Genomic DNA, 143,404 nt, shown 5'->3' on the forward strand with positions numbered 1-143,404 from the left:
TAGAACAAGGGGACACTGCGTGGCTTAAACACAGAAAAGGTGTGCGGCAGGGCTGTATCCTGTCACCATCCCTGTTCGATCTGTGTGCTGAGCGAATCACCAGAGAAGCTGGGTCGGATGAAGAAGAGTGTGGCATCGGGATTGAGAACAGCTTATTAACAACCGGAGACATGCAGATGACAGAAGCTTGCTGGCTGAAAGGGAGGAGGCTTGGAAGGACTTGCCGATGAAGATGAAAGATTGCAGCCTTCAGTATGAATTACAGCTCCATGGAAAAGAAGACCCGCATCCTCACCACTGGACCAACAGGTGACATTGTGATCAGCGGTGAAAAGATTGAAGCTGTGAAGGATTTTGTTTTGTTTCGCTCTGTCATCAGTGATCCTAGAAGCAACAGTCAGGAGATCAAATGACTTATGATCACATTGGGTAAATCTGCTGCCCAAGACCATTTTAGAGTGTTGAAAAGCAAGAATGTTACTTGGAGGACTCAATTGCCTCACATGTGTGCGAATGTTGGACATTGCATCAGGCAGACTGGAGAAGAACCGATGCATTTGAATTGTGGTGCTGGAGAAGAATATTGAAAGAACCATCACACATCTCTCTTGGAAGAATTCCAGCCAGAATGCTCTGTGGAGGCCCGGCTGGTGAGACTGTGTCTCATGTATTGTGGACATGACATCATGCTTGGGAAAGCAAAGGGTCCATGGAAAAGAGGAATGCCCTACACATTAGGCATGGACGTAAGTGACCGCCACAATGGGCTTAAACGGAACAATTATGAGGATGGTGCCCAGTCTTGCTTTTAATGAAGATTTTCTTTCATTTATTTATTGACTTTGATAACCTTTTCATATTAGCAAGTGATTAAAGTATTTGTCTTGCTTGGTTCAGAAGGTTTGGGCATCATGTGCAAGCATTAAGATGGAGCGCTTTGGGGTGGTGAACACACGGGAAGAGACGTAGTCCACTCCCAACTCCGGCACAAAGACCACCTTCTGAGGAGAGGTAAACGACTGAGCACGGCCCAAGAAGCAAAGGGAAGGCAAAGCGAGGGGTCTGTCTTTAAAGGAGGGAAAAAGAGTGGTTTTGTCTTAAAACAGACTGCCTGACTGTGCCAGAATGTGGAAGATCGCAAAGTCAAGCTTGAAGGTAAGTTGCCCAAGTCTGGAGGGCAGTGAACTTTTACTCCTAGCTTATAACTCAGCGAACTCACCGCTGTCGAGCCGATGCCCACTCATAGCTACCCTAGCGGATGGGGTAGAGTTGTCCCTGTGGGGTCTGAGACTGGGAGCGGAAAGGTCCATCTTTCTCCCCAGGAGGGGCTGTTGGTTTCAAACTGTGGACTTGAGGATCGCGGCCCAACACGCAACCGCTATACCACCAGGGCCCCTTGAGCTTATCATACCTGCAAATAAAGAGTTGGAAAGGAAATAAAGTATTGTGAAATCTTTACTACATTGCATAGAGCTTAGCTAATCTTTCAGTGCAACATGCTGTGTGGATGACAAAATTTCCCCTAAAAGAGCAGTGAGCTCATAGGCTGTCAGAGGAGCTAAGCCCTAAGTTGCGACAGGTTTATCACGGTGGTCAGTTCAAGTAAATACTGATCATTACATGCAATATGTTTGGCCAGTCAAAATGAGCATCAGTAAAGATTATAAATAGATCACTGCCCCCAAATGCCTTTGTATGAATGAGTTATCCAACTGAGAAATAAAACAGAAAAGTTTCGCAACTTCATGGTTTGGCATTACATCTGAAACCTTAAAAAAAAAAAAAGACCAGTAAAACAAGAGATTTGAAATTCTTTTGTCTAACATTCCTTCTGACTTTAAATTAACTTTATATGGCTTGGCATTGGTTCTACAATTCCCAGCAGGTCTTTCATTAAAGAAATATTATTCTAAGTTAACCAAGGCCACGTGAAGTTTTATCATCCACAGATCAGCCATTGCTTTATTGACAGGCTGCCAACAGAATGATGGATTAGATTGGATGAATAAAAATTACTTATATTTTGAGCTTGGAATCTATCAGACTAGATATGAATTTCCAGACCATTGGAAGGTGATGGGGTTCACAAATTTCAACTGCTGTAAACATCACGAGGAACTGAAGCGAGTCACTGTACGGTGGGTGCAGTATACTATGTAATCTGACTCTCCTAGCCATAGTCTTGGTTACTCCTACCACATGACCTTGTCCCGATGGGTCTGGGTAAGAGAAGGCTGGGGAAGACACTAATGGGATTCAGTTGTGAGTAATTGCTAACGGACTTGTGATTGTCATCTTGCCACTTCAGGGGCAGCAAGAAGGGATTCTCCTCACCATCAAGAGAGAAGAGGCGGGAGTAGAGTGTGTATGTTGGACCCTGAGATTGACTTCCTTCCTATATCCCATAATTGAGAGTGTGATCTGAGAGTTCTGTGTGGCCATTGCAATGAATTAGCGAACCCAACTACAAAGGACAGTGTTGTGGGAGGGACAGTTGGTGGTAGGATTGGTAGGAAGACCAGAGGGTGGGGCATGCCTGACCTCTGCCTCCCAGGAATGGGCATTGGGCAGCTGAGCTGATGTTGGGATTTTCCTTCCCCCTTGGGAAATTCAGAGTCTGATGCCACATCCACATCGTTTCTTTTTTTGACACGCTGAATAGGCTGTAACGTTGCTTTGGGTTTTTATGTGGAAATATTGTGGGCGTTTCATGTCTATTCCCTGGAGATGAGAAACGACTTTTCTCCTTTCCCTTAAGTTGTTTAACTAATGGCTTTAGAGATGATGGCTCTAGATAGGAAACTTTTCTGAGACCGGAAACCTTGGTGATTAAATCTAACAAATTTATGAGAACCATGACTAGAGATGTGAATACAATTCAAGCTATGGTTTGTATGTTTTTTACAAAGCAAGATGACAGTAAGATTTTCAGCTTAGCTTGCAAAGGCACAGTTGTGTGTCTTGCTAGGTGAATGGTTCTGTGTGCATATTCACACACAACCTGAGGCTTTAGAGAATGTCGCTGCTGCTCATGTTGGCTAGGTCTAGGCAGATGCCTCCTGGGTCTTGTTCTTCTTGGCACAGGGACCCGGTTTGTGGGTTATTTCAGACAACTGGCCTGATATTGTTGCTAATGTTTCTGTTCTACCTCTGACTTTCAGGAAAGTCGGGGTCCCCCACAGACCATCATCACTAGATGTCATGCTAGACCTTGAGTCTTGGAGAAAAAAACAAAGAAGGAAAATTGGTGCCTAAAAACCATTTCGAAAGGAACACTGGTCCAGAGAAACTAGTGAGACAACTTTGCTCTGTGCATTGAGCTTCTTTGAAGAATTCAGTCTGTTTAGAGCAGTGGTTCTCAAACTGTGGGTCAAGACCCTGTTGGGGTTCGAATGACCCTTTTATAGGGGGTTCCTAGGACCATCAGAAAACACATATTTCTAATAGTCTTAGGAACAGAGAGTGCTCCTCTCTCCATCTCTAGGTGGGACCACCCACATGCAGATATGCCAATCTGGTGAGAAAGAAGTTATCTCAACCTTCCCACTGACATTGGCTTTTTATGCATACTGTCGCAAAAGGCAGCAATGTAGTTTACTGTTGTTATATTAAGACTGTTAATCATGCTTCAAGACAAAATTTCATGTATTTGTTGCTAGAAATAAATATTTCGCAATATAGAATTACATATGGTTTTTGTGATTAATCACTATGCTTTAATTATGTTCAATTTGTAACAATTGTAACAATGAAAATACATCCTGCATATGAGATATTTACATGACGGTTCATAACAGTAGCAAAATTACACTTATGAAGTAACAACGAAAATAATTTTATGGTTGGGGGTCACCACCACATGAGGAACTGTATTAAAAGGTCACACGCGACATTAGGAAAGTTGAGAACCACTGGTTTAGAGAATCAGACTCCAAGGAGGAGGGGTGGGAGGGTGGAGGAGAAGGAGAAGGAGGAAATCAGGCTAGGTCTAGGACAGGCCAGTCAACATTTGTATTTGATCTCTGAGACAATATATCTGTTTAATGCTTGTAATTAAATTGTCACCCTCTTATTGCGCATCTCAATATTCGCTCTTCAGAGAAGGTCCTGCCTCAGCTTGAGCCGGTTGTTTCGTTCTGAGGTTGGTGATCAAATGGATCCTCCACTGTGACTGCCCCGTAGTCACACTGATGGGCTATTACAAAGCATTTTCACGGACATTCATCAGAAGAAGAAGGGAAGCCATGTGAAGGCCCCCCACTCCCACTCTGTCTGTCTCTGAGAACATGACTTCACACCTTTTGGTGGGTGAACTAGGGAAGGGCAGTTTTCCTTGGGGAAAGCACTTACCATATCTTAGACTCCCAACAGAGGGTCCATCTAGTATTATCTTGCTAGTCATGATTTGTTTGTTTGTTTTCTTTACATTGAGCAATAATCCATATTCTACAGACCTTAAACAAACAATCGTCTCAGCTGGACCGATAGGTCGCAGCATGATAAATGGAGAGAGGCTAAAAGTTGCCAAGGACATTGTCTTGCTTGGCTCCACAATCGGTGCTCAAGGAAGGAGCAGTCAAGAAAGCATGCATTCAGAGGAGCTGCTGCCCAAGACCCTTTAAAGCACTAAAGAGCCACTTTGAGGCTAAAGGCGCAGCTGACCAGGCCACGGTCTTTGCCATGGCCTCATACGCAGGTGGAAGTCGGATAGCGAATAAGGAAGACTGAAGCAGGGCTGTCTTTGCCGTGCGATGCTGCGGAGTGCGGAACAAGCAAAGCTGTCCTGAAAGAAGGACATCCAGAATGCTCGTTAGACGTGAGGGCATGTTGCCAGGTGGTACCAGTTCCTGGAGCAGGACGTCGTCCTTGGTAAATGGAAGCTTGATCCCAGGCCTGATTTCACATCAATAGATCATATCTCTAAGGAGGCGTTGCAAGGGCTCGGTTGGAACCTCACTAGGATCAACCAACATTGTGCTGTGTTTAAACGTTAAACACGCATGTTGCAGAGTAAAGGAATGGAAACTCTCTTCTGGACCTAAGACTGAAAGATCTGTAAGGAGTAGGCGTACAGGACAGCTCTTCCACGATCGTTGATTTTGAAGCCATTGTCCTTTGTCCAAATCTCTGTTGCTTTTGAAGTTTCCTGACGCTGGTAACTTGGAGTTATTATAGATTTACTGTCTATTTTCATATTCTTTGCTTTTGTATTATATGCTCAGGGAGGCAGCAGTCAAGCAATCATAAATGACATATATGCCTTAAGTTCTGTAGACTAACAGATTTGCCTTCGTGAATGACTGTAATTGAAATTGCTTTGTGCCTAACCCTCATTGGCTTTTTAAATAATGTTATTCTTGTATCACTTATGTTTTATGAATTCGTGTAAGTGAATCTTGTCATGTATTTTAGCCAAAAAGGCTTTCCTGTGTATTTTTGTCATTACTATTGTAAATCTGAACTGATGATACTGTTATTGGAGGCGCCCTGCTGGCAGTGTGTGTTATGCATTGGGCCAATACCTAGAAGGTTAATCATTTGAAACCACCGGTCCCTCTGCAAGAGAAAGGCAGGACTTTCTTCTCCTGCAAAGAGCGATGGTCTCAGAAACGCACGGGGCAGATCTAGTCTGTCCCGTTGGAACGGACTTCATGGCAGAGGATGCAGCCTGGTGATCAAGTCAGTATTGATTTGATGGATGTGGGGTCATCGGATTTAGAATATTCTGCCATCAAGTCAATTCGGACTCACAGTGACTCAGGCGGGGTTTCTGAGGTTGTACGTTTTTACCGGAGCAGATAGCCTCATCTTTCTTCCAAAGAGCAGCTGGTGAGTTTGAACCACTTTCCTTGAGAGCAAACACTTACCTGACAGTGCTACCAGTTCTTGAGGTTGTATGGTGGTTACTTATCATCTAATTTCTCAGGAAGCTAACACGCTGCCTATGAAGTAAGCCATAGATCTAGAAACAAGGTATAGTCTATGAATGGATTTTGAGCTAAGGTGTTAGCCCTAATCCAAGAACAATTCATTTTTATGCTGTGAGCCTGTAAGCCACTTACCTTAATGAAGTGATCACTAAAATATGGGTGCTAGAGTAAAGCATGATGAAGGAATCAGATGGTGCCCGGATAGCAGAAAGAAAAGCGTCTGGGCTCTGAAAGGCTTGGGTGCAGGGTAGCAATGATGAAACATACAACTTTCTCCTAGCTCCTAAATGCTTCCTCCTCCCCCACTATCATGATCCCAATTCTACCTTACAAATCTGGCTAGACCAGATGTACAGATAGGAACTGGAAACACAGGGAATCCAGGGCGGATGATGCCTTCAGGACCAGTGGTGAGAGTGGCTATACTGGGGGGGGTGGAGGGAGGGCGGAGTAGAGAGGGGGAAACGATGACAAGGATCTACATATAACCTCCTCCCTGGGGGACAGACAACAGAAAAGTGGGTGAAGGGAAACGTTGGACAGTGTAAGATATGACAAAATAATAGGGAGGGAGAAGCGAGGAGGGAGGGGGGAAAATGGGGAGCTGATGCCAGGGACTTAAATGGAGAGCAAATGTTTTGAGAATGATGAGGGCAATGAATGTACAAATGTGCTTTACACAATTGATGTATGTATGGATTGTGATAAGTGTTGTATTATCCCCTAATAATATGATTTAAAAAAAAAACAAGCAGCCAATGCAAACAACTTATTAAATAAATAAATAAATAAAAACAAACAAAAAGAATTTTGCCAGGGAGGAGGCGGGAAACAAGCATCCATCACAAGAAGCTATCAGCTAGTCTGTTCAGAAGAATGTGTACCAACACAATAAGTATGATCAAAGGATTTTTAATAAAATCCACGGTCAGAGGAAGGGATGTATTGGAGCTCACATGCTGAGCACTAGGTGTACGGAAGGCTCTGAAGGAAAGGCCCGGGTTCACCACCACATGGCTGGACATCCTTTATGGACCTCAACAGACCATCCATTCCTCTTCAAACCGAGAAATGCAAATCCCACTGGTTGAAGCCACAGCACAGGCTGAAAGCATTTCTGACCGATACAGTTCTCTTCCCTGTGCCTCTGTAACATTCCTGGGAAGGCATCCCAGTGGCGCCAGTGGAACCATGTTCCCATTCCCGAGCCAATAGTGGTGGCCAGCAGAGATGGAGCATGCCAACTGTCAACTGCTCACTCCAGCGACCTTCAGCCTCACCTAGACGAAGAGTGGGTAGGGACAGTTCCCCAGTGGAGAGGTGGGGGCTCCTGTTAGAGTAGGAACTTTTGGGCGCACTCCCTATACCTTAGGATCAACGCGGACAGCAACCTCCTTGTTGTTGGCCTATCTTTTCTTCCATCACTTCCTGGAACACAGAGATATTGGCTCATTTACCCGCCAAGTTTTTTATTTGGATGGAGGGAATCGTTCCCTGCCTCAGTAGGAGATCTTCTGGGGACGAAAGAATATGCTATAAAAATGGCATGAAGCACCAGGGTGCACAGTGTCCTTTCTTTGCTCAATGACCTGGCCAGCACCTTGCTTGGCCTCTAGATCTGGCCATCACATCCAATCCTTGCTGTCCCGGAAGACTCGGAAGGTCATCCTCCCCCTCGTTTATCTTCCATTTTCCAACAAGAGTTCTTTAGCCAGATGGATCCAAGTTCATACTCACGTCCATCAGACCAGCAGTTGGGCGGCCTTGGGCACATTCCCTCAGCTCTGTGCATCTCTGGTCTGTAAACTGGGGGCACAGGAACACGCCCACTTCCACCGCTTGCAGAGGACGGCATGAAGAAGGGCCCACTATAGTTGCCTACCTCACAGCTACCCCAGACTAAGCAAAACCAAGAACCTTTTCTTCACAACATTTCCCTGAAGATCCTGGGACCGCTGAGACCCCAGGTAGACAATTTGCTCCCATAAATGAGGCAGGAAGGAACCACGAACGGAGTGGTGATACAACCTGTTACCGTGTCTCCCTGGGCACATGCCTGGGCCATGTTTCCCAGGCTCCCTTGCAGTGAGAAGTGACTCTGGGCCTGAGTCCCAGCCACACGAATCCTGTGTGCCCTTTCTCCAGTGCCATGTTTCTGGAGACTTCGCGGGTGGGGGGGGGGAGGGGATACAGGGCGGAGCTGTGAGGGGGGCAATTCGGGTTTTGGAATCACTTCTTCGGGGAGCCATTCACTTGTGGGGAACATCCACGTTGGTCTGGGGGTGAGGGAGACAGAGCTTAGCATGCAGTTGGGGCTTTAGGGACATTGCCTTCTCCAACTTGTCCACGTGCTGTTGTGACCCTGGTGACCTCCTTTCAAAAGTTAGCCAAGAAAACCCCCAGAGATCTCAATGGCCCATTGTCGAATATTGTGTCGGGAGAGGAGCCGCCCAGGCTGAAGACCAGGCCCCATTTGACTCTGCTCAGGGGGGCCGCCACGAGTTGGTACCGACTTGATGACGACCACTAGCAAAGACGGCAGGCCTCACACCCCACAGAGGGTGCTCTGGGAAAGGCTCCAGGAAGGGGGGAGGGACGACCGTGAGGGAAGGCATTCTGGGTGCGTATTGACCAAAGCAGAGGGGCCCAGGAGGAGGTCCGAAGAGCCAGAGGCATCTGGGGCTTTGGTGCTGAGACTGGTCTCTTCTTCGCGGAACGCTCATCCTCTCGCTGCCTGGGGCCTCGAGCTCTGGATCTCCAAGAGCAGTAAGGATATTGGTGGTCGTTACAGCAGCTGTTGTCAACTTGAGTCTTGAGAGTGAAGGGGTGGAGTTTAGCCTGTCAATCAGGTCGCAGCTTGATGACCTCATTTGGAGCCGCTGTAAATAGCTCGCTGGAGGCAGGAGACAGATTCACTCCCTGAGAGACATTGCAGTTGACAAGACACATGGAGCTACGCTAGTGCCCTGGAGCTGAAGGAGCCACATGGAGACCTCTGCCAGTGCTGAGATGCCTCTACCGCCACTGGGTCCACAAGACTTTACACCCACTGACCTGTGATCACCCTGCATTCGGCATCATTTCATGTGTCTGAAGAGAAATTTATAGATTGGTATCAGACATATGGGCTGATAGCGGACTGATGAACTTGATCTGGACTGAGCAATATTCAACTGCTCTTGTCTATAAAGCTCTTTCTTATGCACATATGAGTGTGTCTGAATTTGCCCAGACTAACACATGAGACTTATGAATTTGCCCAGACTAACACATGCCAGGCATGAGACTCACTGGCATCACAGACCTGATCTGATTTCCTCCCCGAAATGCTGCAACGACCTCGTGGGTGAAGGCGTAGCTCGTGTTGAAGCCCCACAGTACAGACGAGAACACAGGCCTAGACGGGCCCAAAGGTGGCTCTCTGGAGTAGCAGCATTTCCCAGAGAGAAGCTTTGCCTCGGCCCTGGGCCATCCACCCACAGCAGGCCAGGTGTGGTTTGGAAGGTTGAAGGCACAATGGGTGGCAGCCCCAGGCCCTGAGAAACGGATACTGTGCTGGGGAAAGCAGGCAAGAAGCTCACAAAGGACTGGCCCGGAGGAGTGCAGGAAGGACCGCAAGGTGAACCCAGCAATTGGGAAGGTGGGGGGCGGGGAGAGGGGAGGGGAGGAGAGTAGGGGCGCCAGGAGAGTAGGGAGACTGGGGAAAGCCATGGAGCACTGCATGGCATTCCCAGCAGAGGGGACAGCAAGAGAAAAGGCCTTGTCAGACTTGGGGAGGAGAAAGGAGGGCAGTGGGGTAGGTGTAGAGTGCCCTGCGGGGCACCAAGGGCAGGTAGGTCTCATGGGCAGTGGTGAGGGGAAAGAGATGTGTCTAGGCAGGACGCATCTGCCTGCCAACCCTGGGGATGTAGGAAGGGGTGTTCTGAAGGAGAGGAGACAGGGCGCTTAGCCCAAATCTCCCTCCCTCCCTCCCTCCCTTTTGACTTGAGTTGGCTCCCTCTCCCTCTCCCTCTCCTGGCACGTGTGCAGGCTGGATCCCTTGGGAGAAGGAGGCCCAGGCCCAAGTCCAGCCCTTGGACTGACCGGCCACATTCTTGCCCCCCTAGAGTTAGACTGGTTGGCACCGGGCAGTGGGAAGGGATTGTCCTGAGAACCCGGGGCCCGCAGCCCCTTACCCTGCCTCCAGCTTCCCTCCCCTGGGAGGCAGGAGCTCCTGTCCTGTTGGGCTCTCTGTTCTTGGGCAGATTCCTCCCTCTCCCTGAGAGTCCCTGGGAAATGAGGACCCCGGAGCCCCAGTTTGTAGACTTGGAATAAAGGTGAGTAAACAGCACTGTGGTCCCTTCCGGTTTTCTTATGGGCCTGTGGTGGCCTGTCCCTCCGGGTGCTGGGGGATGGTGCTGGTCTGCTGGAGGTCAGATGTGGAGTGGGATAGAACTGGTCCCTCTCTTCTGCCAGGAAGCCTTCCAGCCCTCCTCGCTCGGACACCCTTCCACCATAACCCAAGCTGCACTCCCCCGAATAGGAAACTGCTCTTGCCTCCCCACCACCACCACTCCAGGAGAAGCCAGGGGCAGAAACCGTCTCTGTGTGGGAGGGCATTTTTGACGGCATGCCCTGATGGAGACAGAGAGTGAGCCAGCCTGCTCCCTCAGGTCTGGGCCCAAGGTCAGGCTACTCCACACCCCACCCCACTAGCCTCATGGGCGCCTCTCCCAGCCCTCCCCCCACCTCAGGGGCCCCAGGGTGCTTCCCTCCTCTTGCCCACTGCAATCCCCACCCCCCAACCCGGGTATTAAAGAGCAGCAACTTATGCTAGGCTTTTTTATGCCCCACTTGATTAAAATGCAGAAAGCACCTCTGTCCAAAACCCAGCCTGGGCCTAATTGTTCCCAGCCTTCTTGGCTGCAGAGACTCGGCTGCTGGCTGCCCCCACTCTGTGCTGGACGGGCCTCATGGTCAAGGGTGCCAAGATGGGGCTGGATGGAGGCTGGGCTTCAGGCTCCTGAGTGGTCAGCCCCTGGGTCACTCGGTGAGGAAGGACTCCTCAGTGGTCAGGGCTGTGGGCTCTGGCATCTGAGACTTGGGCTTGCGTCCTGACTTGCTGCTTACGAGCTGGGCCTCAGTTTCCTCTGCTGGAAAATGGAGATGATACGGGAAGTTGTCATGGTTAGAACCAAACCCAAATAAGCAAACTCGCTGCCTTTGACTTGATTCTGATGCATTACGACCCTACAGGACAAGGTAGAATTGCCTCTGGGGGTTTCCCCAGACCGTAACTCTTTATGGGTTACATAAAGTTCTTTATGGGGATAGAATGCCTTGTCTTTCTCCCTCAGGGAGGCTGGTGGTTTTGAACTGCTGACCTTGAGGCCAGCAGCCCAATGCATAACCACTACGCCACCAGGGCTCCTCCTGCTTAGAACAGTGCCTGTTAATCCAAGCTAATGACTTTATCCTTCGAAGTCCCACATTCCCCTTGCCTGGGGCCCTCCTGTTCCCTCTTGTGTCCCATCTGTCAAAGTTTCTCTCACTCAGGCACTCGGACTCTGGTCCTGGAGATGGGTCCCTGGCTGTTGTCTTCACAGGTGTAGGTAGCCCAGCACCCAGCAGTCACCAGGGGCTCTCAACGTCTCCTTCAAGTTTGGGCTGAGCCCCTGCTCTGACTCAAGCACAGTCTTAGTTGCCTGCTTGTACACGGCAATGACTCATCCAGTGCGAAAACTTCTAGAAAGAGGTAAAGCAAGAGTTAAAACCAAATCCCTTTCTGCCCCTCCCCAGATCTCTGCACACAGACAGCGTGGACAGCTCCGTGCGCACACACACGCATGCACACACGCACGTGGCCTCCCAGATTCCTTTGTCCATGAACAATGGCCCTGGCCCGAGTCCTGCGGGCTTCGGAGCTGCAGCCAGGCCTTCTCATCACAGCGTGGTCTTCCCCAGCATGCACAGGCCACCCTGATGGACATCTGCGCTGGGTCCAGTTTAGATTTCTAACAGTCTGTGGGGAGCGTCCTGACTCATGCTTTTTGCCTCAAAGGGTGAAGACTCCTGAGCGTAGGTTCTGGCTGAGACGGTGACTGGAGGTGTGTCCTCTGCGCATGTGAGCATGCCATCAGATCCTATCAACTGCTCTCCACATCCGAGCTCGCTGGCCCGGCCTCCTGGCCCTTCCGCCTTCCCTTCTTGTCCATCTTGTGTTCTCACTCTGCCTCAGGTGGTGGACCAGGAAGCAGAACACTCTGGGCCAGCGGTTCTCCACCCTCCTCACGCCGCGACCCTTTCAGACAGGTCCTCATGTGGTGGGAACCCCCAACCATAACATTATTGTCGTTGCTACTTCATCACTGCCATTTTGCTACTGTTAGGAATCGGGCGACCCCTGTCAAAGGGTTGTTTGACCCCCACAAAGGGGTCACGACCCACAGGTTGAGAACCGCTGCTCTTGGCCAGGCCACAGGGCCTGGCTTCCTTTCCCAGAAACCAACACTGGCTCCTTTCAGCATTTTCTCTAACTCATGGGACCTTGTTGCAGACCCCCGCAGTGTCGACTCAGAGACCCATGGGAAAGAGTTTGGGGTGCACCCATGGGAGTAGAGGGAGTGCCTTGAAAAGGAACCCTGGCATCAGGGGACATGAGTTCAAGACCCACTTGTGTCACTTGCTGGCTGTGTGACTCTGGGCAAGTCACTCACCACCTCTGGGCCTTGACTGGATCCTTAGAAAAGGGGAGCTAGTAGGTGGGAACACAGCACTCACATGTCTGTGGTGGCGTTTGGATGAGCTCATAGAATGACGGCATGACATAGTCCTGCGAGCTTGATTCTGTCCTTGTGCACAGAGTAGACCTGCCCCATCAGAGTTTTCAAGGTTGTGACCTTGGGAGAACAGGTCAGCAGGCCAGTCTCTGGAAGACCCACTAAGTGGCTTCAAATCACCAGTGTTCCAGACAATGACTGAGCACAGCAGGTCCCAAACAATGTCCATACGGGGATGTCCATACAATAGTAACAGCTATTGTTGGTTAAGCACCGACTTTGCTGAGGGCTCTGTGAGCTGCCTTATTCCATCCTCACAGCTCAGGGCCACAGAGAAATTGCAGACCTACAAGTGGTGCTCATTGCCTGCTCCTCGCTGGGTGCAGTTTCTCTACCGGCACTGTGGGCAAGTTGGCTGGTCTGAAGGTTGCCGGCCCCGGCTGGGAAATAGGATTTCCAGTGCTGGAGCTCAGTCCAGACCATGAGCTTTGATGAGGACCAGATGCTTGTGGGGCCCAGGCCCACCCACCCCTCCTCCACAGCCCAGGAGGGGTGTCAATAGCTTCCAGATGGGCTCAGCCCTGAGCGGTACCTTACGTGACTCGGGACTCGGTCTGGGCCCCACAGGGTGGGCCCACAGGCCTCTTCCCTGGCCCGCTGTAGGGGAGCCTCTGACCCTGGTGGTAGATTATCTGACAGAGCACCTTGGTTCAGGCCACGAGCCCCTGCTTAGAGCCTTGGTTTTCCCATCTGAGAAATGGGCATCCTCTATCCAGCTGGCTAGGAAGTTCTGTAGTGTCCTGGGAAAATTGAGGAGCCACAGCGAGCGTTCTGCAAACTGTGGATGCCTCTGCACATGGGACAAACCCTCCCCATCTGAGCACTGGGATCCCAGCACGGCACAGCCACTAGACACACACACACACACACACACGGCACTGCTGCTGAACCAGCTCTGCGTGGACTTGGCTTTTCATTGCGTGGAGGTGCCAACATAGACTTACCTGGTCTTCAGTGGGTGGGCACCTAAACGCAAAACCAAACCAGATTCACTGCCATCGACTCATGGTGACCGTACCAGATAGAGTAGAACTGCCCTGACCGGTTTCTGAGACTGGAAATATTTATGGGAGTAGAGAGCCTCATCGATGGAGCAGCTGGTGGCTCCGACCTGCTGACGTTGTGGTTCGCTGTCCCAGTCGTAACCCTCTGCACCACTAGGGCTTCATGGTGGGCACCTCCCAAACCCAAACCCAGCTCACGCCATCAAGTTGAGTCTGACCCATGGCGACCTGGCTGCGGTTTCTGAGCCTGCCACTCATTACAGGAGTAGAAAGCCTGGGCAGACGCCTACGCTGCTCCTAATGTTTTGCTCTTTCAATCAAGATTGTGCTGCATCTGCCTTTTTCCATTTGTGGGAGGATTGAGGTAGTATGATTTTCTAAAGAGTGAATTTGCATCCCACAGTTTTATGCTAAAACTCAAAATTCTTAACCCAGACCTCACAACACACACACACACACACACACACACACACACACACACACACACACACGTTAACTTGAAGAGGACCAGAGACCTAAATGTAAAACCCAAGACTGTAAAACTTTCAGAAGAAACCGTAGGTGAAAGGTTTAGCGACCCTGGGTTTGGCAAAGGACTTGTATTTTAAAAACCTTTTTATTGTGAACGAGGTGAAGCTTTACAGAGCAGGTCATCGTTTCACGTATGGCATTTACATGGCCCACTCAGACACAGTCTGTTTCAACCCATACATTGTATCTCCGTGTGGTACCATTTCTCTTTCATTACTACCCGCTGACCGCTGTCTGCATGTGTGTGCTGCGCCTTTGGTCTTTAATGATTGGTTAGTCTATCACCAGGGTGGGTTCCATTCCAGGCTTAAAGGGTGACCAAGGGCCATAATCTCGGGGCCTCCACTCTCTCTTTCCGACCAGTAAGCCTAGTCTATTTTACGGTTTCGAGTTTTGTTCCACATTTTTCTCTCATTCTATCCAACACTGTCTAATGCAGTGGTTCTCAACCTTCTTAATTGCGTGACCTCATGCTGTGGTGACCCCCACCATAAAATTATTTTCATTGCTACATCCTAACTGTCAGTTTGCTACTGCTATGAATCAGGTGACCCCTGTGAAAGGGTTGTTTGACCCCTAAAGGGGTCGTGACCCACAGGCTGAGAACCGCTGGTCTGACGTGATCATTTCAAAGCAGTGGGGAACCATCTAGTATTTCTGATCTCAGGGATTGGAAGACTGATGTTTGTGTGGTCCATTTGTTGCTCAGACTAATTGCCTCCGTCCACCATTCAGTTTCTATCCCGCGTCTTCCCTCCAGACAGGGAAAGCGCAAGTGGGTGCACGTCGATGAGTGTTGATAAGCTTTCCAGCTCTCATGCAGTCTCTACTCAACAATGGAAGACGTGGAATCTTGTCTTTGTGCACTACGCTATGCCAACAGACCCGGATGTCCCCCAAGACCAGGGTCTTGATCTCCCAGGCTCAGCGACTCGTTTTCTCAAGGGGTTTAGTTGTCTACAAAGTATTCATAAGGCAAAGCATTTTTAGATAAGACACAGAAAGCATGAGCCACAAAAGGAAGGAAAAGATGCTAAATTGGATGCAACCAAACCTTAAACATTCTGCTCTTTGAAAGACTCTGTTCAGAAAAAATGAAAAGACAAGCCACAGACTGGAAGAAAATATTTGCAAAACTCCTGTCTGATAAGAGATGCTGTTTTTGGTGGCCCGTGCTAGCCTGTGGTTTCAGACTCTGGGAGCCCTTGTATGTCCCCTACAGTGAAAGCTCGCCGTGCTCTACACAGCTTCGCACCCACCGCTGTTTGTGGCCACTGTGTCTGTCCGTGTGGCCACTGTGTCTGTGCGTCTCATTCAGGGCCTTCCTGTTTATCCCGGGCCCTTCCCTCTACAACATGATGTCCTTCGCCGTGGCTCGGTTCCTTCTGATGACACGTCAAAGTACATGAGAGGAGGTCGCACCATCCCCACTTCTAAGGCGCATCCTGGCTGTGCTTCTGCTAACACGGATTTGTTCGTGATTCTTGAGACACCATAATCCGGAGACACGAACTTTTCTTTGGCCTTCCTGGTTTATGGGTTACCTTTCCTCTGCAGGCAAAGTGATGGAAGCTAGGGTGGTTTGGGTCAGGCGCACCTTCCTTCTTAAAGGGACACCTCAAATCCAAACTAAAGAGCTTTCACCATCCAACAAAAAGAAAACTATCAAACATTTTAAGTGAGAAAAAAAGATTCAAACAGCCACTCCTCCAAAGAGCAAACATTGTCCTAAAATGGATTGTGGTGGCGGCTGCAAAGCTCCTCGATAGGATTAAACCATTGCATTGTATGTTATGTGAACAGAATGCCAATGAAACTGCTAAGCAAGAAGTTGATGACTTAAATACGTTTATGGAAAAATGAAATTAAAAGGATTTTCCACAAATTCACACACACACACACACACACACACACGAGCACTGACCATGTAGTGGTGATGTGCATTGGGTTTTGGTCTGCAAGGTCAATAGTTTAAAACCACCATCCACTCCTCAGGAGAAAGACAGTGTTTTCTACTCTCCTATAAGCTACAACATCAGAAACTCACAGGGGCAGTTCGACCCTGTCCTATAGGGTTGCTATGAGTCAGCATCGACTGGATGGCAATGAAAAATACACACACACACACGGCTAGTTTTACTTCTCTTGAAAACCCGTAAGACAAGCAGAAAAGAATTTTGGTACTAATGAGACTGTTCTACATCCTAATTGTGTTGGTACTCACTTTACTGTGTTGGATTTGTTAAAATGCAATGACCTTTACTCGGCTGGGGAGAGATCTTACTGCAGGCCCAGTGTTTAAATAGAGGGTGCTGCGTTTGTACATTTGAGGAGTGTTTTCAAAATGCCCCCCAGACGGAGGTGATGGGGGTTGATTTGTGCACCTGCAGAGTGGGAGCAGGAGGACCGAGGGTTGGAGGTAGGTAGGGCGTGGGGAATGGGGTGGGGGTGGCATATGAGCAGATCCAGCCCTGTTCGGCGCTGGGTGTAGGGACAACTGCCAGGTGTCCCTCTTCAGGAGCTTTGTGGACCGCACGGCAGTCTGTGGGTGTTACAAACTGAGCTGCCATTACTAAGTGTGCTGGGCGGGTACAGCTCCAGCCTTCAGAACTGAGCCTTGCTCTTCAGGCTTCCCGAGCAGGGCCACTGGCCTTCCTATGACCTAGACAGTTAGGGGACACAGCCATGAAAGAACTGACCACAGCCCAGGGGGTCAGACAGAGAGTGTGGGAGGGGGCAGGCAGGGAGTAGGGTCAGAGGAAGAAAGGTCACCAGTAGCGTCACCAGGGGAGCCGGGGTGGGGGTGAGGGGTGTGGACCACATCGGGTGTCACGGTCAGAGAGGGCGGCACCAAATGGCTGTCTATCAAAGTTGTGCGTAGTGCTTCTGCAGAAGTGTATTATTCTTTTTTAAAATAAAATGTCCTTGTGGTTATAGCAACAAAAGCATTTTCCACAACTTTAGATTCCATGTAGACTCTGTGGCAGCGGGGTGGTTAATACACTCCCTCCAGGGCTGTCATTGTCGCCCCATCACACTAACACCTCCAGGCAAGTGGCTTCGTGTGGACCATGCAGCAACACACACTGTGGTGTTGGTTTCAGAGTTGCTGACTGTCAGATTTGCTGGTGCTTCGAGACAGTGTTGTGGTAAATCGTATTTGGGAGGAGGCCAGAGTGGTTGGGAGTTGAGCTGCTAACTACAGGTTAGCAGTTCAAAACCACCAGCTCCTCCTCGGGAGAAGGAGGAGGCTCTCTACTCCCGTAAAGAGTGACTGTCTCAGAAACCCACAGGGGCAGTTCTACCCTGTCCTGTAGGGTCACTATGATTTGGAATTACTCACTAGCAGGGAGGGAGTATTTGTGAGGTTCCATCAACAGCTTTCAAAGCAGCTGTGTTGTGCTGGGGGAGAATGGTGAAAGGACAAACCAGCCTATGTTGGAAGAAGTAAGGCCAGAGGGCTCTTTAGAGGCAAGGATGGTGAGATGTCCTCTTACACACTTTGGACGTGTTGTCAGCAGAGACAAGTGCCTGGAGAAGGACACCGTGACCGGTGAAGAAGAGGGGCAGAGGGGCAGCGGAAAAGAGGAAGACGATGGACAAGATGGACGAACACCCTGGCTGCAACCACGGGCTCAGATCTAAGGACAACTGCGAGGATGGCCGGGACCAGAGCGGGGTTGAGTTAGGCGAGCATCTTTTGATCAGACGTTTAGTGTGAATTGGGGGAGGTTTGCAGAGTTGGTCTTCAGTTTTACATGAAAAGGCTCCCATGTTTCTCCCATCTCATTGCTTGCAACTCCTCCAGGTAACAGCCCTTGCCCAATTCCTGCGTCCATTCCACCTTTCCCCTAAGCCTTCAGAACTTTGTCTTTGGGTAAACGTTGGTCCCGACTGGTTGATTACCCCAAGGTATGCCATGCCTCACTGTTCCCCTGAGAGATTTGTTCCCCATGGCATTGTTCCCCTGAGAGATTTGTCTATTGTTTGTGTGAAATTTGAGCCACGGGGTTGAGATCCGTTACAGACCTGCACGGTGACTAAGAGCCGTGGTCTCGGCAGTTCCAGCAGACAATGGAATTCCCTTTTAAGAGGAAGCATTTTTGCTGTGCAGGTACAATGGCCTGTGGCAGAGGTGGCAGAGAGTGCTGGAATGCACATATCTCTAACACCGCCCCCATGGACAGGGGGTGGTGGTGGTGTCCGGTTCCCATGGTGCCCTGGGTGGGATTTTGAGTCCCTGAACCCTGGTGACATAGTAGGTTACGAGTTGGGTTAGCCCCAAGGTCAGTCGTTCAAAACCACCAGCTGCTTCTGCGGAGGCTTTCTATTCCTGTAAAGACTGACAGTCTCTGAGACCCGTAGGGACAGTTCTACTGTATCTTATAAAATTGTTTTGAGTCAGAATGAACTCACTAGCAGTGAGGGTTTTGTTTTGTTTTGTTTTTGGTTGGCATAGCTGCTGGCTCAGACTTGGTGCCTAGGAAAGTGTGGTAGATATATAATCGTTTGGCAATTTGAGGATTAAGAGTGTAGGGGTGGAATCTAGCATGTCAATCAGATCATAGCCTATGAGGCCTCTGTGTGGGCATGGCCTTCTCCTGAGAATTCTGGGAACTCCGGTACTTCCTCCTTGGGGGTGGGAGACCCTCTGTTCATACCCTGGGAGACATAGCAGCTGACAAGATGCATGGACCCCTGCCAGCACTGAGATGTTTCCAATGACACTGGAGCCAAAGACTTTCTACCCACTGGCCTGTGATCTTCTGCATTTGGCGTCATTGCATGTGTTTCATGAGTCTGAAGAGGACTTTATAGATTGGTATCACACATATGGGCTAATATCAGGTTTACAGACCTGATCTAGATTGGACTGGGATGTTTTCTCAATGTTCAATTGCTCTTGTATATAAATCTCTTTCTTATACACATATGTGTATCAATGGATTTGTTTCTCTGGTCTACCCAGACTAACACAGAAAGGTTTGTGGAATGAATAAGTAAAATGCACATAATACCAAGTTTTACTGAGCACTTGCTATGTATCTAAGTCCTCATTCAGGTATTAACTTATTTAAACTTTATCAGGAGATCCCGAAGGGCATGTTTATCATTCCTGTTTAAAGACTGAGGAGACTGAGGCACAGCAAGAGACAGAATCTGGTTAAGGGCTCATAGCTGGAACGTGGTGGGAGATGAGGCTGGTGGCCTTGCTGTCTCAGGACCCACTTCCCTGGCCCTCCATCCTAGGTGAGTGCTGTCCCTCTTGATACCGGCTATAGTTACTCACAGATGGGAAACACACCACCCCCAGCCCAGAGGTACCCAAAGCAACCATTTTATTGTGGTCATGGGTTCTGAGGACCCAGAATTTCAACAGGGCACAGCCACACAGCCGATCTCTTCTGGGCGGGGCCTCAACTGGGAAGACTCAACAGCCAAGGACTGGAAGAACCAGGGAGGGAGGACCCACTTCCAAGAGGGCATCTCAGTCACATGACTTTGGATAACCTAGTCCAGCCCGGAGGAGGCAGGCTGATTGGAAAGACGGGCTAAGCTTGAGGTCGAGTTAATGGGAGCCTGCAGTCTACATGAGCAAGGAACCAGGGCCCGGAGGCTGAGCCCTAGTGTTCTAGGGTCTGGCCCTTAGCTTAGCCAAACCCACCCATACTCACTTCTATCAGGTTGATGCCAACTCCCAGTGACCCTATCGGACAGGGTGGAACTGCCCGCTTGGAGTTCCTGAGCTTAGGAAGTTTGAAAAATCTAAAGTTTGATATCCCCAGGAGTGGCATCTCTGCCGAGCCTTTGCATCTCCTGTTCCCTCTCTCTGGACCCTCTCCTACCAATTTTCCCCTGAGGCCTCCTTTGTTCTTAGTTCTCAATTTCGATAGCTCCTCCAGGGATTACTGGCTGCAATTGCCGTCCCATTCCCTGATCCTGCCCACCTGGGAAGGCCTGAGACCACAAGGCCATGCATCGTAGGCTTACCTGCGCACTGAAAGCTCCAGGGGACACAGCCTGCACCGTGTCCTCAGCATCCAGCACTGGCCCAGGCACACGGTGAGCACCCCGTGCACATGTAGTGAATGATGGATGTGGGAGACCGATGAGTTTTGAATGGCTGTGACTTGAACCTCAGGTTCCCTTCTGGAAAAGAGGGACACGTTTGACGTAGCTGGCAGGGCTGCTGTGACATGACCGGGAGAAAGGCTGGGAGTACCGGGGTGCAGAGCAGGAGGCCAGAGAAAGGATCATTGCTGTTAAGGGCTATCCGTTTGATTCCGACTCATAGCAACACGGTGCAACCCGACAGGAACTGGCTGGGGCTGCGCCATGCCGACAGTCAGCGCCCCGTGACAATGGCGGCAGCCACGGTGCCCATTTGTCTGGTGCAAGTTCTTCGTTTCTGCTGACCCTCTACCCAGTGTAACGTCTTTCTTCAGGGACGGGTCTCTCCTGGTGGCGTGTCCAACGTACAGGAGACAAGGTCTGGCCATCATCGAGTCTAAGGAGCATTCTGGCTCCACTGCTTCTCAGCTGGGTGGGTTTGTTCTAGCCGTCCATGGCATAGCCAAGATTCTTCACCACCACCGTCCAAAGGCATTCGTTCTTCCTGGGTCTCCTATTTATTGTCTAGTGTTTGCACACATGTGAAGCGACTGAAAAAGAACATGACTCAAGTTCAGACCCACCTTTGTCCTCCTAGGGCCATCTTGACCTTTTACCACGTTACAGCGGTCTCTCGCAGCCGATTCCCCCGGTGTCATGGTTGTCATTTGGTCCCTTGACGGCTGCTTCCAGGCTTGTTGTTTGTGGACCGAGTAAAAGGAGATCTTGGACAATGTCCATCTTCTCCCGGCTTCTCGCGACGTGGCTGCTCGGTCTGCTTGCAAGGGCTTGTGCTTTCTGTGCCGCAAGGTTAATCTGCACTGACGATCGTTGTCCTGGGTCTTCGTCCGCAGCTGAGGTCGGGCCGTCTGTGCACTGGGGGTTCGTCCTGGGTCCTCCTCCACTGCCGACCATGTTGAGCGGTATACAGAATGAGTGAGCAATAGCAACCCACATCTCGCCCGAGTTGATACCGTGCAGTGCCCTCTTCTCTTAATGGCCTACCTACAAGTCCCACACGAGCCCACTCAAGTGTCCCGGAAGTCTCGTTCATCGCAATGCTACCTGTAATTGTTTTGACAACCCAAACATTCAAATTCCTTTGCACACGCAATAAAACTGGCTAAGCAGCCTCCTGGTATTCTCTGCTTTCAGCCAAGATCCATCTGATGCTGGCAGTGGCAATGATCCCCCGGCCCATGTCCTCTGGCCGAGGACTGTAACGCCATTGCCTCGGTCATTTATGGAAAGTGTACGGTCGTCTGATTCAAAAAGGCTATGACACCAGGTCATTGCAGCCACGGATTGCTAGGGTGTCCATCTCTCTGGGATCCATTCCAACTTAGAAAATTCCCAGTTTTCCAAGGTTCCTGTTTCATGCACGCCACGTCCTGATGGACTCTTCGGGCTTATGGCTGCTTCTTCTCATTTTGAGCCATGCCCCATCAGCAAAGGAAGGTCCCAGTGGTGTCATTCCATTTGTGTCAGCTCTTCCTAGTCGTGTTCTGAGTGCCTTCTAAGCCTGGGGTGCAGGGGCCCGGGCTCATCTTCTGGCGCTCTCTCTGAGGACAATCTGCTGCGCTTGATAAGGTTTCCATTCGCCGGTGTTTTCAGAAGTAGATCGCCGGCTCCTCCCGCCCAGTCTGTCGTAGTCTGGGAGCCCCACCGAACCTTTCCATGGGTGGCGCTGCCGGTCTCTGAAACACTGGGCGTTGTAGCTTCCAGAATCATCCACACAGCCACCACAGTACACCAGATGGATGGGTGGGTGGTGGAGAAACAGCGACAGTAAGGTTGTTATTATGACTGTTGTTGTTTTTAAAATCCCCAGGGGTGCCGTGCTGAGGAGAGAGAAGGAAGAGCGACAAGACCTCACCTGAGCCACTCATCACGCAGTGGGCACGCCGTCAGTGTAAGACGTCGTCGTCGTTGTCATTGCAGTTTCCGGAGTCGGCAGGGGTCCTGTGAGTTGGGATTGACGCAATGGCAGTGATTTGGGGTTTGTTTATTTGCTTAGTTTGAGTTTGGAAGGCACTTAGGTTTTTCTTCTAAGTGGAAGTGAGAAGCATAACACCGGATGCTTGAGTGCCCCGCGTGGGCTCAGGCAGGCATGAGGACTGGCCGTGGGGGCTTGGACCCCAGGACTGGGCCTTCCGTTGAAAGTCCTTGCCCACACTTGAGTTCTGACCCCTTCTGGCCTGCTCTCAGCGCCACTCAACCACAGACGTCATGATGGCCATGGCGGCCGCTTCTTCCACCCTCCTCCAAATGCTCTAGCTCAGGAATGCTTAGCATGCTGCCCAGAGCCATGGTGGCGTAGTGGGGACATGTTGGGCCGCCAACCGAGAAGTCAGCAGTTTCATTGCAACTGTCCATTCTAGAGAAAGTTGGAGTTTTGGGGCTCCTGTAAAGACGGACAGTTTTAGAAACCCAAAGATGCCATTCTACCTTGTCCAATAGAGTTGCTATGAGTTCAACTCAAGGAGATGACCAGTTGGGTAGAAACTTGCGTGCCTGGCTGTTCCCTGTTTCTGGTTGCGTGGCGGTCTCTAGTGACAATAGCTAAGAATGACAGCAGCAGAGGGTCAGGCAGGGATGGAACAGAGTGAGGGCTGAGGGAAGGGACTGGGGACCTGAGGACCCTTGATGTGAAGGAGTCAGCCCCAGCTCGGGCCAAACTGTGGTCTCCCCAGTGGAAGAGCATCCGGGTGGCCAGCGCTCCCTTTGGGCTCCTTGCCGGACTGCTCTGCTCTGTGGAAGTTCCCCAGGCCACCTCCGAGCATCTCTGGCAACCCAGAGCTCCACGTGCAAGCTAGCTCCATGTCTATGCCCTGCCCAGCAAGGTACCTCTGTGCTTCTGAGAATAGGGAGCACCTGGTGGGGGGGCGGGGAGCCAGGAGAGGACTGTTGAGATCTAAAGGACACGACAAGGGCTTGGGCCCTGAAGAAACTCGCCTCCTCATTGGGAGCTATTTTTTTTAATGTGCTGTGGAGCAAGGAGTGGGAAGAAGGCGGCCAGGGAATAATTGCAGGACTGGAACCTTCCATTCCCATCACGTGACCTCCTAAGAGTCGTGCAATGTGGACCTTTCGGTATCCTAGGAGTCGCATCGTAGCTGAAAAACACGGACCGTCGAGTCCGACGGTTGTGCGTGGGGCACAGACTGGAGGCACAGCCCCTCGATTTTCACTCTGGGGCTGGAAGTCATCTGGCAGACTCCTCCCTGGGTTTGTGCTGGAATGAATCAGCTTGTGATCAACTCTCATGGGATGGGGTCCTGGAATTGGGAATTTCACAGAGCTTTCCAGGGGATGCTGCCGGGGCTGCCCAGATTTGGGCAAATGACTTCATCCCGCCATGTCACCCACCAAGGGGGGACAATGGAACTCCAGAAAAGGGAAATGACTTAGCCAAAACTCAGAAGACTTTGGTGACAGGGACTTGAATGTGCACTTCCCCAGGCGGATGGGGCTCTGTTCTGGTCAGCAGTTTGCAGTGTACAGTCCACTCGCTGGGACAGCTCCGTCCCCTGGAGATCCCTGGGTGCTCAGACCCGGCACAGAATATCCTGGATCAGCAGGGCCAAGACTCTGGGAGCCACAATAGGACCTTCTTCTGTCTCCTGTCCCCAGGAAGTCCCTTTCTGCAGAGGGAACTGGCCAGGCTGAGCCCCGTGCACAAAGTTGAAACTCCACCGCCTCCCAGACGCACCCTGACCCCTCAGCCCCAGCATTCCAGAGAAAACCACCCCATGTGTTTTAGATTCGACTGCTCCAAACTCATCAACATCATGGTTTTGTAACACCCGCCTAATGCCCAAGAAGCATTTGTAAGTTTCTTTCTTTTTTTATTTTCCCTTTATTAAAAAAAAGTTGGGGTCTTGAAACAATAGCTGGGCATTTTAGAGGCATAAACTTTCTCAGAGGAAGAACTGGTGGTCTGGTCAGGCCAAGAGGGCGCTACTGTCCCAGGAAGTAAGCATGAGCATGGGCTTTGGGGAGTCAACACCCCAGCCCCCGGGCCAGTGGGGAAGCATTGTGTGTATGTGGGGTGCGATTCCCAACTTCCTGGGAGAGGGCAGTCATGGGGTGAGCCTACCCTTGAAGTGGGATCTGGGGGATGTGATAATTCATCATCTTTCTTGGACCTCCTTCTCCACCCAGATGTCCCCTGATTTCCTCACCCCAGTTTCCCCCACACCACCTTGAACCCCTCCAGTCTCAGAATCCCACCCTTCCTGCTGTCCAGAGAAGTTACAAGCTCAGGCCAGCCAATAATGGCAGGCCAAGTAGGGCGTGTGCCTTCCTGGGCCTCAGGGGTGCAAGGTTGGAAAGCTGGACTCTCCTGGGGGATGGCAAGCAGGGAGAACACCTTTCCTTCTGGGCAGGTCTCACATGGAGACTCCTACTGGTCTTCCTGCCTGGTGGGTGGGTGGGTGTGGGGGTGTGTATGTGTGCATGTGTGTGTGTGTGTATATGCAAACTGCAAGTACTTGGGGTGTCAGTGTGGGTGAGTAGGGGGCTCTTCCTTTGCTTCTAGCCCAACAATCTCCTCCCCTCAGGACCCCCAAGTTTCCTCTGGGTTGTGGGTGTGCTGAGCAGAGCAGTGGGCAGATGGAAGGCAGAGTGAATGGATGTTGTGGGTGTCCTCAGGTGAGTTCCTCTCTCCTCAGGCCCGTTTCCCCACAGGCACAGTGTGAGTCCAATGACTGCAGTCTCAAGGTTCTTTTGAGTTTGACGTGGCCTGTTCTGGGTAGAGCTGATGGCACTGAGGGTGACAGTCCCACCTGACCCAACCGCTGGGCTCCCACCAGCTTGGGTGGAAGGGGGCACGGGAATGATGGGAGAGGGAGGCACTGATGAGATGCAGGAGGACCAGTCCATGGGCACAGGCCTGGTGTCATGGCGTCTTCTCTGCCAGCTGGTATGTGGCTGCCCAGGCACTGGCCTGGCACCAGTCACTCGGCGCCTCTTCCAGGGACCCCTGGTGGGGAGGGGGGTGAGTTGGTGGCTGAGGGCTGCGCAAATGGTCAGCCGGAGGGTGAGGAGCTCCCAGTCCTGGGCGCTGGGGTCTCCTTTGCAGCAGAAGCAGAGCCTTCGGGGTTCAGCACGCCCACCTGTCCACAGCCTGGACCTGCCTCAAGAGGTAAAGGCGGGGTCAAGGAAACACCTAGAAAAAATGCTTCATCTCTTCGAGTGAGCTTCTGTGCAGGGCATGGGCTGTCATTGGCAGATTCTCTCTCTCTCATGTGTGTGTGTGTGTGTGTGTGTGTGTGTGTGTGTGAGAGAGAGAGAGAGAGAGAGAGAGAGAGAGAGAGAGAGAGAGAGAGAGAGAGAGAGAGAGAGAGATGGGAGGAGAATGTATGACAGAGGAGGAGGGGGAGGAAAGCAGAAGTGGAGGAAGGAGTGAAGGTTAAGGAGACAGGTGGGGGGGATAGGGGGGGCGGTGTGGGGACAGGGTATGGCAGGAGAAGAGGCTGCAAGCCTCCAGGGAGAGAGAAAGCGCTTGAAGCTGGACAGAACCGAGGGTCTCGCCGGTGGGCACACAGGCTGATGGGCCAGCGGGCACGCGGGGCAGTGCTGGCGGCCGAGCGGGCTCCTCAGTCCGATGGCCGGCGCGGCCTCACGTCCAGCTTGCGGTCCAGCTTTCTGTCCTTGCGCAGGCGCTGGTCTTTCCGGCCTTTCTTCTGATTGGGGCTTCTCTCTGAACAAGAGAAGGGGCATTGTTGCTGGGGAAGCAGGGGGTTGGGAAAGCCCTGGAAGTGCCCCTCCCCCCCCAAATACCTGCCCCGCCCCCGAGGGGCTCCAATAGCCTTTGGATGCTGATCTTAAACCTATTCTTTAGAGGTGGGGCCACAGCGCAAGTCTCCCCAAAGCGACCTGCTTTCTCTGGTGGCTGCTTAGGGGCTGGCGCTGGGCACACAGGGGCAAAGGGGTTCACGGCCAGGCTTGGTGCATTTGACTGCATGGCCACGTCTGGGAGGTGACCTAGGGGCCCTCTAGATGCTTCTGTGATCCCTCAATTTTGGAGACCTCGCCTCTCCGACCTGTGTTGCGGCACCCACTTCCCACTCACCTCCCTGCCCAAAGGCTCTGTCTTTCATCAATAGCAGTAACAGCAGCAGCGCAGCCAGGAGGGCGAGTTTGATGTCTGTTACAATTGGTGACCCCTCCCTACACGTCCTCTTCACTTCACCCCCACCGCGAGGAGTGAAAGCCCCACCAAAGTTTGGGTCTCTCGGCAGTCTTCCGCTGGGACAGGGCTGAGAGTCCGACTCAGCTATCTGATGGGCCCCTTTCTCTGGTGGGGTGCCCAAGGCCCAAGAGGGGACACTTGCTTTGTGCCACAGCCTGGGCCAGAATTCCTGGCCAGTCCTGTGTGTTCCCTTCTAGGTGGCCCCCTTGGGCAAAGTGGACGCACAGCATGTCCCGAAGCCCGATGGTCAGGAGGAATGGGAGAGTCCTAGCAAGCAGAGGCCTCCCACATGGAATCCTTCCGCCAGGAGAAGTCCTAAGGGGGCTGGCACTTTGAAAGTGCTCCTGGAGGACAGAGGTAGCAGGTGGTCCGACCTGCCTCCGTATGGGCAGCTTGGGGGATTCAAACCACCAACCTTTCGGTGAGTCACCCAATGCTTAGCCCCCAGTGCTGCTAGGGGCTTCTTTCAGCCCTCAATGAAACCACAACACAGACCCACTGCCCCCCAGTTGAGCCCATGCTAACTCCTGGAGGCCCTGGGTGGGGTGTCGGAGGCTGTCCATCTTTCCTGGAGCAAGTGGTCATCTTCCCCTGCAGAGTGACTGGTGGGTTTGAACTGCTAACGTCGTTGGCTGAAGTCAAGACTTAATCAACAGTGCTTGACTCCCAGAACCTTCAGTAACTCAAGCCAGACTCTCCAATGGTGAGGAGAGGAGTAGGGTCAGGGTCACGGTAAGAGGGCCCTCAAGGTTGTTGTTAGGGCCCCTGGAGCTCTGTCTGCACAACAGAGTGGAACACTGTGTGGTCCCACACCACCTTCACAGTGGTCCATGTGTCCGGCGTGGTTGCAGCCAGGGTGTCCATCCATCTTGTCCAGGGAGCTTCCTCTATCAAGGGTGATGTCCTTCCCCAGGGACAGAGAACCCCGGATCACTGAGCCCTCGCCCTCCCACCAAAGCCCTTGGCAAACAGGACCACGGTGGCGACACCAGGGCTGATTCCAAGTGGAGCCTCCTACCACGTGCCCCACCTTATGGGTTCCACAGACCTTCAGTGACCTTCCCGCCCTCAGGAGATTTGGCCCCTTTCCCTAGAGACACTTCACTGCCATCTGCTGGAAGTGTGTTGTATGAACACCACAAAGCAGTGCCCCTGGATGAAGTGCACCCCAAGTGGACACTCCTAGGGGTTGCCCTGGTCTCTGTCTCCCATCCCGGAGGGTACGGGGGCTCTGTCTGTCTGTCCCAGAGGGCAGCAGATACCACAGGCACCAGCTGACCAAGCAAGGTGAGCAGGAAGGAGGCCCAGCCACTGCTGACCGTGGCTCCCTGCTGCTCCTGGTTTAATGGGCAATAGCGCTACTTTTTCAGGGTGGAAGTCGGGGCAGCCTTCCAGGACTGAGTCAGGACAGGCACAACCAGCCGGATGGTGAGTGATGTCACCTCCTTTGTAGGACATTGACCTGATATCACAATGCTAAAACACAGGGAGATGATTAGTCCCGCTTTGCAGGTGAGGACCCTGAGCAGCTCATGGAGAAGAGCAGGAAGGGACCTGGCTGCTATCGCTCGGAACCAGCTTTTTGGGCCCATGAGCTTCATTACCTTCCAAGAAAACCTCACTGCCATCGAATGGATTCTGACTTATCGCCACCCAAGAGGACAAGGTGGAACCGCTCCCGTGGGTTTCCGAGACCAGAACTCTTTAGGGGAGTAGGAAGCCCCCTCTTCCACAGAGTGGCCGGCCGACTTGCAGCACTGACCTGGCCGGTAGCAGCCCAGCCTTTAGCCCCAGCACCCCGGGCTCCCTCTCTGTGGCACAGACAGACGCAGGCCAGTCAGACGACTTCTCGAGGTCATACATGTCTTTTGAACAGCCACGTGGTGGCAGGCACTGTTGTCGTGCTTGGGGACAGAATGACTCAGGTAAGCAGAGATCCATGGCCTCCTGGGGGGTGGGGGGTGGGGGTGGGAGGCAGAACTCAAGTAAGATAAAGAACAGAACGGAAAATACATTAGAAGAGACGAGCTTGGGGGTGGGGAAGAAGCAGGCGTGGGAGAGAGATTTTCATTCTAGACAAGGGTGGTGCTTACTGGGCAACTCCTCCGCCTTTCCTCCCTCTCGGCCCACAGCCGACCAGTGACCAGCTCCTAGATGCCCTCAGAGGTGGGCCCATGTACCTGGTGCTGGGGCGAACGACCCAGCGAGGGCTGTGTCTATGTGTAGGCGTGCCGGGGCCATGTCTCTAGGTCTGTAGTCTCGGTCTCTCTGGCCCCATCGCAACCACCCATCACTGTTCTGCTCCCTGCCTTTCTGATCCTGATCCTCCAAGTCCTCCTGAAACCAGGCACGTCCCGGAGTCATGCCGCGACTCTTTCATGGCCCAGCCGGGTGCCCCGATGGCCTGTCCCCAGGCCACAATGAAATGAGTGACGAAGGTGGACACTCCCACTTCCTGCCTGGTGTGCCCAGTGGCTGCGCAGAGTCAAGGGTGGGTGTCCACGTTATGACTACTCACCATCCATCTCTTACCTACCACTGGATGGCTTCTTTCCTTTGAAACCAGGGGTACCCGGGGGGACAGGGTGGCCCCTGGAGGTGTTTTTGAGAGCTGGGGTGTCATTCTGGAGGTCACAGTGAATGAGGGTCCTTGTGGCATTTCGTGGACTGAGACCTGGGGGTACCCCAGGGGACAGTGTCCACAAAGAATTGTTCCCTTTTCCACCTAATTCTCTACTATTTTGTGGAATACTCCTGGGTCTAAGAGACCTGCTTTCAATGACCTGAGCCCCGAACAAGGTCCCCTGTGTGTTTGGAAGCGAACAAAGGCATCCCTCAATGAACAGAGACTGGAAAGGTGAAATAGGGTCTGACCCAGCTGACGTCACAGCGGGGGACATCACGAGGGAGAACACAGACAATGTGTTAGTAACCCGGCGGATGAAGGCGACGTGGGCTGCGGATGACAACACAATCAGCTCAACCGGAAGAGAACAAAATTTACAGCACGAGCAACTCTTGTCATAACCCACGGAGAGGCATCCAGAGTGACTTGTAGTAAGAAGCATTTGCCACTGTTGAATGCTGTAGGGTAGGGTAGGGAGGGTCCGGCCCGAGAGCTGTGCACCAAACTCTGCCACGGAGTCCACGCTCACTCAGAGCGACCCCTGTGGGTTTCCGAGACCATAACTGTTTGTGGGAGTAGAAAGCCAGTCTTTCTTCATTGGAGCTGCTGGTGGATTCGAACTGCCAAGCATGCAGATCACTACCCAACACATTACCACTACACCACTGGGGCTCCCAAGGGCTGTTTAAGGTCTGCAAAATCATCAATACAGCTAAGATCACAACATCACATGTCTCTCTTAAGAGAAGCTGCTTCAGCCAGCATACTCAAATTCAGACCCACTGCCATTGAGCCCATTCGGATGCATAGGGATGCTATGGGGCAAGTAGAACTGCCCCTGTGGTTATCAGAGGCTTGTAACCCTTTGTGGGAGTGGACAGCCGGTGGTAATTCCATAGTCTCCTGTCAACTTGTGAAGAGGTGGAGTCTAGCCTATCAGTCAGGTTGCAGCTTGCTGACTTCATTTGGAGGTGCCACGGAGATAAATAAATAGCTCACTGGAGACCAGATCCACACAGACTCTCTGCTTCATCTTCCTGCTGACAAGACCCATGGAGCTAAGCTAGAGCCCCGGAGCTGGAGGAACCACGTGGAGACCCCTGCCAGTGATGAGATGCTTCTACTGCCACCAGAGCCACAAGACTTTCCACCCACCGGCCTGTGATCTTCCTGTGTTTGGTGTCATTGCATGTGTTGCGTGAGTCTGAAGAGGAATTCATAGATTGGTATCGGACATATGGGCTAATATCCGACTGATGGACTTGATCTAGACTAGGTGAGGATGTTTTCTCAATATACAATTGCTCTTGTATATAAAGCTCTTTGTTGTACACATACGCATGTCTATGAATTTGTTTCTCTAGTCTCCCTGGACTAACACACAGCCTCGTCGTTCTCCCCAGGAATGGCTGGTGGTTTCAAACTGCAGACACTGCAGCTAGCAGCCTGGCGTGTTACCCGCTCTGTCATCAAAGCTTCCTAGGGCAGCGAATAATATGGAAGGGTCCAGAGAAGAAATCCTCCATATGCCCAATGTATCAGGGATAAGCAGACTGCAGCCAGGATGATGACCCCCCCCCCACCCCCACCATCCTTGGAAGGACCCTGGAGAGACCAAAGTTGAGCCCAGCTGTATCTGTGGCTGGGTTGGGCTTCCAGGCAGCTTCCCAGGGACTGTTTGTGGAGCAGGGTCCTGCCCGTGCTGCTTTGAGAGCCCACCACCCTGGTGCTCACCTCCTGGGCAGTGCCTCTGGATGGGGCATTTCCTCGACTCGGCCAGCACCTGGCAGGCTGCTATCTCCTCCTGCCCGGCCCGGCGGGCTTCAAGGACCCGGACCCGGGTCTCCAGACCCCAGGGCGAGCTGCAGGTCTTCCCATTGTGCCTGCAGGGGCTCCAGCTGCCCCAGGGGCCGGGTTCACACTCCTCTATAGGACCAAGGGAGAGACAGACACAGTCAGCTGAAAGGGTGCACCCTGCAGGCCCAGGGTGGAGTTGAGCAGCTGCGATTCCCTGGGGATGCCTCTCCACCTGGAAGAGGCTCCTAACTGCCTACAGGTGACCCAGGGCAGTTTTTTCTACTAGCCTAGGAGGGGAGCCTCACAGAAGCGGTCATGGGAGGCCAGAGGCCAGAGTGATGGAGGAGGAAGGCTTTCTGGAGCTGGTGATATTTGAGCACAGGGGACAGAGAGGCTCATCTGTGGCAGGGAACACAGTCTAGGCATGGGTACAGAGCCCTGGCGTCTGGAGGCGGGGGGGGGCAGAGTTGAGAGACAGGGTGGCTGGAGTGGAGGGGAAGGGGCAGCAGAGAGTATTGGGTGGTCTGCTGAGGGGCCTTCAGGCCCAGGTGAGGGGCTGGACCTTTAGTACTGCCCCTAGGTCCAGAGTAGAAGGTGAGGGCTCTGCACTGGGGGCTGGGAGGAAAAATGAGGCCAGAGACATAACAAATGCTCCGTAGAGGCTTCTTTTAAAAGAGCAGAAGAGAAGATATTGATTTCACGCCAGCATCTTTCAGGAGCCCAGAGAGTAGAGGCATAACCCCCACTTGCAGATGAAGGACTGGCAGAGCTCAGCAAGCTCAAAACCCACTGGGGCCAGACGCAGGTCTCCAGACCACAGCACCTGGGCCGTTGATGCCTGCATTCAACAAGAAAGGGAGGAGCAAGTACCTGCTAGATGTCAGGCACCACTCTGGGCGCTGAGGAGTGGGCAGACACAGGCCCTCCCTGGAGCAGGTAAGGAGAGCAGGGTACTCTCAGGGCCCCAGCAGCCATGGTCCGGGGAGGAGGGATGAGTCTGGACTGGGGAGGAGGGAGGGCTTCCTGCAGGAGGAGACTCTGTGGCAGAATCTTACAGCTGGACCAGGGACAGGGGAGCAGGGGGGCAATGGGTGCAAAGCCCAGGCAGGTGTGGGAGGGTGAAATGCTCTGGGGAAAACACCCGCAGCAGAGCTCCAGGTGGCTCTGCGCGGACTCCAGCCTAGAATCCGGGAGTCTCAAAGGGTTGGGAGCAGAGTGGCAAGTGTAGAGCAGCCAGTGGATGGCAATGGACCAGCACAGGACCTAGGAGGCTGTCCCTCACTGAGGGTGGAGTGGTGTGGGGGGAGAGGTCCTGGGCCAAAGAAGCAGGATCCAGGGACCACTTTGAAGTAATCACCCTGGCTGCAGGTGTGTGTGGCGGGGGAGGGTTGGGAGCATGGGGCTGGAGGGAGTATGACCCAAGGGAGGGAAGACGGAGAGAAGGCAGGTGGTAGGAAGGCACAGAGTGGGCTTGGGAGCTTTGAGGTCCTATTAGCCACCTGACACATTAGGTACATGGTCTCACGTGTCTCTTGTCTCCCCACTCTAATGGCACATTGAGGAGGGCGGAAGCTATGTCCATGTTGGTCACTGATAAGCCCCCAGCACCTGGGAGAGTGCCTGGCAGGTATCAGGTGCTCTGTCAACATTTGATGAGTGAATAGATGACCTGGTTGGATGGGAAGCAGGTGGAGGGGGAGGGAAGTGGCCAGGACATGGTGGGATACCTCTCAAAACTCACTGCCATTGAGTCCGTACTGGCTCACAGCAACCCTCCAGGAGAGGGCAGAGTTTCTGAAACTGTCTGTCACTGTCTACGGGAGTAGAAAGCCGTAATGGTCTCCCAAGGAGTCGTTGGTGGTGTTGAACTGCTGACCTTGAGGTGGGCAGACCAATGAATAACTCACTCTACCACCAGACCCAACATGGAACCAGTTAAGGATAGAAGAGACTGGGCTGCGCATGGGGAGGGTGGAAAGGGGGTGTCCAGAGGCCAGGGCCTGCTGCTTGGGGAGCGAGTGGCTGGGGCGGCCGGCTGCCTGTGGGTGCAGGAGTCATGGTTCAGGCAGAATGCTGCAGAATGATGTCATGGGAGGGGCGGAGTCCTGCAGAGGCGCTCACGGGAGACTAAAGGGCTGGCCAGACAAGCACCCTCACAGTCCTCGTCATGGCAGCTGGTATTGATTGGAGGTTCGGCACGTGGCAGTTCTGGTATTATATCCTCAACACTGTGCTCAGGAATTAACTCTCATAACAACCCCCCACCCCACCCCCCCACAAGGTAGACTCAGTGTCATTTAACTAAAGGACAGTTTTGTGTGGGCTCAAAAAAGGTCGTGACCCACCCACTGCCACCGAGTCAGCTCTAACTCACAGCAACCTTAGAGGCTGTAACTCCTTACGGGCGCCCAGAGAGCCTCTCCTTTCTCCCGAGGAGCAGTTGGTGGGTTTGAACTGCTGGCCTCATCTGCCCCAGGCCTCCTAGCCCAAGGCCACCTGTGGGTATGTTTGAGACTTGGGGTTCAAACCCAGGTAGTTCTCGTTCCCAAACCAGTGCTCTTTGCAAGGCCCTGGTGGCGTGGTGGTTACGCATTGGGCTGTGCTCTGCAAGGTCAGCAGTTCAAAACCAACTGCACCTCGGGAGAAAGATGGGGTTTTCTACTCCCGTAAAGGGCCCCAGTCTGGGAAACTCACAGGGGCCGTTCTTCCCGGTCCCATAGGGTGGCTGTGCGTCAGTACTGACTCCCACTGACAGTAGTGATAACAGTGGTGCTTGGAGGGCAGAGGGAGAGCGTTTAGAGCAATTGTGGACGACTTGCCAGGTGGAGCTATTTATATCCCCACAAGATATGCTCCCCGCCTTCAGCCTGCTTCAGGGAGGGGCTGGAAGCGGGGGCAGGAGGCGGAGGGACCCACTCACCCTGGCACTCCCGTGTGTTCTGGTGGGCCATAGTACCCCGTGGGCAGGTGGGCAGACACTTCCCCTTGTGCAGGTAGAAACGCCTCTTGCACCGGATGCAGAAGTCCTGGCTGAAGCAGCTCTCGCAAGTGGTCCCGCATTCTGTAACAGAGCCAGGGACAGCCTAGGGACGGTGACTTCTCAGGGGAGAGACGCTCTCGGGCTGCCCGAGGGGAGACCTCATGTCGGGTGGGGCAGGGTCTGGGGACTTGGCATTAGGACTCAGAAGACCAGAGTCAAAGTTGGCTGCCCGCCCCTGGGAACGGAATTTAGTTGTAGGAACCAAGACGCAGGTCCAAGGTCACGTGACTATTTACATTTCTTACCCTTTCTCGCTGAGCAGAGGCTCAGACTGGGCAAAAGATGGACTTGTGCAGAGTTGGACAGCAAACCTGAGCCCCACGGGAAGGGTCCCTCCCCAAGGCTTGGTGATGCTCTGTCACCGAGAAAAACGTCACCAGTCAGGGAGAAAATGCCATAGGAGTTAGGACTCCGTTTCCCCTTTGAGCTAGGATCAGAGAGGGTGGGAAACTTGCCAAACACCACACAGCAAACTCCTAAGGTAGAAGTGAAGGTCCCCCTGCCCATGGGTACTGGGAACCCGAGGGCATTGCCCCGCCCAGGGCGGTAGGGCCCTTCGGGTACCAGGCAGCCCGGAGTCTGTGCTCAGACTCACTGCCCCTGTGGCTGGGCCGGGCTGGGCGAGCTGGTGGAACGTGGGCTGGGAGCCCGGCTAGCACGGACAGGACAAGGTGGAGCCACATACTTTTGCACCTGTTGACTTCCTGGCCGCGGACGCCGAAGTAGCCAGGGGGGCAGTCATGCACGCACTTGCCGTACTGGCGGATGCCGTCCCGGCGGATGAACAGGAAGAGCCTCTGCTGGCAGGCCGAGCAGCCGTTCTCCTCGGAGCAGATGACGCAGCCCGTGCAGTTGCCCCCCAGGCCAGTGCCCACTGCCGGCCAGACCAGGGAAAGGGAAGAGAGATGGTCAAACCAGAGGTAGACACGCACCAAAGACCGCCTTTCTCAGCTTCCCTCGCAGCTAGACAGGCCCCCAGCGCACTGTCACTGAGCCAATGCAGCCACGTAGCGACCCTGTAGAACAGGGTAGAACTGCCCTGTGGGTTTCTGAGACTCTAACTCTTTTTTAAAAAATCATTTTATTGGGGGCTCTTACAGCTCTTATAACATCCCATACACTGATTGTATCAAGCATATTTGTACATATGTTGCCATCACCATTTCCAAAACATATTCTATTTGAGCCCTTGGCATCAGCTCCTCTTTTTACCCCTCCCTCCCTAACCTCGTGAGTCCTTGATCAATTACATATTAAGACTCTACCTCCTTGGCCGACTACATATTGCTAAGATGCTAACCCTCGATCAATTACCTATTGTTAAGACTCTAAATCTTTAGAGGAGTAGAGCGCTCCATCTTTCTCCCGAGGAGCTGCTGGTGGCTTTCAACCGTCAAGCTTTGGGTTAGCAGGCCAAGGCGTAACCACTACACCACCGGGGCCCCACATTCTGTGGGACCACCTCCTGGCTGGTGAATGGGCTGCAAGGAAGCAGGGAGCAACTTCTAGGGAGCTGCCTTAAAGGGCAGGGGCACGCCCTCTGTCTGTCCCTGACCCTTCCTGTGGAGTGGAAGGTGAGCAGGGTGGCCGGAGCACAAGCAGCCACAGCCGTAGAGCTGGGATGCCAATGGGCACTGGGCAAAGTGGCTGTAGGCATCTATCAAGGGTGTCGATGAACTTTCTCAGGAGAAAAATGAGGCTTGCTGCTCACTCAAGAGTCATCACCCCGGGAAGCCACAGGGGCAGTTCTGTGTCCTGTCGGGTCACGATGATGGTAGTGTGTTTGGGGGGGGTGTGTGTCACATTTTTGACCAGTTTGATGGTGGTGCTGCTGCTGCAGGTCCAGGGTCCCTACTTTTGAGAACTCCTGTTCTAGAGAAAAGAACTGCTGGTGGTGTGGTGGTTCAAATCCAGCAGCTCCTCCCAGGGGGGAAACTGAGGCTGTCTGCTCCCATGAAGACCAGCACTCTCAGAAACCCATGGAGCGGCTCTGCTCTGCCCCTGCGGGAGCTATCGGTCAGAATGGACTGGGTCGAAGCGGGTAGGTCTAGAGGAACTCTGGCAGTGGAGATGTGCCGTTATCTGCGAAATGTAGCCAGTTGAATAGCAATCCTTGCAATAGGTGAACTATCAAAAGGCCAGAGAAACACCCGGTGGTCTTGTCATCTTCTGGAATCTAGCCCCCCAGGACCCTCAAGGAGATTCTGACTCATAGCAACCCTGTAGGACAGAGTAGAAATGCCCTTGCAGGGTTTCTAAGCACCAACACCACCAAACCCACTGCCATCGAGTCGATGCCGGCTCATGACCCTATAGGACAGTGTAGACCTGCTCCTGTGAGTTTCCGAGACTGTCACTCTTTATGGGACCCTTGGAGAGGCTGGTGGTCTTGAACTTCTGACCTTGCCATTAGCAGCCCAACACATAAGCACTATGCTACCAGGGCTGTGTAAATGGTTAGGGTAGCAAACTGTCGCAGTTTTCTTCTGCAGAGCGGCTGGCGGGTTTGAACAGCCCACCCCGAGGCTCTCAACCAGCCACTGTAACGGCTTGCACCATCAAAGCTCCATGATAAGCAACTGAAACAGAGTTAGAGTTATCATTGTGCATAAACCTGACGGTCAATGTTGAGGGCAAAACAATGAGTCACATAGTCAGTAGCCAGTTATATACCTCTAATATATGTACGATGCTCTAATTTGATGCTCTCATATATATGATACAGAAGTATGCATGGGGGTTATTAAAATATATTGGCATCGATTTGATTCTGACTCATAGTAACCCTACAAGAAAGAGTAGAACCTGCCCCCTGTGGGTTTCCGAGACTGAAAATCTTCACAGGAGTAGATAGTCTCAACTCTCTCCATCAGAGAGGCAGGTGGGTTTGAACTGCTGACCTTGTGGTTAGTAGTCCAAAGTATAACCCACTGGGCCACCAGTGCTAAACATTGAATTCAGGATGCCTGTGCCCCTAGAAGGCACCTAGGTGGCATAGTGGTTACGCTAACCACTATGTTCAGCAGCGCAAAATCGCCAGCCCCTTCCTGGGAGAAAGACGGGGTTTTCTATTCCCGAAAAGAGTTACAGTCTCAGAAACTCACAGGGACAGTTCTACCCTGGACAGAATAAAGCCTACAATAATTCCCAGTCTCCTTTGCAGCAAACCCAAACCTCAAACTCACTGCCATTAGGCGCGTTCCTGCTCCTAGTGACAGAGTAGAGCTGCCCCTGTGGGGTTCTGAGACATCAGCTCGTGAGGAGAGCAGGAAGCCTGGTCTTGCCCGGCCCTTTGCAGCAAAATGTATTGTGTCGCCCTTGCAGCCAGTGGGAGGCTTGAGCACCATCCAGGAAATGGTCTTCAAGGTTCCAGATTCCTTGGAGTGGATGCTGATGCATGGCGACCCCATGTGGTTCAGCATAGAACTGCGGCCCTGGGGATGTGCGTGGCTGTGATTTTTGGCAGGAGATGGCCCAGGTACTTCTGTGTGGAGTCAAGCCGTCAACTTTGCCAACTGCTCAGTTAGAAGCCCAAAGGGTTTTTTGTTTGTTGGTTGGTTTTTGTTTTTTTAAATCATTTTATTGGGGGCTTGTACAACTCTTATCACAATCCATCCATCCATCCATCCATCCATCGTGTCAAGCACATTTGTACATATGTTGCCATCATCCTTCTCAAAATATTTGCTTTCAGAAGCTCAGAGTTTTGTTGTTGTTCAATTTTTCTTTTTCTTTCCCTTTAATGCCTACTCCATTCTCAAAACGAGCTATTGGTGTGGCTGCTGGATGCTACCAAGTCCATCCCAGCGCATAGAGACCCTGTAAGGCACCACAGAGCGCAGTGCTGCCCAGTCCTGCGCCACCCCACGATTGCTCCTATGTTTGAGTCCATCGGTGCAGCCACAGTGTCAATCCACCTTGTCCAGGGCCTGCCTTTTTCCCGCTGCCCCAGTACTTTCCCAAGCCCGACCTCCTTCTCCAGGGGCTGGTCTCTCCTGACAATGTTCCCAAAGTGAGAGAGACAGCCACACCATCCTTGGCTGGGAGGCACGTTCTGACTTTATATCTTCCAAGACAGATCTGTTTGTTCTTTGGTGGTCCATGGGGCACTTTCAATATTCATCACCAGCACCATAATCCAAATGCATCGATTCTTCTTCGGACTTCCGTAGTCACTGTTCAACTTTCACTAGCATAGGAGGTGATTGAAAGTAACACCCTTGCTGTTCAACGCTTGAAGAGGTTTTGTGCAGCTGAGAGGTGAGGGGTGTGCTCCCCCCACCAAGTGCTCAGGTGTTGTTGGTGGCCTGGACAAATCCCGAATGGCAGGGGGATGCGACCAAAAAAGCCCGTGGCATGACTACACTAGCCCAGCACTGTCTACCTTGGGATTTTCTCATGTGAAATGGATAGGGTCACAGGGTCATGTGCTTGCTCTGGCCACTGGGATTTCTGCCATCATGGCTGCCCATGCCAGGTCTTTCTGCCCCTCCTGCCCAGACTTCCCTTTGCCAGGGCCCTGGCACTATGCCATAAGCTCTCTGAGGTCCAACAAGGCTGGAGGTGAACAAGAGCCCAAGATACCAATTAAGTCCCCCTACAGACAAACGAGTTGGTGCCTCTTGCGAACCGAATTCATGGACTGAGGCTCACACCCTCTCCCTGGGAGTGGGTGTCCTCTTGGCTGGCAAAGAAACCAAGGCCCAACGTGATGGGACGAGGAGCCGAGTCAGAGCTACCTGTGCCAGCCCACAATGCCTTCGTGCAGTGTTTGTCTCAAGGCCAGGTGAGTGAGCCCAACTCCTGCCTTTCCAGGGCTCTGGCAGCCTGTGGTTTCAAAGCAGGATGAGATAGAGATTCCAAAATGGGGACAAAGAAAAGCCATTGCTCATTCCGTGATGTTCACCTTCCGGACACGATCGCTGAAGACAAAATGGGTTCATAGCAAATGTGGTGAAGGAAGCTGATGGTGCCCGGCTATCAACAGATGTAATGTCTAGGGTCTTAAAGGATTTGAGATGAACAAGCAGCCACCTAGCTGAGAAGCAACAAAGCCCACATGGAAGTAGTACACCAGCCTGTGTGATCATGAGGTGTCGATGGGATGAGGTATCAGGCATCAAAAACCAGAACAAAAAAGCATATAGATGTGAATCCGGGAGGCAGGGGTGCAGAGTATAGACCGAAAGCCCATCTGTAGACAATTGGATATCTTACAGAAAGATCACAAGGAAGAGACAAGCCAGTCAGGGTACAGTGTAGCACCGATGAAACATACAACTTTCTTCTAGTTTTTTAATGCTTCCTCCCCACGCCCCACCCCACTATCATGACCCCAATTCTACCTTACAAATCCTGCTAGACCAGAGCATGTACACTGGTACAGATAAGAACTAAAAACAGATAGGAACTAAGAATCCAGGACAGATAAACCCCTCAGGACCAATAATGAGAATAGCAATGACAGGAGGGGAAGGGAAAGGTGGGGGGAGAAAGGGGGAGCCTATCACAATAATCTACAGATAACCCCCTCCCTGGGGGATGGACAACAGAAAAGGGGGTGAAGGGAGACGTCGGACAGTGTAAGATATGACAGAAAAATAATTTATAAATTATCAAGGGTTCGTCTAGGAGGGAGAGTAGGGAAGGTGGGGGAGGGAAAAAAAGAGTGGCTGATACCAAGGGCTCAAGTAGAAAAAAAAATGTTTTGAAAATGATGATGGCAACAAATGTACAAATGTGCTTGACACAATGGATGGATATATGGATTGTGATAAGAGCTGTACGAGCCCCCATTAAAATTATTTTTTTAAATTAAAGAAACAGAAAAGTCACCATTGACATTTCGTGGGAGCACTCAGCCCCTGGCAGCGTCTCGGGGACTGAGAACCCATGGTGAGGGCAGCCCATCCTCAGGCAGCCAGTAGAGACAGCTGGACTAGGGCTGCAGCACTGTGTGCAGAATGCTGCTTTGACTCTGCGGGCATGGACCCTTCTGAGGAGGGGACAGTGTCACCCAGGCCCTGTGCACCGGTGAGTGGGAGGTGGCCTCAGAACAGCATCTTTCCCCTGCAGCCGGGCCTGGGCAGTTCACCAGTCCGCCCTCTAGCGCCTCTATGCTGTAATAGCACCTCCGACTTTTACATTTCCGATGGTCTCATTCTGGTTCCTTATCCCCCTGCATTGCAGGACCCCTGGTGGTTGGTGGGTTTTGTGTTGGGCTGCTAATCTCAAGGTCAGCGGTTTGGAACCACCAGCCGCTCCTTGGGAGAAACACGAGTCTTGGGAAGCCATAACAGCAGTTAAGAGTTGGAATCAACTCTGGGTGCGAGCTTATCAAACCATTTAAGTTCCTTCTTAAAAAGAGCCCGGCTGTCTTCCCACCAAGGCCCCAAGACTCAAATGCTCATGGCCGTGAATAATAAGCAGAGACAATGGCAGCACTTCCGGCGCTGTCCTAGGACGATCCGAACCTCGTGGCTTCTAAACTTGACTGTGTAGAGAAACCTCGGGGCTTATAGCTCGTTTGGGGTCAGGAACTTGCGGGGTATTTTTAAACAGGTTGCCCAAGGGCCTGGTGCAGGTGTGCTCGCCTCTGTGTCAGGACGTTGCATTTTGCCATACGGTGCCTGTCAACTAGAGGTAGCCATGTGGAGACACGTGGGTTAGGCTGAGAGCCGGGACCGAGGACTGGCCCTGCTCTGTAATTGAATTCCCGGGTGTCTCCAGGCAACAGCTCTCCCCTCCCTGCACGCAGGGACCTCGCTGTCAAATGGAGTCGTCAGATCCCCCCACCCCACTCCCCCCAATATGTGTTGGAATCCTAACTGCCTGAGTCAGAGTTGACAGCCGGATATCTTGGGATATCAGTCAAATTTCTTTCTTATGCTAATCAGTGGCTATCCAAATAAAAGCAAAAAAGCAACACCAAACTCATCGCCAAGGAGTCAACCCTGACTCCCAGGGACCCACAGGACAGGGTAGAATTGCCTCTGTGGGTTTCCAAGGCACGCAGTAGGCACTCACATCAGCACGAGTCGAGCAATCACCACCACCATCCACGCCAGAGTGCTTGCTCCTTCCCAAGACTGTCACTCCACAAGGGCAGGCGGCCTCCTTTCTCCAGTTCAGCGCCTGATGGTTTTGAACCGCTGACCATGACCAGATCATACTACACTGCGTCCCCAGGGCTCTTTTTTAATTTTTTAAAAATCTGAGTAGAGTGGGTTCTTAACCTAATCTCTGAGCGTTGAAAAGAGCCGATTCGCTACATGAACGCCCCGGGGGCTTGGGAGAGGGCGACAGACACCAGGTGAGGATTGCCCACAAGTCTAGGAAAGCCAAAGAATGGAGGAACAATGCGTCCGGCGACTGAGCTGGTAGGAAAGGACACCACCGAGCCCCTGGCCGGCGCCGTGAGCAACCAGAGCCGTGAGGAAATGCACTGCAGTCCCTTAAAGTGACGCCCCTGTGCTGGTTCTGCCAAGCCAGCACCGTGAAAGCGAAGACGGAGGGGCTGGACTGTGATTACCAGTGGTTTGCAAACCTATGTGGGGCAGGGGGGTGGACGGGCTTCAAACTATTTGCAAGAACATCCCATTATCTTTCCTACTGCTCCGTGACCTTTCTGAGGCCCCCTTCATATTCCACCTGCCCACTGAATGCCGGCCCTGGGGAGAGGAGGCTCCATGGGCAAAAGAGGCCAAGGAGAATCCGAGTGTGAACAGGGAAGAAGGAATCCTGGGGATGCTGGCTGTTGGGCTACTCACCGCAAGGCTAGCGGTTCAAATCCCACCAGCCGCTCCGAGGGAGACAAACGAGGCTGTCTGTTCCTCTAAGGATTTATAGTCTCAGAAGTCCTCTAGCAAGTCACTTTGAGTCAGAATCTACTTGGGTTTGGGGAGTCTTTCGAGTGGCGGCGAGAGGGACTAAGCAGGATCCTTCCCTAGAGAAGGATGCAGAGGCCAAGGGAGGGAGATTGGGGAGGCAGCAGCGGCTTTGGCTGTGAGACCCACAGGTGGGAGGAAGCTGGGTGTGAGCAGAGCAGGCCCGGGGCATGTAGGCAGGGCCACAGCTCGATGGGAGGGAGACAGGCAGACACCAGATGCCGGAGGTCCATGAATGGGTGGGTTGTGGTGGGGAGACCAGGTTGTGGGTAAGAGCTGGCTGTTAGGAGGGGTGTCAGAGTCAGTCGATGGCCTGTCCTTGCCTTCTTTCTTATAACTGAGCCCCAACCCTGCTGGGGGCAGCCATGAAAATTTTAAAGCCAAACTTGCGAAGGGGGAAAAAAGAAAGCCCCAGCCTCCCTTGCAGCCAATAAGAGGTTAGCAAACAGCTGTTCGATGTGGTGTTTACGGAGCATCTGCTCAAGCACCCTGCTGCCCTTCCCCTCCTTCTTCCTCCCTGGGACACAGATGGCATGGCTGGAGCTGCAGCTGCCATCTTGCAGCCACGGAGTGGCCTGGAGATGGGATGCAATGTGTTCAAGATGCGGAAGTAAAAGGAAAGAGTCTGGGCCTCTGAGGATGTGGCATGGGGCTAATTGTCCTCGTCTGCCAGCTCCCGGGCTTCTTGCTATGAGAGACACACAAGATCCAATTTTATTTACTCCAACTGGGTGCCACGGAGTCAATTCTGACTCCTAGTGTCTGTGGTAGTTATAGAATCTGCTGTCAGTTTGGGAGGATTTCCACTGAAGGGGTGGAGTCTGGCCTGTCAATCAAGATAGAACCAATGAGACCTCTGTGCAGGCATGGCCTTCTCCTGGGAATGTCTGGATTTTCCTCCTTGGAAGCAGGAGATACTGTCTCTGTCTGCTCACTCCCCGAGAGACACTCTCCTGACAAGACACAAGGCACTGCGCCGATCGACCCTGTGCTCTGCGAACTGGAGGAGCCACGTGGAGGCCCCTGCCAGCGCCGAGATGCTTCCACTGTCACTGAATCCACAAGACTTTGCACTCACTGGCCTGTGATCTTCCTGCATTCAGCATCATTGCATGTGGTTCCTGAGTCTGAAGAGGACTTTATAGATTGATATCAGACATATGGGCTAATATTGGACTTATGGACCCGATCTGGACTGGGCTGGGATGTTTGCTCAATATTCAACTGCTCTTGAATATAAACCTCTTTCTATACACATGTGAGTGTCTATGAATTTGTTTCGCTAGTCTATCCGGACTAACAGAGCGCCCCTCTGCAGGGCTTCTGAGGCTGTGAATCTCTGCGGGAGGAGGCAGTCTCGTTTTTCTCCTTTGGAGCGGCTGGTGGGCTAGCTGCTCCTACAGGAGCTCCCTGCTTCTAAGAACCACACTCACTGGCGACTGTACAAGGCTACCGTAGTCAGACCGGAGAGATGGCAGTGCCCCAAGGAGTGCTATGCCCTACACACCTTATCTGTGTGCAAAGTGGAACCAACAGGACTTGCTGATGGATTCAATGTGGCCCTGGGGCAGAGGGCAGGGAAACCTTTGTAATGTTTAGCCTCATCCTTATTTATTTATTTTTTTTTGCTGAGCAAACAATCAGAGAAGCCAGGTGATTCGAAGAAGAACAACATGGAGGAAGACCAGAGGAAGGCTTATTAACAACCTGCAATATGCAGATGATACAACCTTGCTTACTGAAAGTGAAGGGGGGGGGAACTTGAAGCACTTGCTAATGAAGATCAAGGATGGCAGCCTTCAGTATGGATTGTGACCCAGTGTCAATTAAATCAAAATCCTCACAACTGGACCAGCAGGTAACATCGTGATAGATGGAGAAAATATTGAAGTTGTTAAGGATTTGTGTTGCTTGGATACACAATCAATGTTCATGGAAGCAGCAGTCAAGAGATCAAAAGACGTATTGTATTAGGGAAATCTGCTGCCCAGGACCTCTTTAGAGACTTGAAGAGCAAGGATGTTGCTTTGAAGACTAAGGAGAACCTGACCCAAGCCATTGGCATTCTCTATTGCCTCATATGCACTTGAAAGTTGGACATTGAATAAGATCAATTCAAGAAGAACCGGTGCATTTGAACTGTAGTGCTGGAGAAGAAGATAGAAAGTACCGTGGACTGCTAAAAGGACAAACTGACCTGTCTTGGAAGAAGTACGACCAGAGTGCTCCTTAGAGGCAAAGATGGCGAGACTCCACCTTACATCCTTTGGACATGTTTCCAGGAGAGACCAGTCCCTGGAGAAGGACATCATGCTTGGTAAAGTGGAGGGGCAGAGAAAAAGAGGACAGGTCTTAACGAGATGGACTGACATAGTGGCTGAAGCAGTGGGCTCAGGCCGAGGAGCACTTGTGGACGTGACGCAGTGCTTCATTCCATTGTTCATAGGGTCACGATGGGGAGGACCGATGTGCTGGCACCCGACAACAGCAACAGATGCACACAGTAAAACTTTTTTTTCACTGTGGCTAGATAAATTCCATGGCCCCCTTACTTGAAGAAGTCTGATGAACTGAGCGTCAATGACAACAACAGGCCACTCCAGCAGTTTTACACGGACACGGACATGTAGCAGAGTGTCCATCGCTACTTGATTCTGAAGTTTTCATCTCCCTGAGACTCAGTGTTCTCTAAGCAATGTTCCCATCTGAAAATCATACTAAATATCATGCAAAGATCCAAACTATATGTACTGTGCCCCTTGGGGTGTCTTCCCTACCGACATAGTCTCCTTTCCCAAGAACTGGGAGCCACGTGGGTACTGCATGACATGCCCCTGGGCCAGAGGGGACAGTGCCAGGGGTGGCAGACAGCTGCCCAGACTGGGCCAGGCTGGTAGCCTCTCCTGAGCAGGTTGACTCTAGGCTGACAGACCACAGCTGGGGCTGATCTCTTGAACTCAGAGTGGTGGGCAGAGTGGTCTTTCTGGTGCACTGGAGGAGAAGCTTTGGTGACTGCCCACATCCGTGGCCTCTGTCTGGTGACAGGAGACCTGCCCCTCCCCATTTTGAGGTTCTCAGGGAGCCATCGCCCTCAAGTGCCCTTAACCCCACCCACTTCCATTGAGTAACTCTGACTCACAACCTTTGATGAAGCTTCTGGGGCTGTCAGTCTGGATGGGAGCAAATAGCCTCCTCTTTCTCCCCAGGAAGGGCTGCTGGTTTTGAACTGCCGACCTTGGGCTTAGTGGTCCAAGGCTTACCCAACCTCGCCACCATAGCTCTTATACTCGACCCAGGCCTAGCCAATCAGAGGCCACACGGAGTGGGGAAGGGGGTCATTTAGGATCTGATGGCCCTTCCAAGAGGGAAGAGTCTCTTCAAGAATGAAGGTCACACAAAGGCAGCAGGCCTAAAACGTCAGGCAGTGGAGTCCTCTGCACCCCCACCCCCCAAGCAAACTCACTGCCATTGAGTTGATGTTCACTCATAGCAACCCTGTGGGACAGGGGAGAACTGTCCCTGTGGGTTTCTGAGACTGTCACTCTTTACAGGAGCAGAAAGCCCTGTCTTTCATCCAGGGAGTGGCTGGTGTTTCTGGCCTGGTTGTTAGCCGCCCCAATCCTCTTCTTGCCTCAAGCCGTCAAGAGGTGGGTTTCTGTCACCTGCAACCAAAGGGCTCCTGACTCGTGGAGAAGCAGAGAGACAAACAATGAGCAAGTTCGATGCAGAGAGAGAAGGGGCGACCAGAACCCTCTGGGGCTCCCAAGATAGAGGGTGTTTCCGATGACCTTCCAAACTCTCAATCTGGTCCCTTCTGAGGCTTGCCTTACCCCGCACGACCAAAGTTCTACTCTGGCACCGTGCCAGGAGCACAGATGTAGTCTGAGCAAGAGGAAACACACGAAAGAGGAGGGACTCCGCTTCAGCAGGATCAGCAGCAGTCTGGTGTACCGCCCACCTATCTGACCCATCACAGCACCCCAAGGGACCCGTGGTTTCCAAAGAGCACAGATTGCGAACCCCGGGTACCTTCTATATCTTCTACAAGATCCCGGCTTCCAACCGCTGCCCTCTCCCAGCTCAGATACACATTCCTCAACAAAGCATTGGGGTGCTGGTCACCCTCCCCCCAAGTTTTCTTGGTGCATCAGAGAGGATGGCACCTGTATGTAATTTCTCCTAGCCACTCTGCCTCCCCTAATCAAGACTATCTTCCCCCAGTCAACACCCAGTTGGCACCCCCAAAAGTGTGGCCCTGAGCTGCTCCGGCAGCTGACTTACTCTGTTTTCCCCAGAGGCCCAGCAGATGAGTTGGGATTTGCATGTATATTTTATGAAGACGACCACTGGAATTCATCACACACACACACACACACACACACACACACACACACACACACCACCAGCCCCACCACCCCCGAGCAGTTACAAACTGATGCAGGCTGAGAACTCCCCTGACCCTGGGCATCAACATGGGGATAGTTACAGAGCCCCTACTATGTGCTAGATGCAAGGCTGGGGACTCAATGGTTATGGGCTTTGGGGCCAAATAAGTGACGTGAAGGCGCCCTGGTAGTGTAGTGGTTCTGCTAGCCAAGGTCAGCAGTTCGCAACCATTAGCCGCTTCTTGGGAGACCTTCGACTCCTGTGAAGAGTCACCGCCTCAGAAACCCACAGGGGCAGCTCCACTCTGTCATGTAGGGTCACTGTGCATTGAAATCGACGATGGCAGCGAGGTTGGTTTTTTTGTTAATTAATTGTTATTCTATTGAGGAGGGTGATGAGATTTTTATCCATAAAAATTTATAACAAGTAGGTGAAGGGAGATGTCGGACAGTGTAAGGCATAACAAAATAATAATTTATAAATTATCAAGGGTTCATGAGGGTGGGAGGAGTGGGGAGGGAGAGGGAAAATGAGCTGATTGTATGAGTTGTACAAGCCCCAATAAAAAAAAGAAATTTGAATTTGAAAACAAACAAACAAACGAATGTATAACTCTAGGGACAAGTGTGATGGTGCAGGTGCCCAAGTTCAAGTCCTGGCTCCCTCGCTCACTGTGTGACCTTGGGCAGAGCCCTTCACCTCTGTGCCATGCCGCTTCTTCACCTTGTGGTGAGGTGTGCAATGTGCACCTGAATGAACACACCCCAGGCATGTTCTAGGCGCCTCTTGCTGTTCTCTCGCAATCACTACACGGAGTGGGGTGGTCAGCCAGCATCCCTGCCCTTTTCACAGGAGCCTGGTGGTGGTGTGGGTAACACATTGGTCTGTTAACTGCAAGGCCAGCAGTTTGAAACCACCACCAGAGCTTTCTACTCCCAAGAAGTGTTAACAGTTTCGGATCTCACAGGGGAAGTTCTACCCTGTCTCACAGGGTCTGTGTGAGTCAATGTTGTCTTGATGGCCGTGAGTGAGCTTGGGTGGTTTTTTCTTCAGTCTCCTTTCACAAGGTGCCCTGGTGGCACAGTGGTCAAAGTGCTCAGCCACAAACCCAGAGGCTGGTGATTCGAACCCACTAGCTGCTCCGAGGGAGAAGCTGTGGCAAGCCTGCTGTGGTTTAGCACTTTACAGCTGGGGAAATGCCTGCGGCCAGTCCCACCTTGTCCCACAGTGTAGCTGTGCATCAGGACGGACTGGGACAGGAGCAGTGGCTTTGGGGGTGGTTCTCTTTGCACAGGCTGGTGAATCGTGTGTGTGTGTGTGTGTGTGTGTGTCTGGAAGGCAAGCAGCAGAGCCCGGGAGACAGCCTTTCGCCCGGGGAAGTGCTGACAGGAGGCAGCTTTGGTCTAGGGTGAAAGGCAAGTGCATTCCTCCTGTTGGGAAGATGTTGCTCCTCCCATGGGTAGGGCTTCCCTAACAGGGCCCCCTGGATTGACTGGCTCCCCAAACCATATGGCCAAGGACTGCACATGGCTCCGTGTTCACAGATGAGCTCCATGCTTGTAGCTCAGATGGCTGGGATTTTGCATAGATTCCGGGTCCTTTCTGCCATGCCCCTAGCCACCCACATTCACGCTCCAGAGCTGCCCTCCCCAAACTCACAGCCGTTGAGTCCAAGCCGACTCCCAGGGACCCTGTAGGGCAGCGCAGACCTGCCCTGTGGGTTTTGAGATGGTCACTCTTCATGGGAGCAGGACACCCCATCGTTCACCTTGGAGTGGCTGGTGGTTTCGAACTGCCGACCATGCAGTTAGCAGCCCAACGTGACCCCACAACACCAGCAGAGTTGCTACCCTGGAGAGGATCCAAAGGCCTGAGGAGGGACACCGGGAACCCAGAGAGCAACAACAGCCTGTAGAGTCCGCTAGTAAAAAAGTCCTCAACACCCAAGCCAAGAACTTTGGCCCCCACATTTGAAACACAAAACAAAACCAAGCTTGAACAGATTACCAATATTTAAAAAATCAGGAGATGTCACATCAAAATCTGGAACTTGAACTTGTCTGGAAAAAGCCAGACCTTCTGGCCACTCCAAGCCTGCAGTTGGTCACACAGGGAAAAAAGGGCTGGGGGGGGGCGCCAATGGGGCTTGAGCTGGCTGGTTTGCCCCAACCCCCACCACTCCCTACTGCCCAGACACGGAGGGCAAGAGTTCACTGCCAAATATGATCATGCTTAAATGGCTATTTCTCTTAAACCCGCTTGGCCATCTTTGAAGCTTATGGAAGGCAGGTGTTCTTGAGCTGCTACAAGGCAGTCCGAAGGGCTTATGAAAATGCTGATCATTGGCCCCCATCCTTAGAGTTCCTGGTTTCGCAGGTCTGGGGTGAGGCCTGAGCATTTGCCTTGCTCACAGGATGTCCTGGGTGGTCCTGGTGGAGTGAGGACCTCACTTTCTGATCTGAGCCCTACTGGCACAGTGGTTACATAGTTGGGCTGCTAACCACAAGGTCAGCAGTTTGAAAAGGCCGCCGCTTCATGGGACTTTCCATGCCCATAAAGGGTGACAGTCTCAGAAACCTATAGGGGCAGGTCTACCCCGCCCTACAGGGTTGCTATGGGTGGGCATGGACCCAACGGCAGTGAGAGTTGGGTGTGGAGTCCGGTGAAGAGTCCAGGATCTGCAGTTAGACTGCTTGGGTTCAAATCCCAGCTCTGCTCCTGACTGCTGCCCGTGTGACCACGTGCTAGTGCCTCGCCTCCTTTGCACTCCCATTTACTGTCTGACCCCCAATGTGTGCGGACCTGACACTCACAGGAGCGTGATTCCCACCGGCCGTCATTGCTATGAACTTGAACGGCTTCCCAATGCCCGTGGTGGGGTAAGGGGGACATGGAAAGATAACATTCTGCCTGTGAACTTTCTGAAGCCCACTTGTGCTACTAGGAGTCCTTGGGCCACATAAATGATTGAGTGCTCCACGGCCACTCGAAGGCTCATGGCTTGACCTAGTCGGTGGCTTGGAAGAAAGGCCTGGCGACCTGCTTTAGAACGGTCCCAACTTTGAAAACCCTTTGCAGCAGGTTTCTGCCCCGCTCGGCGGTGGCACATGGAGTTGCCACCCGCCGACTTCATGGCAGCTGGTGATTACATTCGCCGTCATCACCTGCCCTGCCTCCATTGACGTATTCGATCTGGAATTGCTTTGGCAAATCAGAACCGAGCTTCTTCATTTCAGGCCAACATTTTTTTCAGGGTAGAGTTTCTCCATCATCGGGGTGTGCCCAGGAAAGTGTGTCTAGCATGAGAACATTGTGTGTTGCTGTGGACTGAGGATTTAATACAGCTGTCCTGAAGAACTCCCTGGGGGCGAGAAGGACAGGGAAGGAGGGACAAGGCCACCCCATCTCCCAGGGCAGCCCAAGGCGATCTGAGCCATACCCTGGTCCCTGCTCTGATTTGGGGAAAGATCCAGAACTCCATGGGGGGTGGAGAGGGGCCCACACAGAAAGTGCCGGGCAGTGCATCCTCTGATTCCCGTATGTCACCGATGACCAGGGGAAATAAACAACATCTGGACGCCCGCCTGCCCGCTTGGGCCGCCACATATGGGAGGCAGTCGCCGCCACTGGAGGCTGGCTCAGAGGAGGCCCCCCCGCCCTGGCACATTCCTGCCGAGGGGGGCAGATTACACCATCTCCAGGCAGGGGTGGACCCTGGAGAAGTCTCCAGGCTTGTAGACGGCCTAGGGGGTATGGGGCTAGATGCCTTGAGGCCACTGGATGCCAAGTGGAGCCATGGCAGGGGAACTCAGAAGACCCTGCGTTCAGCAGAGCATCGAGACAGCCTTGGCTCTGGTGCCTGACAGATCACCACCTCCTGACGGCGCACTTTAAGGTAAGTGGCTTCACCTCTCTGAGCCTCAGTCGCTTCTTCTGTAAAATGGGCAGAGTTGCGTGTGAGGATGAAGTGAGTGCTTCTGGGCCAAGCCCCTTGCCATGTTCACGTACATAGATGCCTTAGCTCGTTCGTTGCTGCTTGTGATCCCGCTTGGCGTGTTTGCTGGTTGCGCTCCCCTTGGCCTGGTGCAACGTAGGTGCCTCCTCGGTGATAGGAAGGGTGGTCTAGTGTGCGTTCTCCAAAGCTGTTCTTACGGTGAGGAGGGCCGAGCGCATGCGCGTGCCAGCCACGCTGATGATGTGAGCTCAGTGGCGCGTGGGGCCGGGGGCAGGGGGTGGGCTTGGCGGTGGTGTTCTGGAGGGCAGATGCGGCCTCAGGAGCGGGCGCAGAGCAGGATGGGTTCGTCGAAGGGGAGGAAGGCTTTGAAGAAAGGTGGCATAAGATGCGGCGTGCGTTACGGGAGCGTGCCGGGCTGGGGCATGCATTGCTGTAGGGTCACTGGGGGTCAGTAGTGACTCGATGGCACGGAGTTGTAGTTTTAGGTGAAGGGGTTCATGGAGAAGACCTTCACACTGCAGCAGCAAGAACATAAAAACTGGAACGTCCCAAAGGTACACTTCAGCATTTACCCTCTCAACCTGTTTCTCCAGTGGGGCTCTGTCAGTGACCACTCTACTCAGCCACCACCTGCCTGCCAGCTTGTCCTACCGGGGTGGCTTGCACAGTGCTGTGATGCTGGACGTTATGTTCCTAATACTTCTAACTCCTGTGGGGTCACCTGTGCGAGTCCAGGTAGACTAGAGAAACAAAATTCATAGACACTCACAGGTGTACAGGAAAGAGCCTTATCTAAAGAGTCATTGAGGAAACATCCCAGCCTATTCCAGATAAAGTCCACAAGTCCGCTATTAGCCCAGATGTCCGATACCAGTCTATAAATTCCTCTTCAGACTCATGAAACACATGCAATGACACCAGATGCAGGGCAATCACAGGCCAGTGGGTGGAAAGTCTTGTGGATCCAGTGGCGGTGGAAGCTTCTCAGTGCTGGCAGAGGTCTCCACGTGGCTCCCCTAGCTCCAGGGCTCTAGTGTAGCTCCATGTGTCTTGTCCACAGGAATGTCTCGCAGGGAGTGAGCATGTATGTATCTGGCCTCCAGTGAGCTATTTATCTCCATTTGCAGTTCCCAAATGAGGTCATCAAGCTGCAACCTGATTGACAGGCTCCAGGCCTGGCATCCGACTTCGGACAATCAGCCAGTGAAAACTGTGGGTCACAGCAGGCGACTGTCTCCCAGAGTGCTGGCAGTGATTCCATTAGGCAGAAGGACTCCACTGCCATGGAGTCGACCCTGACTCAGAGTGATCCTATGTAGTGGTTCCCAATGCTGTCAGTCCTTGAGGGAGTAGATAGCCTGTTCCTGCTCTGAAGAGTCGCTGGGGGGGGTTGAACCGTCAACCTGCCTTGTGGTTAGCAGTTCAGTTTCTGACCCACTCTGCCACCAAGGCGCCTGCTAGTTGGGAGGCACACACACCATGTGCTCTCGGGTAACCAGGGTCTCGCACGTGGCCACACCACCTCCTTGCTGCGGGTACAACTCCACCTAGCGGATTTGTGGATTTCACAGCGCTGGGGGTTCTTGGACTTAAACTCAGGTCGGGATCACGAGGCTGCCGATGAACAACGGAGCTGTGGGTACCTCTGGGGACACGCTGTTTATCGCTGCTCCTGTGCCAGGTGCTGTGGGTCCGCCGACTCCGCAGACTCCCCAGCCCTACTCTGTGAGGCCGGCCAGGGCTCTGCCCACTGCAGGGTGCCCACGAAGCACCTTGGGGACTGAGGGTTAAAATGAGGGTTCCCATGCAAGCCGACAGGGGTTCTGCTTTTCAAACAAGCTGCCGGCTCCTGCCCGAGTGGTCCCCAGGGCACATGCTTTTAAAAATAAACAAATAACTTGTGTTTCCGGTGAAGGTCTGCAGAGCCGATGATCAGTTTTGCATTCCACCATGTTTCAGGCCATCCTCCCCATCATCTGCGCTTAGTCCAGTCCCTCCCTGCGCTTCCTGTTCCCACTCCTCCCCTTTCCTAACCCAGTCAACTTGGTCATTGGGTCCTGCTGCCCTATTGATCCTAAAGGGTTGGTCATTCCACCCCAGGGTGGGTTCCCTTTCTGACCGTTCAGGTGACAAAGGGACCCCAGGGATGCGCATAAGAAGAAAGGAGGCAGGCGCTTCTTGTTCTACAGCTGCAGCAAGGCAGGCTTACATGGCACGTGGGGAGCTAGACTTCAGCCCAAGGCCCTCCAAGTCTCCGCACCTCGTCCAGGCGGCCTAGTGTGGGTGGGAGGCGGAGGTTGGGAGTCACGTTTTGGGGGTGTGAAAGACAACTTGACTACTGCTGCCACTCCCAGGAGGGGAAGCCTTTCAGGTGGCCCGAGTTGGGTACAGCCTCCACCAAGCTCAGCGTGGGAAGGGGGTATGGGGGGGCAGCTCCCCTGTGCCTGCGCTTGTGTGTGTGGAGGGACAGGGACAGTGGGAGGTGTGTGCTAACAAAGACCACACCAAAGGGATCTCGTGTCCCCGGGCTTGAAGCAGGGGGTGGGGGGGGGGGTTGGGGGGGAGGCCTGGTCTCCCTGGCACCTCCTCCGCCCGATTCGCTGCTTCATCACCCCTGAGTCACCTCCTGGGTCCAGTAGATGCTGCCTGCCTGCTATGAGTCACTCATCAAGGGCAACCATGTCTGTGTCCCTGGGTGTGGGTGGGGGAGCCCGGGGACACTCAGCAGCCCAGAATGGTCAGGGATTCAGTGGTATATTAAAAGTGTATATCGACAATCCTGAGGTTGGATATGGAGGAGAGGCCTGTAGCTGATCTCCCACAGACCTGCCTCCCGGCGGTGCTCAGCCTCGTGGTACCTGTGGACACGGAATTGCCACCAAGCCGTCTGGGTATGAAGCTGTCTGAGTGGCAACCTATCTGTGAAATGGCCACAAAGATGTCCTCATGTTGTCAAAGACGTGATGGGGGAAAGCAGTTGTCCTGCAGGTATGCATCATTGCCCTGCATATAAACGCCAGTGAGATGATAGCGTCTTTTCTTTTCCAGCTATCGGCACAGGTCTGTTGTGTGCATGAAACCTGTGCCTCGGTTTCCCCTTCTGTCATCTCAGGGTCTCCTCATAGGGCTATTTTGAGGATCCAGTCATGTTATGCTGGCATGGCAGTTGCTCTGGGGACACCACTGCTATATCGTCCCGTCTCCCTGCCCACTGCCCCACAAATGGAATCACCCTGAGGCAGGAGCTGTTTTCTGCTTGCTCGTGGCTGTAGCCCCAAGGAGCTCTGGTGATGTAGTGTTTACACATTTGGCTGCTAACCACAAGGTCAACAGTTCAAAGCCACCAGCCGCTCCATGGGAGAAAAATAGGGTTTCTATTCCTCTAAAGAATTACAGACTCAGAAATTCACAGGGGGCAGTTCTGCCCTGTCCTATACTGACAGTCTGGGATGTAAGACTATCCCACCTTAGTACTGATAGTTACTATTATTTTGTTTAAGTTTTAGGGGTAAATCGAGCCCCTAGAATATCCTCCAACACAAAGATCCTCATCTCATAAAATTCGGTCTCCAGGAAGCTTCTGGCTACATGATCAGCTCTCAGCACTGAGAAGACTCCATGCCCACTGCCAGTGAGCAGCAGGGAGGGGGCCAGATCTAAAAGTCAAGGCAAGTTAAGGGAGGACTGAGTCTAACCCTCAGCTCATAATCATGCCTCTATTCCAGAGACAGTGAGGAGCTTCCCTCCAAGTCCTGGGACAAGGGAGAGAGCCCCAGATTCAGATTCTCCATCTGCCAAGTAATGGTTACGCTCAGTGTTTCTAAGGGTCTACCCGTCATCCATCCACCCACCCACCCACCCATCCACCCATCCAGTCACTCACTTACCCACCATCCATCCACCTACTCATGCACCCATCCAGCCACTCACCTACCATCCATCCATCCATCCATTTATCCCTCCATCCATCCATCATTCAGCATTTGTTGAATAACTACTATGTCCCAGGACCTTTTCTGGAGCTTGGGGACATAAGAGTGAGAACACCAGACAAAAACCTCACATGTTTTTATTGGCTTTATTAAGCAACGTTGGTGCGGGACCAGGAAGTGTTAATTCTGTTGCACCCTGGGTCATGAACAGCTGGCACTGACTCAATGTCGCCCAGTAACAACATTAGACAAAGTTAAGCATGTGGCACACAGTGTTTTACAGAGACACACCAAATCATACTAGATTGGAGATAGACACTCCCCCTGAGACTTGATCTTCACCAGTGTCTCCCCAGCACTATGCACTATGTCTGGTGTACAAGGTGGTGACTTCAAGAAGTTTGGGGAGAAATTCCATTCTCATTCTATCCCATTTCCCCCATGAACTGTCTTAAAGTTCCCCTGGCAGACTTGGTGCTCCATAAGTATTTGTTGAATGTATAAGTTAGTGAATGAGGCTTATCCTGCTGTTCCAAAATTCGTGACTAAGTTGGAAACATCTCCAAGAGTCCTACCCTCATCCCCAGCCATGTTCTCAGAGTTGTTTCATGGGCTAGAAATTGGGACCAGACTCCCCCTGCAGGTCATGCTGAGAAGGACTGTCTTTAACCTTCCATCCACCATCACCTCCCTGGTCCATGTAAGTCAATGTCTAAAAAAGATTCAAGGCACTTCCTTGAATCCCCATCTCCATCCCTTCTTCTATTCCTGACACGCTGGAGGAGAAATGGCCTTAGAAGTCATTTCCCCAAGAGTAGGCTAACTCCCTACAGTCCCTCTGCCTCCTCAGCTCCAAACTGAAATGTTGAGATTTGAGTCCACCCAGAGGTGCCTCAGAAGAAAGTCCTGGCGACCTTCTTCCAACAAACCATCCATGGAAAACCCAGTGAGGCACAGTTCTACTCTGACGCACGCGGGGCCACCAGGCATCTGATGAATTCCACGACCATGGTTTCATGTTGGATTTCTCTGTCTGTCTGTGTTGTTTGAAAAGATGGTCCAGGCACCGCTCTAGGCCCTGGGGATACACCCGTAACCGCATACTTCTCCTCCCAAAGTTTGCACTCTACAGGCGAGAGAAGGGTCCTTTGAGTGACAGGAAGGGAAAAGAAGAAGAATGATGAGAAGGGGGCCAGGGCCCCCAAGAAAGGCCCCTCTGAGAGAGATGAGAAAAGCCTCCTAGGCAGAGGGACCAACAAGTAGAAAGGCCCAGAAGCTGGGATGAGCTTGACATCATGCAAGAGGGCAGTGTGGCCAGATGGCAGAGTGGTGAACGGTGGGAGCCTGGTGGTGGCCAGGCCACAGTACCAGGGCCTGTGGTGGTGTCCGAGTGAAGGCGCACCTTATTCCAAGCAAAGTGTGAGCCAAGCACAGGCTGCCTTCTTGAGAGTGCCCTCTGGTGCTAAGGGGAACGGGCTGCAGGAGGAAGGTGGGGGAGCTGGGAGCCTCAGGAGGACAAGCAGTTGTCCTCCAGGTAGTGATGCTGACCTGGTCCAGCTGGTGGCTGCAGAGACAGAGAGGCGCAGGTAGACTTGGGCAGGGAGAGTGGGTGTACCCTGCTTGTGAATTCCATGAGAGGACCATGCAAATGGCCGATCTGAATAGCTAACGCCATGCTGAAAAAGAACAACACAGGAGGACTCATACTTCCTGGTTTTAAAACATACTGTAGAGCTACGGTGATCAAAACAGCCTGTCACCGTATAACAACAGACACACGGACCAGTGGAATCAGTTAAGAGCACACAGAAACAAGCCCACATATGCAGGGCCAACTTATTCTTCAAGGCTGCTAAGTCCATTAGATGGGGAAGAAAGAGCTCGCTCAGGAGATCTCCACATACAGAAAGCGAAACAGAATACATGCCTCACACCATACACAAAGCAAATTAAGAACAAACATGAAGATGTCAGCGTGCAAATCCAAACCATAAAATTCCTAGAACAAAATGCAGGGGCTGTGCTGTAGGGTTTCGTTTTTAAACAGTAAGTGATCGACTAGAATATACAAGCACACACAAAGATAAAATCATTAAATGGGCCCTCACGAAAACAAAACAAAATAATCCTTGTTCATTAAAACATGGAATCAAAAATGTGAAAAGACAAGTGTCAGACTAGGAGGCTATGTTTGGAAACCACTGTCCTGACTAGAATCTAGCAGCCAAAATACATCTGAAACGTAAAACTTTTACAACTTGATAAAAAAGGACAAATAACCCAATCATAAAATGGGTAGACCTGACCTCACCCAAGAGGACATTCAAATGGCCACCAAACACAGGAAAAGATGCTCAACATCTTGAGCCATCAGAGAGGCGCAAGTCAAAGCCACAATCAGATAGCACGCGCCTCCCATTAGGACAGCCGAGATAAGCAAACCAAAAACAATGACCCAAACAACATAGCAAATGTTGACAAGGATGTGGGGAAATTAGAACCCTTGCCTATTGCTGGTAGGAATGTAAAATGATAGTCATTGTGGAAATTAATATTATGGCTCTCAAAACCTAAGCAAAGAACTACCATATGAGCAAGCCATTCTACCCCTAGATATACACCCCCAAGACATGAAAGCAGACTCAGACTTGTACACCAATGTTCATTGTCATGTTCATAACCAAAAGGTAGGAATGACGTAAACATCCATCAACCGATGCCTGGGAAACAAGATGTGGTGTAGACAGACAACGGAATACTGCCCAGGCAGGCGGAGAACCAGAGTGCTCAAATAGGGTTGGGGTTTGAAGACACTGCGCGGAGTGAAGAATGGCAATCCCCAAAAGGCAGATATTGTATTAACTGACAGGGGGACAAAAGAGGAACAAGCAAATGCCTGGGGACCAAAATGTATCAGTAGTGATCAGGACTGAAGAAAGGTCAAAAGAGAGCTGGGAAGATTGCATCGCCTGAGGGTAGGGCTGCGCAGTCGTTATTGTAATTTCTACCAATAACCTGTACACCTGTACAATGTGGAACTAGCAATAGTGTGTGAGGGATTTACAACAACTGAAAAAATACTTTTTAAAAAAGCGAGCGTTGCTGAAGGGCCAGTAAAATGCCTTGATTTGAAGGTTTAGGATGTTGGTGTCATGAAGTATTCCTGCTGATTGGCTTAATAATATGCTTAGTGCCTCTAAGTTAGTTTTGCCATGCCTGAGGCTTTGTAAGCTTGCAAGGGGGTCGGACAAAGCATAGAACTGGTCTCTATTTAACAGAGGAAGATGAAGAGCCAGGGATGCTAGAAGGAAGTTATAGAATGTGTGGCTGATCGATCGCCTTAAGGACCACTCTCTGTTATGAGACCAGAAGAACTGGATGGTGCCTGGCCACCATTACTAAACATGTCACCCACCTTATCACAAGTACCATTTTGACAATTGGTTCACTGAACTCCACAAAAACCATTAGGTATCACTTCTGCAGAATCAGTGTGAACTGGCTGAACCCCACCACTGGCAATAACCCACAAAGCTATGTGCCTGACCCAGTGCCCTGTACTCACCACATGGAGCCTAATGAGACCTTGGTGCCCAGCTCTGGGTTTAGCTAACCAAACCTGACACGGCGCAGCAGAGCCCTGATTTCAGGGCCCCAGCCTGGGTTCTAATCCACTTCTAAGAGGGCTTCGGGAACCTGATCAAATGAACTCCTCCCTCTGTGTCCTCCTTTCCCTTTCTGCAAAATGTGTGCACCCTCCCAAAGTTGTGGGCAATGCATGCAATGCTCTCGGCACATTGTAGGGGTTCAGTCAATGGAATGGTCCCCGGTGAGGGAGCTAAGCGGAAGGGGAGTGAGGTATCATGTGCCGGGGAGGGGGCACTGACAATCTTGACTCCATCTCGGAGACCTCTCGTGGCCCAGGAGGTGGGAAGGACCTGGGCTTGGGCCACCAGGGCCTCTCAGCTTTTCCATCTGTAAAATGGAACGAGGATCCTTGGCCCACTGGGACAGGGACACAGGGCTGGAAGCAAGAAGAGCGCCCACAGTGGAGAGGCTGCTCTCTGTGAGCTCCAGCAGATTCTTGGAGGTGCCACAGGGGAGTGTCGGCCAACCCTAAGCGATGGGGCTGTGTTCAGGTGGATAAATCCCACCAGCCCCACGAGGCTGGTACTGCCATGGCCTCATTTTCCCGGATGGGAAGTAGAAGCTTGCAGAGGTGAGGAGGTTGGCCCAAGGAGCCAGGTGGTGCAGACTTAAGCCGCTGCAAAGCCTATTGTCCCCCGGCTGCTCACCCTCTTCTGGAAGGCCATTTAAAAGCACTCTTCTCTGTGTCCTGAGACCTGGCAAAGCCGGGCCCAACGCTGTTTGTGGGGTCAGGCAGGAGGAGAGATGACATCAGCAGGGATACAGAGACAGGTGATCACAAGGAGGCACAGGCATGAGGGAGAGGAGGCTGTGGGGTGGGGGGGCATAGGCCCCCTGCCCTGAAGCAGATTTCCGTCTGGGGGTCCGGGGCAGCACACTTACCAGCACTCCTCACCCTCAGACCAAGTCCGCTCGGCTGGCCAGTGCCCTGAGTCAGAGTTTCATTCCCAGGGCCATGGGGGTGGGGTGGGGTGCGGCAGATGCCGATATAGAGACAATAGGGTGATCTGAGAATGGAGATGATTTAGCCAAAGGTGCCCTCAGAACCAGGGGAGGCCAAGAAGATATAAGGGGTGTTCTGGGAATACTGCGGACCTTAGGGAGCCCAGCATGTGCAAGGGCAGGACATCTTGATCATGATGGAAGTCTGCCCATCCAGCCGGTCTGGAGCCCCAAGAACAGAGCCTGGCTGGTAGCCAGGCTTCCATAGACATGTGCTGACGGGAGGACAGGGATGCTCTGGAACGAGGGGGACAGAGGGGCACTGCAGAGGTCTGTAGGGTTGCCCCGAGGGAGGACCGGATCAGATGGAGGTGGGTGGTGGGGTGGCTTGTTGCACCAAGACTATCAACACATCAAGGAAGAGTCCCTCACAGTCCTTCAAGTGGGGGTGTGTATTCCTGAGGGGCTCCTACCCTGGGGCAGGGCAGGGCTGCTCACCAGAGTGACCAGCAATACATCCAGTGGATCTGACGACAGTGCAGCTATGACAAGCAACGGTTTCCCTTCTTCACAGGACACCCCAGGCGACGAAGCCAGTAAATGAGGAGCAGATAGGAAAAGGGGTATTTTCAGTGTCAAAATGAATAGGGGCTTTTTAAAAAATATCTTAGTAATGTGTCCTTCACATGCAAGGAGAGGGTAGCCAGTCCTGTCCCTTCTTTGCCTTAAAGGGTAGAGGGATTGTGAAAGGATCTGTAGGAGCCCCCAATAAAATAAAAATTAAAAACAAAAAAGAAAGCCTTTAAAAAATAAAGAAAATAAATGAACCAGTAGCATCTGAACTAAGCCCACAATCCACCCCACTTGCAGACTGTGCCCATCCCTTTGGGAACAATGGCTGATAACCCCGCTTTAAGAACAGGAGGTCAATAGACAGGAAGTGCTGGGATGTCGGACGAGCTGACCGGAAGTCAGGCGGTTCATGGGACATGAGCGCGGGAGGAAGCGCACGTTGTCAGCATCCAATGGGGAGTGTTCAAGGAAGACTAGTAACAAGCCAAACGAAGGCAAACGGGAAATGCCGATCCCATCTGAAACGGAAGCGAAGTCACAAAAATGGGGCAACTGCGAAAGGGAACCAAACAGGCCCGGAGAACCGAAACCCGAATGTCCATGAAAGACTAGCATGAAATGAAGTGGAAAGTCCCCCACCCCCACCCCCAAGGGCGGGGCCTTGAGAAAGCAAATCAAACTCTGTCTCAAAATAAAAACTCTCAAAGATGTACCAATCAATGAAATCAAGTTCCAAAGAAAACCAAAGGAGAGACCATTTGCAAGGATTTCTAAAGGAGTATAATAAATAATGACAAATAAAACCCCAAATAAATAAAAATGACGCAAAACAAGAGCCGGGGCTTGCCAGACTGATGCTAATCATGTGCTATGAATTAAGGAGTCTGATCGACTCAGCTGCCTGTCACTTGGAAGAGTGTAAGGAGAGAGCCTGATGGAAGGCAGCCTCAGGCCATTTCTCCAATTTGCAGCGGCCAGGGACGCACGTTAGATTCCACCACAGCCTCCCCCACAAAGGGCCACCCCATCATCTATACATCCACAACGTGCTGGCACACGGTACACCCTTTCCTCTTTACCACCGCCCTCCGAGGCTCACGTTCATAGATGAGCAGACCCACACCCAGAGGGTGAGTCACTGTGTTGCAGTCACGCAGAGTTTGGGGCTACCTTATCCTGTAAAGGTGGCTCTGCTGAGGGTTTGAGAAGAAGGGAAGGGCAGTCCCCATCACAAAGCGTCATCATCAGGATTGCGTGCTGAGCACCCACTATTGGCTAGTATTGGCAAGTGGGCACAAGAAGTCCCAGATGAGCAGCCGGAATGATGCCAGATTGTCATGAAAGTCCTTAGGCTTAAAGGTCAGGAGCCCTGGTGGCACAGTGGTTATACATTGGGCTGTGAGCCAAAAGGTCATCAGTTCAAAACACCAGTCACTCCACAGAAGAGACTGGGCTTTCTACTCTTGTAAACAGCTACAGTGTCAGAACCCCCCCCCCCTGTCCCATAGGGTGACTATGGGTCGGCATTGACTCAATGGCCGTGAGTTCTAAAAAATATTATTTTCTAGGTGGGTTACATCTTTGCAATGGCCATCACATGCTAATAGACAGCAATGAGAATCACAAAAACTAACAACAATCTCACTGCCATCCAGTCGATGCCGGCTCATATTGACCCTACAGGATATGGCAGAACTGTCCCCTGTGAGTTCCCGAGGCTGTAGATCTTTACAGGAGTAGAGAGCCTCTTCTTTTTCCTGCTCAGCGTCTGGTGGTTTCTAACTGCCGACCTTGCTTGCAGTTAGCAACCCAGCGCATCACCATTACTACAGTATGGAGCGCACTACTTTGGCGCAAGTGCGTACCTAAGCAGCTGAGCTAGGAACCGAGACCTGTAGCCCAGCCTGGCACCAGGGACTCCTAGTGCCACAGACTGTGCGCTCCCTGTCTCACCAGCAATGCCCTGTCCAGCAAAATGCAGGCCCCGCAGGGGGAGATGACTTGTCCAAGGTCGCTCAGCTGAGTGGCAACACAGGGCTGGGCCTGCAGACCGGGCTGCCCTCCAAACCCATGGCCTTTCGTGACAGACAGCCGGCCCCCACTGCTCATCTGGGACTTGCTAGAGACAGCTGTGCCCGCTTGCCAAATAGGAGCGCAGGTCCCGGAAGGGCAGCTGTGACATTTTTCCGGTGTGACCCGCCCCTGCGCTTGTGGGCACCGCTCTCAGGCTCCAGGGAAAGTGGAGGTTTTGGAGAAAGGGAATGGTTTCCCCACGTGGTCTCGACCCCGCAGGCTCGGGGATGCCTTTCTCATGAGCCGGATGAACAGAACCCCGCCACCATCCCCATAACGCATCGAAGCCTCCACCCTGGCGCCCTGTGAATCAGCCCACGTTGCTGTAAGGAATCAGCCAGGGGCCCACGGCGGTGGGTCAGCCGCATCCGTGTCCAGAGGAGTCAGCCTCGCCGGGGAAGATGAGAAACAGGCCATTCCTGCTGGAACCAGGAGAGAGCCCCAAGGGTGGGTCCTGGGATGGAAGTGACCGTGGCAGGACTGGGAAGCTGAGAAGGGCAGGCTTTGGCCCACGTAGACCTGGCTGGGGTGGGGGCAGGGGAGGGGGGGAAGCACTGCGACCCTCCCCACCTCTTGGCTGTGTGTACCATTGGCAGGTTAATGTCCCCTCTGAGCTCAAAAACCCAACAACAGAACAACAGTCCCAAACCAAACCCATCACTGTCCGGCTGATGCTGACTCACGGCAGCCCGGACGCCTCCGTGTAGAACTGTCCGTGCCACGGGGTTGTCTTAGCTGCCATCTTCCCAGAAGCTGTTCCTCAGGCCTTCCTTCCGGGGCTAGGGCCACCAGCCTCCAAGTTAGGAGTCAATGCTTAAGCCATCGCTGTCACCTTAGGGACCTGATCATAAAGACCGTATTTCTAGCAGTATTGGTGGTGGTATAAATCTTAATCTTTTTTTGGGGGGGGTGGGAGGCATAGAAAGTCTCATTGTTCTCCTAAGAGTGGCCAGTGGTTTTGAACTGCTGACCTTGTAGCTAACAGCCCAAAGAGTAGCCCAGTAAGCCACCAGAGCTCTGCTCCCAAGAGTCAGGAGCAACTCAATGGCAGTGACTTTTGTTTTAGAGGGACCTTTATAAACAGATAACCAAACTCAAATCAAACCCATTGCCATGAATTGATGCTGACTCATGTAGGGTTTCTGAGTCAGACCCTAGGTCGAGTAGACCTTATGGAGAGTAGACCTTAGCTAGAGTAGACCCTGCAGAGAGTAGACCTTAGCTAGAGTAGAGCCCATAGAAAGTAGACCCTGTGGAGAGTAGGCCCTATAGAAAGTAGACCCTGTGGAGAGTAGGCCCCATGGAGAGTAGACCCCATGGAGAGTAGACCCCATGGAGAGTAGACCTTAGATGGAGTAGACCCTATGGAGAGTAGACCTTAGATAGAGTAGACCCTATGGAGAGTAGACCTTAGCTAGAGTAGACCCCATAGAAAGTAGACCCTGTGGAGAGTAGGCCCTATAGAAAGTAGACCCTGTGGAGAGTAGACCCCATGGAGAGTAGACCCCATGGAGAGTAGACCCCATGGAGAGTAGACCTTAGATAGAGTAGACCCTATGGAGAGTAGACCTTAGATAGAGTAGACCCTGTGGAGAGTAGACCTTAGATAGAGTAGACCCTATGGAGAGTAGACCTTAGATAGAGTAGACCCTATGGAGAGTAGACCTTAGATAGAGTAGACCCCATGGAGAGTAGACCCTATGGAGAGTAGACCTTAGATAGAGTAGACCCTATGGAGAGTAGACCTTAGATAGAGTAGACCCTATGGAGAGTAGACCTTAGATAGAGTAGACCCTATGGAGAGTAGTCTCTGTGGAGAGTAGACCTTAGATAGAGTAGACCCTATGGAGAGTAGACCTTAGCTAGAGTAGACCCTATGGAGAGTAGACCTTAGCTAGAGTAGACCCTATGGAGAGTAAACCTTAGATAGAGTAGACCCTATGGAGAGTAGACCTTAGAGTAGACCCTATGGAGAATAGTCCCTGTGGAGAGTAGACCTTAGATAGAGTAGACCCTATGGAGAGTAGACCTTAGCTAGAGTAGACCCTATGGAGAGTAGACCTTAGATAGAGTAGACCCTGTGGAGAGTAGACCCTATGGAGAGTAGACCTTAGCTAGAGTAGACCTTATGTGAGTTGAATGCCTCATCTTTCTCCTGAGGAAGCCATCAGTGCGTTTGAACGCCTCTTCCCGTGGTTAGCAGCAAACTGCTTATCCGACAACTCCTCCAGGTCTGTCTCCCTCGATCTCTCTCGCTTTTCTAAAACGATGACAGGTTAGAAAGGATGGCAGTTACTGAGTAACGAAAGGCGTTTGATGCACTGTGGGACCAGCTTCACTCACGAGAAATTCCAAAAAGAAGAATGAAGGTATCAGGAATGCCCCAAACGAGCGAACACAAGGACACAGCCTCACTCACGGGTGCGGGACTGAGAGTGGAGAGTAGGAGCCGAGTGGGGGGTGAGCTTCTCCAAGTGGCCAGACTGTCCCCCAGTCCTGACGGCATCGGAGGTGGGATGAGGTGAGGGAGGCCAGGGAGGCTGTGTGTGGCCCACACCTCAGCCACACCCTGTCTCACAGAACCACATGGCCAAGCCACGGGGCCAGGGTGCCGGCCTACCTCAAGGGGTGCTATGAAGCCCCAACCCTCGGCCAGCCTCGGGCTATGAAGTCCCTGCAAATGATCTTTGTTCCGGACGCCTTTCAGATCCCATCTGGTTTGGCACATTGAGCTCAGCCAGCCTCGTTCTCCGACGTTACATGGAGGAAACTGAGGCTCTGAGAGGCTGTGCCCTCGCCCTGCCAGGCTCTGGAGTGGGCTACCTTCCTGTACTTCCCCAAAGCACCCACGCTCCTGATGTCTCCCGCACCCTCACCCTCACCCTCACTTTCATCCCTGGCTGGGCGACCTTGGGAAAGCCGCTCCTGGGCTGGGCACCTTCGTTTTTAACAGCATCAGTATCGGGTCTCTCTCTGGCCTTCCACCCTAACACACCCTGAGTCCATAGCCCCTCTCCAGAGGCGGGGGGCGGAGGGGGGAGAGAGAGAGAGAGAGAACACAGCAGTGCCCGCTGTGAGCACTAACACACTGCCATCGAGTCCCTGCTGACTCCTCGCCACCCCGGGGGTTTCCAAGACTGTAACTTTATGGGAGTAGAAAGCCCAGTCTCTCTCCCACAGAGTTGCTGGTGGTTTCGAACTGACAACCACGTGGATCACAGCCCAACTCGTAACCACTACACCACCAGGGCGCGTAATATAGTTTGGTTAAAATGTAATACTTTATCATTTGATGCCCCCCCCTTTTTTTGATTCTTTATAAAGTTGTTTCAGTTTTCTGCTCCCTTTCTGATTGAGGTTTTTCTGTGTTTGGTCTCATCGTTGTTGGGTTGGTTGGTTGTTTGTTTCCTGTTTGTGTTTTGTATGATTTTCTGTCTATGAAATCCAGGAGAGGGAGACCTACAGTGGCAGCAAAGGGGGCCTGGCGGGGAGGACTGCGGGGAAATGGGGAGCTCACAGCAGCGAGTCTGAGAAAAACTGTTCTCACAGTGATTGCGGTGAGGACGGCCCAAAGCTTCATAAGGCGACTGAACCATTGAATTGTGTGATCTGTGAAGTGTATGCCAAGAAAACTATTAAAACAAAACAAAACTGAATGGAAAACTGGTCCATCCACGGCAGCACTCGTACCCCAGGGAGGCAAGCAGTGAACAAAAGGGAAACGGTGTCAGCGGGAAGCCAGGGTTTCGGGGAGCCAGGGTTTCGGGGAGCCCTCTGTCCTTGTCCCACCCATGATCCACCCATCTCCACCTGCTCTACAAACAGTCCGTGACCAAGTAAAACAAGATCAGCCTTCGATCTCACCACCCAGCACGCGCGCGCGCGCGCGCACACACACACACACACACAGCCACACTCACATGTGCCCATGGCATGTACACACACGGATACACCTCCCCATTCACTCTCCCACACATGCACACACATGCACAGGTACACACCCAGGAATGGGTGTGCAACTGAAAAACACGCTTCTGAAAATCATTCTCCGGACCACGAGTGTTCACATGGCCTTAACACTGAACAGTTGGATGTTTTCTTTAAAAAAACGATCAACCATGGCCTACATTGGTCTGTGGCTGGGTTTTGTACAGCCTGCAGGCAAGAGTGGCTTTAACAGTGTTGAAGGGTTGTAAAAACTAAAAACAAAACAAAGGATATGCTGAGAGAAACTAGCTGCCGTAGCGCCCGTTACCTACAGCATTTCATATCTGGCCCTTTTCAGAAAATGCTCACCAGCCTCTTTCTGTTTGGTCCTGATGTAGATGATTCTGATCCGCCTGTTCCCCCATTTCCTCTCATCTCCACGCCACGGGTTGTACTTACTAAAATGATCTCCACCTCCATACATGGCTTGGAAACTTCCAGTCGAAGAACTTCATTTGACTTACAGCGTGTCCCAGACTTTGCACTTGAATGAATGGAAGGCTGAGTGACTGGGCAGTGGGGCAGAAGAGTGGACAAGAAGAGGCAGGAGAGCCAAACTCTCACATCCACGTGACGTGACATCCTGACCAAATGAGGTCTCTGCTTAAAATCTCTGGTTCGTCAGTTGAGACGGGGGCTTCCACACCCGCCTCTCAAGGTCGTGCGGCGGGTCCCCAGTGGGCTCAGGTGGCGTGGCTCTTCTTACAGACGACTCCCTTCCTTGCTGCTCAAGGACAACTCCAGTCCGGGACCTGGCCCGGAGGAGGGGCTCCAAGACTCTCTCTTCGTGATGACACAGAGAGACGAGCTTCTGAGGACTTTGACCCTGTCCCTAATCAGACCTCCATGTCCTCAGGCCCTTCCCACCACCCCAGAACTTCCTCCTTCAGCTCTGCTCCCCACCTGCACCTTCCACACTCCCCGCTCTGCCTGACAAAGCCCTAACTCCCATCCCAGTGCTGTGAGGCACCTCTCAGATGCCTCCCATGGCCACCCTCGGCTGAGACACTGACACAGGCATTTCTCCTTCCATGCCTGGGCTTTGGAGACTCCAAGACTCCAGGTCCACAGACCGGCTCAGCCACCATGCCTGGAAAATGGGTCCACACACAGCATGGTGGCGAGGATTCCAAGCCCGTGTGCCTAGCTCCTGGAGCGTCTGACCCTACGTGACCACAGGGGCCTACTGTGGCGACAGGAAAGCAGGGTTGGGTGGTTTCAGACCAGGAGGGAGGGAGGGAGGGAGGGAGGCAGTAACCTGGAGACAGATTGGTGTAGAAAGAGAAAAGAAACACCAGGGAGGTACGCAGGCTTTAGAAGAATCAACCCTCTGAGAGATCCAGGTGGCAGCATCTCCCCAAGGGCAATGTTCAGAAGGAGCAGGAACCTGCTGAGGGAAATGGGGTGAGTCTGTTACATTGTGGAGGCTGCAATCAAGGACAGGAAACAAAATGTGTGTGCATGGCTGAATGGAAAACCGATCTGCTCTGTAAACCTTTGCCCAATTCTTAATGAAAGTTAAAAGGAAGAAGGAGGAGGGTACAAGGAATCCCTCACCCCCCAGCGCCTCGTTATCATCCCTCACGCTGCCTTTGAGGGATGTGCTCCCCCTTTGCTCCCCATTCAGAGCCGCCCTGACACGCATCTTCACCTGTTGCCCCTCAAACTCTAGTGTTTAGGGCGATGCATTTTGTTCTGTGTCCAGCCATGGTCCCAACCTGGAGACAAGACACCCAGGCCCTCTCTGCCCATCTCTGTCACTGCCTTCAGCCACCTGCCTTGTCCTGGCCGCAGCCCCTCCATCTATGGACAGGGCACGGGGGACACCCGCCATGCTTTCCCATTTACAAAGAATTATGCGCATACATGATAAGCCTCAGGGGTTGGGGCTGCCCCCCTCATTTTACAGGAAAAGAAAAGGCAGTTCCGAGAGGGGGAGATGTTAACCTAGGGCCACACAGCAAGAGAGAGGCAGCGGTGAGGTTTAAGCCCATAGGAGACACCCCCACCCCTCCCCATCCCTAGTTCAGGGAGCGTCTGAATGATTCTGGCATAAACTGAGGAGAAAGAGTATGAGTTTTTTTAAATGTATTTGTTTTGAGACCTTGCACAGCAAACATGCAACACCGACTCAGCGGCCATGTGCACAGCGAATTCCATGACACTGATGACGTTCCTCGAGTTGTGCAATCATCTCCCCCCAACCTTTGCTGGGTGTTCCTCCCTCATTAACCCAAACTCCCTGCCCTCCAAGGTTCCTCTCTCATCTTCGGAGTTGCTCTCATGTAGATAGAGGAGGTTGTTGTGCGGCCCAGCGGGTTCTGACTCGTAAGCCCCTATGCACAACACAAGAGAGCGCTCCTCGGTCCCGCGCCGTCCTCACAGTTGCTTTGTGCAATCCCATTGTTGTCGCCACTGTGTCGGTCCATCTCATTCAGGGCTTCCTCTTTTTCGATGCATCTGTTCTTAGTCAAGCATCACAAAGTCCTTTTCCGGAGATGGACCCCTTCGGATAACCTGCCCACAGTAGGTGAGACCAAGTCTCACCATCCTTGCTTCTAATGCTCAAGGCAGACATTTTTTTACTAGATAAGCTAGAATATTTGGTTTTAGGGGGAAAAATCGGATAATTTTAGTTTAAGATTTAAATCTCATCTGAGGGCAAGAGTTTCAGGGTTCCATCCAACCTCTACGAGTCCAGAAAATTTGGAGCCGATGAGAACCTGAAGTTCTGCCCTGCCTTCCCCCCCTTTGATCCCGATCCTTGTAGAGAGTTGCTGGTCAAAATATTTAGTAAGGGGAGCCGGGCACCATCTAGTGATGTTTGGCTCATGACAAAGGAGGCAGGTGTTCATGGAGGCTCTTCCTATTCCAGACTCTCACTCCTTCTCTGTGGCTTCAAGCAACAGAGACCAACTGTTAGGCTTTGGGGTGGCTTGCAAACTTTTAAGACCCCAGGCATCCCCCAACAAGCTAGAAAGTAGCACAGACATGCTGCATGTCACTAGGCCAATTACCTGAGATGTCCAATCTACTGTGTGCTTTGGTGAATACTTTCCTTCAAACCACCCAAAGAGGTTTTTCACAGAGCTGAGAACTGAGGCTGCCTAAGTCACACATCTAGGAGAGGAGAGGGACAAACACTGGGCCCTGGGTTCCCTGAATCCCAGAGCTCCTCCTCTCTGCCCCCTTGCTGCCTCGGATGTGTTACTACTGTGCCACTGAGTCTGTTCTAAGTCACCGAGCCCCCACGTGACAGAGTCGAACTGCGCAGCAGAGTGTTCTCGGCTGCACTATTTATGGAAGTAGATTACCAGGTCTTTCAGCCACCAATGGGTTCAAAGCCCCATCCTATGGGTTAGCACCTAGGCATTTGCCATCATGGGCCCTTCACATCTAGAGGGAACTAAAAAGCAGCATGCAGATGTGGGAGATCCTTTCCTCCACCCAGCTCCCTCCCCGTCGGGATCTGAAGGTCCCTGAAGTCAGTCCGGGTTTGGTTTCTCCTCACTGCCTAAATGAACCTCCTGATCCCAGGGTGGGCCACACAGGCCAGACCCCCTTATCCTGCCCGACTTTCTCTCCACCAGGACACCCAAGCATACTTCAAGAGAAATGTCTCCATCTGGTTTGAATTCATTTATACTTAATTAATCAACATGTTGTTTTGTAAGAGACACTTTAGATCCAAGCCTTTTCTCTCATTCCTTTTTGGCTTAGAAACAGTAAAATTAGGTTTCGTAAAAAAAAAAAAAAAAAAAAAAAAACCAACACTGACGCCGGAGCCTGAGGAAGCATGGGTCTACAGAAGCAAGGTCCCGAGGGTGATGGTTGGGTTCGGGGTGGGGAACCAGAGTCAATCCTCCCGGCCTCTCAGACTAGATGGGAGACCGAGGCCAAGGACTTGGCATGGCAGGCAGGCTAAGGAAGAGGAGGGAGGAGTTACCCCTCCAGGATGGCAGCTGCCCAGTGTCCCAAAGGTCCCCAATGCAGAGGGTGCCCTTATTGAGTAAAGAATGAATGAAGTGCCACCAATATCCAGTGCTGGCTTCTCCTCCTGCAGTTAGACCTGAAAGTTTTTGCTGGCCAGACCCTTGGGGATCCCATGCCAGATTCTCCAAGCAGATGCTTCTTGGAAAATGGTCTCTGGTATGTAATAAGCTCAGGAAAAGCCACACACACTGTCCCAGCAGTCGAATCCATTCATCAAGAAATCTGCGTAAGTCAGCATTTCCCAAACCTATTTGATTGACGCATATGAACGCCATGTAGAAGAAGGGTTAATCTATAAACCATTGGATTGTATGATAGGTGGATTGTATGTCAATAAAACTATTGGGGGGAAAAAGAGGGGAGAATCTAGTCCCCCCAGTCTAGGGCCAATAGAGAAACAGAGGCCATGGAGGTTGGGTCTGGTGGGGGAATCACTCACCAAAGATCACCTAGCACAATGGGGTTGAGAGTGGGTCCGCAATCCCAATCTGAGGTACCCCAGTTCCAGGCTATCCCCATTGTACCCCACTGAAAAATGAAGTTGCAACCCTCTCTCTGAAGATCCTGGGCAGGTGTATGTTCTCAGAGGTTATTGAGGAAGGGGACCCAATAGCACCACCCCAGACTGGACCAGTGTAAGGAGCCAGCTCCCAACTGTCTCTCTCCGCAGCTGGGGAGGTGGTGGTGAGTTGGGGAAGGTGCCAGGGATTGGAATTGTTCCTTGTCTTCCTCTCCAGTTCTTCTTTCTCTCCTTCTACCATACACACAGGCAGACAGGTACATATATACAAGACCCCACGTTTTCCTCCCCCCACATTTCCTCTTTCTTCTACCTCCTGCCCTCAACCCAGTATCACTCTGTTTCTTCTTCTTCCTATTTTATAACTGAGAAGGAGTTCAAAAAAATCTGCTACACCAGCTCCTTTGCAGATGGGGAAACTGAGGTTCTGAGCAGTGAAGGACAACACAGCTTAGCAGACAACTCAGGGCCGCGCCAGATGAATGGAGGCCGAGGCCTGTTGTACTACTCACCTGCTGCGCAACCTTGGTCCTCACTTGGAGCTCAGTTTCCACATCTGTAAAATGGGAGCATGAGCAGCTTCTCCCCAAAGAGACTGTAAGCACAGCCAAGGCCACAATGACTGGGCAATAAAAAAGACCCCCACTCCCAAGAGCTCACTCTGCTGAGCACTTCATGCACAGACACGCATGTCATCCTCACTGCGACCCGCCTCACGGATTGGGAATTGAAGATGACTATTCCCCTTTGGAAAATTGGTCCATGAGAAATTGTGATTATAAATTTTTTTTTTCTTTTTAGAGTTTAGAAGGATCTTTGGGATCTTCTGAAAGACCTGCAGGGATTAAAGATCCTTAGAGAAGCAAAGTGGCTTCCTCATGGTCCCCCAGCTGGTAAGCAGGGAAGCTAAGCTTTGAACCCAGACTGGCTGGCTCCAGAGTCCAGGCTTTTACCCATTCACAAAGGAGTGCCCCCCAAGGAGTCCCAGCTCTCCCCAACTCAACAGAAACTCACGCACGTCTCCAGCATCCCGGTCCCTATGTTCAGTCACCCAGTATGGGCCCAATGCATCATAGACCTGCTGCCTCCATTGAGTTCCATCTTGGGAGTATCTCACGAGCCTCTCATTGCTGGATACTCCACTCCCAAGGGTGTCTTTGTCTGTTTCGGGCTTTCCCCTCAAGTGGATTGTGGTCCCCCAAAGGCTGGCTGTCCTCCCTCTTCTCTCCCATGTAGCCTTGGTCCCAGCCCAACACCAGAGCTTGGGAAGGTGCTGGGTCCTCCATTCGTCTGCTGCCTAACCTCAACAGGTATAGAATCGATCCGAGTTTCAAGTCTCGACACGTTGGCTTTATGAAACGGAGGAGCCTATATCATGAGCATACAGCGAGGAATCCAAAAGGTGGAACTGGAGAGCCCTGGTTGTGGAGACACATTCAGCTGCCGGTTCTTAGACTGGATGCCTCCAGCCAAGTCCCACACTGCAAGGAGAGCCTCAAACCCACCCTCGAGGCCCCCCAGAAGGGAGAGACCAGAAGGGGCTCTTGACACAGCACCTGGGCATGTTTATTAGCAATGACTGGGTTTGCCTTTGCAGGGGTCCTAGGAGTCTAGGTGGAAACAATGGGGGCTCTCGGGGTACTGGGCCTCTTCCGGCCATCTCTGATAAAACGGGGGCTCTGGTCACAGTCCCTCACCAGAGGGACCCATCAACCACCGCCTTGTCCCAGGGGCCACCATGCGCGGGCATCAGATTAGGGTCTTCATGGCACCTCCTCACTGAGCATGGGTATTTAGAATGGCTTCTGAGCCACTAATTCTGTCCCTTAGTTTCTGTGATGTGAGGCTTCTCTTTCTGCGCAGTCACACCATTCTGGCAATTCTGCTCCTGTCGGAGAGGGGACTCACATGTGCCCCCTAGATCCAGCCCCTGATGCCCAGGTGCCTCAGTCTCCCCATCTGTCAGGTGGGATTGATGCCGGATGTGGAGCAGCTACTGGACAGATTCTGAGCTGAAGCAGGGGCCCTCCCCAGCTGGCGACTCTGGGGGAACTCCGTGCGCCTCCCACCACCCTGCCCCGGCCGGCCTTGTACCTTGTTTCTTCCTTCGGTTCAGGGCCAGCATGTCCACAGCGTGGGCGACCAGCAGCAGCAGGCAGAGTGGCGCCCGCATCTGGGCAGCCTGGTTCCGGCGGGCGCGCGAGGCTGCAGGCATCCAGGCAGCACCCTTGGAAGCTCCCCGCGAGGCCCGACGGCCCTGCGGGCGGGCGGGCGGCGCGGCGCAGGGGCTGCTCGCGGGACACTGGACACGTCCGCCCGGAGCGGCCGCTGGGGACCCGCCGTCTGCCCAGGGGCCAGTCGCTAGGTCTAGTGAGGGCGTCTGCGGAGCCGGGCACTGCCCTGCTGGGGAGGAGTCGGCGCGTTAACCCCCGAGGGGCTGGCAGAGGGGGCGGGGTAGGGAGGGTCCCCAGCCGGAGCTCCGTCTATTGGTTCGGCTCTCCCGCCTCCCGCACTGTCTTACTCACCACTGGTAGTCACAATGACACAGGTACACACACACACACACACACACACACGCACGCACATACATGCACGAGCTCACGCAGGTACAGAAACGCAGACACACGGAGACTGCCACCCCTCTCCTCTGCTCTGGTCTCCCCCACTTTCCCTGCACCCGGCCCTGGCCCACTTGTTGTCCCCTCGTTTTCCATCTGTTTTCCTCCCTGGATTTGCTTGATCTTTCCCTCTCCCAGCCTGACTGTCTGTCTGTCTTTCTCTATTGTCAACGACCTGGCCCTCTCCTGACTCACTGTCTCTCTGGTCACCCGCTGGCTGCACCTCACCCCTTCGCATTTCTCTGCCTCTGCCTCCCACCCCACCTTTACTGGACAGAGAAGGATGTCTCTGGCCACCCCGCCCTGCTCAGCCTCTGCTTTTCCAGAGAGCCCCAAGCTTCTCTGGACAATGACCAGGTATATTTGGGGGGGCCAAATCAGGAGGCCCTGGTCTTGTATTAAAAATGATTCATTTCTTAAGTGCGCATACATTCCCTTCTGGTGGAGCTGGGGCGCTGACTGTCGATGTGCCCACCTTATCGCCGGAGGTAGGAGCAGCAGGTTCAGGTTTGGTTTTAGCTCTTTCAGGGACAAATCCCTCCTCCTTCCCAACTCCTGCCCCATGATGCTCTTCACACCAGAAATAATGGTAATAGCCAGAGTGACTGTGAGTATTTTTGAGGTCTCTATGTTTCTACTCCAGTAAGTTACAGTCTCAGAAAGCCTTAGGCCAGTTCTACCTTGTCCTATAGGGTCGATGAGTCGGCATTGACTCGATGGCAGTGAGTGTTCAGCGTTGTGCTGAACACTTTTCACCTAATGTGACCTTTGAACAATGCCCCCCCCCAAAAAAGCAAAAACAAAACAAACCCCACTGCCATTGAGTCAATGCTGACTCACAGTGACCCTATAGGACTGCCTCTGTGAGTTTCTGAGACTGTAACTCTTTATGGGAGTAGAAAGCTTCACCTTTCTGCAGAGCTGGATGATGGTCTCAAACGGGTGACCTTGAGGTTAGCAGCCCAATTCATAACCACTAAGCCACCAGGACTCCCTTGAAGTAACCCAGTGAGGTCCTATTTTTATGAGCCCCACCTTATAGTGGAGGAAGGGTCCTCTCAAAGAGCTTGGATGGATTGTCTAAGGCCACACAGCAGATCTGTAGTCTCCTCAGGGACCAGTCTCACCAGGAGGGAAGGCACTGGGAGACTCAGAGGAACTTACTCTGGAACCTCTGCTTGAACAGTTGTTCATCCTGCTCAACCCCCTCCCCCCGCCCCCCACACAAAGTATGTGGTTTGACCAAACGGAAAATGAGTGTGACTGCTGGCGTCTCCTTCTCCAGTCCTGCCTCCCCAATCTTGGTGAGGTCTGAAGCTCCCTGGGGAATGTGAGGGCACATCATGGGAGGGCCATGCTCAGAGAGTGTGGCAGCCAAAGATGCAGTGGTCCCTTGCATGAAGAGCCATTACCACTGCAGACAGCATCCTGGGGGATTTGGTGGAACGGCAGAGCCATTCTGTGCAAACCTCCATTTCCTAGATGGGGACACAGAGATCTTGGCAAGGGGTTGCCCAGCACAGGTAGCCCAGGGCATCAAGGTCAGAGCCAGGAGAGGTATACATGACGTCCCAGCATGCTCTCCTTCACCATGGCCTTGCTGTGAGTTCTCCAATCTCTTTCCCTTCCTACTACCAGAGATCTCAACTCTTTGCGGTATTTCACAACCACCTTCAGGGCGCCTGCATCTCTGAACCTTTAGTGTTTTCCATGGAATGCCTGACTGCATCACACCCATGTCCTATTCCACTGACTCATTTAGGACCCGTCCCAGGCAGGCACCTTATCCAGGAAACCTTTCCAGGCTTCCAGGCCAGGATCAGTGCCTTCCCTGGGCTCCAACAACCTCATATGACCTTGAAGACTCCACATGGTAGGTACGATTGCATCTGCTCCTCTCTCTAAACTGCAAACTCTTTGAGGCCAGAGATCGTTCTCTGGAGCCCAGTAGATGGTCTGACACAGATCAGGTGCTCAGCTGGCTTGTTGAATGGAGTTAATTAATTGATTAATGAATTCTTCAGACGTAGAAGTTCTCCCCATCCCTTCTCTGTCAGTTTTTCCTCCCTGTTGTGGCCTATGTGCTGCTGTGGTATTGGAAGCTGGTATTTCACATACAAGCAGAGTCCCCTCTAGTGGACAGGTTTTAGTGAAACTTACAGACTAAAGACAGACTAGGAAGAAGGAAGAAGCAGGCCACTCCTGAAAGTGTTATAAGTAGCAGTGGAACACTGTCTAAGATCGTGCTGGAAGATGAGTCTTTCGGATTAGAAGGCACTTGAAATACGACGAGTGAAGAGCTGCATCCTCAAAGTAGAGTCAACCTTCGTGACAGACATGTAGGGAAGCTTTTTGAGACTTTTGTCTGCGGGTGGGGTGCAGCTCAAAAGGAGAAGACACAGCGGCAAGAAGCCAATAATAATCAGAATTGTAAAATGGAGGGAAGAGGCATCTAGGAAATGTGGGCGTTGTCAAAAATGAAATTGAACACATAACGATCAATATCCCAGACGTGAGTAAGCTGAAAGAGACTGGCATTGGCCGTTCTGAATCAGGTGATCGTATGATTTACAGTGTTGGGAAAGACACACCCAACAAGAATAGCATTACATTCATGTTCCAAAAGAGCACTTCAAGATCTTGAAGCACAGTGCTCTCTGGATACGTTACAATCTACATGCCTACAAGAAATATCAGCGAATACAACTATTATTCACACTTATGCCCCAAATACTGAAACGATGAATAAATGGAAGGATTCTATCAACTTCTTCCGTTGGGAAGATGATCAAACATACCAGCAAAATGCATTGATGATTGCAGGTGATTGGAATGGGAAAGTTGGACATGAAAAGAAGGATCAATAGTTAGAAAAGATGGCCTTCGTGATAAAATAAAGCTATCTAGTGCAGGACAGAATTGTGCAAGATCAATGAATTTTTCACTGGAAATACATTTTCAGTAACAAACATGGAAACTATACACGTGGAATTTGCTAGATGAATGCACATGGATTGAACTGTTCCTATAGGAAGGAACCGTGGAGAAGCTCGATTTCATCAGCCCAAACCAGGCCGGGGCCAGCTCTGGAGCAGTCCATCAATTCCTCATCTGCAAGTTCAAGTCCTCATATGTAAGTTCAATTCCTCATATGCAAGTTCAATTCCTCATATGTAAGTTCAATTCTTCATATGCAAGTTCAAGTTGAAGTTTAAGAAAATTAAAAACAAGTCCGTGAGAGCCAAACACAAACTTGAATATATCACCTTTGGATTTACAGAGCATCTCAAGAACCGAATTGATGCATTAAACACCAATGGCATTAAACACCTGATGAGTTGTGGAGGGACATCAAGAACATCACAAATACAGAAAGCACAAGGTCACTAAAAAGACCAGCAAGAAATCAAAGACCAAAATGGATGTCGGTTTTTCCGCTAGCACCTGCTGACCTTGCCTACAGAGACTAGAGAGAAAAGGAAGGGCTGGCTCATCTGAAATGTAAAGAGCTGTGTGGATACTGAGCTCATGCGCATGACCTCGCCCAGTGGGCTCGGGCTTATCAGAATTTGGGAAAGGACCAGCTGGTCTGAAGAGCAGGGAGGTGTATGTGAAGTCCTGAACTTGCTCTTGATAACCATTGACTTAGTTTGGATGGCAGCTAGGACTGAACTGACCACAACCCAACCGGATGAAGATAAATATGTTGATCCCGTGAGCTGGTGCAAATTACTCCATTCTGCTGGTTTTCCCTGGAATTTACTTTACTTATAGATGAGACGCTTAAAATTCCAAGTGGAATGAAGATTGTTAGGCTAAACGAACTTGCATGTCTCCTCAGAGCTGATTGTTAGAGATAGGCAATTGATCAGTTGGATAGCCACAATGGAGAAGATAGATATGAGGTGATTGATTGGCTTACAAACTTTCATGGGTGTGTTAATCTGGGTAGACTAGAGAAACAAATTTATAGGCACTCATATGTGTATAAGAAAGTGCTTTATATACAAGATCAATTGAATATTGAGAAAAGATCCCAGCCCAGTCCAGATCAAGTCCATAAGTCCGATATTAGCCCATAGGTCCAATACCAATCTTCAGACACACAAAATACATTCAATGACCCAGAACGCAGGAAGCTCACAGGCCAGTGGGTGGAAAGTGTTGTGGCTCCAGTGGTGGTAGAAGCATCTCAGCGCTAGTAGGGTCTCCATGTGGCTCTTCCAGCTCTCTGAGTTCTGGCTGCATCAGTGTAGCTCCATCAGGCTCTTCTTCAGTAATGTCTCGCAGGGAGTGAGCCTGTGTTCCACCTCCAGCGAGCTATTTATCTCCTTAGCACCTCCAAATGAGGTCATCCAACTGCGACCTGATTGACAAGTTAAACTACACCGCTGCACTCTTAAGTCTCAAATTGACAACAGATTATGTAACTACCACAATTGGTGTGTTTACTCTCCAAATAAGTAGAACCAGGGAGGATCCCAATGAATAGTTTTCCCTTTTCCTGATGGGCTTGGGCAAGAGAGGGTGGGGGAAGATGTTGATGAGATGCTATGATTCAGGTGTGATGGTTAACAGTGCTAATGGAAATTGTAAAACTGTAATTGGAAAAGATGTAATTGAAAGGAGGCGGAGTTAATTTAAATATGAAAAAGGTATGAAAAAGACAACGGCTAGAGAGTGGCCTGGGGTGGAGGGAAGTTTCATAATAAGGTCCCCTTTCATCATGGAAAAAAAGAAAAAGTAGATGTCAGAAGACACTCTGAAATCTTCTCTTGAATATACAGCAAACAAACAGAAGAAATGATGAAGCAATAGAGATGAACAGAACATTTCAGAAAGGACCTCTGGAAGCAAAGTAAGCGTTAGAATGATATTTGCAAAGACCTGGAGTTGGAAAACCAAAAGGGCAGAGCACACTCAGCCTGTCTCAGGCTGAAAGAACTGTAGGACAATGTCAAGTCTTGAGTTGCAACATTGAAGGAGTCTACGCTGACAAAGGCCAAAGTCTACAGCCTTCAGTATGCATTACAATTTGGTGTTAAGAAAATAAAAATCCTCAAAACTGGACTAATAGGCAACATCATGATAAATGGGAAAAAGATCGTAAAGGTTGCTGGAGCATCAATGCTCTGGACAGCAGCAATTGTGAAATGAAATCACATATGGCCTTGGTCCAATCTGCTGCACGTGATCTATTTAAAATGTTACAGAGCAAGGATCTCACTCTGAGATCTAAAGTGCCTCTGACCCCAGCCATGGTATTTTAAACTTCCTCATACGCATGCAAAAACCGGACAAAAACTAATTAAGACCAAAGAAGAATTGATGTATTTGAATTAAGGTGTTGGCAAAGAATGATGAATGGGACACCAGAAGAACTGACAAATCTGTCTTGGAAGACGTATGCCCAGAATGCCCTTTGGAAGCAAGAATAGCAACATTTTGTCTCACATACGCTGGACATGTTTGAAGGAGGGACCAGCTCCTGAAAAAGGACATCGTGCTTGGTAGAGGGCAGTGAAAAAGAGTCAGACCCCCAAATAAGATGAATTGACACAGTGGCTGCAGCAATGGGCTTCAACGACAATTGTGACAACGGCACAGGAACCAGGGAGTCTTCGTTCTGTTGTCCATATGGGGCCGGTAAGAGTGGGAGCCTCATGGGAAGTGGTGTTCTCTACTCTTTACACGGAATGCAGGTGCTTAAAGAAGCGAGGTGACCTCAGATGATCAGGCCTCAGGAAGCTTCAGTGTCAGCTCCCACTCAACCAAGCCCCAGCCTTACAGTTTCCAACGCCCAAAAGGGTTATCGCTGCGTGGGCAGGGTTAGGTAGAAGCGACATGCATGGTGCATAGGTGCATGTGAGTCGTGAAGAGGTGGCCAGGTCATTGTGGAAGGGGCAGTGTAGACCACAGACAGGAGGTGATGAGCACACCCACCCACATCCCATTGGCCGGAACTGCTATGTGGCCACACCTGCCTGTAAACGAGGCAGAGAAATAGAACTTAGCCGTGTGCCGGCAAGGACAAGCACAAGAGTTTGGTAGCCATGTGATCCGTCTGCCACATGGGGACACCCTCAGCCTTGCCCTGGCGATGTAGTAGCTCTTGGCTGTCTGCACCTGCTCTGCCCCTCGCAAGTACTTTGTCCCAAGCAGCCCTCAACCGAAAAGCCAAACAAATCCCCCTGCCATCAAGTCAATTCCAGCTCAGTGGTGAATCTATGGAACAGACAAGAACTGCCCCGAAGGGTTTTCAAGCCTGTGAATCTTCATAGAAGCAGACAGCCTCAACTTTCACCTATGGAGCATCTGGTGGGTTTGAACCAAAGATCTTAACACTTAACCAATTGGGCCACAAGGGTTCCTTCAAGCAGCGGAGGACCTGGATTTTCCCTTGAGCCAAAGCCCAAACTCCTCAGAGCTGCAAGGGCCAAAGGATGGCCCCTGCAAGAGTGACCAGCTGGTCTGATTTGAGAGCTTCTCTGGGACATCTTTCCTTTTATTTCATTGTATGATTCCATTGAAAAAATAAGTATTGGGGCAAAAATGTGCTCAGCAAAACATGTCAGCTCAGCTACTTCTACACATAAAACTCGGTGACTTTCATCATAGGTATGAAGGTGTGCCTCCTTTCTTGGTATCCACTCAAATTTTTTTAACATCATTGACACAAACTCACCCCAAGTGTCTCATCTAACCTTTCAAGTTGCTCTTGTCAATTTGATATCATACCGATAATAAGAGTGCTGTGTTGAAGACGGACTTTCTTTTCTAATTAAGCTAACGTCTTGTTTGGCTTCTTAACAATGGCTTCCATGGTGTTCCCATAAAATGAGATCCTCAATGCCGTTAGTATCTTCTCCATTTATCATGATCTTGCTTTCTGGTCCAGTTGTGAGGAGTTGTGTTTGTGTGTATATGTGCTATGGAACAGGGTACACAGTGGAGAAATCAAATGATGTGTTGAATTAGGCAAAGCGGCTATAAACAAACAAATTTTAAAGTATTAAAAAGAAAAGATGCCACCTTAAGGTCATCTCCTACCAACAAGTTCATTCTGACTAAGAGGGACCCTGCAAGACAGAATAGAATGTGTCATAGGGTCTCCAAAACTGTAAATCTTTACAGAAGCAGGCAGCCTCATCTTCCCCTTGTGAGCAGTTGGTTTGAACTGTCAACCATATGGTTAGCATCCTAATGTTAACCTAATGCGAACTCACTGTGTCACCAGGGAGCCTTACTTTGAGTTCTAAGGTGTTTCTCATGCAAACTGGACTATATGAAGAAGAACATAGCATCAGGATTAGGGGGAAGCTCGTTGATCACCTGAGATATGCAGATGGCACAACCTTGCATGCTGGAAGTAAAGAGGATGTGAAACACTGAAGAAGATTTTTAAAACATAGCCTTCAGTCTGGATTGGAAATCAATGTAAAGGAAATGAAAATTCTCACAACCGGACCAACAGACAAGATCATTAACAACGAGGAAAAGATTGGCTTTGTCAAGAAGCTCATTTTAAGGGGATCCACAACCAACACCCATGAAGCCAGAGGATGAGAAAGGAAATGATGGATGGCATTGGGCCAATCTGTTGCACGATCCATTTAAAGTATTAAAGAACAAGGGGGTCACTTTGAGGACCGTGGTACGCCAGACACAAGCCAATTTTTCGTTTCCTCATATGCATATGAGAGCCGGATACTAAGTAAGGTTGAAGAGTCCAGGCATTTGAATTAAGGTGCTGGAGAAGAATATCAAATATCGTATGGATGCCAGAAGCCCTAACAAATCTGTCTTGGAAGGAGTTCAGCTAGATCGCTCCCCAGAAGCAAGGATGCTGAGCCTTCATCTCAGGTACTTTGGACATGTTGTCAGGAAGGATCAGACCCTGGAGAAGGACACTGAGCTTGGTAGAGGGTCATCAAACAAACGAAGACCATCGAGTGAGATGGATTGACACAGTGGCCACGATAAGGGCTGTGGTGGTCACCTAATCTGGCGTCAATTTAAGGATTAAGAGTGTAGGGTGGAGTCTAGGCTGTCAACCTGTCATATTTGAACCCATCTTTGCAGTCACGGTGTCAATCCACTTCCCTGAAGATCTGCCTCTTAGGCATCAACGTGGCTTAGCTGCCTTTTGATACCTTAAGAAGAGGTCTTTTGCAGCAGCTTTGTCCAATGCAATTTAGCTTTGATTTCTTGACCTCTGTTTCCATGGGATCCAGGTGAAATGAAATCCTTGACAACTTAAATCTTTTCTCCATTTGTCATAGTGCTGCTCTGTTGCCCATTAGTTCTGTTGTTAGGAATTTTGTTTCCTTTACATTGACTGACAGCTGTAGTCTTGGATCCTCGCCCACCAGGGCTTCAAGGCCTCTTCAGTTACGTTAAGCAAGGTTGTGTTACCTGTATATCAAAGGTTGTTCGTGAGTCTTCCTCCCATCCTGATGCTGCGTCCTTCTTTGTATAGTGAGTTTCTCAGATTATTTGCTGAGCATACAGCTTTCATAAATATGGTGAAAGGATGCGATCCTGATGCACATCTTGCCAGATTTTAAGCCATCCAGGATCCCCCTGTTGTCTTTGATCAGCTGCTGCTCGGCTACACAGTTTCTCATGAGCACCAGTGCATGTTCTGGCATTCCCATTCTTCACAGTGTTATTCATAGCTTGTTATGATCCTCATACTTGAATTCCTTGCATTGCCAAAAAGCACAGGTACATGTCTTTTTTATTATTCAAAACAATTTAATTGTGGTAAACATATATGTCATAAAATAGTTGCCATTTTAACGTTTTGTTACACAGACATCTCAGTGACACTGTTTATCATGTTGTACAACAATCACCTGTATTGTTTTCCAAATTTTCCATGACTCTTTTCTAATAGCTCCGTTGCAATATAATTACCATCATATAATTCAATCGTTCCTCGTATTAAGAAGACCCGTGCAATCATCACCACATCCAACTTGGGAACGTCTCTTCCTTCATGTACCCATTGCTGTTGACACCCCATTCCCCCACCTCCCCTTCTGTGCCCCCAGGAAATTCGTAATCCAGTTTCTGTCTTCACGGATCCTCCGACCCTGACTTCCCTGTACAGAAATGCTTTTAGCCAAAATCCATCTGTGTTAGTCTGGGGAGACTAGAGAACAAATCCACAGAAATTCATATATGTATAAGGGAGAGTGTTATATAAAGGGGTAAGAGTGCCTTCAGAAAACATCCCAATTCAGTCCAAGGCCATGAGTCCGACCTAGCCCATATGTCCGACACCTATCTCTAAAGTCCTCTTCCATTTCACAAAACACGCGCAATGATGCAGGTGAAAAGCCGAATCAGTGATCGTGTAAGCATCCTAGCACTGGCAGGGGTCTCCACACGGCTGCTCCAGCACCCAGGACACCATCGGGGTAGGTCCACGTGGCTTCTCCTCAGTGATGTCTTGCAGGAAGTGAGCCTTGCAAAGTGAAGCAGGGAACTGGCTAAGGCAGCTGCACCCTGGCCCGACCATCAGAAAGCAAGAGACGGGAGAGGGAACTAGGCGAGGCTCACCAAGACATTTGTCTATCTGCCCTTTAATTAACCCCACAGGTGCCAGGTTGGCAGAATAAACCTTAACTATCCATCTGACATCAGCAATGATAGTTCAAGTTCTAAGTCCTCTTCTGAATCTGGCTTGAATTGTTGGCAATTCCCTCTCAATGTACTCCTCTATTCAATTTTAAACCATCTTTGGAAAAATTCTGCCTGTGTGTGACCTTCATGATAAATATCTGCATTCTGTTGGATAGCTTTTCTTTGGAATGGGCACAGCTATTGATCTCTTTTCGTGAGCTGATCAAGTAGCTGTCTTCCACATTTCTTGGAATATCTGAGAGCTTCCAATGCTGCATCTATTTGTAGAGACTTCACAGTTGGTTTTCCACCCGTTCCTGGGACCTTGATTTTGAGAGTACATGTTGGGCTGCTAATGTCTAGGCCAGCAGTTTGAAACCATCCACCGCTCAGTGGGAGAAAGACGAGACTTTCTACTCTCATGGAGAATTGCAGTCTCAGAAACCAACAGCAGTAGCAGTTCTACCCTGTCTTGCAGGCTCTCTGTGCATTGGGATTGATTTCACGGCAATGAGTTGCTTTTTTGATAATGCCTTCAAGGCAGCTTGGACTTCTTTTAAGACCTTCAGTTCTTGATCATATGCTACCAATTAAAGCCATTAAAAGGATACTGTTGTTTATTATAGCCCCTATTATCATCTTAATAAGTTTAGCATCTATTGTAATATCCTTCTATGGATGATTTGTATTTATTCTTATATGAATATTTGTGTTTTCTCTTCATATATTTGTCAGTCTTGATTGTGATTTGTTGATTTTGTTAATTTTTGGAAGAATGGGATTTTGCGTCATTGATTTTCTCTATCATTTTCTTGCTTTCATTTTAATTAATATTTGTTTTTGATTGTTTTCTCTGGGAGTGGATTTGTTCTTATTTTCTAACATCTTGAAGGTGGAATTCAGATGATTGATGTGAGTTCTTTCCTCTTCTGTGATGCAAGTTTGTAACACCAAGCATTTCCCTTGGCTCAGTACTTTAGATGCATTCCACATCTTAAACATAATTAATATTTTCATTTAGATCCATTCTATGTATTTTCCTATTTCCTTCAGACTTCTCCTTTGACACATGGATTATTCAAAAGTGTGTTTAGTTTGCAACCATTTTTTGAAGTTTTCTTGGGCAGGATAGAGCTGCCCTCTTGAGTTTCTGAGACTGTAACTATCTGTGGGAGTAGAAAGCCCATCTTTCTCCTAAGAGGCACTGGTGGTTCTGAACCGTAGACCTTTCGGATCAGCAAAATGTTACTGGAATGTGCTGTTAATGATTTTGAGCATTCTGAAGAAAATATAGCAATTTTAAATGTGCATGAAAAGAGAAATAAACAAATACACAATTATAGTCAGGATTTCAACACCTCACTCTCAGCAATCGATAAAAAAAAACTAGACCGAGTATCATTAGTGATAGAGACAAACTCAGCAGCACCATTAACCAACAAGATCTAGAGCAACATTCATAGACTGTTAGGAATATGTTGGGAATAAGTAATAGTTAACTAACAAATAGGCATAACTAATAGTTATAACTCTAACTAATAACAAATAGTTAGGAATAATAACTAATTACTAACTATATTAGGAATAACTAACTAATAGTTACAACTGTAACTAATAACAGTATGCACACTAATGATAAGCATGGTGAGAGAAAAAGGATGAAAATCAGTCAATTATCCATACATACAATCAGTTATACATATCATACAATCAATCCGTACGCTGAGCAAATCGCCAGAGAAGTTTTCTGGATTATATGAAGAAGAATGTGACATCAGGTTTGGAGGAACGCTTATTAACAACCTGTGATGTGCAGATGACACAACTTTGTTTGCTGAAAGTGAGGAGGACTTGTACCTCTTGTTGATGAAGGTCAAGGGCCGCAGCCTTCAGTAAGGATTACAACTCAGTGTAACGAAAATGCAAATCCTCGTAGCTGGACCAGTAGGTAACCTCATGGTCAATGGAGAAAAGCTTGACGTCGACAAGGATTTTGTTTTGCTTGGATCCACAATCAATGCTCATGGAAGCACTGATCAAGAGATCAGACGGAACATTTTGTTGGGCCAATCTGCTGCGCAAGACTTCTGCAAAGTGTTCGAGGACCAAGGCGTGCCTTGGCCCACGCTGTGGCACTGCCGATGGCCTCGAGTGCATGTGAAATTTGAGACGTGAAGGATCTATGCACTTGAATGACGGCGCTGATGAAAACATATTCAGAGCACCACGGACTTTCAAAAGAAGAAGCAAGCCTGTCTTGGAAGAAGTACGGCCAGAGTGCTCCGTAGAGGCAAGGATGTCAAGACTTCGTCTTGCATTTTTTGGACACTTAGAGAGCAGTCCCTGGAGAAGGACATTGTGCTTGGAAAAGCACAGGGATTGAGAAAAAGAGGGAGACCAGCAAGCAGATGAATTGAGAACAATCGTAAGGGTGGTACAAGACTGGGTGGGATTTCCAAATATTCAAAAGCTATGCTAAGAGTTAGAACCAGCTTCATGGTACCTAACAACAACAACATGCCTTCTCGGTGGATTGCCCTTTTCTCATGAGGAAATGCTCCTCTTTTGTTGCTAGTAATCATATTTGCCCTGAAGTCTGCTTTATCGCAATGACTATACCCACTCTTGCATTTTAAACTTCATGTTTACATGAGACACCGTGTCCCAATTTTTTTTCTTACCTATGCTGTTGTGTGGGGAGTGGGGTTCTCTTAGACAGCAGAGTTCAACCCTAGTTTGTATCCCCCATGTTAATTTAGTCTTTTCCTTGCTGTATGTACACCATTTACACTTAAAATCATTAATGACAGGTTAGGACTTAAGCCTTTATGTTATGTATTTTCTGTTTTTCGCTGTTTCTTCTTCCTTTGTTTATTTTGTCTGGGTTTCCTGTGAGTTACTTGAACTTTTTTTTTCCTTATGTAATTCCATTTGGACTTGTTTATAATGGTTTAAGTCCATTGCTTTGTGTGGTTCTAGGTGGTTCCTCTTTGTATTACCATATACATATGTAACTGATCATAGCCTACTAGTGTTGATGCTCCGCATTGCTAGTGAAGTATAGTTTCATGTGTCCTTTGACTCTCCCCACATTTTCAATGTAATTGTGTCAAGTATTTCCTCCACATACATTGAGCACCACATCAGATGTTGTAGTGTGTGCTTCAATTATACAGTATTATTAAGGAAACTCATGAGATGTAAATCTGTTGTGTTTCCCTCTATTTTTATTTACTCCATGGTTCTTCTTTCCTCCCTGTTAATCTCCTTTCCGTTCAGAGTGCTCCTGTTGGCCAACCTTCAAGAAGGGCTGTTGTTATTGGCTGTTGAGTCTTTCCACCTCATTGAGACCTTATGTGTAGCAGAATGAAGTGGTGCTCCCTCCTTTACCATCTACCATTCAATGGTATAGTTGAGTCCATTGTTGAGGCAATTGTGTCAACTTCTTGGGGCTGGGTGTCCCTGAGGCATCTTCTGTGCCATCTCTCACAGCTCTCCCATGGGGCTGAGGGCCAGTCGCACAGGCGATCTTGGTAAGCAACCTTTCATAAACTACCCTCTCTTCCTGTTTCACTTCCTCATCCCCTCCCAGCTTGAGATCAGCTTTCGGATACAACTTTTGAATGCAAATCTCTGTCTAGTGTCTGCCTCTAGGCCAGCGGTTCTCCCTCCGCCTGTGGGTCGCACCCCTTTTGAGAGTCAAATGAACACTTTCACAGGGGTCACCCGATTCATAACAGTAGCAAAATTACAGTTATGAAGTAGCAACGGAAATAATTTTATGGTTGGGAGCTCACCACAACATGAGTAACTGTCTTAAAGGGTGGAGGCATTAGGAAGGTTGAGAACCACTAGAGTCTAGGCAAACCCAAATAGTATCTTACTAACTGTGATGGTTAGGTTTGGTGTTAACTTGGTTATACCTGTGGGAAGGTACAGGTGGAGTCCAACCTCTCATCCAGAACACACCCTCATGACATCTCCTTTGGGGTTGTGGCCTCTTTATCAGAGGCGCTGTGGAGAATGGCCTCACTTGTATCTCTCTTCTCCTTCCTGTTTGCTGGCACCCTGCGTCTGGCTGCTGTGGCTGGCAGCCCACGTGGCCTCCTGACCCTGAGAGCCACCAGCCTCCTGCAGACCTGGGATTCACCTTGAATCCTGTGATCTCCTTACTCACCAGCCTGTGATCTCCTGGCTCCCAGCTTCACCATCCTGCTTCATCAGCTGGCAACCGTATGAGTCTAGAGTGACCTTCAGCTGGCTTCTGGTCCTTGGACTTGAGTTGAACTGGGCTGGGCCACTTCCTTGATATAAATTCTTTCTTGTACATATGAGCGTCGCTGGTTCTATTTCACGAGAAAACCGTGCCTTGCACACTAACCTCTCATGACAACCAATGAGGTGGTGCAGGCCAAACACAGAATCCCACCTATGCCACAGAAAGTCCTAAGTAAAGACTTCTTGTGATCAATTTCATCAGCCACAGCGGCCTTGAGCTCCATGCCCCTCACACGCTTTTCCTCTGGACTTAAACCTTGTGCTCTAAGTCACAACCTCTGTAAGCCCCATCTTAATTCTGCATTTCATAGGATTTTTCCCAAGGGATGGCAAACGGCTTTGCCCCAAGCTCATTCAGACAAAGGGGCTGCTTTCAGCCAGCTGCCCCTCCCTCTCGAACCTCAGTGGAATCAGCCTCCCTGCTGGGTTGAGTTTTTTTTTTTTTTAATACCAGTGTGAAATAAATTGAAAAATTACCCATAAAATACAGGTTTTCAGCAGCTGGCCCAAAATTTCTTTCCATAAACAAACACGTTTAAAGAGATGCCTTGATGCTGCCCGCCAACCCTTCCCCCACTCTTTCATGTCCCGGGGTGGGAGCGGAGTCTTCTGGGAGACTTGGTTTCCTGGGCAGAAGGATGACTGATCAGCCACAGGCCATTGGGCTCACTTGCACCTCTTATCCCACTCCACGGTGAACCATCCAGGCACATCCCTCCCCCTTCCCAGCTCCTATACTTAGCATATGCTTGGGACTCCTACTGCCTGAGCTTAATCAGAGATTTCCCTCTTACTAAGAGGGACTTAGCCCACCTCTGCCTCAGTGTCCCCTTCTGAAAATAGGAGTATTATTAGTACCCACTTCATAGGGCTCTTAAGGATTAAATTGTTTGCATATACGTGAACCTCTTAGAATCGTGCCTGGCTCCAGGCACTGTTAGCTATTATTGGTTTTGCAGGCAGACGAGACACTAGGCTAGAAGATGCAGCAGGAGGCTTACTGGCATTTGGACTTTTCCACAGTGAGCCTTCTCTGGGGGCTTCTCTGGGATGTTTGTAGAAACATCTGCCCAACACACAGCAGTTGGCAGAGCACGCTGACATCCACTGGCTTATTTGGCTCCACAGTTAACTGTCGAAGGACCCAGGACAGGCGTAGGATTCGCTCTCTGCTATAGAAGAGGAAACTGAGGCTTAGTAAATAAATGGACTCATCACTGTCTCAGGAGGTGGCAGAGCCAGGGCTCTGTGTTGATGGCTTGAGGACCAAGAATGCCATCCTGAGCCTGGTCACACGCTGAGCCGTGACGCTGATCACAGACTTAACCCAGATCCCGATCTCACACTGAGCTCTGACCTGCATCACACATGAAACCCTGACCCTCGACTGAATAATTATCCCGATCATAGGTGGAACTCTCAAATGTCCATTGTCTGAAATCCTGCTGGTAACAATGGATCAACTGACCCACTTAGTATCAAGGACCAGTCATGTGCCAAGGAGTAGTGACTGACCGTGTGAAGGCACAGTAGCTGCCACCAAGATCCTTACAGCCCAGTGGAGCGGGTGGGGTGGGGGGCGGGGGCGGGGTGACGGTGAGGATGAAGATAAAACCGTCCACTGAGCGTGAGTCTAACCTCAGGCTGAACCCTGATCTTGGGTGTCAGTCAGACCCTTGTTTTACACTAGGCCTCCAGTCTTTGAGGCTGAACTTTGACCCTAATAATAGACCAAACCCTAATTCGTGGGGAACAGAAACACCCCCAAAACTAGTGTCAGTCCCCTTTGAAGAAAGTCCTTGCCTGGAGCAGGATTAGCAGCCCGTTATGGGAACTGGGCCCCATCTCATCCCCTGTGTGTGTCCTCACCCCGGGAGAAGCCAGCCTCAAAGCCCAAGTCTTCCTGACGCCAGAACGCGGAGGGTTCTATTGTTTGGGCAGTTTTTGGTCTCCATGATTTAATACAGTCTTTTCTGGTTTTACACTTGCAACCCTGGTTTCCTGGGGCTGGGATTTTCTTCCCTCTGCGGTTGAGTTATAACACTCTTTCAAACAAAGGAAAACTTTTAAAACAACTGTGAAGATGTTTCCAGAACATGTTCACAATCAAGTGGATCCCTTGATAGTTGCTTTGGAGAGAGAAGGGAGGGTGGAGAGAGGTTTTCCATAAAGAGGACGCAGGTCTCTGGGGGCCGGTGTGGGGCCAGCCTTGGCTCAGAGTCTTTCAAAGGCGGAGGTTGGGGAAGGGGGGATGAGCAGAGAGAGGACAGGGCCGAGGTGTCGGAAGATGGAGGGAAAAGCCACAGTTCAGGCTTCCATATAGTTCACTCTGGGATGAATGGAGGAGCTCCAGAGCCTGTTATTTGCTCTTCATTCTGAGCCTCACCTTTGTCATCTATAAATGGGAACAATAGCCCCCTCCCCAAGAAGGTCTCAGGAGCAAGCCACACAGGATCTAGCACTGAACAGGTACCTCTATTGGGAACAGAGCCATAAGTGAGGGTTTTGGGGCTCACGTTGAGTGTATTCTAAGTGTGATGGGAAAGGATGGGTGGTTAGAGGGGCAACGGAAAGGAAGCAGAGGAGGCACCTGAGGAGCAGGAAAGGAGTTGGCATATCTTCTAGCACGTGGTGCAGGATGATGCAGGGCCAGGTGCCAGAGCTGATGGGTAAATCAAAACCCAAACTCACGGCCACCGAATGACCCCGTCAGGCAGAGTAGAACTGCCCCTGTGAGTTTCCGCCCCTGTAACTGTTTATGGAAGGAGAAAGCCCCATCTTTCTCCTGCCTTGTGACTGGTGGTTTTGAACTGCTGACCTGGGGGTTAGACTGTAGGGTTTCAAGCAGCTAATGGGTAAGGACTTGACTTTTGATGGGGGTAGGGGTGGAGTTTTTAATCTTCTCCAAAAACCAAGTCCAAAAGTTAGTCCCAGCGTCTTTTTCAATACCCACTAGGGTCTTTTCTTTCGTGTGTGTGTGTGTGTGTGTGTGTGTGTGTGTGTGTGTGTTTTAATGACTAGTGGATTGGATTGTTTTTCTCCAAAATATAATATCAATTTGGGTAGGCCATGATTCTCAGGATTGTGTAATTATCCCGGATTGTGGAATCCGATGCAATGCCCTATGTTATAGGTCTTGTGCGCCAATGTTAACGAGGCATGATTAGAGGCATTTATGGCAGTGAGGCCCGATGCAATCGACAGAGTGAAATTGTCTATGGAGTCCATCGCTTTTGTGAAATAAAAGAGATTAAACGAGGAAGCAGAGATCAGATAGACCTTCTACCACCAAGAAAGGAGCCGGGAGTGGAGCTCCCTTCATCCTTTAGAATCAGGGCGCCTGTGTTGCGCTCCTCCTTGGTCCAGGGGAAAGCGGATGCTCAGGCACGTGGAGATCGCCAAGGAACATTGCACCCACAGTTGCTGAAAGGAGACAAGGACTTTCCTCCAGAGCCGAGAGAGAGAGAGAGAGAGAGAGAGAGAGAGAGAGAGAGAGAGAGAGAGAGAGAGAAAGAAAGCCTTCATTTGAACTTCTGACCTCCTGTACCGTGAGAACCCGGAGCCCTGGTGGCACAGGGGTTACACATTGAACGGTGATCTGCAAGGTCAACAGTTTGAAACCAACAGCCCCGACATGGGAGAAAGACAGGGCTTTCTACTCTCGTAAAGATTTTCAGTCTCAGACGCTCACAGGGGCAGTTCTACCCTGTCCCATAGGGTTGTTGTGACTTGGCATCAACTTGATGGCAGTGAATTAAACCGAGAGAATAAATTTCTGTTTGGTAAATCTTGTGGCATTTCTGTTATAACAGCACTAGATAACTTTGACAGTGAGCTTTGGCTTTCATCATGTACGATGTCCTTGATCCCATTCCACAAGGCTGGTCTGCAGTCCATAGTGTTCAATGCACCCAATCTATTCTTGAGATGGTCTCTAAATCCACGTGGGACCTACTCAGGGTCATACGTTGGCACTTGTGGGCTGGTTTTAAGTTTACTCAATTTCAATTGGAACTTGCATATGAGCAATTGATGGGTCTGTTCTACAGCCCCTGGCCTTGTTCTGACTACTGCTATTAAATCTCTCCATAGTCTCTTTCTATAAATCAAGTTAATTTGATTCCTGTGGATTCCTTCCCACCAGGTTCACTTATATAATCACACTTGTGTCATTTAAAAATATTACTAATAAATAGCTGGTCTTGTGGAATTCCATCGTGTGATCTACGATGGCCTTTCTGTCACCAGGGCCATATTGTGAGCTACTAATCCTTCCTGTAAAAGCACAGGAAGTGTATTGGTTAAGCATTGGGCTGGGAGCCACATGATCGGTAGTTCTAAGCCACCAGCAGCTCCTCAGGAGAAAGACTGGGCTTTCTACTCCCGTAAACAGTGACAGTCTCAGAAGCTGACAGGGGGTGGCTATGAGCCAGCATGGACTCAGTGGTAGTGAGAATCCTTTTCATTTTCGACTTCTGCATTCCCCTCACCAGCAGTTTTCAATGCATCTTTATTTCATGTTTGATCAGTTTCAACTGCCGACACTGGTGAAGAGATTTAATTTCTTCATCTCTGGCCTGTGCTATGGCAGTAGAGCAGCTAAGGCAAATGGAAGAAATGATGCCATCAAAGAGTTGAATAGAAGATTTCCATGGGTGTCTTAAAAATACAATGTATTGCAAGGAATTGTGCAAAGACCTAAAATCAGAAAACCAAAAAGGAAGAATACAACTCACATTTCACAAGCTGAAAAAAGGGAAGAAAAAAAATCAAGCCTCAAGTTACAATATTGAAAGAGCCTTTGTAGAAAATATTGAATGAGTCAAGAAGCAGCAAAAGAAATAGAAGGACTATACAGTCACTGGAAGAAAAAAACAACAACAAACATGTTGACATGGACCCCTTCCAGATGGTAGTATACAGTCAAGAACCAATCGGATTGAAGGAAGAAGGCCAAGCTGCTCATTGGTCAAAGCAAAGTTCTGGGAACTGAAGGAATATCAATTGAGGTGTTTCAACAAATGAATACGCACTGGGAGCTGGGAAATTTGGAAGGCCGCTACCTGGCCAACCAACCTGAAAAGATGCATATTTTTGCCCATTCCAAAGAAAGTTTCTTCAACAGGATGTGGTAAATTATTTGATAATATTATTAAGATGACAACACTAGAGGTTTTCTGCAGATAATTGTAAAGCAATCATAGCAGTACATCAACAGGAGACTGCCAGAAACTCTAGCCTCAAAGGAAAATAACTGGGAGACAGATTATTTGAGCAAGGGGTATGGGGAGATCTTGTTTGTTTGGTTGGCTGTAGGTTCCAGAGACCCAAGATAACACTGATTTAAATAAGACAAAGTGTAACTCTCTTACACAACCGCCAAGGTATAAGCAGTCTAGCCTGGTGGGAGAACTCCGTTGGGCCTGACTCTCCACAGCTAATAGACTCTCCGCCTTTCCTAGGTGCTGCCCAACAGTCCCCACTGTCCCCACATCCCAGCCCATATCACCTGGCCATGTCCAGCAACCAGGGAGGCTGGTCCCCACTTGTAGCACAAATCATACCAGGGCTTATTCTCCAGCACATGCTCAGATTAGCTTCCTCTCCTTGCCTGGCTCTGAGGCTCTGAGGTTGTGTTCAACACAACCCTTGCCCTGAAGGCTGAGCCATCCGATGGAGAATATAGACAGGATGGAGTGGGCATTCTAGTAAAGACCAGCAACTCTCGGAAGAAAAGGGCATGATTTTTATGCAGGAGAGCAAATGCATGGATCATTTATTTTTGTGGTTTTAAGACCAGGGTTAGTGTCTCAGTTATCAAGTCGTGCTATAACAGAACTACCAAAAGTGGATGGTTTTCACAAGCACAGATTCATTCCTTCACAGTTTAGAAGACTAAAGGTCCAAATTGTCAATATCAGTTCCTAGGGGAAAGCGTTCTCTCTCTGTAGGTTGGCAGGCTAGAAGGAAGGTCCTTGTTAAAAGCTCCTTTTAACATCCGTGGACGCAGCTGAAAATATAAGGTGTTGGAGGTCACACCCCAGGGAAACTCCTCTAACGCTGAATCAGGGCTATGATGGATTAAAGGTATTGTCTTCCACCTTTTTTATACCTGGATGGTTTATCAGATCATACCACTCCATGAGGGATTATTGCTACATGACTTCCGGAACTCTGAGAATCGTGACCCAGCCAAATTGACGTCCTTTTGTTTGTTTGTTTGTTTTAGGGGGGAGGGTGCATGATTCAGTTCATAACAGTTGGCAGATTACAAACTGCAGGCCAAATACAGCCACCGCCGGTTTTTTAAGTCAGGCTTTATTGGATCACAGCCACACGTATTTAGGTAGCATCGGTGGCTACTCTCACGTTCCCATGGCAGAATTGGGTAGTTGTGTCAGATTGTCTGTCCTGAAACATCTAAAACATTTCTTGTACAAAGGTTCCATGAGCACCTGGCTTAAAACATCAGTAACAGTTTACTACTTCACACGGTTTCTGGAGGTCCAGATTTGGGAGCGACTTAGTGGGGTGATTCCATCTCAGGACGGCTCATGAGTCCAGACATGGTGTGGGACTCCACTCATCTGAAGGTTTGCCTGGGGATGGAGGCTTTTTCCCAGGCTGGCGAACTACCATAGCCAGCCAGCTGGCATGGTTGGTGGCTGGAGATCTGAGTTCCCATCCACAGGAGTCTCCTTACAGCATGGCTGCTGCTTTCCCCAGAGTGAGTTACTCAAGCATATTGGATAAGCACTTCATGCCAAGCACTTGACACACAGTCTCATTTAAGCCTCACGGTGTCCTGAAGGGGCAGATATGTTTATCATCTACATTTCTCAGCTGAGAAAGACTGGGAAGAAGAATCCACCTGACCAAGTTGGGCGCCAAGATAGGACTTGAATGCACATCCCCCTTAGTCCAAGTGCAATTAAAGCGGGTGCCAGGGGGTCAGGATTTAGGGCAAGAGTTTGAATTGGTGTCCACAAGAGATAAACGGATATGTAATAGGACAATAAAGGGGAGGGGCCAAGGATAGGTTCTCATATCTGAACCCGTTTCATCTCCACCATTCTCTAAAGGTGGTCTCGTCAGCAACATTGGACCGAAGAGAAATGAAGGGAGGTTCAGGGAGACCACGTGACTTGTTTGAGATGACATAAATGACATAAGATGTATCAGCTTCCAAATCTCTTAGTCTGCCTTTGCACCCCTTCACAACCACCTGGCCCAACCCCTCCTTCTACTGATCAGGAATAGAGATTCTTCAGGTCTCATAATTTAGAGATGACCAAGCCAGGATTCTGACTCAGCTCATTTGACTTCAACTCTATGTGGTGAGGAAAGGGACGGGCCCCCCTGTTTTCCTCCACAATTTAATGGTTTAAGTGGGGACTGGACAACAGAGGTGTTCTTGGACTGTTGGCTATAAAAAACAAGTCAACTTGCTCCACTGGTTGATTTTTTACCTTGGGAGATTGAGCCTAGGACATTTCCCTGCCTGCTCTGAGTTAAGAGTGGCCCAAGATGATCACATCTGATAAAACTAGCACTGTGTTAAATAGTATTTTCTACTTCTATATCTAGGTTCTCATATCCATTGCAAAGGCCACAAAGAACTCAAAAACAATACTTATGATTAAAATGCTTGTGAAGGACATCAGCAGGTTGTAATGCAAGTGAGAAAGGCTTGGGGTAGAGTTACTCCACAGGACTTGTTACAAAGTTCTTTAAGGGCTGCCAACTGATGGCCAAAGGCATTACACTCTGAATTAAGCCTCAGTCCAAAGGCATTCAGCCCGAACTGCATGGATCAGCAAACGCAGCTAACTGAATTAAATGCCCAGAGGCACCCCACTCAACAAGCCAGCCACTACTTCAGAGCACTCAGCTCTACTTGCTCTGGGAGCTGGGAAGCCCACCACTCTGTTTCTTGCTGTGGCTCCTGATCTGGTTGCTCTTTCTGATGTCACATCTCTCTTCTGGTCCACTGCCTGGGTTTCTCAAAGCCCGGGGACATCCTCCACCTCTGGCTCTTGCTGGCATTGAGAGCCCCACTCCTGCTTCTCAGAAGGCTTCTTTATTGATTTATTTTTAATCATTTCATTGGGGGCTCTTACAGCTCTTATCATAATCCATCCATTCATCCATTGTGTCAAGCACATTTGTACATATATTGCCTTCATCGTTTTCAAAACATTTTCTTTCTACTTGAGTCCTTGGTATAAGCTCATTTCCCCCTTTGCCTACCCTTATTCCATCATGAACCCTTGATAATTAATAAATTATTTTTTTCATGTCTTACACTGACCACTGTCTCCCTTCACCACTTTTCTGTTGTTCATCCTCCTGGGAGAAGGTTATATGTTGATCATTGTGATTGGTTTCCCCCACCTTTCCCTTCCCCTCCTAGTATTGATACTCTCATTATTGGTCCTGAGGGGTTTATCTGTCCTGAATTCCCTTTGTTGGGAGCTCTTATCTGTACCAGTGTACATACTCTGGTCTAGCTGGATTTGTAAGGTAGAATTGGGGTCATGATAGTGGGGGTGGAGGTGGAGGAGGAAGCATTAAAGAACTAGAGGAAAGCTGTGTGTTTCATCAATGATATACAGCACCCTGACTGGCTCGTCTCTTCTTTGTGACCCTCTGTAAGGGGATGTCCAGTTGTCTACAGATGGGCTTGGGATCTCCACTCTGCCCTCCCCCTCATTCACATCTAGATGACTTTCTGTTCTAGGTCTTTGATGCCTGATACTCAATCCCATCAACAGAAGGCTTATTTTATACACAACAGAATGACATTCACAATGTATTCTGTTATCAGTTACTTAGGGTGAGTCTGCCCAATATTATCTTCCTCCAGGAGAAGACACTTTGGTGGGAGCTAGAGACTTCGGCTAGAAGAGATATGTTAAATAATTCACTGCCCCTGCAAATAGGAATTTATTAACTCACCAGGATGTTTCTTAATTGTTTGGGAATTTGGTTTATGTGTTCCTCTTATATCAAGGGTCCAAGGCAGCCAGGAAGGTAGACAGTGTCATCGCCCATGTGTAGTCCATCCCACTCGGCGGGAACACCCAGGAATGCAAAAGGAGAGGGCTGGAAAGAGTAAGGCAGCTGCTACATGGCCAGGAATACATTCTTGGTATGGAAATAATTCTGCAAAGACTAGCCTCAGAGTGCATTCCAAATGCTTTTCCCATTTCCATATTTCATTAGGAGATGTTTCTGTAGTGTGAGCCATTCCTTAATATTTGGAGGTGTGGTGTTTATCAGGGAGAGCATATAAAGAAGACAGGTCAAAAGGATGAGTCAAATCTCACGTGGCTGTGTGATATTGGGTGAGTCACTTTGCCTCTCTGAGCACCACCATTTTCTGGGTCTGTAAATTAACCTGCCAAGGATTGGGGAGTGGTTTAAAGCAGAACTTGCACACACAAAACATTGGCACAGGGTTGGCACATAGTATGTGGGGCTTCCAAACGTGCATGGAAAAGTGGAATTAAAAGATAATATGATTGTCCACGAACTTTTTGAAGCCCTCTCATTAATATCCATTGCCCGCACTTCCCATTCCATCTGCTAAGCAGCCTTAGGACCCATGTGGGACTATAGCTTGCTTTTTTTCCAGCATGAACTACCGGCCCCAGAATTCACCCCTCTAATGGTGCTTGAGTCAAAGCCGATGTACTGCCTCACACTGGTGCATCCTGGGCTCTCCCCATAGAGCCAAGCATCTCATCACTGCTGTCAAAAGGGTCTTGGGAGTGGGTGGGAAGCAAAGGAGAAAGAGAAGGAGGAGGAGGAGGAGGAGGAGGAGGAGGAGGAGAAGGAGGAGGAGGAGGAGGAGGAGGAGGAGGAGGAGAAGAAGAAGAAGAAGAAGAAGAAGAAGAAGAAGAAGAAGAAGAAGAAGAAGAAGAAGAAGAAGAAGAAGAAGAAGAAGACAACAACCCCGGGAAGATGGGATCTTCCAGGCAGGCTCCTTGGAGAAAAATGCTGGACTTTGTGAGGTGGTAGGACAGGGCATTCTGGTGGTGGGAACAGCAAAAGTGAGTGCGTGGAGGCAGGAGTATGCTGCAAGATGCCATTGCTTGACATGATGATGATGATGATGGGGGGGAGGCGCTGCGGGCAGATTAGCCCCCCTCTCCCAAACCACTGAGTGCAACAGAAGATGTTCCATGAGATAAAAAGCAAAGCAACTCATTGACCCATCTGAGTTGGGGTGAATATCTCCTGCCTCCCTGCCTGGGGAGTTCTCTGTGTCCCTGGGACCAGTGACAGAGTGCCCCATCTGCCAGGTAAGCACAACTTACTTGTGCCTCCTTCTTCATCGGTAGCAGTTTCAGACTGTCTTCACATGAACAATTTAAGGTGCTTTTCACCCCGATGAATCCATACTTCCCTGTGGATGGGGTGCTCCATCCCCACGAGGAACAGTGAATTGGAAAAGGGACTTTGATTCTGTGGGAGGAGGCTGTGGGGCTGGGAGGGAGACAGTTGCCTGCCAGAGCTAGCAGCAGATTCTTTGAGATGGAGGTGAAATCCTTCGCTTCAGACTAGTAAGGAAGCACAAGTGAGCCTGTGCTTGCCTTGCTTGTTGGTAAGCCTACCCTGCCTAGGGCAATAGGCATCGGTCCCCAGAATGTTAGCTGATTGCTCTCTCCATCCCTTCTTCCTGTTTTCAGGGAACCTCTATCTCTCCAGCGCCTTGAGCCAGGATGGAGATGCCAGTCAAGCGCCTTGTTACTCTGGCAATAAGAAGAGAGCTTTCCAGCTGAGCCAGTTGGAATTCTTTCCTCCTGCTGGGACTGCTGAGGACCATCTTCCTCCTCTTGCCGTCAGCATGTAGCCAAGGGCCTGCTGCCACATGGACAGGAACCAGCGGAAGCAGGAGAGAATGAAGCTGCCAAGCACCGAGAGGCAGAGAGAGACCAAGCTGAGTGAGGAGGGCAGGCCTGCTGACACTATCTGTGTGCCTGGATCTGGCCATGCCTGCAGTCCCCTCAGACCCGTGAGTTAGGTAAATCACTAAATCACCTTCCTTTGACAGGATTTATGTCACTCAGCAGCTGAAAGTATCCTGGCTTATACAGACAGCAAATGGGAGACCGCCCTCGTCTTCAGAGACAGGCAGGGCAGGGAAGGAACCTGGCACAGCACTCTGAAAGGCTGAGGGCAAGGTTGGTCTTCTCCACTGGCTCACTGCAGCCCTGGATCAAGTCACTGCCTCACTCTTGTGGAGCCTCAGTTTCAGTTATCTGCAAGATGGGCTGCAATGAGCAGGAACGAAGATCGTTCTTTTTGCTCTCCTTGGCTGCCCAAAGAATTTCTGGAAACCTGCAGACATAACAAGAGCAGAGGGTAGGACATAGATGATGGGATTCCGAGAAGGGGAAAGAAAGTGATCCCTAAGGGCGAGATCAGATTAGTGATAGCGAATGCCTGCGGTGAGTGTCTGGGCAGTTGCTAGAGGGGAACAGAGAAGCGTGTGTGTCGAGTTCCTTGCAGCCAATGCAAGAAAAGTTGCTTACACAAGTTCATAGGTGCAGGTAGGGACTGCAAAATCAATTCCTGAGAAGAAGCCCAATTTTTGTTGGAGTAAGTCTGAAATGAATTGTTGCCTTATGAGTAGGGCTTGGTGAAACACTGGAAGCAAAGACTAAAGACAAATCACCAGCTAGAGAAAATACTTGTTCCAGATGTTCAGTCAGGCGATTAAAATTCACCAGCCAATAAGAGCTCCGACAAATGAATATGCAAAACACAAATCACTTCTGTTTAACAAATGGGTCAAGAGGTAGAAAGACACAATTCCCAATCAAAGAACAAGCTATCAGATTAGCAAAAAATGAAAGGCTGAGTAATATTCAGTGTTGGCAAAGACATGGGGAGAAGCAGACCTGTGGTTTCTTGGAGCATGCATTGTCAACTGAAATAGTATCTGCTGATGCACTTCTTTGTTTGGGAGCTGTTTCCCTGACAAGATTGCATACCCCACGAGTGTCGGGACTCTCTTCACTGCTGAACCCCCAGCTCCTTCAGCAAGGTGCCCAGCACAGGGTTGTAGTGATCAGGTGCCGCTGAGTTGGCTCAGAAGTATAACAGCCAATGTACAATGGAAAACTGCCTGTGCCATCCTCCCACAGCTTGATAAGCATCTATCCAATGTGTGAGTGAGGTAATGAATGAATAGGTGGATGGACGGAGCATAAATTGGTGTAACATTATCGATAGGCAATTTGGCAAGACCTATTACAATTTTAAATGCACATTGTGAACTCCCTCCTTCAGGGATCTGCTGAACAGAAACATACAAACACTCCCTCAAATGAGCAGAAAAGTGTCCTTGCAACACTGTTGAAATAATAAGAGTTGGGTGTGCCCTAAAGAGCTAATAAGACGGTACTGATTCAGTAAGTTATGATCTATCTCCTCTAAGTGGAATATTATTGACTGGCTATAAAGAACCAGAACAGGTCTGTGACAGACCTGGCTGTGGTCAGATCTTGTGTTAGTCTGTGTAGACTAGAGAAACAAATTCACAGACACTCTTATGTGTATAAGGAAGAGCTTTATATTCATACTAGAGCAATTGAATATTGAGAAAACATCCCATCCCAGTCCAGATCAAGTCCATAAGTCCAGTATTAGCCCAAATGTCCAATACCAATCTATAAATACCTCTTCAGACTCATGAAACACATGCAATGATGCTGAATGCAGGATGATCACAGGCCAATAGGTGGAAAGTCTTGCGGATCCAGTGGCAGTGTAACATCTCAGTGCTGGCAGGGGTCTCCATGTGGCTTCTCCAGCTCTGAGGCTCTAGCTGCCATCAGCCTCTCCCCATGTGGCTTGTTAACAAGAATGTCTCTCTGGTAGTCCCACCTCCAAAGAGCTATTTATCTCCTTAGTGCCTCCAAATGAGGTAATTAAGCTGAGACGTGATTAACAGGCTAAACTCCACCCCTTCATTTGTAAATCTCAAATTGACAACAGATTATGTAACTACCACAGATCTCTAACATGATTAAACATGATTAAAACAAGCCACAGAATAAGTTACATACCATTTATGGGGAAAATAAAATAGATGGTCTTTCTCACCATCTATCAAAGTAAACAAATAGGAAAAGATAGCAAAGGGAAGCACAATTTTAAACAGCAATATCTGAAGAAGGAAATAAAAGAAGCACTGCGAAGGACTACTTGTACCTAAAATGTATTTCAGTAAAATATACATTTTAAATGCACCCTAACCAGTTTGTACATGTCCACCAACTGCAAGGATGTACAAATCTCTTTTAGGAGAAATACAACCAGGAAGCTCCTTGGAGCATGGGCAGTGGAAGCTGAGCTCCCTTCAGAATAGAACTTAGTCACTAGAAAAGATGATCATGCCAGGAAAGCAGAGGTTCAGGGAAAATTAGATCAACTGACACAATAGCCTCCACCGTGGACTTCAATACAGCAACAGCGTGAATACGATACAAGACCCAGTGAGGCTTAATTGTGTCGGACAAGGGGTTTCCATGCATGGGGCAGCAGCTGAAAACAACAACCTGTAACCAGATCCATAATTAGAATATTGCCAGTACCCCAGGAGCCCCACTCCTTGTCTTCTCAACAGTAATCCTGATTCTATGTGTTTGAATAGGGTTGGCTAGTTTTATATAAGTAGAATAATTGAGGTGAAGACAGTTTGCGTCTCACAACATTCTATTGCTGGGTTTCATTATTCTCAGTTTTTATCAATATGATGCTGTTGTGTCCTGGCCCGTTGACTCTGATTCATAGGAACCCTGTCTGTTTCTGTAGAATGCAAACATTTTCAAAGAGCATCCAGCTCTTGCGCTCTGTTTTCACGAGTTGGGTAGTTATAACGTATGAAGGAGGATAAAGGAGCACGGTGGAGGGACTTGTCCTCAACAACTTGCCTTCAAGCAACGAGGCAACAGGGAGTCTCCCAGATGTATGGTGATTGTCATTAGACAGTAAAGCGAAACACTGCCCGGGCTGGAGCCATCCTCACAAAGGTTCCTAACTTTGAGCCCATGGTTGGAACCATTGTGTCAGTCCATCTCATTGAAAGCCTTCCTTCCTGTTTTTCTTTTTCTTTAAAAAGAAATCCTTTTATTGGGGGCACATACAATTCTTATCACAATCCATATATACACCCATTGTGTCCAGCACATTTGTACATTCATTGTCCTCATCATTATTAAAACATTTGCTCTCCACTTAAGCCCTTGGGATCAGCTCCTCATTTCCCTTCCTCGTGAACCCTTGATAATTTATAAATTATTATTATTTTGTCAATCTTACACTACCCGACAACTCCTTTCACCCGCTTTTCTGTTGCCCACCCCCCAGGGAGGAGGTTATATGTAGATCCTTGTAATTGGTTCCCCCTTTCTACCCCACCTTCCTTCCATCCTCCCAGTATCGCCACTCTCACCACTGGTCCTGAGGGGATCATCCATCCTGGATTCCCTGTGTTTCCAGTTCCTATCTGTACCAGTGTACATCCTCTGGTCTAGCCAGGTTTGTAAGGTAGAATTGGGATCATGATAGTGAGAAGGGTTGGAAGCATTTAGGAACTTGAGGAAAGTTGTATGTTTCATCGATGCTACCCTGCACCCTGACTGGCTCATTTCCTCCCCACGACCCTTCTGAAAGGGGATGTCCAGTTGCCAACAGATGGGCCTTGGGTCCCCAACCCATACCCACCTCATTCACAATGGTATGATGTTTGGTTCTTTGGGGCCCTCTACTTTACCAAGCATGATGTCCTTCCAGGAACTGCTCCTCCTGACAGCCCCCATCGCACCATCCTTGCTTCTAACGAGGATCCTGCCTGAGCTTTCTCCAAGACGGCTGAACAGTGCAGCTCTAAACTTGAATGCTTTCGCTAATTCGTTCTGCGGAAGAAATACTAAGTGTGCCGTACCTCTTGGTCTCTCACTGTAAGTTTGTGTACCTTTCGTGTTAACCCTTGATTTTGTCTCCTCCAGAAGTCCTTTAAATCTTCTCTGCAGCTCATTTAATTATTTTTGCCTTCATGTTCACTTCTTTGTTTCTAGAGCAAGTTCCGGAATGTCTCCTCTGACACTTGTTGGGGTCTTTCCTCTCTTTTCCATGACCTTCTCACATCTTCACCAGTGATGTTCTTGCCATCGTCCCGCAACTGGGCCTTTAGTCCTTAGTGTTCATTGTACCAAAGCTATTGGTGAGACGGTCTCTAAATTCTGGTGGGAGAGACTCAAGGTCATCCTCTGACTCTCGTGGACTTGCTTTAATTGTTTTCAGCTTCAACTTGAACTTGCACATGAGCAACTACCGGCCTGTTCTGCGAGCAGCTCTCAGCCTTGTTCTGACTGATGATGTTCAGCTTCTCCGTAGTCTCTGCACACATAGAGTCCATTTGGTTCCTGCAGGCTTTCCCGTGAAGTTCCGATGCACAGCTGCCCTTTTATAAGGCAGCACCAAATGTATTTGCAATTTTTAAAAAAGTGGTTTGTCTGTCAAAACTCTATCATACGACCACCAGCATCGTCTTTATCCCCAACGCCGTATTTTCCAACTGTAGATTCGTCTTCTTTCTTTCCAACTTTTTCATTTCAATCACTAGTAATTACTGGCGCATCTTGATTGCATTTTTGATCAGTTTTAGACTGCAGAAGTTGGTTTGAGAAAACCTTTATTTTTATCATCCTGGGTATTAGGAGTTATTGGATACATTTGAATAATAGATACAGGAACTGGCCTTCCTTTGACAGGGTTGTCCTCAGGATGAATCTCGAAATGTTATTTTTAACAATGAATGAGACATCCTTTCTCTTCACTCTGATTCTATGTGGCCAATACTAGTCCATGTCAGTCAGCTTAGGATCTGGATCTTCACAAGTAGGTTTTCCGTTTCCATGGTGACCAGGCCTAATGGTCCCAGAGTCCTATTTCAGATGCTCCACGGCCCAGCCTCTAATGGATGGCTGCAGTTGCTTCTTCACATGTTGACTACCGTCACAGCAGCACATGAGGGTCCCCAAAGCTTTGCGCCATCCATGCAGGTAAGGTCAGCCAGATGAGATAAATGAAAGAGGACATGTTGAGCAGGTCTGTGGGTAGCCTGTCTCAGATGCCTCATCCCCTCTCCCCCCAGAGAGAGCAGATGGAGTTCTCTTACCTGCTTCCTGGGAGGTTCTTTGAGCTTTTTATGGGCATTGGAGCCGGTGCTCATTTACCATGAGAATAGCAGCCAGAGGAGGCATGACTTGGAGCGGGCAGGGGGATGGGGATGGGATTTGAAGCAAGGCTTCGGATTTTGAATCTTTAACTAGTTGGGTAGTGAAGGCAAAATGGACAGCCCAGAGAAAGATGCAGACATGCTAACCAAGATGCATGAGTCTGGGCAAACATCCAGCCCTCCTGAAGGCGTGGGTGGGTGTGGCTTGGAAAGAGAATGGGATCATGGGAATTTAGGGACAGGAGCAAAAATGCAAACTAAAGGCCTGTGCCCTGGGCAGTGGCTGTGGTCCAGGACTTGGGTGTTCCTCCTTGGCCCTTAAGCCTCTCAGCCTCCTCTTCTGGTGGGGAAGGGGCCTCAGTCTCCACTTCTGGCTAGTGGGGAGATGGGAGGGAGTGTGGTCCCCCGGGCCTTTCATTCATCATCTGAGGTTCTTCTATGCACGTGTCAGACGTGACACAACAGCAGGCGTAAGGCAACACAACAAAGAAGTGTGGGAAGCAAATGAGTTTATTTCATTTCTTTATTTTTCTTTCCTTCCACTTCTTTTTCTCCTGTCTCCTATCTCTGACCTTCCCCTCTTCCTCCTGCTCCTCCTCCCTCTTTCTTCTTCAGCTTCTTGGTCTACTACCACAAAGACTTAGTCTCGGGAACCTTAAGATGCAGTCTTAGTCTATCCTACGAGAATCGACTTCACGACTATAGAAGCTAAAGACTTAAGAATCTTCCCCTAGAGACAACAGAGAGACAGAGAGGGAACAAGTAAAGAGACTAACCACAGCCTGAATTTGCACTTCTAGGAGCCCTGGAAGTACAGTGATTAAAGCATTTGGTTGCTAACCCAAAAGTTGGTGCTCCTAATTCACCAGCTGCTCAGCACACGCATGTGGCAACCTGTGTCCATGAAGATTGTTAGCCTTGGAAACCCGACGGGGCAGCTCGGCTCGGTCCTACAGGGCCATTGTGTGTTGGAATTGGGTTGATGGCGGGGTGTTGAGTAACCCAGCCTCTGGCCCTGGTATCACCCTTGAGTGATGTCATGAAATGTAGGGTTCATCTTGTCTTCGTTTCTGCCAGTGTTTAACCAGCACCTCATCAGATCCTAAAATGCATGTTGATGCTTTCAGCTGTACCTTCTGCCATTGACCTCCATATTTCTACTCTAAATCGTAGACATGCGACAGGGTAACCAAAAAACCTCCGATTATTTCCCAAAACTATGTATTTAAATTTAAAACAAAAACAAAACAGCCTTGTCACCTTCAAAGTACTCTCCATTGTACTTGATATATTTGTCAAATCTGTGATTCCATTCTTGGAAACATTTTTCAAACTCATCTGTTTGGAGGGCTAATAGCACCTCCCTTGGTTTTTTTCCTTCACCTCTTCTACATCCTCAAATCGCTGTCCTTTCATGTCCCTCTGCATTCATGGAAACACAAAGAAGTCACATGGAGTGAGGTGCGTGGGGCAAGAGAGGCATGCAGGTTTTTGCCAAAAGCTTGCACATTGAGATGGCTGCATGAGCAGGTACATTGTCATGGTGGCAAAAAACAGTCCCCCGTCTGCCATAAATCAAGCCTTTTTTGTCACACACTTTTATGCTACCTTTTCAGAACCTATAAATAGAACGATTGATTCACAATATGGCCTGGTGGAATGAACTCCAAATGCACCACGAGTCGACATTTTCTTCCGTTCAGGAAGCTGACAGGCATCCACATGAAGTTTGTTATCAATCGATATTTCATCTTTCTTGAAATAAGAAAATTACTTACACAATTGAATGTTTTTTCCCATAGCACTGTTCTTGTAAGCTGTGTTCAACATCACACCAGTTCTGTGGCATTTTTCCCCCAAGCAGAAAAAAAATTTCACAGTTGCACACTGTTCTCTTAAATTAGCCGACACACACACACACACACACACACACACACACACATACACAGGTTCTAGCGAGACTGCTTTTATGAAAAAAAATTCACTGTGACCAGAGAGAACATTCCCAGGTGATGCCACTGGGTGCACTAACTCAGCGTGAGCTGCTTAATGCTCACCTAGCAGAAAAAAATGGTTACTACGGAAGGTCTGCTCTGCCCAGAGCAATTGCACGTTGGGGACAGGGGTACCCCCTTATACGTACACTCTTGGTCTTAGTTTCCACGTGCTGCTATATAAAAAGAAATGCCACATATGAATGGATGTACCGTGGGACTGTTTTCCTCACAGACCTGGAGGCTAGAAGTTTGGAGTCAGGGAATCGACAGGGCTAGGCTCTCTTTCTGGGGGTGCTCCGGAGTCTTGTCTCTTTCCGTGCCTGTGGGCCTGGGTATTCCTTGGTGTTTCTGGACCTCTTGCAGGTCCGCACACAGTGGCCACCCACTGCACAGGTGTGTCTGTTTTTTCAGTACTCCCTTCTACAGTGCACCCCTCATGGACTTCACACCCATCTGATTCCGGTTTGACCCTCAGTACCATAAGCAAAAGCAGAAAGAAAGACAAAGCTATTCCCAAACAGATCACATTCCCAGGGGCAGGAGCTAGAATGTCAGCTTAGCTTTTGCAGCGCACAATTTTTGTAGTGCATGGTTCAATCCTGAATACCGTGGCGTCGTGCACCCACGTTAGCCACCACCTGCCGACCTCTAACAGTAAAAGGCAACTTCTCGCTCCCTCAAATCCGCCCCTTCTCTCCTCTCCACCCAATACAGCCCATCTCACTCCTGGCTGGTTAATTCGGAGGCTGCGTGTTCATGATGATGACGGTATAAAATACCCCTGACGTTTCCTGCCGAGCAAAAGCTAGATTGCAATGACATTTCCTTTCTCTTAACAACACGTTCTTTGGAGTTCAGAGTTGCCTTCAATTGCTTGGTTTTCTTGGAACATTTGACCCAAGCCTCCCCACTGCCTGAAAACAGCTTGGTTAAGCACCCCCCTCTCTCTGCAGTGTCCTCACAGATGGACCGGGCCCACAATTTAACGCTACCATTGTCCCTTGGCCATCTGACCTTTAGTGCCACCCTGGATCCATCTTGTTCTGGCCCGGGCCGTGGATCTCCCCAGAACGCTCTCTCCCCTCTCTCGTTGTTAAAACCGCCGTCTCCAGTAGCCTCTGTGACAGTGGATGCACAAGATAAAGGCTCCAGCATTTCCCCACCACATCCAAGACTTAGAACAACTCCCTAGCAAGCGCAGCTTACGCAGTGGCTCTGCAAACAGCTGTCCTGGGCTTTCCCTCTTGCAGCTGTGAAAACACATAAGCATCGTGAAAGTGAACCCAGGCTGGTTTACCAGAGGAAGAGAGGCACGGGGCCACTCACCCGTCACCCTATCTGATTTTGTCTGGCATAGTGAGGTTTTATGTCAACTTGAGCAGGCCAGGATTGTCCCGTGATGTGATACAACACAGTGCCTTCCACTCCACCATGGGCTCTGCTATGAAGCAGACCAGCTGTTAATCTGACCACAGTCTTGATACCGTTGAAGGAGCTCTCCTTCGGGGTGTGGTCTACTCTGAGCATAGACTGGTGGTGTGGGGAAGCTAGCTCACTTCTCCTACGGGATCTAGACCTTGCATCCGGTACATCAGCCTCCTGTTATGTTACTTGCTGGTCCTGGGCACCCCTAGCAGACTGCCAACCTCGCCTTCATTCAGCTCCGCATCTACCAGCCTCTCATCTTCCTGCTTCCTCTTTCTGCTGCCTGTTCACTGCAGCTACGGGAGTCGGGAGAAGCTTTCTGTTTATGTCTGACCCACACACTTGAACCACACTGGGCTGTGTGAGGCATGTGTTAGCCGTGGTGCCTTGGTTGTTGTGCAATGGGTTGCTAACTACCAGCTACTCCGCCAGAGTGCGATGAGGCTGTCTACTCCCTTAAAGAGTGACCGTCTTAGAAACCTACAGGGGCAGTTCTACCCTGCCCCGTGGGGTCACTTTGAGTAAGAATGCACTTGGTGGCAGTGAGTTTGATTCTTTGGTTTAGCTACAAACACATGCAAGAGTCGCTGGCATGGTTAATCTCGAGAACCTAGCCTGACATACCACCCAAAGGAAAAACTACCCTGTCTGTAGATCCTTGTCTTGAAAGGGAACTTCCTACCTGGGGGCTGGCTCTCGGGACTCACCCAACATCACCCCGGAACTCGGCAGGTAAAGAAAGCTGAAGGGTTTGCCTGCTCTAGGTCTGGTACCCCTGGATTTTGAGACTCGATGGTCCCATTTTGCCAGATAATAAACCAATTCAGCGGCCCAGATGTGACTGGAGCTGTGCCTGACTGGCCAGGGTGGGGTGGGGCATTTGCGATACCTTCACTCCTTGAGCCGATTTCCAAACCATCCCTCTGTTTTCAATGCCCGCTCCACCCACACCTTCTGTGATACTCGCTGGTGTGCGTTCCCAAGTGTTCTAGCAAGCCAGCTGGTTTCTCTGTGTTACAACCCGCTCACAGAGCAGCCTCCCACCCTCGCTCCCTTCTCTGTATATTGTGGTTCAGGGCCGCAAGTCTCCCCTGAATTTCTCAAAGACAAGAGTCGGTGTTTCTGCTTCTTGCTCTCTGCAGAGGGCATGGCCATGGGAGTGCGTGTGTGTAGATTTCGTAAGAGGAAGAGCTGAGTGGAAGCATCTCTAGCTGCCATCCTAAAAACAATGCGCATTAAGGTTCCAAGTGAGAGTGGCCGGAGCGTGCCAGGGAGCCGCGTTTGGTAGCCCCTGGAGGAATATTATACACCAAGATGCTTCCGTGTTCTGGTTTCACAAATGCATTCGATACAGTTAATAAAATAGCAAATTAAATATTGAGGAAAGCATGGGCAAGTCAGTGTTGGCTGGGCAGAGGGAAGGGCTGCCTGGCAGCACGGGCAAAAGCCTGGTGTTGGGAAAAGGAGGCTGGCTGACTTGGACTGGCTGACACGCGGGTTCTTGATGGGGAGAAGGGGGAAGGTCGGCCCGTCCTTGAGCTGTGGCAGCAGCAAGGTCTCCCCATGACATAGCTGGTCATCATCCTCTCAGCGAGGACCTCCCTGCACACACCATCATTTCCTAGTTACTGACTCGTCTTTACTTGTGCTCACCTGGGAGCCTGGCAATGGATCCTCCACGGGTATCTCTCCCTTGTGCAGTGTCTGGCTAACCCACAGCGCCATCCCCCATGTGTCAGTCTCTTATGCTGAGGAGGCTTGTGCGTTGTGATGATGCTCAGAGCCCTGCCATACTGGCAGGGTCGCTCAGAGTGGACCGGCTGTGCTGGAGGCTGAGACTACTGAGCAAGAGAGGCCTGGTGGTCTATGTGGGCAACTTGGCCAATGACCCCCTTATGGATCACAACAGAGACCCCGTGGGTGCAGCCATGGACTCGGGCCCCTCCGTGACGGGGAGACAGGCGCAGGTCTGGGCAAGGTCTTGTTCTGCTCTGCTTCTCCTCTTCCACCGATAAACGCTCCCAGGCCTAGAACAGGGCCAGTACATCAGTAGCTGCTCTAGGTACTGAGGGAAAGGGTGCGTGAGTCGAGAGCTCTCTATGAGAAGCCAGGAACCCCGAGGACCCAGCTGAAGACCCAGGGGCCTGAGAGCGTCTCGCAGCCCACCATGGCGGCCCCAGTTCTTGGAGAATCACAGCTGTTTCCCCTCTAATCACCCCCCTCTTTGGAGGCTGGGGGGCTGTGAGAAAGGGTGAGAACACAAAGCCCTTTATTCGGGGGAGTAGATTCCATTTGCAGACAAATTGTTACCTCCAAGGCCACCAGCCATCCAGCGGCCCTTCACCACGGCCTCCCTCCCAGGGATGTGGGCAAGGCTAGGCCAGAGCTGAAATTACCCTGGAAACTAGTCTCCCCTTTAATTAACAGGGAGAGCGACCAGGCCTGCTAATGAACGGGGTGGGGGCTGAGGGCAAGTTCATAAAGTCCCCAAAGGATCAAGGCCGCCTTGTTTATGTTCCCGAAAAATGTTCCCCTTTACTCAGGACAGGGTGGTGGCCCAGCGGGCCGCAGACAGAGAAAGAGCTTTAACCTCCCGCCTGCTCTGCTCAGCACGTCGCAATTAGACTTGCATATTTTTTTTAATAATTACAAACTTAATGAAAAAATAACCTAACCCCCAAACATGGCAGGGACTCAGAGCCGGCAGTTGGCAGGAGCGGTTGGCAGCTGTGGGGACAAGACACGAGGGAACAGAGGAGCCACTGGAAGGCAGGGGACGCCCTTTCTCCAGGGCCAGCCTCGGGGCTCCCTACTGCCTTGGGTCTGGGGCTGAGTCTCAGAACTGCTTGCCCTCAGGCCCTCATGGGGAGGAATCTGGACCCAAGAGAGGGAAGGACATCATTGCCAGGCCCTGAGCTGTGTAAAAGCTGCCGGGAGAAGGGGCGTCGTGAAAGGTCCAAGGGGAGTGGAGAGAGGTGAGACTGTTCTGGTTACAGTCTGAGCTCTGGCTGGGTATGCTGATCGCGCCAGGTAACCAGCCCCGGGAAGCAGGCGCTATGATCATATCCCCGCCCCCCAAGCCCCGGGCCGGAAGGCCGGTCCTGTCTGGCCTTTAAGGAAAGTACAGCAGCAGCAACAATAGCAGTCTCCATAGACCAGGCTTCCCGTGTGCCGGGGAGTGTGGCTGTGTCTCTTACCAGCACCAGCTCCTCCCATCTTCATAGTAACTCTGTGCTGGCGATGTTGCTAATGCAGTTTTCACATCAGGAAACTGGCCACAGCATGTTCATCCGAACCTCCAACGGGCCTGCCGTTTGATGCCCTGAACACAATGCTCCCCAGTCAAAGGGGCCTGAAAGGCATTTTGGTGAGTGACCGAAGATCAGTGACCTTGTCTGCCTTATTCGCCTTTGTGCCCCCAAGACGCAGTATCCCAGGACAGTGCTTGCCGTGTAGAAGCTGCTCAACACCTAGTTCCAACGTGAATGCACGAAGGGGCAGAGCTTTCTGGCTCAGGAGGCCATTGCCGAAGGAACAGCTCAAATTTCTCTCGCCCATTTCAGACCATCTCAACACACTTTCAGGTGAACAAGATGCAACCCCGGACGAATAGTGACCTCTGGGTCGGACAGCTCACCACAAAGTCAGCAGTTCAAAACCACCGGGCATTCCTCGGGAGAAAGAGAAGGCTTTCTAATCCCAATAGAGGTACAGTCTTGGAAGTCTTCAGGGGCAGGCCTCAAAGGCTGAAGGTCCCAAGTCCATTAGGTTGGTGGCTGGGAGTTCCAGGACCAAGAAGACCGGTCAACTGCTCAGCTGACCTTGGCATGTTCTCATGATGGGGGCAGGGGCATCAAAACACAGTGTGCCTGCATCCACTGTCAAATCTTCGACGGGTGGCTTCTTTGAAACTCACCATTCCAAAGTCTTGGTGGCCCAGTAAGATCCACCTCCGTCTCTGAAGCCACAGCAACTTTCCCTTTTAGAAGAACAGCAAGAGCGACATGAAATGTGCATCACATGGTCACTGTGCTCTGGGCACTACTTGTGATTATTCACGCCTTGAATCCTCAACATCAGCCTAGGAGGGAGGGACCCTCATGACCCTCCCTTGAAAGAGATGGCCATCAATACACTGAACGATCTGAGCCACTTGCCCCAGGTTCTCGCAGCAGCAAAGCAAGCCATCCAGCTCAGAGACACCTGAAATTTCAGGAACTCAGATCTTGGTATTGCAGGACCGAAGACAGTTACAATGGGGTGGGAATTTAGACCCACTGAGCCTTAAACTCCGGAACCCATGTTCATTGACTCCTCAAATCCAGTCAGCAAAAAAACCCAGGCACTTTAGGATCCTGGCATTCCAGATCCTGGGGTGATCACCCACGAGAAGGGACCATGGACCACCAATCCAAGTCTCATCTTTTCGTAAGGCAGTTGGGAAAACTGAGACACAGAGAGGGGATGAGAGACTCCCCAGAGGGACAGAGCATGGTGGACTTGGTACCCGTGTTTGGAGAGAGGAATCTGGGTGAACTAGGAAAGGCCTGGGTGGGAGGGGTCTGTTAGTGAATAGCAGTGGGATTTGATGCTGCCAAGGAAGGTACCTGAAGTGATTGTTCCCCTCACAGGTGGTTCCCCTCTGCTTCCCCCTCTGAGAGCCTGCCCTTACCAGGCTCAATATCCAGAACTTGGTTCTTTTACCAAAGCCAGATTGATGTATTGCCTGACTGGCATTTCTTGGTCAGATACCTGTTCTCCAGGAGGCCCAAGAAGCCTAGAGAGACACGTTGGGCACTTACACTGTTAGACTCAGAGCTGCCCCTCAGCAGATGTCCTAAGGGAGGCGTGGTGAGCTCACAGAGGCCCCCGGGGTGCTCAGGTCACACTGGAAAGCCCCCTGCCCTTTGGGGCTTCTTAGTCTTCCAGATCCATCAGTCACGTGGGGCCGTCAGAGCAGGGAAGGGGCAAGCCGGGTGAGAAGCCTTCAGTTTGGAGCACATGCGTAGGAAGCCCCTTGGGCGCTCCCTCCTTGAAGGCCGAGGAAAGACGAGCCCAGACCTAAGCCCAAAGGGAGAGACCACACGGAGAGGACTTTTGTCCCACGGGACGCACTGACCCCACCTAGGGTAGGTAGGGTCTGGATCCCCAGGGTCTCCGAGGCCATTTCAGGGGTTCACAGCATCAGACGCTTTCTGTTGTCATGAGAACACTTGATTGTCCCTTTCCACTCCCAGCGGATGCTCTCCGAGGCATGAGGACGCATGGTGGCACCCGGCTGTGGGCAGCGATGAGAATCTAATGGCGGGCAAAAATAACAAGCTCGTGGCAAACTGACGATTCCAGTTTAACATCGGGATGATTGGGATTCCTGGCTTTTGATGGTGCCCAGACCCTGGTAGAGGGTTTGAAAGTGATGGCATTAAAATATGATTTCTCTTGATTTCTGGTGGCGGTGGTTGTGGCTGCCGCGAGGGGCTGTTGAGTGGGCCCCTGGTCATCGTGCAGCACAAGGAAGCGTCGCCTCATCCCGGCCATCCTCGAGCGGCAGCTATGTCTGAGCCCCCGCTGGCAGTCACTGGGTCAGTCCACCTCTCAAGGGCCTTCCTCTTCTATTTATTGACTTATTTTGCTGACCCGCTCTTTTGATGCAGCATGACGTCCTTTTCTGGAAACGGATCCCTCCTGATAACACGTCCAAAGAGGGTGAGACAAAGGCTCCCCATCCTCGCTTCTAAAGAGCGTGCTGGCTGCACTTATTCTCAGACAGATGTGTTTGTTCTGCTGCCATCAATGGTATTTGTCAGCACCGTCCATTTGGGGGATGTCCCTCACATTCTGTACAGGAGGCATGTGTGTGCCTCCTTTGACTCACTCAGTCAAGACTCTGGCTACAACGCGCAGATACATCAAAGCCCTCAATCAGGTGTAAGAGCGTAAAGGAGTTTGGAGACCGAAATGGGTGACAACTACTGATCCCACTACTGGCCTTGATATAATCCCTCAAACCCAAAAGGATTGTCTTTTAAGGGACTAAATTCCCATCACAAGGTGTGTGCAAACAGAGGGGTTGATGAAGCAGCCAGGGAGAGAGAGGGGAAGGCCGTGTACCCAGCATAAAACAAAACCAATCCATCCTGCTGGCCAACAAGACCCACTCCTTCCTCACCTCTGGCTTGCTCCTCTCTGGTCACATTCGTCTTTTCCCAATTCCTCAACACACCAAATCCTTTCCCAGCCTAGGACCTTGGCACACACAGTCCCCTCCCCCCACACCATGCTCCTGGTCACTCTTCTCTCCTCCTCCAACTTCCAGCTTCACGGCCTCTTCCTCTGGAAGGCGTTCGCTGGCCACCCCGTAGGAAGCAGAATGTCTCCCGGAGAACATTCTCTGTACCTTCTGCCATCCCTCCGCCCTCAGGAGAAGTCACCACCCTCTAGTTTCTATGTCTCTGTCGGCCGGGTTGGTCCTCATCTGTTCTCCCCATGTGACCACAGCTCTTCCAAGGCAGGAGGGCTGATTGTCCTGACGCTGGGCCCGGGCCTGGCATAGTAACAAACATTCAGACATGTCTGCGGAGCACATCACGAAAGCCATTAGGAAAGAAGGATGCGTCGAATATCCAAGGGAAGGGCTCTGCTGAGGCCCATGTGCTCACCAGGAAGCCCAAGGCAGCGCGATTCTTGCAAGATCAGTAACCCACGCAGGATGGTGCGTGCTATGCACTCACCCCACCACCATCGGTGCTAGTTTAGTGGGGAGGCGGGGGCGGGCGGGGGAAGACATTGGCTTGGGTGGAGAAATTAGCTAAGATCTCAGATGAGTCGGAGCTTAAACACAGGCCTCCGGACCTTTCCTTGAGCAGTTGCTCCCGTCTGAAGTGCCCTCTCCCTTTCCTCCGACAATTCCTAGCTTGTTCACTGACGAGAAGGCAAAGGCCCTGCCTCCCCGTTTTCCTTCTTAGCTCGGAATGAATCTCTTCTTGCTCTGAGGGGCTCTATCCTCAGGCCAGCCACTGGCGGCGCCTTTGACAGCATTACCTGGTCGCAGCATCCAGACAGCCTAGATGTCATCACCCTCATGTGAGAGCTGGGAGAGGGGCTGGTTGAGAAGAGCTTAGCCTCTCCTCTCCTCTCCTCTCGGGGGACAGCAATCTGTTCTTGATTGGGGTTGATATGAGCGCTGGTGAAAACCATCACAGGAAAAGCTTGGGCTCGGGAAGGCCTCTCGGAAGGGCCAAAGAGATTTGTGGGTCCTGATCTCAGCTCATTAATAACAGCCTATAGTTAGTGAATGGCTGTTAGGAGCATCTAGTTAGTGCTTATTTCCAGAATGTCTACTCCATGGGGTAAGGACTGCGTCTGTCTTGTTGGCTATGGTGCCTCCAGAGCCCAGCACATAGTAGGAGTTTGGCAGATAGGGTCAGATGAATAAATGGCTGACTGTGCGTAAGGCTCATGAATACCCTATGATGTGCAGATAATACAGCCTTACTGCTGAAAGGAAAGAGGTCTTGAAGCACACTCTGATGAAGGTCGAAGCCTGCAGCCTTCAGGATGGATGGACGGACGGATCACAACTCAATGTGAAGAAAACCCAAATCCTCCCAGCTGGACCAACCAACAGGTAGCATCATGATAAACAGAGAAAAGATTGATGTCGTCACGGATTTCGTTTTACGTGATTCCACAATCACGGTTCATGGAAACAGCGATTCAAATCAAAGGTTGGGTTCCATTGGGAAAGCCTGCTGCACAAGATCTAGTAAAAGGGTCAGACAGCACGGACCTCATTTTGAATACTGAGGTATTCCTGATCCAAGTCCTTGCTATTTTGTTTTCTTTTTTTAACAAATCATTTTATTGGGGGCCCTTACAGCTCTTATAACTACCCAGACATCCATTGTATCAAGTTCATTGGCGCATATGTTGCCATTGTCCTTTCCAAAACATTTTCTTGCTACTTGAGCCCTTGCTATCAGCTTCTCTTTGTCTCCCCTCCCTCCCCCTGGTCATTGCTATTTTTTATCACCTCCTATGAATGTGAAAATTTGACAATGAATAAGGAAGACCGCGGGAGAGTGGACTCATTCAAGGTATGGGGTTGCCAAAGAATATTGAAAAAGCAGTATGGACTGCCGGAGAACGGACATCCATCGTGCAGGAAGTGCCCTGAGAATGCTCCTTAGAGACGAGGATGGTGACTTTGTCTCATACGCTGTGGACATGTTACCAGCGGAGCCCAGGCCTTAGACAAGGACATCACGCTTGCTAAAGGAGATCAGTGAAGGAGAGCAAAACCTTCAGGGGGATGGACAGACCCAGTGGCTGCAGCCATGGGCTCAGATATCCCAATTGAGAGGATGGTGCTGGACCCAGCAGCTTTCCATTCTGTTGAACAGAGGGCCACCGTGGGTCGGAACTGACGAGGCAGCACCTGGCCACAGCCACACGGTTTCATCATCGATGGTGGTGTGGTGGTTACAAGTTGGGCTACAATCCCAAAGGTCAGCAGTTGGAAACCACCAGCTGCTCAGCGATAGAAAGACCATGAAGAGCTGCAGTCATAGACACTCTCAGGGGCAGCTCTGCCCTGCCCTGTAGGGCTGCGGTGAGTCGGCATGGACTGACTGGCAGAGAGTTTGCCTCTGATGGTTTTTTTCATCAACAAGATGGAAACCATCCTCATCCTCATTTGTACATGAGTAAATGGGGCACAGTGAAAGGAGAGAACGCAGAGCTCACACATGGGGAGCCAGATGCAAAAGCAGTCCTGCGTGACTCCCGACCCGTGGCTGCCCAACACAACTGTATTCTGCTTCATTCTTGCTGTGTGATTGGAGCACCAGGCAGGACCTCTGAGCCCCAGATGTTCCTTTAAAAGCAATTCTGGGCCAGAGGGTTATGGTCAACATTCAATGTATGCAGGGCCTGGCACACTGAACAAACCTCCATTCAAGTTATCCATTTTCAGGTGACGTTCTGCCAGCCAAGGGGCACAGACTAAAACCGTCCAGATGGACAAATCTCCTACGATTTGTAGAAAGTCTTACAGTGACAAACGAGGTCAGATATGGAGACTCCAGAGCAGAAGGCCCTGGGGTGAACTGTAACAAGTGTCCTTGTCTCTTGTGGTCATTACATCATCTGGTGTCAACTTGAGACTCAAGAGTGAAGGAGTGGAGCTTAGCCTGTCAATCAGGTTGAAGCTTGATGACCTCATTGGGAGGCACTAAGGAGATAAATAGCTCACTGGAGGCAGGACACACACTCAGTCCCTGTGAGACATTACTGACGAGAAGACACCACATGAAGCTACCCTGATGCAGCCAGAGCCCTGGAGCTGGAGGAGCCACGGGGGGACCCACGCCAGCACTGAGATGCTTCCACTGCCACTGGATCCACAAGACTTTCCACCCACTGACCTGTGATCTTCTTGCATTCGGCATCATTGCATGTATAGCGTGAGTCTGAAGAGGAATTTATAGATTGGTATCAGACATATGGGCTAATATCGGCCTTCTGCTGGAGGGTGAATTGGAGGATCTAGACTCAAGCAGGGGAAGCCAGTGGGGGAGTCCAGAGGAGCTGTCCAGGTGAGAGAAAACGAGGTCTAAGTCAACTGGGACCAGAAGACAGACCAATAGGAGAGAATTAGGAGGTGAACCCTTCAAAGCCTCTCTGAGTACCAGCCCTCGAATCCCTCCCCATGTATCAGCTCTGTTTTTCCAAGTCTTCTCCACCTTCACCACTGCCCTGAAGCCCACGTCCTCCAGAAAGCCACTGCCATGCTCCCTCCCGCTGCTCCACCTGGTCCCTGGCTGTTCCCTTCAGAGTTGGACGAGAGCTTTCCATGTAGAGAGCCCAGTGCTCAAATGCCAAGCCAACGGGAGCTCCTCACGGCCCAGGGACGTTTGTTGGCGACGCTCACCTGGCACCGGAGGGACCACTCTGACCCTGAATTGCCCACTCATCATCGGCCCTCCAGAGGCGGCGTCCAGTAGAACTCCAGGCTCGATGTTTAGATGATTGGAAGCAGGCACAGCATCTCTAGGGACAGTCCCTACATTCTCACAGAGAAGCCAGCACAACTCTTCACAGAGGGACCCACAAAGCCCCTCATTGCGGCGACCATCGGAACCAAGACTCTCTGAAGCCAGAGTGCGGGCCCCATCAGAGCCTTGAACAGGGACGAATCCAGCCCATCCCAAGTATGTAACAGAACACAAGTTAGCTCAAGGAAGAAAAGAGTCCGGCCTCAGCCTGCGGCCCACGTGTGAGGAAAGGGTCAGTGCTGCGACTGGCTCACGGAGGGAGACTCTTTTGACTGTGGAACACCGGCTCAGGCCAAAGGCAGTCTTGCTGACCTGGAGAACCAGGTATTGGCTACAGGTATGGCAGGATTCTGGGGCCACTAGGATGGGGGGGTACTCTCAGTGCCATTCTGAATTGGCTTAATCCCCTATGGAGGCAATTCCGATGCCCGAGCAGAGCCAGGGTGGGCCCACATGGGCACACACCAGCTGGACCCATCACAATGGTGAAGGAGGGCAGCACACTGGTTTGGGTAGACCTGGAAACAGGGTCCCCAGAACCCTGAACGCCAAGGGGTTCCCCCAAACAGAGATCACAAGAAGGGAGAACAGACCTAGGAAGGTCCACAGCCCAGGTTTGTCAGAAAGGCCCACTCGGCGCCCTTGTGCTGCATTGTTCCGACTCCTGGATGCAGGGCAGAACTGCTCCGTATGGGTGTTCAAGGCTGAGTGGGTCTGAAATGCCAACCTTTAGGCTTAAGCTTTTTGCCTTCCTATTTAGACCACCCAGGGACTCCTTGCAGTGGGCTGAGCGTGGTTAAGCTCTGTGGAGTCTATCTTCTTCCATTCCTAGAGACCCAGGTGACGCGGAATAGAACTGCTCCCTAGGGTCTTTTAGGCTGAATTTGTTAAATAATCATGTTATTGGGGGTTTGTACAACTCTTATCACAATCCATACAAACATCCATTGTGTCGAGCACATTTGTACATTTGTTGCCATCAACATTCTCTGAACCTTTGCTTTCTACTTGAACCCTTGGGATCAGCTCCTCATTTTCCCCTCCCTCCCTGACCCTCCCTCATGAATCCTTGATAATTTATAAATTATTATTATTTCATCATATCTTCCACTGTCTGATGTCTCCATTCACCCACTTGTCTGTTGTCCATCTCCCAGGGAGGGGGTTATATCTAGATCCTTGTAATTGGTTCCCCCTTTCTGCCGCACCTTCCGTCTACCCTCCTGATAGTGCTGCTCTCACCACTGGTCCTGAGGGGTTCATCTGTCCTGGATTCCCTGTGCTTTCAGTTCCTATCTGTACCAGTGTACATCCTCTGGTCTAGCTGGATTTGTAAGGTAGAATTGGGATCATGATAGTTGGGGGTGGGGCAGAAGCATTCAAGAACTAGAGGAAAGTTGCATGTTTGATCGTTGCTACACTGCACCCTGACTGGCTTGTCTCCTCCCTGCATCCCTTCTGTAAAGGGATGTTCAGTTGCCTACAGATGGGCTTTGGGTCACCACTCCGTGCTTCACCCTCATTCACAATGATATGATTTTTTGTTCTTTGATGCCTGATACTAGGCTGCCATCTTTATGGGACCTGATCACTGGGCCTTTCTCCCACAGAGCTGAACAAAGAATACTCACCGCCATTGAGTCAATGCCAACTCCTAGTGACCCCTAGAGGTTTCTGAGACTGTAACTGTTAACCAGAGTCGAAAAGCCCAGTCTTTCTCCCACGGAGCTGAGCTGTTAGTGGTTTGGAACTGCCGACCATGCGGCTCGCAGCCCAACTCGTAACCACTATACCACCAGGGCTCCTATAGAGCTGCGAGTGGGCTCCAGCTGCCCACCTGCTGGTTAGCAGAGGAGCGCCTCACCTTTGCACCCCCAGGGCCGCTGTAGTATGCCTTCATCAACACCCAAATGGCTCAGTGGTTACTCACTGGGTTGCCAACTGCCTGGACGCTTTTTGAAATCACCAGCTGCCTCATAGGGATAAGACGGAGCTTTCTACTCCCACAAAGAGTTACAGTCTCAGAAACTCGCGGGGCAGCTCACAGGGGTAGACCTTACTAGACAGGGTAGATCTGCCCCTGTGAGTTTCTGAGACTGTCACTCTTCACAGAAGCAGAAAGCCTTGTCTTTCCCTGACAGTGGCTGGTGGTTTTGAACTGCTGATCTTGGGGTTAGCAGCCCATTGTGTAACCGCTTTGCCGGCTGCCAGGGCATTGGTGGGTTGGAACCCCACCAATTGCTGTCAAATTGATTCAGACTCATAATGACCCATTAGGACCAAGTTGAACTGTCCCATGGGGTTTCCAAGGTTGTGATTGTTACAGAAGTGGACTGCCACGTCTTCTTTGGAGCTGCTGGTGGGTTTGAACTGCCAACCTTTTAGTTAGCCACCAAGTGCTTAACCACTGCCCTTCCACGGCTTTCCTATGCACTAGGCAATGAGTGTCCGTTTTATTGACTTAGTGGTAAGGACATTGTCTCTGAAAGGGACATCAGTCTCATAGGGGGCAAAGGCAGACTTCAAGCCTGTTCTATCTGGCCCCCAAGCCCAAACTCTGAAGTGCATCCCCTTCCTGCTTCCCAGGAGATATCTGCTAGAACCCAGGGCAGGGTTCAGGGTAATTAGAAGGAGGAGGACATGCCAGGAGGCCTTGCCTGACACTCTCAGACTGCTTCACACTTAGCAGCATTGTCCTTAATTAAACCCACACTCAGAGCAAACCTGTCTGGCACGATCTACTCAGGAGACAGAAGAGCCGGGGGGGGGGGGGGCAGTGGCCATGGCCCTGAACCCAGAGGAAACCCATTGACCGCCTCTTGTGTGACCTCAGATGCAGCTGCCCTGAGGGAGCCAAGGCTCCTTCCTTCCAAGGCTTCATGTGGTTATTTTGAAATGGAAAGAAATCACAATAGGCACCATTGATTGTGCACTTACTTGATGACAGTGCCGTTCTAGGTCTAGGAGGTGTTCCCTCTCAGCATCTTTCATCTTATCCACAAGCCCACGAGGATGGTGCTGTCGTTGGTCTCCACCGATTAGCTCTGGAAACAGGAACCCGGCAGCCTCGGTCCCGAGGAGATGCTCGGTAAGTCCTGCTGTTGGTCCCAGGAGCAGAAGAACCTTAACGAACTCTACCGCCTGGTTCTGTGGGTCTCTCTGGGGCTCAATGTCCCCGTCACAACCCTCGCCGCCTTGCCAAGACAGCTTCTACCGCATCGTGGAACCGGCTGCTTCGGTTCCCTCACTCTCATTTCCTCTCACCCCACCCAGGGAAACAAAGGCCGGGTTTGGGCAAGGGTCATTCTGAACTCTGACGGTGCGTGAGATTAGACCTGAGTGAGTCCACGTCCATGCCGGTGCACAGCAGTGCCCTAAACAGACCTCTGACTTTGAAGCCAGCCAGCGAGGAGTTCCAAGGCTGATACTATTCTAGACAACTGTGTGGAAAATGCCTTCAAAGTTGAGCGGTGTACAGCCTTGAGGACCCTCTGCAGTGGGCCAGCACAGTGCCCATGTATGCAAAAATGAGCAGTGTGGACACTGTCTCAAAGAGCTGAGTGAGCCAACCAGTAGAAAATGCTTCACCTGAGGCCCCCACCTAGTAGGTGGTAGAATATGAAAGCTGGTAGCAATGATCATCTTGACATGCGATTGTTGAAGGTCACAGAATTAGTAAATGAGAGAGTTCGGATTCAAATGAGAGTCCGACAGACAGCGAAGCTCACGTGGTTTTCATCCTAGAAAGATAAAGACTGGCAGGAATGGCACAGACGAATGATCCATCCACCTGCTTTAGTACCAAGCATAAGGTGGGGCAAAACAGATCTTGGACAGACACAATATAGTTAAGAGGAAAGATGGATGGGTGCCTCAGTAGATAAGAGGATGAATAGAGGAGTGAGTGGGTTGTGGGTCAATGGAAGGAGGTGTGGGTGGATGGAGAGTAAATGGATGGGTAGGGAAAAAGGATGGATGGATGGATGGATGGATGGATGGATGGATGGATGGATGGATGGATGATGGGTGGATAGGTGGAAGGTTGGATAGAGTGGGCTATTGGCTCGGGGGGTAGGTTTGGTGAACTGACAGATGGACAGGTGGAGGAACGAATGTGTGGACAGGTGAGTAGATAAACAGGATGGAGGGGAGCATGGTTGATAGTTCAAAGGTAGGACAGATGGCACAGTGCTGACTGAAGCACAGGCAAGTGTCTCGGACCTCCTGGCTACCTCCTCCCAGATGCCTTTTCCAGTGGAAAATTGAAAAGCCTGGGTCCTGAGAAGACATTTATTTCCCTGTGTGGTCTGTTAATAGAGGCTCATCAAGACCAGCCTATATTGTGAGCTCACCCCCCACCAGGACCCTGTCATTAGCCAAACTTCCCCCACCCTGGCATTGGGAGAAGTATGAGCTGGTGGCCACTGAGGGGCTTGGCCCACCCAGGCCCTTCATTAAGTCCTATTAAGCCCATAATGGGGAAGAGGGAGGGCCTCCCAGAGGTCAGCAGCTGGCAAGAGAAAGTTCCGATGTGCCTGGGGTGCTTGCCTAGTGCAGGCTCACATGGAATCCAGGAAGTTGCCTGGTACCGATCTTCAGCTGGGAAACTGAGGCCCATCTGAGAGAGAGGAAAGCATGCATAAAGGCCAGGATAGAGTCAGATTCAAGCCCAGCCCATCTAACTCACAGTCTGGCTTTCCCACAGAGCGGCAGTGCAGGGAGCGCCATTAGCAGGAATAGGCCCCTACTGTAGGCCAAGCCCTCAGACCAAGTGCTTTCTGTTCATGACGCTGCTGGTCTCCTGGGCATTCCCAATGGTAAATGAAATGCTTCCTTTGTCCTGTCATTGATTCAGTAAGCACTTGTATGGCTCTGCTTGGTGCCAAGCACTTATCCAGATGCTGGGAACATGGACTTTGAACTAGACACTCTGGGTCTCTTGTCCTCACAGAGCTTACTTCCCAGCAGAGGGGACGATCAACACAGAGCTTACTCATAGCTTCTATGGAAAGCCTCCAATAGGTGTTGAGTCGTACAGTAATGCGAGGCATGCTCTTTGAATGGGATGGCTGGGGAGGTAACTCTGGCCAAGACGCTAACTGTCCACTAGAACCCATCCTATGTCAACACTCACACATGCCCGTGGGCACTGACCAATGGCTTCCCAGGCAGGGACACCATGTCCCAGCCCTCTGTGCATCCAGGTTGGGCCACATCTAGCCAAGGGATAGAAGCAGAAGGATGAGTGTCACTTCCAGATCTAGATTTCAGGAGTGGGTAAGCTCCTCTCATGCCTTTGTCCCACTCCCTGCTACTCTCTACCATCCTCCCTCCCACTCGCTGCCTCTCCTCCTACTTTCTACTTCTTCCCAGGTAAGAAGGAAGGGTGGACGGGTAGGTGGAAGGTTAGATAGAGTGGACTATTGGCTTAATGCTGAGGACATCAGGACACCAGGAAGAAGGAGCCCAAGACAGGAGCTGTCAAGGTGCCCCTTCAGCGGCTTTGCACATGCGCCTCAATCCTCATCACGCCGGGTACCAGTAGAGGTATGCACTCTTGGAAGCCTTGTGGGAAAGGTTTTTTTCTCGTCTCTGTTGATTTCTGGGAGCCCGGAGAGCTTCTGAGCTTCGAGTCATTGTCTCTGCCTCCCTCTTCACCTGGCCGCCCTCTGGTGGGGGGTGGGAGGTGCCTTCCTTCCCCAGCTGCGTCTCTGTATCATTTCTTCTTTATGAGGACACCACTCAGGTGGGACTTGGACCCACCTTACCGCTCGATGACCTCATGTTAGCTAAGAACATCTTCTAAGACCCTCCTTCCAAACAAGTTCCCTTCCATGGGCTTGGGGTGGCTAGGTGGGTGAGTAGGATCAGTCAGCCCATCTCTTTTTGGTGGGAGACATAATTCCATTGGTAACCTATGATTATTGTCTCATTCGTCCACCAGAATGTGACTCCATCAGGGCAGCGCTTCTTTCTCCTCTATCCCATGCTTTACCCCACAGCCTAGGAGGGTGTGCAAGAATATTTGTGCAGAAAAGATTTGTTGGATGAGCGAGATTCTTCGCTACTTTTAGTCCAGTGCACCCAGCAAGCTCAGGGCTGGTCCTTGTCACCCTTTATAGGTTCTCCATGCTGCCAGTCCTATCTTCCCCTGCTCGAAAAGACCCCCCCTGGGCATCTCCAGCTGTCCCAGCAGTTTCCCCTGACAGTACTCAGGCTTTCCAGCTATAGTTACCTAAGGCGGAGTTCTCCATTGATCTCCTGAGCTCACTTTCCTCCCATTGAGCAACTGCATCACACTTGTGAAGTATCAGATCAGTACTTGGGAGCAGGGGTGGTGGTGGTTAAAGTCAGCCCGAGGAGGAACTCCTGCCTCCCTGCCCATCTCCCATCCCAGGCCAGAGGGGCCATCAGCCCCCGGCAGACCACAGAGCTTCTCAGAGCCACCAAGGACCCGGCTATCAGATGCCACCAGATCCTCTCTCCTTCCCCTGCCCCTCCTGACTGCCTGCCTGCTAGGACTGCAAGCCCGCGGGTCCAGAGCCATCTCTCTGCGTGAGTACAACATCTGGAATACTTTCTCTCTCCTTGGGGACCTCCTCCTGCAAATTCCTCCCGCTTCATTATTAGTCTATATAAAAATAAAAACGATTAAGCTGTCTTAATCATTTTCCATATTAGCTGACAGCCGGCTTCCAGATGCCTAGGAGTGAGACCATCCCTCCTGTGCCCCCATCCACCCCTGCTTTTCCAACATAACTAACCCCAAGCAAGGTCCAGTGGTTGAAAACCTTCTGCCTTAGAGCCTCCACAGGCTGTCTCAGCAGAGACCAGGCGGGGCTGGTGCAGCTGGAGTGAGAAGCAGAGGAGAGAGGCTATCCTGTCAACAAAAGACATGGACATTCGGGCTCAAATTCTGGCATTGTCATTCACTAGCCAGGAGTGTGTGTGTGTGTGTGTGTGTGTGTGTGTGTGTGTGTGTTACAGACCAGCCCAGTTTTCCACTCAAATTCCTACCAATTCCGTTTCTCATCCTTCATGACAATCCCCATAAGGTAGCATCCCTACCTCCTGTGGTCCTTGAGCTTCCTCCTTCCAGGCGTCCTGTATTTCTAACCCTTCCTGTCTTCTGAACTTTGTCTCCGGGCCAATGCTGCCCTTTTGCCATTAAGTGGTTGATTATCCTAAGGTGTGCATGCCTCCCCAATGTCCCTGTTCCTTTTAGAGACCTGTTATTTGGCTGCAAATTGAGCCGTTGGGGTGAGTGCAGTTGCAGGTACTAATGACCATAGTCTTGGGGAATTCCACTGGATTACTTGTTTCCATGTGTCTTCCATGTTTCCCCCACTCTCCCTAGTTCCAGACAGGGAGAAACCAATATTTGCACACCTTCAATGGCCACTCATGAGCGTCTAAGCCCCTTGTTTGTCCAGGGAGCTTGTTCTTTGGGTTGCCTGTGTTGTCCAGTCTAGAAGAGAGATGGGCATGAGTTCTGCAGTAGACAGATCCGAGTTCGAACTCCAACTCTGCCTTCATCCAACTGGGCGCCCTTGGGTGTGTTCCTTAACCTCTCTGACCCTCACAGTCCCTAGCTGCAAGTCGGCAGAAACCTAGCACTGACCAGCAGAACCTTACTGGCAACAATAGTTAATAGCCAATGAATTAATAGCCAACGAGTTTAGCACTGAGCTAAGCCACTGGAAGATGGAGGCACTGGGATTCTAGCCCGGGCATCCAGCAGCCATCCCTGGCATCTTCAGGATCCTTAGGGGAGACTGTCAGTCTCTCAGCACCCCCACCCCACCTCCCCATCCCAGTCTGTGAAGCAGGCTGTTGTGCATGTCAAATGAGGGATGTGGTACCCAGTGCCTGGCACACAGCTGGGCTCACTGTGATGGCAACTGTGGGCATGATTATGGTCTCTGGACTCCTCAGCACCGCACAGGCCAGTCAGTACTATTGAAGTTGGCCCTCCCCTCCCTCCTTCTCATTTTTGCCTTTCTCTCTCTCTTGACCCTGAACCTGGCCAGCAGGGTGGCCAGCTCTGCTATGTCCCCACTGTCACTCTCAATCAGCAGCCTAGAGGCACCCTGGATCCTTATCAGAATGACCAGGGGGTGTGAAAAACAGCAGGCACCTGTGTCCCTTGCCAGGTGCACATGAGACAGAGGCTCTGGGCCAAACTTGACCCAAACCTGAAGCCTGCCCAGCCTGAAGGCCATGTACCTCAGACTTAAAGTCTGTTTGTTTGTTTTTACTTAATGGATTTTTTTTTTTTGCTTTACAGATAGAGATGGATAGATAGTTAGATGTTTACTTATATAAATATATATTTGAAGATATCTATTTAGCTAAAAATATATTTTGCACAAATGGAAAGCATCATAAGATATTGTACAAATATAAAACGCTATATGTATATTTAACTAAAATAGCCACATTCTCTTAGCCTAAGTGTATTTGTATTGACATATCATGAGGATCTCGAATATTACTCTACACCCTTGATCCAAATCCCCGTGATGATAGTTTCTCCACATGAAATCCCCTTTCTGAGCCTGGCACTTGGCTCATGCTCTTGAGGGAGACACTACTGGCCTCCAGTTTACAGATGAGGAAACAGACTTTTTTTAAAAACAATTTATTAGGGTCTCATACAACTCTTATCACAGTCCAGACATATACATACATCAATTGAATAAAGCACATCCATACTTTCCCTGCCCCAATCATTCTCAAAGCATTTGCTCTCCATTTAAGCCCTTTGCATCAGGTCCTCTTTTTTTCCCCTCCCTCCCCTTTCCCCCTCCCTCATGAGCCCTTGGTAATTTATACATCGTTATTTTGTCATATCTTACCCTATCCGGAGTCTCCCTTCCCCCCTTCTCTGTTGTCCCTCTCCCAGGGAGGAGGTCACATGTGGATCCTTGTAATCAGTTCCCCCTTTCCAACCCACTCACCCTCCACTCTCCCAGCATCGCCCCTCACACCCTTGGTCCTGAAGGTATCATCCACCCTGGATTCCCTGTGCCTCCAGCCCTCATATGTACCAGTGTACAACCTCTGCCCTATCCAGCCCTGCAAGGTAGAATTCGGATCATGGTAGTTGGGGGGAGGAAGCATCCAGGATCTGGGGGAAAGCTGTGTTCTTCATCGGTACTACCTCGCACCCTAATTAACCCATCTCCTCTCCTAAACCCCTCTGTGAGGGGATCTCCATTGGCCGACACTTGGGCCTTGGGTCTCCACTCTGCACTTCCCCCTTCATTCAATATGGTATATATATATATATATATACACATATACATATATATATACACACATATATATACATATACACACATATATCTTTTTTTTTGGAAATAGACTCTTAAAAGGTGGGAGACAAAAAAAAAAAAAAAGGTGGGAGACAACCTGCAAAACCTGGACCTGGGTTTGAACCCAGGTCTCAGCTCCAGAGTCAGGGGTGTACTAACACAGCCTCTACACCCCCCCCAAAACACAAGCCTGTCTGTCCACAGCCCTGACTCCCTACCCGCAAACTCTCCCTCCTCAGCATCGTGTCCAGCTGCCTGGGCTCAAAGCCCTGCCCCACGGGAGCCACAAGCAGGCTCAGCCCCTGTTTCTTACACATCGTGGCTACAGCAGCTCCCACCTCTGAGCAATGCTCTAGGGAAGGAAGGAGGCAATCACGTATTGGATGTGTGCTGGCATTTGGTGACTGGAATTCTGAGTCTACTTTTAAGTCCACTGAGGCCCACCCAGGGTCAGTGAAGTGTCCCTAGACAGGTGTTCAAGACAGACGGGCACAGGAATCACCAGAGAGAGAAGAAATGTCACAAAGGGCTCATGACAAATCCCCCTGGGGCTGAGACAATGGACCGTTTGTCTTCTTGGTGATTTTTGTCCTGTGAACACTCAGCTTGAAAGTATGTGCCCTACAGCCTCTCCCGCCGCCGAGACGCTGAACTCTGAGACCATCTAGCAACGCGCCGGCGGTTTCTCAGGCGACCAAAGGAAGGTAAAACTTGAGTTTTGAAAAATTCAACTCTGGAAAAGAAGTGGGCATGGGCCCCCGAATCAAGGCAGGAGGAACACCACAATATCTTCAACAGGAAGAAGGGAATAGAGACCCTGGAGCAACCCACAGCCCTGGTGTGGCAGCGTCATCCTGGCGACCATGCCAGGCTCACCTGGGGCACCTGAATGTGCCGATACCTGAGCCTGGGCATGCTACCAATGGCCCAGCATCGCCTTGGGAATCAGTGTTTTAAGTCGACCCAGAACCTGTTGGACACAAACCTCCTTGTCTGGTTTCTGCCTCCATCTCACAGCGGAGACATCTGAGGTTCCCCAGAGGGAATGGGGCCTTCTCACTTCCACGGAGTGAGCAGTCTGTTTCCTCCTTCACCCCAGCGGGTCCTGGTCACCCAGTCGCCATCTTACGCACCTCTCAGCTGCAGCCCCACCTTGTTCTGCCAGCCTGGGGCTGCTTCTTCCCCTTCTTCCCAAGGGAGTGTCCCCTGTTCTTCATTAAAAAGATGCCGGGTATTTTTTGTCTCTTTGAGCACTGCATTCTCTTGCCAGAAAATAACTTTAAATAGAAAAAATATGCCCAGAATTAAACTGGCAAACAGAACATAAATAGGATGGGGGTGGGCCAGCCTGCCCTCTCGGTGACGGGGTGGGCACACTGGGGTACATCTGAGCACTCTGGGCCTCTTTCCGTCCCTGTGTAGGATGGAGAGGAGCGTGATTCCCACCCCTGCAAGGATTCTCTGAGAAGACTCTGCCCACAGCATCTCAGGGTTCATCACCATCTGAGGTTACTAGGCGCCCTCGTTCTCTGGATGTGTGACAATCATGCAGCGAAGGAGGCAAAGGCACCGAAACCCCCAATTGACAAGTTCCAAGCAAGAGCCGCTTCCCAACGTGCTGTCCGATGCCGTCTTCCATTCGTCTCTGCTCCGAGAGCGTCCCTTCACCTCCCTCCCAACCCTGCTCTGACTGCTCACATTTGAAGGCGTGACCTTCCAGAAGCCTAACTCAGATCAGATTATCGTCCGGCTCCCAAACTCCCCAAAGCTCCCCATGGTCCACAAAGCCAAGTCCAATGCACACGGCCTCAGACAGCGCCAGGACAGGGTTCCTGAAGGGTTTCGCGTTTCAGACTTCATCTTGTATTTGCCTCCCACCCTCTGCCCTCAGCTCACAATGCTCTTCCTTGGTCTCCAAATACCATGCCCCCTTCCCTTTTCCCCCTACATGCAGCGAAGGTAAACCAATCCAAATCAGTGGGCATCAAAGCCATTCCGACTCAGGCATGGCAGCCCCACATGATCTTCCTGGCTTTGACGTTTCAGGAGCAGACCACCAAGCCTTTCATACCAGACACCTCTGGCTGCTTCAAACCACCAACCTCATGGCTAGCAGTGGATCGTGTTTACCCTTTAAACACACCAGCTGCAGCGGGTTGGGCCCTTGCTCAGGCTATACTCTTGTCACCAACCAAAGGGAGGCCCCTCCCTTGTTTCACTGTTTGCTCCGTCATGGTCTGCCCCCATTCCTAGACTTCCTCCTCTTGGCAACCGCCCTAAAGTGTTCAATCTATGTCATCAAAGAGGCACACACCCTTGGGATATACACCATGCTGTCTGTGCACATGTTTCTGCTTTAACTTACATGCATGCCACGGATCTCATTATTTTTCTTACCTTTCTCCTCGGGGCTATGGTTACAGTCTAACTTCCATCATTGTAAGTGAGCAATCATCGGCCACACTGCGCATCCTCTCCCGGATCGACTTGCTCAGTGCCTTGGTTCCCTGATGTAGCATGCTTAGGTTACCTTACAATAAAGTGCTGGGCCACTTGCCCTGTAAGAATAACAGCCTCGACTTATTGCAAAGAGCCCTGGTGGTGTTGTGGTTATGAATTGGGCTACGATCCCCATGGTCAGCAGTTTGAAACCACCATCAGCTCCGTGGGAAAAAGACTGAGCTTTCTACTCTTGTGAACAATGACAGTCTCGAAACCCCACGGGGGGAGGGGGGCTCTGAGTCAGCACTGACTCATGGCAATGGGCTGGGTTTGGCTCACTTCTTCATAAGTCTGTCATTGTTTAGTGACAAACCCACTGCTGTGGAGTCGATCCTGATTCATAGCGGCCCTATAGGACAGCATAGATATGCTCCTTAGGGTTTCCAAGTGTATAGCTCTTTATGGGATGTGATGGTTAGGCTTCATGTGAACTTGAGTGAACCAACATCCCCCCATAGGGTGGTGAACTCCATAATGGGGTTGTCTATGAGGCAGCCTGGAAGTTGTGAGGAGAAGAGACCTCCTTGATCTGGTCACAGCCTTGCTAAGACAGAGGGAGGGTTCCGTCAGGGTGTGGCCTCCTCTTCATACAAATTGACAGTGTGTGGAAGCTAGCTGACTTACTACTGGATGTGGATCCTGCATCTGGTACATGGACCTACTGTTGTACCTCTTGCTGATCCCAGGAGCCAACAGTGGACTGCAGACGGCCTTCAGCCGCTGATCTTCGATTCATTCAGCTTTCCATCCACTGTGGTCTTGTTTGAAGTGAGGAAAAAGCCTTCTGCTAAAAGCCCACCCATGGACTTGAAGCAGACTGGGCTTACCCACTTCTAGAACTGTGTGGGACATTTCTTGATATAAATCTCTTTCTGTGTAGAACACATACATGAGTCACTGGTGCTGTTCCCCAGAGTACCCAACCTAACACATGGGAACAGAGAGCCTCATCTTTCTCCTGCAGAGCAGCTCATGGTCTTGAACTGCCAACCTTGAGATTAGCTGCCTAATGCCTAACCCACAGTGCCACCAGGGCAACCTGCTTAGAGACAATGGAGGATAACCATAACTCAATCTGGTTTAAACATAAAAGAGTAAGAGTGTTGATTCATTCGCTCAATTCACATCCTTTGGCCCCTGTCTCTCTCCATTTTAGCAACTCCAAGCTTCCACCCTCTCTCCTTGGTAATTCCAGGAAGAGAAGCCCCTGCAACAGTAATAGGTGATCACTGAGGCCATAGTCTTGCCCCTTCTTGCTTCCTGTGGGTCTCCTCTGCAGATCTACATGTTACAGAGAAGACGGGGAAGGGGGGCTGCAGGCTCAAGGGGTGAACTATGACTCATTTAGAGTCATGGTTGTCAACCTGTTTCATAATTATTTCCCTTTTCAAATATGTATTTCCCTAACCGTGCCTCCCATGAAACGTTAATGTCACAGATGCACTGTATCATCAGTTTGTAATATCTAAGATATGTTCAGCCTGTCTCCAAACCAATTGATGCACCCTTGGAGGTAATAAGGTCCATAGTGAGAATCCCCCATTCAAGGCAACTCTACTGGACCTGGTGGCACTGTGAACTAGACATTGGATAACTAGCTGCAAGATTGGCAGTTCAAACCTACTAGTTGATCTGTGGGAGAAATCTGAGACTACCTGTTCTTGTGAAGATTGTCATCCTCAGAAACCTTATTCAGGGTTTCCATGAGTCGGCCTCAACTTGATAGCAGTGGGTTGCTTTGGGTACAATTGGTTAGAGTATCGAGGGGTCAATATCAACCACAAATGTGAAAGTCACCAGGGAGGAAAGAATCCCTTTCCTCCCTTGGGTCTTTGTCATGGCTCTACATGGTACCTGTCTCTGTAGCAGCCATTTGACGATCGCGAGGACAAGGCTGATGTGCCTCAGATGTCTGAGCAGAAGGGAAGAGAATCGGAGTCCTTCATCATATTGTTGAGCAAAGTAATCATCCCTGAAGATACGGAGACCTTGGACACTGTTATGTAAAAGAACATGTCTTCTCCTGTTTAAGTTTCTTGGGTTTTTTTCCCTGTTGTTTGTGTTTGTGTTGGTTTTAGTTTTGCTGTTGTTTTGTAATTGAAACTGAAGTTATCCTGCCCGATTCTGTTCTCTTCCCCGCAAGTTCTAGCAAATGCCTGAAGCAAAGACTCGCTGACGTGGATGGACCCGACTAAGCCCACAGGCCCTTCTCAAACTGTGACGAGACTTGTGCCCTGCACCTATTCACCCTGGTAGCATGGGAAAAAGAAGGAGCCAATCCTATCTGCACTGAGATTAAGGACTATGTCTCAAGGGGAAACTAGGGAGTTACTTCCTAAAGGGACCACAAGTCCCAGGAGGGCCATGACAGTTGGGCTTCAAACTCACACTGCCCCTCCTGCATGAAATGGTAGACAGTATATGGTCCCTTCCATCCAATAGTTGGTCTTTGTGGCATCCACCCAGTAATCATTAACTAGCCGTTTCAGCAGTCATCCCTGGGCCTTGGGGTACCAAAGAGGAATACGATATGATTCCCATCGAGGCTCTCAGAGTAAACAGGGGAGTAAACAGGGATTATGGGAATTTCTTCCACACACATTCTTTGGAACCTTCTGTGTGCCAGTGACTGGGGTACAGAGATGAAGTAAGATATTCCTTATCCTCAAGGAAAGAGGAAATTTCCAAGCGAGTGGGAGAAGCAGACTATTAACCAACTAGTGAGATGTATAACGAGGTGAGAAAAGCCACCACCCATTTCTTGGGAAACAATGATATTCCTTAAACTCTTTTGGCCCAGGGAGCAAACATCATATGAATGCCAGGCAAGTTGGCACCATCTCGCTGGGATAAGACTGAGGCAGCCCTTCACCATACTCCCTGGTCTGCAGAGCTTCGGCCTGGGGTCTATTGGCATAAGGCGGGCAGGATCTTATGGAAAGACAAGGTGGAGGAGCTAATACCTAACCTTTAACCCACTGCCATTGAGTTGCTTCAGACTCATGGCACCCCACTGATTGGGCTCCTGGCGGACAGACATTCACACTGAGCGTGGGTTCTAAAACGTTGATCAGGGACCCACATCTGTGAAAGGAAGTGAGCAGGAGAAGTCAAACTTTGCACCACACTAACAGCATCTTGGCAGCTAGGCAAAGAGCTCTGGAGCAAGAGTGGCCCTTCAGAGGATCCCAAAAGAAACCAAAAATGTCTAGACCCGATGCCTTCCTCCCTCATCAATTTGATCACCAGATGTGGGCTCCCCCAGAAAGGGCATGACTTCCAGGGAAGGGACACTGCAGAGCCGAGGCCGGCCCAGAGAGGAAGCCCTCCACCGCCCTTCCCCCCTCTGCTCCACTGCAGGTCCTCCAGGATGGACTTCAGCTCTGGACTCTCTCCGGAGGGCCACTTCTCTTGGGATCAACTCTGAGTCTGGACAGGGCACCAAAGGGACTACCAGTCAGGGGGGCCTGAGATGGTGTGTCAGAGAGGGGAGAAGCCCCAGGAGCAAAATGCCCTGGAGCAAAAGGCTCTGACCCCTCCGCACTTGTACCAGGGATCGGGTGGGAGCATCATGGACCAGCTCACACTTCTCCAGAGGAGGGTCTCAAACAACACCTAGCATTTCCTGAGCACGTAACCACCCCAACCACGATTCCAGCCTCTTGGCTTGCACTACACACTTAATATTCTGCTAAATTCTCACCTTGTTTTCCTCCCAGCGTTGGCCTGTGAGGGAGATAATGAGGAGACCGAGGCTTATGGCCTGGAAGAGCTAGAACCCTGGGACTCAAGCATGGGACGCTAGGGAGGTCATGGAAGGCTCTGGATTAACCGGAATCTCCCCCCACTCACCTGGACAGGACCAACATGCAACATGGACACCAGGTGGAGGAAAGAAGTCATTGTGGTTGCAGACTGAGCCGTAGAAGTTCTCTTTCCACATTGAAGGCTGAGTGACGCCTTCGTAGACCCTACCCACTGGGGAGATGGAATGGGAGACTCGGGCAGAAAGCACCAAACTCCTTAACAAAAAGACATGAAGAGGCTCAAGAAATGAGTTGAAAAAATGAAAGAAATGTAACCTGAGTCGAGTCATTTTCACCTGTCACCTTTCCATGGGATGTTTGCCAAGACTGACAGTGGGTGTGAAGAGGAAATCACACGCAAAAACACTTCCCTTCCCCATTTGGGCTGGACTGAGCCCAGGAGAGGGGTTGTGGTTCACCGGAGCCACTCACTGCCATAGAGCCAATTAGAGCTCACAGCGACCCTTCAGGACAGGGTAGAACTGCCCCTGTGGATTTCCAAGACTGGAAGTCTTTACCGGGGTAGAAAGCCTTGTCTTTTTACCTCTGAGGGGCTGGTGGTTTTGGTCTGCTCACCCCGTGGTTAGCAGCCCAATGCATAACCCACTATATCCTGGGGACTCTTTCATCAAAGCCCGTCACAGCTAGTCCAGCTCTTTGCTCAAGACCCAATTTCCAACAACTTTTGCACACAGGGATGATTAGATGATGCAGCTCTGGCTAATGAGACTGTGGTAGTTACATGATCGTGTGTCAAATTGAGGATATTGAAAGAGAATGGGGTAAAGTCTAACCTATCAATCAGGTCACAGCCTGATGAGACCTCCTTGTGGACATGGCCTTCTCGTGAGGATTCTGGGGACTTTCTCTTTCTTCTGGGAAGAGAGCCACTCTCTCTCTCTCTCTCTGCTTCACCTTCCTGTTGAGGAGACACACTCAGCTGCCAGAGCCACTCTGAGACCTGCAAGAGCCCTGGAGATGCTCCTACCACCACTGGATCCATAAGACTTCACACCCACTGGTCTGTGGTCTTACTGCATTTGGCGTCACTGCATGTGTTGCATGAGCCTGAAGAGGAATTTGTGGACTAGAATGGGACTTATGAGCTAATATCGGACTTCTTCTGGATTGGGGTGGGATGCTTCCTTAATATACAATGACTCTGATATGAAGCTCTTTCTTGTACATATATGAGTGTCCCTGGATTTCTTTCTGTAGTCAACCCAGCCTAACACAGAGACACGGACTGATATTTGCTGTGAGTTTTGGGAAAGGCTTAGCTTCCTTGATAGAAGATACATCCTTTTTCTGCCTGTCCTATTCACTGATGCAGTGAAGCTGTGGTGCAGGACATTACAGCAGCCTTGCTCTGATCAGGGGACAACAGGCACAGTGGACCAAGATGAGGCTGCGATGTGGAAAGATGGGAAGAGAATGGGTCCTCAGTGCATTACTGAACCGCTGGGCCAATCCTGGGTTGACCTTCCGCCACACTTATTACTTTGCTCAATACATTCTTTGCACTTAAGCCACAATTCACCAGGATTTCTCTGCCTTGCAACTAAGTCCATCTCATCCGGGAGACTCCCCCTCCACTCCTTTCACTAAGTGTGTCTGATAATATGGGAGAATAAAGCATGACTTCTGCAATAGTCCTGCTCAAGGCAGGAGCTGAATGTAATCATAAAGAAACATAAGGCAAGCTTAAACGGAGAAACGTTCTATAAAATAAGGACTCTGTCCTGTTAAAATAACGGATCTGTGCCCTTTATTTAGAAAGAAAAACTAAGAAACTGTTCAGGTAGATTCTAAACAGACATGACAATCAAATGTCCTGGATTGCATGGGTGGGGTGTACTTTTACAGGATCTTATTGAAACACTTGTACATGGATCAAGAGGAAGTTGTGTGAACAGAACAAGAGAATACTGCATGGTTTAAAAGCAGGAAAGGTTTGCATCAGGGCTGCATCCTGTGATAGGTAGGATTATTGAGCTAACCTGACCAATAAACACATGTGGGGCTAATAAGGTTGCTCTTTAGTGAAGAGCAAAGAGATAACTGGCTTGGTGTGCAGCTACTTTAGCTAGTTCTCTGCCTCAACTTTCAAGCTACACTACCTGTGGGACACCCAACCCATGGACTGTGTCCCAGTGGTTTCAGGTTCCTTCAAGATCTACTTCGCCACACTGCTGGTGTATACATTGTTTGAGTTGAGAACTGTCAGACCCTGCCATCTGGCTGACTTTTGGTGACCTGCCCTGCTGCTTGCTGCCTGTGGCTGGATTGCCTGTATTGCTGTACAGAAGACTCATCTGTCTGCTTCTATCACTTGCACCCAGCAGCCCTTGTGAGTTGAAGGTCTGCCAGTGTATTAACTGTCTTACAGAAGTGAGTTGAACTGAGCCCTCTGTACTGCTCTGGACTGACTAGCTGTTTCTTTCTTGTGTTGTATCTATCAACTCGTAAGTGTCCTGGTTTTGTTTCTGTAGAGAACCCTGTCTGACACAAATCCTCTCACTGTTCTTGTTCAATCTGTGTGATGAGCAAAACATCATACAGAGCAGCTGGATGATATGAGGAAGAGTGTGGCATCGGGATTAGAGGAAGGCTTCTTAACCACCTGCGGTATGCAGCTGACACAAGCTTGTTTGCTGAAAGTGAGGACTTGAAGCACTGGCTGATGAAGACCAGGGGCTTTAGCCTTCAGTGTGATTGCAACTCAATGTAAGAATGACCCAAATCCTCACAACTGGACCAGTAGGGAACATCGTGATAAATGGAGAGAAGGTTGAAGCTGTCAAGGATTTTGTTTACTTGGGTCCATAATCAATGCTCATGGAAGCAGCAGTCAAGAGACCCAAAGACGTTTTGCCTGAAGTACCTCTGCTGCATCACACCTCTTTGAGCATTGAAGAACTAGGCTGTTTCCTTGAGGACTAAGGTGGGCCTGGCCCAAGCCATGGTGTTTTCTTTTGTATCACATGTACGTGCGTGTTGGACCTTGAACCAGGAAGATCGTAGAAGAATGGATGCATTTGAATTGTGGCGCTGGAGAAGAATATTGAAAAGATGCAGACTTCGGCTTCAGAGGACTGACATTCGAGACGCTGAGGAGTCATCCAGGTGACGTAGTACAGTCGTTAGCAGGACAAACCAATCTGTCCTGGAAGCAGTGCTCCTTAGAGGCAAGGAAGGCCAACTTCACTTTTCATACTTTGGACATAGTCAGCAGAGACCGGTCCCTGGGGAAGGACACCATCTCTGCTTGGATGACCCAGAAGCATCTCAGATTTCATTTCCCTAAAGTAGAGAAGTCTGCATCATCCCTCCCTCTTCCCCCTCTCAGCAAATTGTCTCACCTAGTTCCCAATCACAACAAAAACACCCATTGCCATTGAATTGATTCTGAATTATAGTGACCCACAGGACAGGGCAAAACTGCCTCTTAGGGTTTCCAAGGTTATCATTTCTTTAAAAAAATTAATTTTTTTCTTAGTGTGGAGGATAACATACAGGGAAAAGTGTGTCAAACACAGTTTCACAACAGCTTTTTATTATTCTTATTTTATATTGTACAGAAGCAGACAGCTGCATCTTTCTCCCTAAGAGGCACTGAGGAGTCTGAACTGCTCATCTTCACAATTAACAGCTAAGCAGGTGACCCCGGTGCCACCAGGACTCGGGCCCCAAATCCTCATAGTTATCTTCTCTCTCCTGCAGGTCGTGCATGTAACTTTTCAGCATATCCTGTCACTTTTACCTGCGCAGCGTAGCCCTGGGTTTTTCTCTTCTCTCTACCTGCACTGCTCGCTCTTGGGTCAGACACCATCAGCTCTTTGCTGGACGGGTGACTTTCTCTTGATCTCTATTCACGCCACTTTCTTTCCCCAACTCATCTTCCACCCGGCAACCACAATCATCTCTTAAAAGCTTCAACTATGTTGAATGAGAAACTCATTTCCTCTGTAAACTTTCACCCAAACCACAACAAAGTGTCTAAAACCGAAAACGGAAACCACATCACAGTACACCCCTATTTGAAGTCCTGCAAAACTTCCTCTCCCCTGAGTGTAGACTCCCAGCTCTCGACTGTGGCCTGTCAGGTTCTGTACCCCTCCTGCCCTTACCTAGTCCTCTCGTAGCTGCATCAGTCATGCAGGCTCACTTTCTGTCCCGGAAACACATTTGGTTACTTCCCGGATTTGCTGTTTCATTTGCCTGGACCTAACTTCCTCCTGATCTCTGCTTGGCTGGCTTCTTCTCATGTTTCAGATCTCTGTTTAAATGTCTCCTCATCCACCTGCTTTATCCTAACTTAGCCCCATCACAGTCTGTAATTACTGAGTTATAAATGGATCTGCTCAGTGCCTCTCTTTAGTTAGAATACGAGGATTCCTCCATTAGGAATCGTGTCTGTTTTATTCAAATTGGAGCTTCGTTGTCTAGAAGAGTTCTTGAGATGTAGTGAGTTCTCAGAAACTATCTAAGAGAGGGAAGGAGGGATGAGAGAGACATGGAGGTCTGGCCCGACTCAAAGTCCATGAACTACAAAAGCCCCTCAAAATCAGTGTCATTGAGTTGATTCTGACTCACAGCAACCCTGGTGGTGTGGTGGGTTTCAGATTGGACTGCTCCCCACAAGGTTGACAGTTCAAACCCACCAGTTGTCACGGCCTTGGGAATCCACAGGGGCAATTCTACTCTGTCCTTTAGGGTTGCTGTGAGCCCATGAACTACCCATCACATAGCCTTTGCATCCTCCCAAGAAGTGGCTAAGATTAAAGACGAGATATTCAGTCTCTGGGTTTGTGGCTCAAAACTGCTTCTACCCTGGACAGAATATTCAGACAACAGAATCAAAATGTGAAACGGCCCGTACAGTCTGTGAGTGAGCGACCAGGGATATTTATTCTCTGACTCCTGATGCTTGCCCAGACCTAGGCTCCACCTAGGTGCTGAGCACCTATTTCATGAAGGCTTTGAATCACCTTTGCCTCTAAGGCAGTCTGGCCTCCGTTTCCCCATCAAATGGGCCAAGGGGCTCTAATAGCCGGCCCGCAGAGTTCTGCCAGCATAATAAATCCATTCTGGAAGAAATGATTAACGGCCATCTCTAGCCGCCTTTGCCATTCCTACAGCCGGGACTGCCCAGGTCACCGCACTGGGACAGGTTGCTCCAACAGCCAATCTATATCATCAGCTACGACCACACTGGGACATCTGACTGTCCTTGCTAGCTCATAGCTATACCCCAGTGTTTGCTTCAAATTCAAGCCCAAACCTCAATTATAACTGTGTAAGGGAAAATGCACATGGTGAGACTGAAAGGAGGCAGATTTACAAGGTGCTAACAGCTCCTTCCAGACAGCCCCGCCTCTGCATCAGGTGCTACAAATCATCAAAATTGGGACCAGATGAGTCACTGAGGCTCAAGATGCAATATCACACAAGGTCTGCCGAATGATTACAAGAAATGGGTGAAGATGCTTTGAGATATGATCATTCTGCTCCTGCCCCAGGGCCTTTGTACTTACTGCTCCACCTTCCTCATCGGAATCGGTGAAATCTGTGAACGCCGGAGTTTGAGAGGTAAAACAACAGCCTTATTTTTCTGAGTCTCCCATGTGTTATGCCTTTGACAGGCAGAAAACTCTCCTCTTGCTGGTGTTAGCAGAAAATATTTGAGTCTTCGTTCTCTGGCTAGTTTCAGGCTCATAGATAGGGTCCTGCTTTTGTTGATTTTACTGTGTCACCTCCTCAGAGATGGTTTCCTTAAATAGACCTGGTTCTTCGCTTTAGTTCTCATCCTAGCATTTGTCACTATCTGATTATGTCATGTAATTGGGCCCATTCCCACTCACAGTGACCAGGTGTATGGAAAGAAACCCTACCCAGTCCTCCACCATCTTCACAATCCTACTCTCCACTATATGTCCTTGCTTGCTTTGAGATCCACACAAAATTCTTTGTATAATCTTAAAGCAGAAACATTGTATGATGCTCAAAGAATCCTACATATCAGAGGAAAGTAAATCATGCATTAAAACCGATGCCTGTTTGGGGATCCAGGGTTATAACAGGTGAGAAAAACAACAGCAGTCATGAAAGTGACTTGAGCTCATAACTCAGCCGTCAGACGTGTCAGAGAACTGTGTCCCATAAATGTCTACGAGCTGATTTTTTGGAAGAGCGTTACCAGGACTTTCTTCCAAGGCTCCTCTCGGTCGTCTCAAGCCTCCAAACTTCTGGCGAGCAGTCAAGTGCCCTAACCATCTGCACTGCCCTAACCATTCACAACCCTAACAAGCTGCCGTCATGTTGACCTTGACTCGTGCTGACCTCATGTGCTTCCGAGTAGAATCATACTCCAAGGTTTTCAGTGGGCTGGGGTTTGGTTTGGCTTTCTATTAGATTGCCAGACCTTTCTCCTGCGGTGCCTTTGGGTGTGCTTGAACATTGAATTTTGCTGACCATGAGGTTTGGAGAAATCCAAGTCCTTATGTCTTCAAATAGTTTCAAAAAAACCCGAATCACCTCACTGCCGTCAAGTCAATTCTGACTCATGTGACCTTTGGGACAGAATGAAATTGTCCCTGTGGGTTTGTGAGACTGTGAACCTTAATGGGAGTAGAAAGCCTCATCTTTGTCCCTCAAAGTGCCCGGTGGCTTTCCCACCCTCCAGTGAGCAGCCCAATGCACAATCCCCTCCACAACCAGACCTCCTTGTCTCCTCCAAAGACTCTAAAACACGTGTGTTCGACCTTCTCCCTGTCCAGCTGTCTGACACTTGCATGCATTTGCTATTATTGTTCTCTCTATAGTTTGTTAGTCAATTTTTTTAAGTTCACTAATCCTGTCTTCTGCCATGTCTAATCTGTTATTAACCCCATCTATGGGATTCCTAATTTTTTCCGATCATTTTATTGGGGGCTCACACAACTCTTATCACAAACCATACGTACATCCATTGTGTCAAGCACATTTGTACATTTGTTGCCATCATCATTCTCAAAACATTTGCTTTCTACTTGAGCCCTTGGTATCAGCTCCTCATTTTCTCCCTCTTTCCCCTACCCTCCCTCCCTCATGAATCCTTGATGAGTTATAGATTTTTTTTCCATGTCTTACACTGTCCGACGTCGCCCTTCACCCACTTTTCTGTTATCTGTCCCCCAGGGAGGGGGTTATATTTAGATCATTGTGATTGGTTCCCCCCTTTCTACCTCACCTTCCCTCCACCCTCCCAGTAGTGTCACTCTCACCACTGGTCCTGAGAGGTTCATCTGTCCTGGATTCCCTTGTGTTTCCAGTTCCCATCTGTACCAGTGTGCATCCTCTTATCCAGCACTTCTTTAGCTTCTTTTAAAAATAGAATTGCTCCTTCTTTTGCTCCTCTGACAAACTCTATCCACTTGATTTCTCCATGACTTGCAAGAAAGATGTGTAAATCTTCTGTGCAGGTCTGATCTTCTAAGCTGCCGAGAACTTCAGCAAACAGCCCGTCTGTTCTTCTAGAGACTTCATTTCAGTATCTTCTGCTAACTCTTGTTTTCCTTCTTGCTCTTGTTTAGCCCATAGTCCAGCCTCCACTTTATTTTCCTTTCTTTCTTCGTTCTTTTTTGCAAAGTAGTCGTCCTTGAAAAATATTAGAAAGTCTGTGTCTTTATACTTCTGGTCAGGGGTCTCAGCGAACATCTTAGCACATCCAATACTCTCAAACACAACAAATATTGACCCCTTAATGTTCTGTGCAAGGTTCTTCTCATCTGAGTGTAGAACATCTCACCTGTGCCTTCTAACCATTCTTTGATGTCATCGAGGTGGCATCAGTTGGGAAACCTGTAATATATACACACCTGTGTTTCACATCATTTTTATATTCATCCGTCACTTCGGGGGGGGGGGGGTTTGCTTGGAGAGCTTCTGATTTTTGTTTTATCTTCACTTATTTCCATGAGCTCCACCTTTGATGTGCTCAGTGCTTCTACGATTAAAGTCTGTTGCAGATGGTTTGAATTTTTTCATTATCTCCTATGGTACCCAGCCTTCATCTAGTTTGATCTGTTCCTTTCAAAATTTGTCCTGAGGCAAATTAAAGTCACCAAAATAATACTCAACGTGACGACAGGTTTTGGCTTCCAACTCAGCCATTTTTTCACTGTCACCATTTTCAGCCATTGTGGCTATCTGGAAATTTCCTTTAGGGTTTGGGTTCCGCAGAGGCACTCCCCTGGACGAACAGCAAGGACAACACCCCGACCTCCAAGCGCCGCTGGCTGGCCTAACGCGCTTAAAGAAGATGGGAAAGATCATTTGTGAGTTTTAGAACTAGAATATATTGTAATAGAAAATTTTACAATATAGAAGAGAACTACACATATACTGTACAATTTAAGCAAACAACCAATAGTTCTATTATCTAGATAATTTCTATATCTACACTCACAAGATGTGTACACACACACACACACACACACCCCTAGGAACCAACTCGCTGCCACCGAGTCAGCACTGACTCATAGCGACCGACTCCCTGTGGGTTTCTGAGGCTGTAACTGTTTACAGGAATAGAAAGTCCACTGTTTCTCCTTCAGAGCTGCTGGTGGTTTCAAACTGCTGACCATGAGGATCACAGACCAACACGTAACCACTACACTGCAGGGTTCCTCCATATACACATCTTTATAAAATACCAAGACATTATAACCAGCCTAGTAGCAGTGAATAGACTAAACACTCCAATTGTGGCCTTGCCTATCAGAACCGGAACTCTTTGGAGAAATGGCTGGTTCTGGCTCTTGCAGGAAATGAGGAAACGAGAAGCCTGGGATATTTTGTCATGCCAGATCAGAGAACTTATCAAGCATCCTTGAGATATATCAGAAGTACACCAAGGCCAACTTGAAATTACTACAGGCCAAAGATGGGACAATCTGAGTGTGATGTAGCATTAAATATGCAATGGATTAAAATAATAAGCGATGCTCAAATTCATTATTTAATAACAATATAGGAATCTAAATGATGACTTTTATAAACTGACAGGAACAGCGTCATTACCTTGAAAACTGGTTATCAAGCAGTTACATGTATGTATGTGTGTGTATATACATATATGTATATTTAAATATATTTCAGTCAGCAGTCATATTCAAGATGTGGATTCCAAAGATATTCTCCTAAATGGTTGCTTATCTTTTCTTTTAGTAAAGTCTATTGATAAACAAAAGTTTAAAATTTTTATGAAGTTTCATATATTTATTTTGCCTTTTGTTCTTTGTGCTTTTGTGATTTTATTATTATTATTTTATTATTAAAACAAGCATTGTCCCTGCTAATTATTTTATGGCTTTAGTTTCCACATCCACACACTCCACCTTTATGATTGTATGAAGAAGAACACATCGGCAGGATTAGAGGAAGACACAACTTTGCTTGCTGGAAGGGAAGATGGCATGAAGTATTTGTTGAAGAAGAGCCTTCCATTGTGGATTGCACGTCAAGGTAGAGAAAACCAAAATCGTGACAACTGGACTCACAGGTAACATCATGGTCAATGGAGGAAGGCTTGGCGTCACGGAGCTCATCGTACTGGGATCCGCCATCCGTGTTCATGGAACTAGCAGTCAAGAGATCAAATGGTGCATTCCATTGGGCAGATCTGCTTCACAAGAGCTCTGCAAAGTGTGACAGAGCAAGGATGTCACTTTGAGGACTAAGGTGTGCCTGACCCAAGCTGTGGTCTTTTTCAATTGCCTCGTACACATGTGAAAGCTGAACGCCGAGTAAGGAACACTAAAGAAGAATGCATGCATTTGAATTATGGTGCTGGTGAAGAACCACCGGCTGCCAGAGAACAGACAGACTTGTCATGGAAGAAGCAAAGACAAGAATGACAAGATGTCATCTCACGTGTCTTCAACATGTTATCAAGAGAACAGGCCCTGGAAAAGGACTCCATCTCGCCTGGTAAAATCAAAAGGCAGTGAAAAAAGAGGAAGACCCTTGATAAGATGGATTGACATGGTGACTGCAACAAAGGACTCAAACATAGCAACTGAGGTGGCGCAGCACCAAGCACTGTTTCCTTCTGTGGCTCATATGGTCGCTATGCGGTGTGAGATAGTTAAGGTGTATTGTGCAAACCTGGCCGATAAACACGTGGGGTTAATTGAAGGGAGGAGAGATAAATGGCTCGCTGAGCCTTGCCTTTCTAGTTCTCAGGTCTCTTGCTTTCTGATGGTTGAACCAGGGTGCAGCTGCCTTAGCTAGTTCCCTGCTTCAGCTGGCAAGGCTCACTTCCTGCAAGACATCCCTGAGGAGAAGCCACATGGACCTACCCTGATGCATCCCTGGGTGCTGGAGCAGTCGTGTGGAGACCCCCTGCCAGCACTGAGATGCTTACATGCTCACTGATTCTACTTTCCTCCTGAAATCAGTGTCATTGCATGTGTTTTGTGGGATGGAGGAGGACTTTGTAGATTGATGTTGGACATATGGGCTAATGTTGGACTTGTGGGCTTGGGCAGCACCGAGCTGGGATGTCTTCTTGATGTGCACTTACCCTTTATCTAAAACTCTCTCTTATACATATGAATTTCTGTGGATTTGTTTCTCGAATGTAACCAGACTAACACAAGTTGGAACCAACTTGATGGCACCTAACAACAAGTCTGCAAATATAGGTCCTTCATTCATTTGGAATTTGGTTTTGCATGTGGTGTGAGGCATGGATCCTGTTTCATTTTCTGTGTGTGGAAATCCAATTTTCTTAGCACCATTTATTGAAGAGACTTTTCTTTCACCATCGAATGGATTTAGTATTCTTGTCAAAAATCAGTTGAGCATAAATGTGTGTGCTTATCTGGGCTCTCAATATATTCCACTGGTCTCTGTGTCTCTTGTTACACCAGTACCAGGCTGCTTTGCCTACTGTGACTGCAATATATGCTTTAAAATCAGAAAATGTCGAGTCCTCTTATTTTCTTTCAACATTGCTTTAGCTACTTGGGGCTTCTTGACATAAAATTGAGAAGTGGCTTTTCTGTAAAGAAGGCTGTTGGGATTTTGACTGGGATTGCATTGAGTCTATAGGTCACTTTGGTAGTATTGATTTATTCACCTTAAAGCTTCCAATCCCCAAATATAGAATATCTTTTCATTTACTTAAGTCGTTTTCCATTTCTTTCAGAAATGTTTAATCATTCTCATTGTATAAGTCCTTCATCTCTTTGCTTAAATTTATTCCAAGGTCTTTTATCTCGTAGTGACCATTGTAAATGGAATTAGTTCTCTAATTTTGCTTTCAGATTTCTTGTTGCTGGTGTATCACAATCCAGTTGATTTTTTGTTTGTTTAGTTTGTGTCCCACAACTTTGGTAAATTCCTCTAGTGACTCTAAATATTTTCTTTAGGCTCTTTGGGATCTCCTACATATAGGATCATGTCATATCATATCACTTTACTTCTTTTATGATCTGGATACTTACTATTTCTTTGTCTTGTCTTATTGCTTTGTCTAGGACTTCTAATACAATACTGATTAAAAGTAGAAAGAGCAGGCATCTTTA

At 50.0% G+C, this 143,404-nt stretch overlaps 1 protein-coding gene, 1 long non-coding RNA gene and 1 pseudogene across 6 annotated transcripts; 1 reads left to right on the forward strand and 2 right to left on the reverse strand.

Annotated features, from left to right (window-relative positions):
* Window positions 1–10,057: 10,057 nt before the first annotated feature.
* On the forward strand, window positions 10,058–30,539 carry LOC142462202 (uncharacterized). Of its 4 annotated transcripts, none has more exons than XR_012787246.1 (6): window positions 10,058–10,246; window positions 22,226–22,358; window positions 24,028–24,224; window positions 26,788–27,011; window positions 27,961–28,018; window positions 28,103–30,539. It is a non-coding gene; the product is annotated as an uncharacterized LOC142462202 (long non-coding RNA). The 4 variants fall into 4 exon arrangements; XR_012787247.1 differs by lacking the exon at window positions 27,961–28,018 and having other exon boundaries at window positions 28,103–28,515; window positions 28,723–30,539; XR_012787245.1 differs by lacking the exon at window positions 27,961–28,018.
* RSPO4 (R-spondin 4) lies at window positions 25,975–72,231 on the reverse strand. Of its 2 annotated transcripts, XM_075563862.1 has the most exons (5): window positions 72,043–72,231; window positions 34,739–34,927; window positions 33,934–34,074; window positions 30,951–31,142; window positions 25,975–26,098 (listed from the first exon to the last, which is right to left on the reverse strand). In XM_075563862.1, exons 1-5 carry the CDS (start codon window positions 72,161–72,163, stop codon window positions 25,995–25,997), a joined length of 747 nt encoding a protein of 248 aa, XP_075419977.1. In that variant the 5' UTR covers window positions 72,164–72,231; the 3' UTR covers window positions 25,975–25,994. The 2 variants fall into 2 exon arrangements, with proteins under 2 accessions (XP_075419977.1, XP_075419978.1); XM_075563863.1 differs by lacking the exon at window positions 30,951–31,142.
* A 66,882-nt stretch (window positions 72,232–139,113) lies between these two features.
* LOC142422613 (lupus La protein pseudogene) lies at window positions 139,114–140,012 on the reverse strand (annotated as a pseudogene).
* Window positions 140,013–143,404: the final 3,392 nt, after the last annotated feature.

This window comes from Tenrec ecaudatus, chromosome 12 (assembly GCF_050624435.1).
Source record: "Tenrec ecaudatus isolate mTenEca1 chromosome 12, mTenEca1.hap1, whole genome shotgun sequence".
Taxonomy (NCBI): Eukaryota; Metazoa; Chordata; class Mammalia; order Afrosoricida; family Tenrecidae; genus Tenrec; species Tenrec ecaudatus.

Excerpts from the sequence above, each read along its gene's own strand:
- RSPO4 (XM_075563862.1), bottom strand. The coding sequence starts at position 72,163 with ATGCCTGCAGCCTCGCGCGCCCGCCGGAACCAGGCTGCCCAGATGCGG. Across the intron at positions 34,075-34,738 it reads GGAAGTCAACAGGTGCAAAA|AATGCGGGACCACTTGCGAG; the intron begins GTATGTGGCTCC and ends GCTCTGTTACAG. Across the intron at positions 31,143-33,933 it reads GAACACACGGGAGTGCCAGG|AGGAGTGTGAACCCGGCCCC; the intron begins GTGAGTGGGTCC and ends TTGGTCCTATAG.